The following is a 143,275-nucleotide window of genomic DNA, read 5'->3' as shown; positions in this document are numbered from 1 at the left end:
GATCAACTTAGGTCCGTGGGTGGGCCGGCAACCTGCCAAACATCGAAAGTCAATGAAGCGTACAGCGTTCATATCCTGAAGAGGAAGGGCCGTTGGATTTGCCCATCTGGTGACTCTTGAGAATTCTGATCTCGTCCTGCGCCCGTTTAGGTGCAGAAGGTCACATTTTTGGTTCCCAGTGCCGGTTGGTCTGTCACTTGCCCCAAGTGTGAATCCAGTGATGGCATGACCTCATATTGAGACTCTCTCTGTCTCCCTGCCCCAAAATCTCTCTCTCCCTCTCTACCCCACCCTCTTTCTCCCTCTTTCTCTCTATCCCACACTCTCCCTCCTCCTTTCTCTCTTTGTCTCTCTTTATCTTTATCTCTCCATCCCACCCTCTCCCTCCCCCTTTCTTTCTTTGTCTCTCTTTATCTCTCTCTATCCCCCCCTCCCTCCCCCTCTCTCTCTTTTTTCCTGCCCCCACCCTCTCTCTCTCTCCCTCTCTCTCTCTCTCTCTCTCTCTCTCTCTCTCTCCCTCTCTCTCTCTCTCTCCCTCCCTCCCCCTCTCTCTCTCCCTTTCTCTCCCTCCCTCTCTCTCCATCCCACCCTGCTCCTCTCTCTCTGCCCCACATCTCTCTCTCTCTCTCCCTCTCTCATCCTCCCTCTCTCTCCATCCCACCCAGCTCCTCTCTCTCTGCCTCGCATCTCTCTCTCTCTCTCTCCCTATCTCATCCTCCCTCTCTCTCCATCCTACCCTGCTCCTCTCTCGCTGCCCCTCATCGCTCTCTCTCTCCATCCCACCCTGCTCCTCTCTCTCTTCCCCACATCTCTCTCTCGTCATCTCACCTTATCTCTCTGTCCCACAACACTCTCTCTCTTCATCTCACCCTACTCTCTCTCCCTGTCCCACACCCCTCTCTCTCTCTCTTCATGTCACCCTACTCTCTCTCACTGTCCCACACCTCTCTCTCTCTTTTCATCCCATCCTGCTCCTCTCTCTTTGTCTCCCCTCTCCCTTCTCTCTCTCCTTCCCTCCCTCCCTGTGTGTGTGAATGTGTTTTATTGAGTGGGAGAGGAAGAGAGATGTCTGGCAGATGGCAAAAGATCATGCTCCGTGTTTCTTGTTGGGGATGGTCATCTTGAAGAGAAGCGACTTCTTACACGCTTTGCACAGCAAAGATGAGAGGAAAGGAAGGATGAGGTGGCGCTTTCAATAGCGGACTCGCCTGACATGACCTCTGACACGTGTTCGCCTACTTCTCTCGTCATCTCACCTTATCTCTCTGTCCCACAACACTCTCTCTCTTCATCTCACCCTACTCTCTCTCCCTGTCCCACACCCCTCTCTCTCTCTCTTCATGTCACCCTACTCTCTCTCACTGTCCCACACCTCTCTCTCTCTTTTCATCCCATCCTGCTCCTCTCTCTTTGTCTCCCCTCTCCCTTCTCTCTCTCCTTCCCTCCCTCCCTGTGTGTGTGAATGTGTTTTATTGAGTGGGAGAGGAAGAGAGATGTCTGGCAGATGGCAAAAGATCATGCTCCGTGTTTCTTGTTGGGGATGGTCATCTTGAAGAGAAGCGACTTCTTACACGCTTTGCACAGCAAAGATGAGAGGAAAGGAAGGATGAGGTGGCGCTTTCAATAGCGGACTCGCCTGACATGACCTCTGACACGTGTTCGCCTACTTCTCTCGTCTATAAAGACGGTGACGCGCTCCCAAACTGCCCTTCTCTCCATAGTCTTGAGTCTGTGCTCTGCCTGGAGAGGTGCAGGCCGAGAAGGGCTTAGGTGAGTAGAAGCAGAGAGAGAAAGAGAGAGCGAGAGAGAAAATGGGAAGGCAGCCCTGCTGCGATAAGAGTGGGTTAAAGAAGGGGCCCTGGACTGCCGAGGAAGACAAGAAACTCATCAACTTCATCCTTACCAATGGGCATTGCTGCTGGAGAGCTATCCCTAAGCTCGCGGGTCTGTCATCTTCATCTTTCACTATTTACAGCAATCTATCATTCATATTTTCTTCGTTTGCATCATAAATAAGTAATGAACGTTGTCCACAGCTAAGTCGCAGAAGTACAGCTAACGAACTAATTTAACAGGGACATGAAATTCCATCATATACGACCAAACTGATCGATTATAATCATCACCGTCTTGATCATGATTCCACGCAGGGCTACTGAGGTGTGGAAAGAGTTGCAGGCTCCGGTGGACCAACTATCTCCGGCCCGACCTCAAGAGAGGACTCCTCTCAGAAGACGAGGAGAAGATGGTGATCGATCTCCACGCGAAGCTCGGCAACAGGTTCCGAATTCATTTTGAGTATTAAACTATATTTAGTAGTCTAAAAAATCAATTTCTGACATTCCGCTCTTTGCCGAATAAAGATGGTCAAAGATCGCATCCTGTCTTCCCGGAAGAACAGACAACGAGATCAAGAACCACTGGAATACGCACATCAAGAAGAAGCTGAGGAAGATGGGGATCGACCCACAAACCCACAAACCTCTCGACATAGTCGACGAGGGTCAGAGAGAAGAAGAACGGCAAGCAGATGGACTGCGTATCGGCGGAGGCGACAGCTCCACAAAGTCAAGGGAGGAAGGTATAGGGATGAAAATTCAGAGCTTCTGGATAGACGACTATCCCATGATCTTACCTGAGGAGATGGCGGTCAATACACCGTGCACCACCGCATCTGTATCATCATCTTCAGCTTCTTCGTCCTCTTCGATGAACTCGGCGAAACTCGACGCGAACCTGTATTCGTTCTTAGAATGGCCAGAGTCAACGCCGAGCTGGGAGTTGGATGATCTTCTATCGTTGGACTTGCTGTGGGAGGATCCCCTCGTCGACTATGGAGGCTCTCTCCTTGGCCAAGACGCGTGGAGTTTCTCTCTCTAGAATTCTCTCGGGGTTGCACCTTTCTCTCTCTTCTCTCTTTGTATCTCTTTCTCTCTCTTGTAGAGACTTTTCATGACGGCGAAGGGTAAATATTAACTCCCAAACAGAATAAGATTGAAGCATCTTCCAATATACGACTCTAGGAACACGCCTGTACATACATATTCCTCTCTCTCTCTCTCTCTCTCTCTCTCTCTCTCTCTCTCTCTCTCTCTCTTTATATCTTTCTCTCTCTTCTCTCTCTCTTTCCCGAAGAGACTTTCTCATGTTTCGACCACTTCTGGCTTCTCTCTCTCTCTCGCCCCCGAAGAGACTTTCTCATGTTTCGAACACTTCTGGCCCCTCTCTCTCTCTCTCTCTTTCTCTTTCTCTCTCTTCTCTCTCCCTCCCGAAAGAGACTTTCTCATGTTTCGATCACTTCTGGCTTTTTTAGCCAGCCAATGTTACGACGGATTGGTGATGAACAGGTATCAGAAAAACAGAGAGAGGATCTTATAACTTGACTACCAGATTGCGTCGCCATCGTGATCAAAATCTAGAAGATAAATGAACCACTTGGGCCATAAAGCGGAATCACCAACAGGTAAAAGTGGAAGCAGAGAGAGGTTGATAATCCACTTAAACTATATCTGCACAAACGTCTTTCTCAGCCAACCGACGGACGCTTTCACACGGGTAAAAAGAAAGACTACCGAAAGAGGGAATAATTGTCTAATGCAAGGAACGAAACAATAAGAAACAAGGCGTCGAGGACAGTAAGTGGGGATAAGGACTGGAGACTGCGCCGGAAAGCCTGACGAGGATGAGAATGAGGCTTGGTCAGGAGATTGAGGACAATCTTTGACCTGATCGCCGTTCTTCAAATCAACTGCTTTCACAATGACGGTCGTAGATTTCTTCCTGGTTCCAAGTTTATCGCAATAAAGACAAACGGGTACCCATGCCCAGAAGTCAAGGGACCAGAGAGAGAGATGTGGAGATGGAGAAATGGAAAGAGGGAGAGAGAGAGAGAGAGAGAGAGAGATGGAAAGAGGGAGAAGGGGAGAGAGAAAGAGAGGCGGTGGATATCGTCTGCCGAGGAGACAAGGATCCTTCTTTCTTCTTGAGTCTCAGGAATTCTGTTTTATTCCCTCTTTTGGCATTTTCGGCGGTCAAACCTGATAATCTTGATGCTGAAATCAGCACTTTCACGATCTGGATAGGGATAATCAACATCCGAGTTTCTTCGACGCTTGTGGACAAACCCGCCGTTGCTCATCAACCAAAGTCAACACCGCCACCTCCTAGACCCCTTCTCCCTCTTGTTCTTTTTATTTATCTGTCTCTCTTAGGACACGACCGTCACCCTTTCAACTCCTAATCTGCGTGTAGACATATCTGATTATCCCCGCCACCACGCTTGACGTTTTTCTCGAAGGTGCTTCCTCACCGACGTACCGACCGCACTCTCACTTCTTCCAATGCTCGGGATTTCTCAGTCTCTATCTTCAAATCTGTGTATATCTCTCACCTCGTTCTTACTCTCTCTGCATGTGGACAATAAGAAGGGTTTGACTTTTGACGCTTCGCTGACGCGATCCCCGCGTGGAATGTTCTTGGACATCCACGCGGCTTCCGAAGTGGATAGTCGGAAAGATCTTTCTCGCTTAAGACATAGGATGCCATCGTCAGTTGCAACAGCCAGCGAACTGCGGTGATCATGCGCGATTTATTGCAAGCAGCCCGATTGAAACGCCCACTCCTCGGCGCGAGATGAAGAGGCCTTAATATTTGAAGTTTTTTTTTCGTTCATTAGCCAACATGGGAAGTCTTATTTTTGTACTTCGTTCATTCGCAAACATTCTAACACGAACAAGAACATGAACACCGTTCGCGAACAACGCGTCACTTTGTACAAATAATAGAAAGCGTGGGTAGCTCAATAACGCAGAGAACGAATCTCCCTCCCGATCGATTTCTGCAATTTCAGAATGTATCAATGACGGGATGGACGTTGCCTGGAAGATGAGGTTCGAGAGCGCGCCCGGGATCTCAAGATAACTCGTGTCTTCGCCACGTTATCTGAGGGAGATGAGGGCCATCCGTTTGGACAGCCGCTGCACCCAAGAACGAGCTATAGAGAGATAGACAGAGGACGTGTAGTACAAGGATGTTAGTAACTTTCTGTCTTTTAATCTTTTTTTAATAATAGGGCAAATATTCCCATATATCCCGGGTTTTAAAAAGTTCGGCGATCTATCCCAGAGTTTTTAAAAAGTTCCGCCGTATATCCCAGGTTTTCCCGACGATGACGTGGCGTCCGACGCGGACGCCCAAGTGGGCAAGTGGGCTGACCGTAATTGACGTGGCATCCAAGTCGGACGCCATGTCATCGTCGGGAAAAAACCCCACTCTCTCTCTCCCTCCGCGATCTCTCTCTCTCTCTCTTCCGCGATCACCTTCTCACTCTCTCTCCCGCGATCTCTCTCTAATTCTCTCCGGATCTCTCTCTCTCTCTCCCCCTCTCTCTCTCTCTCCGCGATCTCTTTCTCTCTCTCTCCCCTTCTCTCTCTCTCTCTCCGCGGTCTCTCTCTCTCCCTCCCTCTCTCTCTCTCCGCGATCAGTCTCTCTCTCTCTCTCCCTCCCTCTCTCTCTTCCGCGATCTCTCTTCCCCTCTTTCTCTCTCTTCCGTTATCTCTCTCTCTCCCCCCTTCTCTCTCTCTCTGCGGTCTCTCTCTCTCCCTCCCTCTCTCTCTCCCCGATCAGTCTCTCTCTCTCTCTCTCTTTCCGCGAGACTTGGAGAGAGAATGAGAGAAAAACGAGGAGAGAGAAACTACGTGTCTGAAAACTTCCTCCAGGAACCTAGAGAAAGAGAGGCACCAAAAAACCCATATCCGGAAGAAGAGGAAAATCGCAGAAGACAAATACCAGTTTTGCAGAGACGCTTCTTTGGGATCCTTTCGCCCTTGAATGGATCACTCGTCGAAATCGACGGAGAGATGAAAAGGGTTTTTTCCCCGACGACTTCCGATTGAAGATGATGACTTATTGGGTTTTTTCCGACGCTGACGTGGCGTCCGACTTGGATGCCACGTCTATTACGGTCAGCCCAGCTGCCCACTTCGCCGTTGCGTTGGACGGCACGTCAGCATCAGAAAAAACCTGGGATCAATCACGGAACTTTTAAAAAATTGGGGATAGATTGTGGAACTTTTAAAAAACTGGGGATAGATCGCGTGAAAAAAAAAACCTGGGATAGATTGCGGACAATTTAAAAAACCTGGGATATATGAGACTATTTGCCCAGATTAAGTACGGAATGCCAAGCTCGGTGAGAAGTCGGCATCCAGGTCAGCATCAAGGGGACTAATAGGATTTATAATAAAAGGTAAGCTAGTAAGAATGAGCCACAAACCCTATTCTAGAATTCAGCCGCTGAAGTTCAAAGATAGATGGTCAGGATTAAACATAGACAGGAAATAATCTAGCAGCTAGGATCAAAGATAGATATTAGATAATCCACGGTCAGGATTTATTAACGGTTATTTGCTATTAGGATAAATATGAACCAATGTTAATGAATCTTTTATTGATTAACAACGATCTTTAGGCTAACGGTCTTGACTGTTCCTTCTCTCTTGTTCTTGTGCAAGATCTCGAGTTCTTTCAGGATTAATCTAAGATAATGGGCTATCAGGAACTATCATTGATTGCCCCCCTTGATCAGATAGCCAAATGATCTGCGTCTGATCTAGGGGACCAAATCCTTTATCAGACGCGGCTGTTTGATCGTTAGAGAGTGAAGAGTCTCGAACAAATCTAGACGTCGATAGTTAGCTATCACACAATCGATAGTTAGCTATCGATGGCTCAATTATAGGTGTGACAAAGAATTCGAGAGAAACACATATCCCCAGAGGCACGCGTGAATTCCAGCCTGAGAGGCACTCGAAACTAGAACCCCGATAAAAAGGGTGCGGAATAGTTTGCATTAGTGCAAATCTATCATGTTCTTTCTTTTCATCTCGGGTTTTCTCGTGCCTTCTTTACTTTGTAGACCTTTCCGGTTTTCTCTATCTTCATCTTTCACCTTGTTCTAAAATGTAGAATGACTCGATTTGACGCTGGACTGACAGGAGCACCAAGTAAGACCTCCTCTTACTTCACGCGTTCCCAGAAGATAGGGAGCTAATGTCAGAATTCTCAACTAAGATATCATATCGGCTGCCCACAAACCAAGAACGAAGCCAGCTGCCTACTTAAGTACTGAGAGATAAAAAGAGAGAATCATAGGCATTTAGCTCCGGCCAAGTGGCTAGACAAAGGCGCGTTCTTTGCTGCTATTGTTGGGGGCCCTTCCTAGGATTAGGCGTAAGCAGCAGCTTAATCCACGATGTAGGCAGCCAGAAAGCTGCTTTCCTTGTCCCCCCACTCCCGCGCAATCGTTCGATGACACTGATGAAAATGATTGAGCAGAGAGCCATTTTATATAAGCGTTTTTTCGGCGAGATTTTCTGCCTGCGAGTTGCGGCAAAGGGTCCGAAATTTCCTTTTCAGCAATATGAAAGAAATGACCATGGCATTCATTAGCACGTCTCTCTCTCTCTCTCTCTCTCTCTCTCTCTCTCTCTCTCTCTCTCTCTCTCTCTCTCTCGTTCTCTCGTTCTCTCTCTCTCGTTCTCTCGTTCTCTCTCTCTCGTTCTGACCTTTCTCACTTTCGTTCTCTTCCCCATCTCTCTCGTCCTCTCCCCTCTCTCTCTCGTTCCTCGCTCTCCCTCTCTCTTTCGTTCTCTCCTCTCTCTCACTCTCTTTCCTCTCTCTCTCTCTCTCTCTCTCTCTCTCTCTCTCTCTCTCTCTCTCTCTCTCTCTCTCTCTCTCTCTCTCGTTCTCTCGTTCTCTCGTTCTCTCTCTCTCGTTCTCTCGTTCTCTCTCTCTCGTTCTGACCTTTCTCACTTTCGTTCTCTTCCCCATCTCTCTCGTCCTCTCCCCTCTCTCTCTCTCTCTCGTTCTCTCCTCTCTCTCTCCTCTCTCTCTCTCTCTCTCGTTCTCTCCTCTCTCTCTCTCTCTCGTTCTCTCCTCTCTCTCTCTCTCGTTCTCTCCTCTCTCTCTCTCTCTCTCGTTCTCTCCTCTCTCTCTCTCTCTCGTTCTCTCCTCTCTCTCTCTCTCGTTCTCTCCTCTCTCTCTCTTTCGTTCTCTCCTCTCTCTCACTCGTTTTGTCCCCTCTCTCTCTCTCTCCCTCGTTTTCTCCCCTCTCTCTCTCTCGCCCTCGCTCTCTCTCTCACTCGTTTTTTCCCCTCTCTCCTCGCTCTCTCTCTCACTCGTTTTCTCCCCTCTCTCCTCGCTCTCTCTCTCACTCGTTTTTTCCCCTCTCTCTCTCTCACTCTATTTCCTCGCTCTCTCTCGTTCTTTCCTCTCTCTCTCTCTCTCCTCGCTCTCTTTCTCTCTCTCTCTTTCCTCGCTCTCTCTTTCTCTCTCCTCTCTCTCACTCTCTTTCGTCGCTCTCTCTCTCTCTCTCGTTCTTTCCTCTCTTTATCTCTCTCTATCTCTCCCTCTCTCGTTCTCTCCTCCCTCTCTATCTCTCTCTCATTCTCTCCTCTCTCTATCTCTCCCTCTCTCGTTCCCTCTGCTCTCTATCTCTCTCTCGTCCTCTATCTCTCTATCTCGTTCTCTTTGCTCTCTCTCTCATTCTCTATCTTTCTATCTAGTTCTCTCCGCTCTCTCTATCTCCTCTCTTTCTCTCTTCTCTCTCGTTCTCTCCTCTCTCTATCTCTATCTTTCCATCTAGTTCTCTCCGCTCTCTCTATCTCCTCTCTTTTTTCTCTTCTCTCTCGTTCTCTCCTCTCTCTATCTCTCTCTTTCTCTCATGTTCTCTCGTCTCTTTCGTTCTCTCCTCTCTCTCTATCTCTCTATCTCGTTCTCTTCGCTCTCTCTCTCATTCTCTATCTTTCTATCTAGTTCTCTCCGCTCTCTCTATCTCCTCTCTTTCTCTCCTCTCTCGTTCTCTCCTCTCTCTATCTCTCTCTTTCTCTCATCTTCTCTCCGCTTTTTCGTTCTCTCCACTCTCTCTATCTCTCTCTCGTTCTCTCCTCTCTTTCGTTCTCTCCACTCTCTCGTTCTCTCTCTCTCTCTCTCTCTCTCTCTCTCTCTCTCTCTCTCTCTCTCGTTCGTTGAGAGAGAGAAGAAATATAGACACCTTACTGTGAAAGAGAACTTTATTTTTGGATTTGTTTTTTCCTTAGTACAGTTAGATCGGATGGTTGTCTTTGTTTGAAAGTTAAGGAAAGAAATATTCTTCCAGCTGCTCTATACGTTTCCCCAAGCGGCGACGCTTTCAGGGGACACAATATGTCGGAAAGCCACGTTACTGGCGCTTAACAAATCGCATGTTACATGAGAACAGTTACTACCACATCGAAATCTTATTTAGATGCATTATAATGCTAATCCAAAGAAATTATGAAGATGGGAAGCCATTCTAAAGATGTCTGCAAACTGATGGTTTGAATTGATCAAAGGAAGTGTAATGTTGATTACAAGGTGAGCATATGTTACTCAATCAATCATTGAACGAAGCCATACAATTTAGTAATCTGCAATTAATAGAGTTATTGAATTCATTTTACTACCCCCTTACTGGCGTTAGTGAAGTTAAGTGGTTAGTATTTAGATATATTAGGAGTTTAAATGATGTGCAGAATTTGGGTAGAATATTAATGAGAAGTAGGTGATGAGGGGGGCACAAAGGGGGCTATAATGGATCTGGATAAAGCGCAAGAGCCAAATCTGGCTGCGAGAGATCTGGAGCTGGGGTACAAGAAGGCCCAAAAGGTGGGGCATCAGTTGCCCCACATCAGATCGAATCAGCCTCGATGTGGTCTTGGTTCATCCTGGTCCTTCATCTGAGATAAAATAATGACTCAAGATGCTAAAAAGCAAAGTTCCCTGGAACAAACGAAAAAAACAAAAAGGCAAATCTCACAGAAGAGAAGACAAGCCCAAATTTGAATCTAGGGTGCAGGAAATTTAATCTAAGGTATGGAATAAAGTAAAGCGACTGGAGCATGGGTCCAATGGCTTTAGCCATAATTTGGGATGGTGAGAGATATTTTACGCCTATGCAGCTGAATTTGTTCTCCATTATAAACAGCTGTTAGTAAGGTGGCTGCTAAGTTGAGTGAACTGGTTTAAAATGAAACAGAGTTGAAAAGCAGCAGTGACAGAGCAAAACCCGGTAACAAGAGGTTGTATCCTCTTTCTTCCTGCTCACGTTTGGAGCTCATCCCCAGCAACGGCAGGCTTGAGGAAAAAAGCCATCCAAAGGTCACTCTTTTTGTTCAAGACTTGAAACTCGTGAGTTTCTTCTTGTTGGATTTAAATCTTTCTTTTTCTTTGCAAATTTTCTTTCCTGAGAGGAACATAAAAAATATGTTAAAGCCAATATCTCTCTCCTCCTCATTTGCCCTAAACCTCATAGCTCTCTTTCTTAAAACCTAACTTCTCTTTAAATCTGGACTGTTCTGACCTTATAGAGAAGATAAGGATCTTCCAGACCCTATTATTCCTCTCTTTTCTCCATTCCTGAGCTCAGGAAATCAGGTTCCTAGCTTGCTTGGAACCTGCATGAGCAGTGGTTCTCGGCTTGCACTGAGCGCATGCGTGCATGTGCATCTAATGCCAGCGTCCACCCTACAACAAAGCCCCCCCCCCCCCCGAGTCTGTAGCCAAGCTCGCGCCCAATTCCACACCCCAATAGCGTGAGAGCCTGCACGCACACCCCCCAACAGGAATTGATCCCCCGTTCGAGCCTGCAGCTGCTGCCGCACCTACCCCTACATCCAAGCCTGCATTCGTTCATGTGCTCACAACTTTGTCTAAGCCTGCACGTAAGCCTGTGCAAGAACCATGAGACAGGGCCCATACCTGTAGGCTGTAGCTGCAGCTGCACTAGAGCCTACTAGCAGCCCCCAGCCAAAAGCTGTATAAAGTTTTTGAGGTGAAATTTAGATCATTATTGCAAGAGTAAATTTTTTAAAATGGTATATTTTAACCCCAGAAATTGGACTTATCAATTGCCTAAAAAATTTCAATGAATGTTCTGAATCATAAAGAAGTAGAATTATATATCTGATGAATACAATGTAATATAGATTCGAAGATAAATGGAATATAACATAATAGCATTTGGGTAAAGATAGCAACACACCATCAGATATGGACAAATTTACAGAAAATCCAAGGCAATTGGTTAATAAAGTAATCATTGTGAAATTCTATTTAGTTATCAAGTAGTATCTTCAAGTCTATGAATATAATTGAATTTTCACAGCAAGGTGAATATGGTCGAACTTATGAGTTTGAATGTCAGATATTCAAGGTATGATATTCAACGATTCATGAATTCATTTAAAAACCAAACAAATATTACTTTACTTGACCAGTTAAATCCCTATCTTAGCTATTTTATAGAGGAAAATTTTATCAAAAAATTATTATTCATATTAAAATCATTACTCAGTTTGAGTCACCAAATCTGAAGCGTTATTTTGAATATTTTCTCAATTGATATTCTTTGAAAAGTAAATAAAAAATAAATATGAAACTATATATCGTTAATGGTATTTTCTCCATTTTCGCATGTTCACAAAATAAAAAATTATATTTGAAACATAAACTATTTTAAAATGCTATAGGAGCTAATGGTGGAATCACTTTTAACATATTTTAGAAAAGGAAATAAGAAATATATGATACTGATTAAGCCCAAAGCTGCTTCATATTCTATTTAAAGTTTGATTTTTTTTATTTTGTGATGTTGCAAAAAGAAGTTGGATGAAAATTAATTTTGCATGGCATATGAGGTGTCACCATTCTACTCTCTGATGTTACTCATTTTTTTAAGTCTTATTGATTTGAAAAGTTATGCCAACAACTTATAGGCAGCTTGTCAGCATTGTAGAAAGAATAAGAAGATTATTTTTAGTACAGAATTTTGAATGCATATGAGTTAATACTGTTATTTCGGTGAATGATATGTGTGTGTGTGTGTGCATGCGTGCGTGTCAACCCCCCCGCCATTGAATTATTTTTGAGTAAATTTACCTAGCATATATTATATTTAATAAATTATGTAATTAATGTTTTTTTCTGATAAAAAGAACATGAATCCAAATAGACCTGCAAGAAAAGATTGGAATAATGACCACCCTTAACATTGGTGATTAATGTTGTGCAAGATAAAGTGTTACTATTATTAATGTATGTATTTATATTTATTTTATTAAAAGACATGTAAATACCTGATAGATAATAAAATAAATCAACATAATAAATGATTAAAAGTGTAAATTTAAAATTTCCTGAAATTCCTTCGTCAATTTTAATGAGTGTGCAGTATTCATGTATTTGTGTCATATTGAAATAAGGAAAATAAACAAACTAGATAGTTTTATAAAAGTTGATAATTCAACTCATAAAATCATAAAACTCTATTTATAGTTTTACCTCCATTTTTCCAAAAAACTTATGTAAATATGCTTAATATGTTATTTTCTTAATTTCAAATTTTTATAATTCAGATCTGATTTGAGATGATTTGAATATCATCAAGTTTGTATTTAATTTTTTGTATGATGGTAAAAAATAAGTTGAAAGCATATTTTTTATTGGCTCAATTCAGGTAGAAAACTATCTTGTTAATGATACAAATAAAGGCAGTTCCTGAGGATAAAAATATTTCATCTAATAAAAATATTTAATGTCATCAAATTATTGTGAAGGGGCATTTTTAAGTCTTACAAAGAAATGAGAGAGGAGACTCCTAAAGAAGTCCCATATTGCGACGTTTGAAGCTACCCTTGACTTTCGAAATCATATCCAATTTGAGTGGGTTTGAATATGATCAGATAGGTATTTAGTTTTTTGAATGAAGGTAAAAAAAGTTGAAAATATATGTTTTCATTAGCTCAATCAAGGTACAAAACTACCTAGTTAATGGTGCAAGTCAACTAGGATCATGATGATAATCGTATACGATTTAAATAAAATGTTTAATGTCATGAAATTATCATGAAGGAGCATAGAAGTAGTCCAAGAAATGAGAGAGGTCACTCTTAAAGGATGTCTCAAATTGAGTTGTTTGAAGTTACTTATCGTTTTCACGTTGCACATTGTCTTGTGTAGTAATGGTGAATTGTTAGAAATAATATAATTTTTATTTTTATTTTTATTAAATGACAATATATGCATTTTATTCAAAATTAAATTGCGTTATTATTTTTTATGATGAAACTTTGATTTCTGAATTTATGATACTTTAATGAAAAATTATGAATTTAAATTCATAAAAGGTAACTTTATGAGTCATAATATGAAATTCTTAATGTATTTAAATATTTTTTGTGTAGATTATTTTCTGAACGATCTTCTAATTTTTCTGACTTTTTGTATTTTTATAGAGTTTTCTGATCTTAAATCTAAATAAATCATAATATAATTAAAAAATATGTCTACATTTTAAATGATGTTCTTAATGCATTCAAATTAATTTATTCTACTTTGATAGAATTCAAAAACTTATTTACTCAAATTGAGACCAATGAACAGCTCCAACCAATCATTAGCATCAGCAATTGAATTTTTCTCATAGTTCAATATAGTTTTTACATAAAACATTTCCTAACAGATATAAAGACTGAACCAATATTCTGTAATAAATGATAACTAACAAAGGTGACACATGGAATTTGGAGAAATCTTTAAAAAAAATTGCAATAAATGAATCAACTTTTATTTAATGCAAACAACGGTTGGCATTATGTGATTTGGAGATGCAAAAAACTTGGTCATTTCGTGTGTCTAGATTCGTTTTCTTTTATTCTCTTTTAAATTACATTGGAAAAATCTTATTGAGCATGACATTTAGACCACAAGATCGATGCAACAATCCATACTTTTTCAGAGAATTGGAGAAGATGTGTCAGCACACAAATGAAGCTTACATTTAAACACAGATTTTGACATATAATCTTTGGTAAATATGAGGATTCAACATTGTGCTGGTGATCCATGATGAGGATCAAATAGGAGAGAGGAAAATCAATGGCCTAGACTGCTCCAAGTTCATGATGCAATAAGTAAGCATTTGGGACGAAAATTTAATCGTATTTCCCTATTTATGTCCTATATCAATTCATGGTTTCAAATCAATAAATGGACCCGTCCCCATCATTGTGAAAAGGGATCCTTGTATTTTTTTCCTAATTACTATGAGAGGAGTGATTTACTCATTCAAAATATTGACAAGGCACGTTCTTGCATTTTGAGACAAGGATTTGAGGAGTGATGATCTGACCAAGAATTGTGGATAGAAGGCACTACTCAGCTTGCTGTGCCCATGACAATTATGTTGATAAATATTTTTAAATTTTAGGCACATCTTCATCCTTATCCTTGGTTCTATTTTTCAAAGAAACTATCTTTTAACGATCCTACATGCCACCATCAATTCCACCACTCACTTGCATATACTTGCCTCCCTATCTCTTGTTACCCGTACTGTTAAGATTGCACTACTCCCATATTCTGCTTGAAGTTAGTACCTATTGGCCACCACCTCCATTGATACCAGAGTAGTATTTCATTCATCCACTCCCCTTGACTCACATCACTGCCATCAACCTTACACTGAAGGTAATGAAGTGTTATTATAAGGTATTTATTTGTAATGAATTAATATTTCTTATTATAAAGTTCCATTAAAATTCCCTAAATTATTTAGCAATTTTTTAAGTAAATTAGGTTCAATAGGACCTTTTATCATTATCTTAGAATTATTTTGAATTAATTTTGATTATATTTATTTTATTAGATGAGACTAAATTATTTAATTTCATAAAAAATCCTCAAAAAATAAAAATCAAAGTTAAATTTGAATTATTACGTACTTAATCCTTGTGAATTTAACCCCTACTTTATCCATGTTGGTGTAAGGAAAATTTTAGATATTTGTGTATAAGTCAGAAGCCTTCAAAAACATAACTAACCTGAGTTAGTGAGTTTTAATATTTATATTCATCATTCTCATAAGTCTGAATTCATACAAACTTAAATGTAAGACTCTAGAGGTACACTTACTCAATCCTTTGATAAATACAGTGAAATGAATTCATATCAATCAAATAAAATTTCAATATCATAATATTAGAGTCTATGTAAATCATAATCCTCAGCATGCATATCAAGAGCCATATGGGAAAATCATTGTAGTTTTTGTGATGTTGACATAAATTCTATGAACTTTTATAAAAAAATTTATGAATGTTCAAAAAATTAATATTATCATCATTCTTAAAATCATCTTCCTCACAATCATGTTTTTGTAAATACAGTGCACCATGACTTAATTCAAAGCATATTTTTCATCTTGATGGTTCTCTTTAAAATGATGAATTTAAAAATAAAAATATTTCAAGGAAAAATTTCTCAAGTATAATTGTCCTTATAAAATGCACTCATTTCATATTTTCATTAAAATTATATTGAAAGTGATAATTTTAACATAAGTGTATTTTCTTTAATCACATATCCAGTAAAGATATTCATCTTTTACAATCTATCTTATTTAATGAATGATCAAAATCTATTCTGCAAGAAATTTCATGAATTTACCTGGGTGATTTTAAAAAATTATGAAGAAGAAATAGCATAAGTTATAGTAATATTTGATGTACTTATGATCATGAAGATGGGAATGTCAGAAAATGGACAATTCCATGATCAAAAGAGCAGAAAGGAAAGTTATGAAATTCCAACTTGAGGATTCAACAGTGTACCTAGACCTTGATTTCAATGGAGAGCTCAAAATCTCAACTTCAAAAATCAACCATATCCTCAATATCAAGCTTCATCTTCTAGTCATTTCCAACAAGAGAAATCTCCTAATACAAATGTTTTGATTTTTTGGATGATCTAGGATCAGAAAAAGATCATGCATGATCTGATGAAGAGTCTTGACTGAGTGGAAAATGATATCATGAAATATGACAAAAATCGTGATCAAAAGAGCAGAAAGGAAAGTTATGAAAATTCCAACTTTTTTCCTTCATATTTTTCTATGTGATGTGCTTATGATCATGCAGAAGAACAATGTTCATTTTGCATTTTTCAAAGGGAAAATTTTAGTGATTCTCAACCTGAAAGTCAACAAAGATCATGTGATCAACGTCCCCTGCATGTACAAAGGACGTGAATGACTTGAGTGAAGGAAAAGAGGAGAAATTGAATTACCTCTTGAACAAAAATACTTCAACAGAATAAAAACGTGTGGAATACGATGCAAGACAACCTTCCATTTAATTTTATATTAATCATCTACATATTAATCCATTAAATCATCATGCATCATTACTGTCACTATTATGATCATTAACTTCTCTACTCAGGTGGGATTGTTGTAGGGTTCTGTGCCTTGGTTTGTTCATGGAAAACACGTTTCCATGGATGCGGAAGCGTGTCAATCGATTCACAATCGATCTTTATAATGAAACATTGAATGTACCTTTTGGGGAACTAGTTCCACCCTTGACTTTGCCACTCCGAGATCGTTCTGAAGCCGTTCACGCGTCCGGCCTCTAGAGGTATCCACGCGATCACTCGGCGCTTGGATCTCCACATCTTCTTCGATTCTTCTTGAAAATCTAGAAGATCTCCTCACCATGAATACACTCTCCCTTGGATGAGTGGAGAAGAGAATGGAGAAAGGAAGGCGCTCTCAAATCAGGCTTGGATGGGTGCTTAAAATGCCCCTTTCCTATTTATATTTTAGTTAAGTTTTTCTCAAAAACCCTACAAAGTAAAATATATCCACCAATGCCCTTATGACCTTGAGCATGTGACCCTCTAGGCCCGTGTATCATTCTTGTTAATAACTTTAGTGGCCCAATAATATTTATTGACCAAACTTATTAATTAACTATATCAACAAATAGATTAATTAAATAAGGATCGATTTAACCCAATTTATAGGTTAAGTTTTCAGTGCATGAGGTGGCAAGCTACACCTTATTCTCTAGAAGATACCGGGTAGTCTCTAACTCTCTCATGGAACCTTTTACCATCATCAGTTAATGTATATGTATAATCCATCATTCGCGTAGGATTCTCAAACGACTTAGGGTATGGTTTATCGTCAAATCCTAATCTGTCATTCGATCAGTACTGATGTGTAATGGGGATCATTAGAGAACGCCTTCTCCAATATCCTCACTACCCTGGCCACGGATTTTTCTGCATCGTCTTCCTTGAGTCAATCTCCTCTTATACCGAGGTCGGATGATCCCCTCTTGACCACTCAATCATCTCCGTAAACTTCTTACTACACCCGATCTAGAACTTATTTGAATCCCATGATTAGAGGCTCATAAGTCATAGTCAAAACATAGTCGTCCACTCACAAAATTTCCTTGGTGTCTCAGGTCAATGGATCACTTATACAACCGTGACTTGAATCACCCTTATTGACGTTTAGGTATAATACCATTCAGGGATTCATACGGATCAATTCAGTGAACTCTTTCTCCAAAGAGCACCCATTATTTGTTCATAGTGTCGCCACACTAATAGCTACAGGATCAGTTATACTTATCGTATAAGTAGGATCAGCTAATGCTATTCTATCCGGATAATTCAATGTTCATCTCGACTATCCATCTAATAGGAATATTTAGAATACATGTTTAAAGATGAGTGATCATTGTATTATGATCTCATCATAATTCACTAAGTCCGTGCACGTATTCATGGACTTCATTATGAACATCACATGGAATAATAATGAACTCAAATATTTTATTCAATGAACTTAAATAAACATGGTGTGGGATTGGCTTGACGGCCACATAATATCCATCAGTTATAATATTACTCAAATTCATGAATGTGTTCAACCCCTAACTTAGATTGATTCTTGGAGTTTATAAAAAATATGACATTTATGGAACAAGTCCCCCCCTACTATTGCATGCATGGACCTCAAAGCACAAGAATCATGCCTTTGTTTTAACATGCATCATGCCCTTGTTTTGATTCTCATTTAGCCTCACAATGATTTTTTTTAATGGTAAAATTATGCACAGAAAACCAAAAATAAAATCAATAGAAATGGAGAAAACAAACAAGATATTTATATTTAACAATGACTGGAAAGAAAATTTTAAAAACAAAGGATGACTCATATATTTTTGAATATATTTAAGAGATGGTCAATAGCCACATGAACAAACTTGGCATTAAATTTTGGATTCAAAACTTGCTTGCTCCAGGATTTTGGTGAACAGAATATTATTATTAGAGCATAAAGCATTACTTATTTTAAAGTCAGAACTAACTTTTTAAAAAAATTCCAAAAGATAGGGAATGATCATGTCATATTATATGAATAATTTTTTGTTTCTCTTTAACCTGATCAATATATTATAATGTCATGCCATTAATATCATTTGTAATATCCTATTTTTATTTAGATTCATGATATTATTTCACATATGTATCATCATTACCTTCCCAATGACCTCCTTCATTCAAAAATCAAAAATAGATATGACAAAGTTAGGCTTTAGAAAAATTAGGCTCCTAGAAATAATTATGAACATATTTTATATGGTACTAAATATGATTTATGACAATGCATGGATGTGTCTCAAATAGTGAGGGAATCTGGTAGGGTGATGGAATAAAAATGAAAATCAAAGGGTTGACAAGCGTGCCATGTCAATGCATTATCTTGTAATGCGACATGTGAATAATACTACGCCGCAGGATTTTTGAGTGAAATACATATTCAGAGTCCACTCTTATTTAATAATATATTGGACATGACATACCTGAGGGCTTCTCAAATATATTGAATAATACTTTCCATTGTCTAAACCTATTTTCACAGATACAACCATAATATCCACTACCTTCCCTGTGATCTTTAAACACAAGCATGTCACCCTTCACATACCCATGCACCATTGCCTTCACAGTTTCTGTGCACATGCCCATGCACCTGCATACCACACCTTGTTTCCCAATACATAGGTTGCACATGTCTCTGGGAGCGTCTACCCTCGTTTGTATCATGTGCCTTTACATAAATGTTTCTATAATTATTAAAGCCATTGTCACATAAAGATTGTCGCACTACATATACATAAACATCCATTGAACCCATTTTCACACTAACCTCTTTGCTGCTCTCGTGTGCAACACTAACCCATTGTCACACAAACATCATGTTGTGGTTTAACAATGTCTTTGATTTAAATATTTCTAACAATATATAGTTGATATATGTATAGTAAATATTTATGCATAAATTATCATGATATATATCAACCTCTATAACCTTTACATGATTTCCCATTATAACAACAGACTTCTTAGTAATTAAAATATCATCCCAAATCTGTTAAAAATACTATCTTTGACCAGTGTTATGTGTACTTAAAATTGTGAAAATGCATATTTTGTGTGTAAAATTAATTAATCGAAATGAGTATGTTAAACCCTAAAATGGGAATCATCCCCTAAGGGAAATATTGAAAACACCATTTAAATTTAAAGATTAAGGCTTAGTGCATTTTAGAAAAATACATATGTGTTTTGATTATTTTTTATCTGAATTATTCAAATTCGACCCTCAATCACTAGAGCTATATTAGTTAAGATATGTTTATTGATATCAGGAATTTTATAACTTCATATGTTTCAAACTATGCAACTCACACATGCATTGGGTGACGACCTTCATGTACATTAAGACATGGTGTTTGACCATCATGTTGATGGAACAAATCGTTGAATTAGTTCTAGAGATTTTTATGACTCGTCGATAACCAGGTTCTATCTTTCTGTTAAAATGTGTATGTGAATCAGAAACCATTTGGCCAGTGGAACATAATGGTCAACCTGGACTTATCCACCTAACTTAGATATTTATATATGAATTTCTGAATCATTTCATGAAATCTTAAATATGATAAAAAAACTTAAATATTTATGACTTTTTGAAGAAGATGATTGTAGATATCTATAAGAATTTTTAGGAATTTCTTTATGTAAAATTCATGAAGGAAATGAAACTATTGGTTTTAGTTTTAATGGATTATGAAGTGAACAGAAAAGCTGTAATTATGAAAATTTTGAAATTGAACCAGTTGTTCTGCCTTATCTATTCTCTCATATTAAATTTATTTTACTGTCGGCTTTGTGAAATTGCATAGTTGATCCTTTCACTTTCAAAAACTACACAGGCATATCCAGTCCTAATTTCAAATGATCTCTTGTTCCATCTCCTGTTTGCGAAACATTGTACTGAGAAGAACAATAGCCACATTTGAATTGTGTTTTTTGGTGTACATTTGAAGAACTTATGAGGAGATCAAGACTGTTCCTTAAAAGTTGTGCCATCAGGAACCTTGATCTTGATGCTTATATGTTTTGATTTTTTATTGAACATAAAGGTTATTGATAATAAGCTCTAGAATCATTATATCTGATGAAGGATTGAATAAATTAGGAGGAAATTACCAAGATTTGCATCGTGGATGAACTTTATCCAAAGATCATCATTTGGTAATTTCAACTACATGTTTTTTAGTTTTATGAAAATGATATATATTTATAATATTTATACAAATACATAGCATTTTGAATAATTTTATTTGAGGTAGAATTTAAAAAATTAAGTGGGAAAAAATAGGTCCTTGTAAAATTATTAAGAAAAGGACATAGACGAATTGCAACACTATTTTGGGGAGATTCATTTAAGAGAAACATCATGAAACAGACTTAATCTTCTTTGTTAAGCTCTTGTACTTCTTTGGATACTTGATTCATTATTATTTGTGCATATTTTGAGATTTAATATCAAGAGAAGGCATCCAGAACTGCTCCTTTGAGATTTCAAACGAATAGTCATGATTTACACACATCTTCAATTTGTGGTGAATTTAATTCCTAGAAGAATTAAATCTAAATCAACTTAAAAAGTAAATATAGACTACTAGCCTAGAACAAGAGAATCAGGAGATTGATAAAAGCAATGTACATTAAACTGTGTTGTAATACTGATCGAATATTCAAATTATTTTCCATTAAATACATTTAAGGATTATTTTTTATTGAATATCCTTTAAAAAATGTATGGATTAAATTATCTACGTATCTATATATAAAAGTTTAAGTGGATGCTAATAGACTTCATGGGTCAACTAGATGAATGCTTAAGAAGCTGAGGAAGAGAAGGGTTTGGGTAATGAGTTGAAGGAGGTCAATATCACTGCTCTATGGAAAACTTTAGGGGATGAGGATGACAGAGTTTCGCCAACAGTTTATTTTCATGTATCCTTGTTACCCGTATTTGTCACCTTTTTTTGGGGGGGAATTCACAAAAACTTGGCTACAGCTCATAATCACATCAAACTGGACACCCCCAAACAGCATTAAGGAGTAGCCTAACCTTATTAAAAAAATCAGTCTACCATATCCTCTATCTCATTAACTAGATAGATAGAGTATATTTCACATAATTAACTATATTAGTGATAAACTCAAATATTGGATTAAAATTATGTCCTTGTTTATCTAATTTTAATCAATAAATTTTATAACCAGCACTCACATAAATGTACTAGATAGTGGATGGGCATGGGCCAACTCCATAGGGGACAGATCTTAGGGAAATATATCTTTTGAAATGGTATTTTAAGAGGAAAACAAGATGTGACATATAGGATAAGAGGTAATTATTGGATGAAGATGGTAAGATGAGATGGGGGTAATAACTATTTAATCAGAATAAGAAAAATATTACCATGAGTGGTAGATAGTGGAATGTGAACCAAGCGGGTGAAAATGAGAGAGAGAGAGATAGCGGAAAATGTGAAGAGCGATGATAATAAAAAATGATGACTAAGTGGAAATGATAAACATAAATATTTAAATTAGGGTTGATGATTTAAATGGATTTGAAGACTATGTGTGATGGAGATCATGAATTAGGGTTGATCGTTCCCAAAAGGCCTAGATGTGGGCAACATGCACATGCCATTGGAAGATCACGACTAAGAAAACATTGAATCCCTTCTATAAAAAGATTCAAACACATAAAAAGTATCTTACAGCATTCTTGCCCTTGGGTTGAGTATAAGCTTAGATCACTTTAAATAACACAAAATCTTTGTCAAAATTCAGTTTAGCCTCATTATTGCATTAATTTTTTGCTCCTAGTGAAATATTTAGTTAATTCCTCTGAATCTAAAATTTTCTTGTTGAATTCCATCTATAAAAGGATTCAAACACATAAAAAATGTGTTAAAGCATTCTTGCCCTTGAGATAACTCTAAACTTAGATCACTTAAAATAATTCAAATTCTTTCTTAAAATTCAATTTTCCTTCATTCTTGCTTTAATTTCTTGCTCCTAGTGAAATATTTGGTTAAAATTTTGTCGTTGAAAAATCTAGTTTCCTTCCTTCCTTGTTTTCCCTTCCAATTTCATATTCAAAATTTATCCTTTTTCTTTGTTCTATCTATTCTGTCTCTGTTCTGAAATCCCTCACTGAAGGGCAATTAGACATCGTACTCCACATAGCTAGTACTATTCTGCAACCCTCGACATGTGCTGCCACACATACTGCCCCAATCATCAGTGACAAAATCAATTTTCCCAAATATCTGGATAAAATACTGCATAAAAACCTGTAAATTTCTCGTCTGATATTTCTGCATAAAAGAATCTAGAACAAGGTCCTACAATGTTTTAAGAATCCTAAAAAGCCCTGAGAAATATATTTATATTTTTTATTATTTATTGCTATTTATAAAAATAAATAAATTAAGCTTTTTTAATGGCTAGCCACCTTCATGTGCACTGCTTCCTTCCTCTCATTCCAATAGATGGAAATTATCGAAGGGAAATTTGAAATTTTATTCTATAAGTCTTAAACATCAAAGACAAATTTAACTCTCATTATGCACGAGTGGCCATCTCCATTTGCATTCAAAAAGATCACAAATCTCAAATAATATGAACCTCAGCAGCAATATGAATTGCAAGCAAACCATATAATTACTAGGTGAAGATGGGAATGATGTTATACGAATCAATTGAAGTTTCATTTAGTGAAGAGAACAGCCGTTTTGAGACTTGCAATAAATGATCTCCCTATGACACAAAAAAAGTTTGATTAACACGGTCAATAATTGTGAAAAAAAAAGTATTACACCTATAAAACATGAACGTAAACTGTTATAAGAATAAATTTGGTTTTCAATAAGTGAACAGAGCTATTTTTATGCACAGTCGTTTCGAGACTTTAAATATACGATGGCCCTATGACATTAAAAAAGGGATTTGATTAACACTACCAATAATTACGGAAAAAAAGTATGATGCCTATTAAACTTGACCATGAATTGCTGACACCGCCTCCAATTAGCAAAATGATACCCAACTCAAACTTAAAAAATGGTTTATCAGGCTACTTTTACACAAACAGAGATAGAGAAACTTTCATGAAATCTTCTTCTTTGAAAGCTTTCTAAGCTTGCAAACATCATACATTTATACAATTAGACTGCCTCCATCAGATTCGATTTGGATGGCCTGATCTCTTCTTCAAGTATAAACATGAAAGCATTTCAACCCACAACCTAGGTTAGCCTAAACATCATACCCTAAAATCCAAGAACAAGTGCTTCATCCAAACCCATCATACCTGACCTAATATCCCTCGTCTTGTCAGATGGAAACCTGGTTGGCGAGTTTTGGGTGGGTAGCCGCGTAGATCGAAGAACTTTGATTGGTGGTAAGATGGGAGAGTAAGTGTTGGATGTCCGGCCTCAACATATCGAGCACTTTCCCACAGAGAGTCAAAGTCTCGAGCCGTGGTTTGCTGCTGCTCTGTACAGGCCCCCCTTGCCCTTCATACATTACAGCATGATGTCTGAAGACGAGTAAGCAGAAAGGGAAGTCAAGATCAAAATTCTTTGTGAACCAAACCCAGCAAATCTAGACATTTTCTTGACTCAATGTTGTTTGGTTGATGAGAGATGATGATGATGACGACGACGACGATGATGATAATGATAATGATTGCAAGAATGGTGATGATGATGCTGATGATGGCGACGACGATGATGATGATAATGATAATGATGGTGACGACGATGATAATGATAATGATGATTGTGACAATGGTAACGATGATGACGATGAAGACAATGATAATGATATTGATGATTGCAACAATCGTAATGATGATGATGATGATGACGATGATAATGACAATTGTGACAATGATAATGATGATGATGATGATGATAATGATGATAATGATGATTGTGACAATGATAATGATGATGATGATAATGATAATGATGATTGTGACAATGGTAACGATGATGATGATTAAATCAATGATAATGATATTGATGACTGCAACAATCGTAATGATGATGATGATGACGATGATAATGACAATTGTGACAATGATAATGATGATGATAATGACAATTGTGACAATGATAATGATGATGATGATGATAATGATAATGATGATTGTGACAATGGTAACGATGATGATGATGATGACGACAATGATAATGATATTGATGACTGCAACAATCGTAATGATGATGATGATGACGATGATAATGCAATTGCGACAATGATAATGATGATGATGACAACGATAATAATGAAGGGGGATGAACTCACAGGAAGTCCACAATGTCCTTTATTTCTGATACATCAGTGGGGTTTGGTGGTTGTGTGTTCTTCCCAAACACGTCCGCCAAACAGTTGAAAAGAAGAGCAAGAGACTAGCACAAAGAAGACAACATCGGTCAAAGTCTTATTTTTTAATCTTTCCAACATGTTTTGAAAGTTTGTGCCCTCCACCCCCAAAAAAAAGCAGTTTACAATCAGAACAATAGTTCTGACTGATTTTTTTACGATGAAAATAAATAAAAGGGCAGCAATTTGATAGATGAGAATGAGCAAGCTTCATTTAGTAAGGTTAGATAAGGAGCTTGCTAGGATAATAGAGCAAATAATAACAATATATAGGTACATAACATTATGAAAACTATTTTGATAAAAGAGAAATTTACCTTCAAGAACACAGGTCGAGTAAAGCTAATGCGAGGGAGCAGCGGGCCCAATATGCGGAAAGCTACTCTCAGCATTGCTACTGAAGAAATCGGACGAAGGTGCTTGATCACAGAATGGGATGACTCTAGCCATTCCTGGGGGAGATGGGAGAACAAGGAATGCAGCAGGGCGACGATATTTCCTACACAGTAAGGAAAAAATAACAATTTTATTTTAAACAGGTTTCAATATTATCAATAAGCACAAAAGGCCTAAATAGAAATGAAAATAGAAAATGTGATAGTAATGTATGATAATGTACTGAAAGACCTTCCGTCAAGTTAATTATTATCAGAAACTGATGAAGAAATCAGGATACTAAAAGAAAACTGAACAGAACAAGGTTTTAAAACATTCCAATTTGCGGACCATAAAGTTAATCAGAACAAAAGAACCGACTTGTCAGGTGATCGTCTCTTTTAAAGTTTCAAAAAAAAAAAGGAATAAAAGAATTTAAGGCCAGAAATATCTGGCACTGTTTATCTTGAAATGCCAGATCAACAAAAAATCCCCATTGGAAACGTAAAAACCGATATTTGCATAGTTTTCTCTATATGAGAAAACCCCTAACAAACACATCAGCCTCAGATGCAACAATTTCAGTGATTACAGATTTCATCGAATGATCCAAAAAAGTCTCTGACCTAGAAACTCAATCAGTCTAAAAAATTTTTCCTCAATGAGTTTTGCATGCTCTACAAGGAAGATAATCAACAACATATATTAGACTCCCACATGAACCAATTAAGGAAAAATGAATACAGCTAAGTACTGAAAATAATGGCACAAAGTTGGATAACAAGAAGTGATCATACATATCAAGCTTACCGATTGCAGTTGATGTTCCATCTTGTGCTGCCCACGATGGATCTAGCAAGGCATAGCCCATAGCAGAATCCATCTCCCTTTGTGATATTTGAGCATCAGTCAGCCACCAACATTCTTTTATTACACGTGACGCTTCAGAGTAGAGATGAGAATGAAACTCTGGGGGAAGCTGGGCTAACAGCAATCCACATGCTTGAATAAACAAACTTGACAACTGCTGACAAGTGTACCCACTTTTAGAGATAAAGTTGGAAGAAGATCCGCCAGATGCCCAGGACCGACCGCTACTGAAAGAATCGGCGCTTGCGGCGGAAGGGGACGTGGGTAGCACAGAACTTTGACTAGTCCCCACAGAAGAGCCTTGAGACCCACTGGAGGATTGAATAAGCATTGGTTGAATATGTGAAATGATTTGAACTAAAGCGGATACGACCTGAGAGGTGGTGGCTGGAAGGGAGAGAATCTCAATTACTGCAGTTTCAAGATAAAGTTGGGTGTATGTCCCTGGGTCTTGATTCTGGTAGAAAGCTTTGTGCCCATCAGAAAGTATCATAGATCCAGTCTGAGATGGTTGACTTCTGTTATGAGATGGCACTTGACGGGTGTTTTCCCCGGCAACCCCAGCAGCAGACTTGTTATTTAAGGCAGGGATGACATTATTGACAACACTTATGAGAAGATTGAAGAAGTAGTCGAGAGGTGGGCACATTGGAGATCCTCCTGATGAACCAATGAACTGGGGAAAAGGCTCTGAAAAAGGAATCTGAGAAAACCAGAGAAGAATGATCAAAGGCTAGAATATTTTAAGTTTTTTTAACATTTACAATTTACTTCCTATTAAAGTTGATTTATTTTATTAGAGTTAGTTCATTTTAACCTTTTTTTGGAAGGAAATTTCAAACCTGTCTTTTTGGGAAGGGAAAAAGGCCTTCACTTGAATGAAAATAGTTTACCTTGTTGACATCAAGAACCTTCAATATACGGACGATGAGCTTCCCAGAAAGATGACCGTAGAAATACGCAAGAATATCCCGAACAAATGTGAACCTGAATGGATGATATGCAAGAAAGGCAGTGTATACGAAAAGAACTCTGTCTGCAGCATCAAAGGCATCATTTTCGATAAGTCTGTAAATTATCAGCGGAATGACTGGGAGAAGACGGCCCCCGATATCATCAAAGAATGTAGGATACCTACAAAGTTCAAACATAAAGTTGGGGCATTCAATGGTCGAAATTAAAATGGCAGAGGACACATCCACAAGGAGGCTTAGGACCAGAAAGAGGATCTGAGCCCTAGGCCTACGCCAATCTTAAGGATCAAGACCTGTCAATGTTAATGTTTGTCAAAGACTTTGACCTTGGTAAACTTTAATGATTCAGATGATATTGATGATGTTACCACTGAGATTTGTCTTTGACTATGACAGGTTGTCACAGCTGGTCGATGCTGTCAGTAAATGTCCGTCATCTCAGTAAAATTCTAGTGAAAAAAATGTCAACCCACACAACGTCAACATCATCGGCTGCAACCTCATCAACATTGTCCTCAACCCCTCATCAACATGATGACCATGAAGTTGACGAGAATATTATTGAAGTATGGACAGTTGACAGTAATCACGTCAAGGATGCTGATTGGCATCATTGATCCCATCGGAAAAATGATCAACCAATATTATTTAAACATGCCAAAACCTACCAGTCTATTAACTGTTAAGGTTTAAAAAAAGGGATCATCCACATACCTATCCTTCCAAGAAAGATGGCTACCAAGAGCTTTCTGCAGGTCAACTAGCTTGCAAATTCCATTGTTCAGCCAATGATCGGGAGAAATACGAGTTGTGCAGAATATCTTGACCCGCTGTTGTAGCTCTTGTCTCTCAAGAAGCAAGTTTAACTGTTCATTGGAAAATTACAAGACAGAAGCCAAAAACGAGTACTACGAAAAACTTCGAGAAGACAAAACTACAACTGAACAGCATCTTCCCATAGTGATTACATGCTTTGGTATATGTTAAGACCCCGCTAAGGGTTTACCAGAGACAGAAGTCAAAAAGGCCCCCTGACGTTTCAACTTCCCAGGGGGACGCTTTGACTTCCCCGAGGGACGTTTCGGCTCCCGACCAACCCTCTATTTAAGAGAGGAGACTAGGGAGCTGGGAGGCATGAAGAAAATCCTATCCGACCTTCAACCCTGCAACCGAGCCTCCTGGCGACAAGGGGAGCAAGCGTGCTCCACTCCGTTCCTTTCCGTTTCCCTCTATCTTTTTCCACCTTTTCCCATTTGTTCTGTGTTCGAACTTGGTTGAGGACAGCATTTCGGAGTTTTCATTACGAGTATCAGTGGGTCTCAACATTTTGGTATCAGAGCTAGCCTTCCAGCGACCTGTGCATGCCGAAGGGGCTGACATTAGGGCGAATGGAGGAGTTAGAAGGGCAAGTGGACCAGCTGTCAGTTGTCTCCCAATACACAGCGGACGCCCTGGCCGCACTTACGGCGAGGTTGGACGAAAGTCAGAAGACGACTACTGCTGCTCTGGAACGGATTCTTCAAACCCTCGCTACCAAAGGAACGAACTCTGACACCGGGCAGGACACATCTCCAAGACCTCCAGTGCGACCCAACAGCTCGGGAGAAGTCAATGCTTCCCTTCGCGACACACTGCCACCACGAGCCTGTTGGTTCCCGGCATGCCGCATCTCGCCCCCCTGCCCCCACATCCTCGGTCGCGTGGGTCTCCATCCTTATCCATGCCAATGCAAGACATGCGTGGGTCGGTGCCGCTTTTCTCGGGGCATATCGGTGCAAGCAACCCCGAGTCGTGATTTCCAGAATGGGATTTGGGATTACCAACAGCACGCGCCTTTCACAGAGAAGATCACGGGGGCACCATACTGGAATTCCTCTCACGGCAGATCGTCAGGCTACCCAGCGTACTCGTGTGACGGGTCGACCGCCACCGATCCTGTCACACCGAGACATGATTTGGGCATTCCCGCCTGCATGCGACGTGCCTGATGAAGACCCTCGTGCTGGAATGGGACGTCACTCTGATCATCCCCGCGTTTACCGCAAGGGCGACCTGCCAGTGTTCTCGGGCTACAACCCAGAAGGGTGGCTAAGATATGTTGATCAATACTTTTGTTTGCATCCTACGGCAACCCATGAACGTCTTCAATTGGTGGCGATGCATGTAGAAGGGAAAGCCTTGGATTGCTTCTGCTATCGTGATGACCACTTTGGGTTTTCAGACTGGGACGACTTACGCTGGCGGATCTCTAAGCGCTTTGGGTATTCGACAGATGAGGCGCATCATCGCTTGTTTAAGCTCGAGCAGCGGGGGACACTGGAAGAACTTAATGGGATGTTGATCTTCTCCAAGCTGGATTTTAAATCTGGGTATCACCAGATTCGGATGCATGCCGAGGATGTGCCCAAAACTGCGTTCCGCACGCATCAAGGTCATTACGAGTTTCTGGTTATGCCGTTCGGCCTTACAAATGTTCCTGCCACTTTTCAGGCCCTCATGAACCAGATATTTCAACCTTTTTTGAGGAAGTTTGTGCTCGTCTTCTTTGATGATATACTGGTCTATAGCCATGACAGCGCCTCTCACGAGCAACATCTTCAGGAAGTATTCCACACCTTGGCGGCTCACCAGTTGTGCATGAATTCTAAGAAGTGTGTTTTCTTACAAAGGCAATTGGAGTACTTGGGGCAGTTGATTTCACAAGAAGGGGTGGCTACCGACCCGGGCAAGATATCAGACATCGTGGGATGGCCCATTCCCCACACTGTGAGTCAGCTGCGTGGGTTCCTCGCGTTGACCGGTTACTACCGCCAGCTTGTGGCTAACTATTCGACCATCGCCTGGGCTCTCACCCAGCTTCTCAAGAAGGACGCATTCAAGTGGTCGGAGGCCGCTCAGCAGGCTTTTGAGAAACTGAAGGTTGCTATGACCACTACCCCTGTATTACTTTTACCTGACTTTTCACAGGAATTATGTGTGGAGACCGATGCATCCAGTCTGGGGATCGGTGCTGTCTTGATGCAACAAGGCCGCCCCGTGGTTTACTTCAGCAAGGTGTTTCCACCAACCGCACGAGCGCATTCCACGTATGAAAGTGAACTCATTGCCATAGTGTGGGCAGTCCACCGCTGGCTGCACTACCTTATGTTCCGACGATTCACTATTCCGACCAACCAGTACAGTATGGTAAGGCCCTTGTACCTCACTATTCTTACCTTATGGTAAGGCCCTTCGAGCAACGGGAGGTACAAGGGCCTTACCATAAGTGGGTTTCTAAACTAATGGGTTTTTTATTTGAGATTCAATACAAGGAAGGCAGGGCTAACAAGGTGGTGGATGCGCTATCACGCTCACCCAAGCTGGAAGGGGCGGCCCTCTGCTCGCTGTCCATTCCGGTGTGGCACGATAAAGAGACTTTACGTTGTGAGCTCGCAGCGGATCGGCCTGTCGTGGGCCGGGCCTTTGGCCTCGTGTTTGGGCCGATGCCGTCTTTTGTAGATGTGCTTTAGGATCGCATCAGGACTCCCTACGATGCTGACCAGCTTGTCCTCAAGCTGGAAGTCCGGAAACTGAGCCTTCAGCTTCCACGCCAATTCCCAGGTAGCTTCGAAATCAGGCAACCCTTTCCAATACGTGAGCACTTGGAGGCCTTGTGCAGAAGGCCGGTGGGCTGTTATGCGTTCCTGCCGGAAGCGGTTGTCTGTTTGTATGGTCCATTCATTGTCATAAGACAATCCTGCCGGAAGCGGTTGACTGTGGCGGTCCGCTTGACCCTTCATCAGCATCTGGGCGCGCTCCTGAAGTAGGTGGTCCAAGTCGTCCAGGGGTGTTGCGGGGCTACCATACTTGATGATGGTGGGCGGGTCCCGTCCGTATACGGCTTTGAACAGAGACATTTTGATGGCGGTGTGATAGGAAGTATCGTAGCTTAATTCTGCCCAGTGGAGCCAAGAACTCCATTTCTGAGGTTGGTCCCCTGCGAAACACCAGAGATATGATTCCAGGCTTCTATTCACGACTTCAGTTTGGCCATCGGATTCCGGGTGGTACGCTGTGCTGTGCTTCAACAGCGTGCCTTGCAGCTTGTGGAGGGCTTGCCAAAAGGCGCTCAAGAAAATACTGCCTCGGTCCGAAACAATAGTGCGTGGAATGCCATGGAGGTTAACAATTTCCCGTGCAAAAATATCTGCCACATCGTGAGCTGAGAAGGGGTGACTGAGGCCAATGAAATGGCAGTATTTGCTGAGGCGGTCGACCACCACCAGGATGCTATCAATTTTGCCCGACTTTGGTAGGCCCTCGACGAAATCCATAGATATATCCTCCCATATCTGCTGAGGAATCAGCAGGGGCTGTAGGAGCCAAGCTGGAGATAGAGAAGACGTCTTGAACTGTTGGCATATGGGACATGCGTTGACGTATGTTTTTATAGCGGTCTTCATGCCCTTCCAATAAAACTGTTGCGCTATCCGCTTGTAGGTCTTCAGAAAGCCCCAATGATCCCCCATGGCTCCGTCATGGAGTTCATGGAGAATGCATGGAATGATGTTGGATGTCGCTGGAAGAACCAGGCGACCTGCATGGAGAAGAGTGTTATTAGATAATGAATATTTGCTGAGGGTACCTGGATTGGCCCGTAGGTTCTGGATCAATAGTTGCAGTTCCGGATCAAGGGCCACTTCACAATGAACATCGTCTACGTTGCCCCATGCGGATTGCGAGGTGAGAGCCGCTGACAAGGCTAGAGTGGCCGGTTGACGAGAGAGGACATCTGCCACTTGATTCGAGCTGCCAGCCTTGTACTGGATCGAGAACTGATACCCCATGAGCTTGGATAATAAGTGATGATATTCTCCATGGACTTCACGTTGCTCCATGATGTGTTTCAAGCTGCGCTGATCGGTCCGGACGATAAACTCCTGAAACATGAGATAGTGTCTCCACTTTTGGACCGCTAGCACGACGGCCACAAGTTCCTGCTCGTAGGCAGAGCGGGTCCGCAACGTGGGGGGCAGCGCTTGACTGAAGAAGGCAATGGGGCGTTCGTTCTTAAGGAGGACTGCCCCCACCCCCACGCCGGATGCGTCGGTATCGACTACAAACGGTCATGAGAAGTCGGGAAGAGCCAGAACTGGAGCTGAGGACAGGGAACATTTCAAGTTGTCGAACATTTGTTGAGCTTCTGGTGACCACGAGAAAGCTCTCTTCTTCAGCAGTTGGGTGAGAGGCCAAGCGTGCGCCGCGTACCCCGCCACAAAACGACGATAGTAGCCTGCCAGGCCCAGGAATCCTCGGAGTTGGAGGATGTTCTGCGGGGGTGGCCATGATTTGACCGCTTCCACCTTCCCGGCATCCGTGGCGACACCCTTGGCCAAAATCCAATGGCCCAAATATTCCAGCTTCAGTTGAGCAAATGAGCACTTCTTGGGATTGATACTTAATTGGTGGTCTGCTAGCGATTTGGAGAACTTGCAGGAGATGTGCATGATGGTTTTCGTCGGTGCGACTGTAGATGAGGATATCATCGAAGAACACCAACACAAACTTGCGTAAGAATGGTTGGAAGATGGAGTTCATACATGCTTGGAACATGGCTGGGGCATTGCACAGCCCGAAAGGCATCACCACATACTCATAGTGGCCTACGTGGATGCGGAAAGCCGTCTTCTCGATGTCGGAATCCTGCATCCGAATCTGGTGATAGCCCGATCGAAGGTCCAATTTGGAGAAAACCGTCATACCTTGGAGCTCCTCGAGGAGTTCATGCACCACCGGAATTGGGAAGCGGTTGGGAACAGTTATGCTATTTAGGGCCCGGTAGTCCACGCAAAACCTCCAACCCCCTGCTTTTTTCTTCACCAACAGTGCGGGGCTAGAATATGGGCTGCGTGACAGTCGTATAATTCCGGCTGCTAGCTGCTCTTCGACGAGTTCTTCTAGTACATTTTTTTGAAGGTGGGAATAACGATAGGGACGACAGTGCACTGGTCTGGAGCCTGGCAGTAGTGGGATCTGATGGTCGCATGATCGCTGGGGAGGAAGCGACACGGCTGGCTCGAAGATTTTTGGAAAGCGAGCCTGACAGATGGACCGCGTTTCATCCTCACAGTCGGTTGGTGACGATGCAGACTGGCTGACTGATAACTTGTATAGACTGGGTCCAATGGTTTGGGTTGCCTGTCGACGAGCTCCTGCTAGTGGGGCCTCCAAACGTGTGACACCGGGGTCGCCTCGTAATGTGTGCCGTACGCCATCAGCTTGGAATTTCAACAGCAAAAGATCCCACTGCATCACTGTCCATCCCAAGGTCCTCAGCTAAGCGAACCCCAGGATGATGTCTAAGCAGAGGTCCTGAATTGGGTAGAAGGATGCTCTGGTCGAATACCCTTGGAGGTGTAGATGAACTCCCGAACAGATGATGGACCCTTGTTGCCACCTGCCGTCGCCATAACGGACTCGGTATGGTGACGTGGGTGCCCGCTCCAATTTCAGGGCGTGGGCCAAGGCGTCGTCAATGAAGTTATCCGATGCTCCCGAATCTATCAGTACGATGACCTCGTGGCCGCATATACTTCCTCGTAACTGCAGGGAATGTGGTGAGGACATGCTAACCGCTGCGCGTAGCGATAAGTGCCGACATTCCATATGCTGATCTTCGTGAGGAATCTCAAAGAGTAGTTCATCCTCGTCAGGGTCTTCTCTGATGCCCGTGGAGTCCTTGGTGTTCATCACCATGGAGACGTTCAAGGTCTTGCGACAAGCGTGGCCCGGGTTGAATTTCTCATTGCACTGGAAACACAATCCCTGGGCTCGTCGGGCCGTCAACTCTTCCGCAGTGAGGCGGACTTGGCGAGCTGGTCGAGAGGGTGGGTTGCCAGGAGCCCCTGCTGGAAGTGTCCCTGAGCCTTGGCCTTTAAGGGAGTCGGACCAGTTTCGGGTGCCCGGAGTGCTCTTTCGTGTTGATGCCGCATCCACTTGCGACATGGAGCGTTGCGCCTTAAAGGCGCAATCAATGAGGTCTACAGTGCTCCGTGGCTCTCGTCGACTGACCTCTGCTTGCAACGATGGTTTCAATGCCGAATACAGTGTGTACATGGCCGTTTCGTCCGACACCTCTGGCAGGTATCCTACGAGATCTACAAAGGATGATACAAGCTCGTCAACTGACCCCAACTGCTGCAATTTGAACAATTGGTGATATGCTCCTCTTGGTTGTAGGCCGAATCGATGGTACAGTTGTCTCTTAAAATCGACCCAGCTGAGGAATCCCACTCCATCGTCTTTGAAGCAAAACTAGGCAGATGCCCTGCCTTCCATGTACGACGCCACCACCCAGAGGCGTTCGGCATCTCTAGCGGGGTAAGCTCGGAAGTAGTGCTCCACATGACGGAGCCAACGTTCCGGATCGCCGCCCGAGAAGGTGGAGATTTCTGCCATTCGATGGTGGTGGTGCCGACAACCATGTCGGGCTCGAAATCGCTCCAGTGGAAGCTGGTACTCCCCATCCTCGTCCTCTTCCGCGCCTGACTCAGGCTCCTCAAGGACTCCTATACCGATCCGATCGTGCCTGGGCATGACGGCCGGTAGCCGGAGTGGCCGAACGGGGTAATGCCTCGGGGAGTATCCATCTCTATTGACGGCTTCCCGCTCTCCGTTCCGGTGTTGAGGCGCGAGTGGAAATAGTCCCACTTCATCCTCCGGTTCGGAGCATTCCCAATCCTGGATCGCCAGTCTTGTGCGCAGAGACACTCGTTGGCGGCCGGCCGTGGCTTGCGGTCGAGCTGTAACAGACGCTTGCCGCAACTCCCGATGTCCTGGGCGGACGACGGAGGTGGAGGTGGCGGCACAGGCAGCGGTTTGCGCGGCAAGGGGGGCGCTTGCTCGGGCGACGGAGTCAGGGGCTGGGGACCTGAAGAGGACGACCCTGGCTCCTGTCTTGGTGTAGACTGGTTCTGTCGCGGTTCTAACAAAAGGAGTAATCTGTCAAACTTCTCTTCCAAACGTTGAATGCGGCCTTCCATGTTTGCCAGGAGAACGGCTCTGATACCAGATTGTTAAAACCCGAATTCACTGATTGAAGATTGTCAATAACAACACTGATGTTCACGAGTAATCTTCCGAGAGAGAGAGAGAGGAGGGAAACGGTGTGGAGTGAGGAAGAGAATGAGAGAGCGAGGTAGCCGGCGGAGTGGACGACGCCGGGATGGAACGATCCTTGCTCCTCGCGTGCAGGGACGATCAACTGCGAGAGGAACAATGAGATGGAGTTGAGGAAGAGGGGATGTGCGGTAGCACTCACCTGGGAACCAAAACTGCTCCATCCCGTGTAGTGGGCACCCTAAGAGCTGCTGTGGCCTGGCCTGTCGTGGGCCAGGCCTTTGGCCTTGTGTTTGGGCCGATGCCGTCTTTCGTAGATGCACTTTAGGATCGCATCATCCACCCCGTTCCTTTCCGTTTCCCTCTATCTTTTTCCACCTTTTCCCTTTTGTTCTGTGTTCGAACTTGGTTGAGGACAGCATTTCGGAGCTTTCATTACGAGTATCAGTGGGTCTCAACAGTATAAAATGCCACCGAGAAACTAAGATGTAATGAAAATGAAGAAAGGTTCTAGTGTTACATACAAAAAACAAAAGGCAGGTGTCATATGTTTCCTTTTATTTGACCGAGGATAGGTGTTGGCATTGTTAGGAACACAGTCCAGCTCCCTCACGGTCGAGCTTCCACAGCTGGAATTCGTCGGCTAGGGTTTTGGAAGGAAAAAGAACCTACTTTCTTAATTCGTACCCATAGTTTTATGGGTTACACAGTGGGCCCCACTTACTGGGCCTGAGACACTTATACTGAGAAAGTACGTAACAGGAAATACAGATAAAAAATAAAAGAAACATAATGAAAAAATATATCGACTTGATGAGGTCCCTTGCTGACAGGCATGATACTACGCCAGATTAACGATGAAAAGCTGGCCCAGTAAGGACAAGTTCCCCTATTGAAAGCATTGGCAATGCACTGATAAAGACAGCCTTGACTGACTCTGAGTCATCTGGCTCAGTCTCCATCTCTTCCTCTCCTCATGTCATCACCTATCTGGCTCAGTTTTTCCTGATGATCTTACCTGCCCATCCCAGCATTTCTCTGTAACTTTGTCAAGATCTTACTGACGGCCCTTCCATCATCTCTTTCCCTCTCATTCCTGTCTCCTTAGTTTATCCCTTTGAGATTGTCGTTTGGACCTTTTGGAATTGAAGTTGAATTGAGCTTTTTTCATCTTAAATTATCAGATTTCCGTTTGGATTACAACGATATGCCCTGGGGTAGTACCAGTATGAATAATCAGAAAATAAGGTAAAAGGGTAAGCTAAGAAAAGTAAACTATAGGCAACACTAAGAAAGGATTCATTATGGAAGCATGGTTGATGGAATCAGGGAGAGGGGAGAAGCCATGGAAGAAATGATTAAATGTATAAAAAAATTCATTTCGAAATAATAAATAAATATATAAAAAACATTGATACAATGAAAACTGTAGAAGATGATAAGTCGGCTGATGCCAGATAGAAATGGCAATCTCATTTTACAAACAGGGGTTTCCTTCCTTACATGGTAGGAAACCAAAAATTACTTTTTTCTCCATATGAGAGCATGAGAGGCTCCGAGCTAAGAGTCACACATTTATCATGGAATCTTAGCCCTGCTCGTTGACTTGGGTGTACACATGGGGAGTGTGTAGATCATTAAGGAAAGGAATGACAGTGTGAGATAGTTATTCAGACCCTATATAACAAGAGGAAACATTTTATGCTGAATTTTTCAAGAACCTGATTGTTTCTTAATCCATTTACATTGTCACAACATTAAGCGACTCTTCAAAGTAATTACACATTTCATGCAATTTTCATTGAGGTTGACATTAGATAATAACGATGGATCAAATAAAATTTACCACGATGCGCAAGGCAGAGGGATCATCATCACGATCAATAAGCGCGAGAAGAAATATGTCCAGCGGCAAAAGTTCGTGTGTCCAAATGAAGAATGCTATATTCGCACAAGCTTTTGAGAGAAGATCCTGAAAACACACGAATAACAGAAACATCGTGATGGAAACTGTTTCTTCAAATTATATGCACATGGAATAAGCCGAATCATAGAGACCTACAAAACAAGGTTAACCCATAATCAAATGATTTTAACCAAAAACTTCCAGGTTAATTTCACACGCTAATTACTTCCCCTTCCCGCTTTGGTTCCACACATTTCCCATGCCAGCCTTTTTGTTTACAGCACCCAGCCTCCAAAAACTTCCCCATTTAGACAGGCCCAAATATTAATGGAAGGAATAATTTTTATAATGGTCCCAAGTCTTCATCAGAGATGAAGTAACTGAACCAGATCTCATTTCCTAACAAAATATTTTCTAGCACTTAACTTCCACCAGCATCGAGTACAATATATTATCTGAAAACAGACTTTACACAGCAAGGTACTAGAGGGCTTTGTTCGTTAACCCCAGAATTTATGGAACAACATTTCCCAACTGTAAGCAAATTTAACCTAAACGGGACAGACCTACAATCCGCCCAAAGAGTGAGAAATCAATACCTGTGCAGGAAGCCCATGTTGAAGTTCAACAAGTATATTGTGCAGAAGAACATCAACCAAAGTATAGATGTTAGCCGTAACCTCTTCCGGAGAAAATTCTCGTAGAACGCGACCCTATGTAATACAGCATTTAGAATCAAATCATTGGCGAAATGATGAGTGAAATTGAAGGAAGAACGTAATTATCCTGTCATACAAGATTAGCGCTGTTAATACTCTCATAGTGGCCATTCATCAGCATCCAGGCTCCGGCACAGAGATATTGACGGTGCTGAGGAAAACTATGATTGATATACGTTGTGACATAAGTAGGATCGGATGTTGGAGAAAGCAACTGCTTGCATTGGTTAATAACTGTTGTTTCTGCCTGCAGAAAAATGTTATACACATGACTCTTGACAGAATAAAATACAAAAGACAAAGAATATTTTAAGTTTATACATATGATGGTGACATGTTTAATTGGCCTCTTATCCAGCAATGTATATAATTATGAGTATTCTGAGGGAAAATAACACTTTTGGAGATTACACAATGGCTATTCATCACATGGGGACTTACCGCCATTTGATCAACAAGAAATTGGACTCCAAATCATAGAGATTAGCTATGTCAACACTCAACTACATCTTGCTCACCTCTTGGCTGAAGGACTGTCCAGGGATCTTCATGAGTCTCTTGTGTCCAAGCTGCGAGTGAGAAACATTCATTCGTCTGCTAGCAGGGAGGTGTTAATGGAGTTAGCGCATGTATGTCACGTGCATACAATTTGAGGATATGGCCGCTGCTATATTTCCTGTTGCCCTGTATTTTTTTGTTAAGGGCAGCTTGGTCATCAGACCTACCAATTTACTTGCATATGACCAAACCCAAAAAAATTGAAGAACTAAGGCTTTTGTTCTGTTCGAATCGAGTTTTCCCCTTTGAGAGTTAAGAATGGCATGTGTTTTCTCTGTAACACTATAATTGTCATTATTGCAGTGCAGTGATGACCATTGCTACACATTTCTGCAATGTAAAAGCAAGCTGCTTAACTTTCCAGTACCAAAAGTTGTATAGCTTGATGACCTTCACTTTCTTCAAGAAGAGAGGTTTATTCTTTTTTCCACTTTCTCTCTCTTCCTTGTTTGAGACCTCTTTTCCCTGATCGTTAATAAGAAAAATCGTCCATTGGACAACTCAAACATTAAATGAATCGTTGGCTTGGAAATTAATAGTCCTACTTTAAGGCATAGGACCAGAGCTAGTTACTACTAGAGTCATTTCCCTGTGCCTCTGACCCATGATTTCAGATGCCTACAAAATAAATTTGGTGGTGCAGAGCACTGTTTAAGAAATTCATCCTTCACTAGAATAATAAATATTGGCATTCACAAACTACTTGATAAACTTCTAAACTGGAGACAGAAAATAGGGCATAAATGAGAAACTGACTAAGAGAAGCTGACAATAATGAGAGAAAAAGTTTAAGAAACCTACTTGTTGCCATGCTTGTATAGCTTGATGCCTTTTGTTCATCCTGCTCACAAGAAAGTCATGCACAAGGGGTGGGAAATGTCTCATTGTTTTCTCTGACCAAGTATGTTGACATGTGGTCATTATTTGCTCTAGCAGTGGTTGAACATAGAGCATATGCTCTACTTCTGTGATCCCACGGGTTTTGATGGTTATTGCCAGGTTAATAATCGTTATCCTATTTAGAGTTTCTGTAAACTCAGTAGGACCCTGAGGAAATAAGAAATTAGACAAAAATAAATAAAATATCAAGTATTTGAAGCCTGAGCATGACATAAAAGGCAATCTTCACCTTCAATTCTTTCTTCACTAAAAAGACATCTCGAATTGAAAGAATCAGGTTCATACACAAATTCTCTGCTAATCTGAAAAGACGATGATCACCACGTTTTCCCTTGATCATAGAAGTTATCTTGGTCACATCATACATTAAGGCTCTGTGCTTCCCATGATACCTAAAAGACAAGGATAGAAAACCTTCTGGTTATATTTAAACCAAATGAAATCTCCAATAAAATTAGATCGTTCATAAACACACAACTGCACTATCGACATTCGTTGAACCACAGAAAGGAACATTTACTTGCATACTAGCATCAAAAATCTAGTAACGGTTGTCAAAATTATTGAACATTGCAGAAAATTGATGAAGATTTTAAGCTAGACACCAAGTAACCCAATAAAACTGTTGGCTGCAGAAGTCATCGAAAGCAGGATTCATTCCTTGAGAAGACTCAAAGAAGTTTTAAAAGTTATATTCCTAGAACAGTCTGCTGCAGGGTTGATCCCAATATGGACATAAGATCAGACGCATCTAGAAGTACCAACAAAGTGGGAAAATCTATTCAAAATGATGAAGCAGAACCACCAACAACGTCGGAACTTACGACTAAGTTTCAACAACCAATGACATAAATTTTGCTATGAAAGCAATCATAATCTGAAGGCCCTTGCACACAATTGACATTGGATTTCGAAAAAACTATGACCAATAACTCAATATCGGAGAAACAGAGCAGCAGAGATTTTATTCTCAAGTAGCAAATAAAGAAAATGATAAATTTTTTTCGACTATTTACAGATCGGTAAAGTGGGTCAGCGATAACCCAATTTATTGGTAAAAGAAAGAAAGACTAGGAAATGTCCAGTATTACGCAGGCAAGTCACAATCTGAGATATATATACAGAACATAACCTGGAGATGTCATATTCCCTAGGAATGCCTCTTTCTTCAGATCTGGAGGAATTCATCTACTGTTACCTTGAGTTGGCTGCATCTCAATTTCATACCCAGGATAGTATTGTATCAATATCCAGGATTACCCAACAGGCCAAAGCCCTAATGGCCATATCAGATGATTGATAAGATCCTTCCCTGAACTTATATACATTAAAAGGAGGTAGTGCATCAAGCCACATTCTGCAGGATTTGGTGGGATCAGGGTCAAATACTTCTCAAGAGTGTTGCTGTGGCAAGGGTGGGTGAGCAAGAGATCCTCTTGATTTCAGAGGAGGAAGAGCCGATCTGGAGAAATCCTTCATTATTATTCTTCTACTTATCTAATCTCTTCATTCTCCCTCTACCTCTTGAGTTGAATTCTCCAGTTGACTGTGTTCGTGGTACGGATTGTATTTTTAATTCTTGAAAGGTGAATCCAAATCCTTATCCATAGATATTTGGGTACAGTTTCCAGGAGTGTACCAATGAGCATGTTCTTGGCTGCTCCAAGTATTCTACCTGTAAGCCCTTGAGGAAGTCGGATGCAGGGTCCTCCAAGAGAGTGAAATAAGAGAGAACAAAAAAAATTTAATAGAATCCGTCCACTCTGGAAGTCAGGGCTAAACCTCTTTAATTGTCGAATGAAATCTATAAAATATCTAGGACACCCTTTTCTAAAATAACCCTCATGCTGTGTCACTAATTAAGACACCACCATCAGTCTAGAAGCCACAGACATTGTTAACTCACCATGTAATGATATTTTTAAGAATGGAGCAGCTACCTGGAATGAGTCTACTATACTAAATGGAGCCTGCATATAGTCAGCATCAGCACAGATTTCGAGGTCTAGATATAATTCTAACAGAACATAAGCGACCTACATGTGTCATTTACGGGTTGAATCAACTGACGCACAACTATCGGGTTAAGAACAGATAAAATCTATCTCCATAGAAACACACATAAAGACCATTGTGGCTGCCTTATAAAGTGAGTCTAATAAACACTTTCATTAAAAGACTAAGACCCTTATTTTCTCAGCATCATGATTTCTGCAGCCAATCTTTGACCTAAAAAACCTATACCAGCCACATCAGTGCCTGTAATATTACCAAGATCATTTGATGTCGAAAATATATATAACATTATGCCAAAGCAAGTGGAATGATTAAACCGAGTAAGTCATGTTATATTTGCCCCCAGCAAGATCCATAGTACCTTTTCAGATGTGGTATTTGCATAAAAGATTCAAGGATTGTACCGAGTAAGTTGTGGAAGTGAACGGAATGTAAAATAAACTTGAATCAGTAGGAAAAATTGAGTTTATCTTAATCTTGATTTTTTTATTGATCAAAAAGATATACCACCTGCGATCCAGCAGTCTACATGCATATTTTGTGATACGAACCTGGATCTAGGCTTGTATTGGAAGGACGGTAGAGGACAAGGAGAGGTAGAATTTCCCAGGGTAGAGAGGTGAAATGGGAAGGATTGGAAAGGAGGCAGAGCAGAGGGGGTAGGGATCTGCCGAGGACGAGCCGCCTGAAGACGCGGTGATGCAGAGACGATCACGAGGACAGGGATCGTGGAGGGAAACAGAGCGTGGATATAAGAAGGGACGAGATGGAAGGGAAAACCAACAATTACTTAAGAACCAACTTCCACTCTCCCCTCCCAGAAGGAGGGCTGTGCTATTTATAGGAAACATGGAGGGAAATGGGGCTGGCTGCCCTTAATAGCAAAATGATAAGGATGCCCCCAACACATGCCCAGGGAATCCTATCATTTTTCAACTTATGTTAGACAGTTAACAATTTCTTTGCAAGACAGGCAAGATGCTAGTTGATTTTGTTAAATGTAAAGGCGGATTTATAAGCCTGGAACATTTATTTTATTTTTCTCTTATCGGATCCAGGCAGATCCAGTATTGGGTCGAATCCTTATCGGATTCGGGTAAGTTATAACGGCTAATTTTATAGCCGTTAAGCACTAGCCGTCATTAACGGCTAGTCAATTCTCCTATAAAAGGAGAGGTACCTAGACATGTTAATATGAATCTTTTTGAGGAGAAATAAACAGTTGTTTTCTTTCTTGTCTCTTCTCCTCTCTCTGGCTATTGTTTCTACTCCTCCACTGCGCCAGGAGTCAAGTCGACATGGTATCAGAGCCTTCAAGCGATCTCTGAAGATTGTTTTCTGCTCCAAAGTCATCCCACGGGAGGACCAGTTTTCTGATCTAAAAGCTCCAAGCTCCAAGCTCCTACTCCAAGGTTGCTATTAGGGAGAAACTCATCCTATGGGAAGATCTTCTCCTATATTGCTGGAGCTGAAGAATCTCTACAAGAAGTTTTTTTTTCAGGATATATGGCAGGCGAAGCTGGAAAAAATTGCCCCTCAGATGATGTCATCAGAACATCAGATTCCACTTGCTGAAAGGTGGATCACACAATTTCCAGTAATCGCCAAATGCAATATATTCAATGGCAATAATCTATTATTATGGGAGAGGAACATCCAGGCAGTCCTAAAGCCTAGGAAGCTCACTCATCATCTCTTTGAAAATCGTCCAGATGAAGATCACCCAAGTTTTCCAAGATGGGTGACTGAAGAAGAGTTAGTCTTTGCCTGGATGCTAGATTCTATAGCATCTGAACAACTTACCAGTCTCTCTTCTTATGATACAGCTAAGGAATTATGGGAGGCAATTCACCGAAATCACTCCAAGAAGGGAGACAAGGCGAAGATACTGGATCTCATTGTACAAGCATACACTCTCAAGCAAGAAGATATGGATGTCCTAACTTACTCAAACAAGTTAAGGGAAATCCATAATGAGTTGGATCACTGCCGACCACCTTCTATTGATCCAATCGCCAGAGCTCATCAAGCTACTGATCGATTGTGTCAACTTTTACAAGGACTCAGACCTGAATTCGAGCTCATAAGGAGTCAACTATACAACAGGGAGGAAGAGCCTACGTTCGACCAGGCAGTATCCAAAGCCATGCAAGAAGAGAGTCGCTTAAAGGCAAACCGTGGTGTCATCGAGAACACTGCATATGCTACTAAAGGCCAACATTCTTCTGGCCAAACTGGAACCGAAAAAGTCAACCGAGAAGATTTGGTCTGCACCTACTGCAAGAAAAGGGGCCACACTAAAGATAAATGTTGGAAGCTTCATGGAAAACCTCCACACATTGCCAGAGCCCACTTAGCACAGCAAGGAGCAGCAGACTCAAACAACCTCCCTTCAGCCCAAGACCTCCAAAAGATGATCCAAGAGTTTCAAGCTATGAAGTCAATCATCTGAGGAGGTGCAGTCATTGGATCCACATCCATGGCTAATACTGGTAAAGGGGAAATACTTACTCATATTACATTGTTTACTAGGAATCCAGAAAAAGCCTGGATACTAGATTCAGGAGCAACAGACCATATGTCATCAAGAAGAGAAATCTACACGACATACGAAAAAATTTCCCCTGGAAAACATGTTCAAACTGCTGATGGTACCCTACTCCAAGTAGAAGGCATTGGTAGTGTGAACATTCAACCCATTGGTGAGATAACCAATGTGTTGCATGTCCCAAAATTGTTTGTAAGCCTAGTCTCAGTACAACAGCTTGCAAAGATAAGGGAATATAATATACTGTTTGATAATTTGGATGCCTATTTATGTCATAAGGATCAAGGGTGGAAGATTGGACTAGCTAAAGTCCAACACAGCCTCTACTATCTACCCTGGACATTACCTAGCACCCTGATGAGAGACAACCCCAAGGTGGCAGCAGTAGCACCCCGAGACTCTATCATGGAGATTCATCAAAGGATGGGTCATCCCTCCTTCCATCTTCTAAAACGCATGTACCCACACCTATTTGAAAATATTTCAGAGAACATATCATTTGTGAATCTTGTCAATTAGGGAAATTCAAGAGGGTTCCTTACCCACCGAGTGAAACCAGAATGACCAAACCGTTTCAGAACATCCACTGTGATGTATGGGGACCATCCCCCCACATAGATATACTGGGACATCGTTACTTCCTTGTATGCACTGATGACTTCAGTCGATATAGTTGGGTATTCTTACTCAAAAATAAGACTGAAGTTAGTCAGAACCTAAAAGGACTGTGTAACCTTATCCGTGGACAGTTTGGTGACCCAGTTCAAGGAGTTAGGACTGACAATGCCAAGGATTTTCTTAACAACGAGCTTAGAGAACTTTTCAGATCCGAAGGGATAAGACATGAAACTTCATGTGCATATACCCCACAGCAAAATGGTCTTGCCGAAAGGAAAATAGGGGATATCGTAGATAAGGGGAGAACTCTCCTTATTCATGGAAATATCCCTGCAAACCTGTGGGGGTTTGCAGTAATGACATCCACTCACCTCATAAATAGACTACCCTCAAAAAACCTTAGCATTCAAAAGCCCTCTAGAGTTATTAGAAAACCACTATCCAACAGTAAAATTGAAAACTGGTTTACCCGTAAAAATTTTTGGATGTGTTGGCTATGTATATAACCATACATATAAACACAACAAATGGTCTACAAAAGGACTTAAATGTGTTTTTGTTGGATATTCTGTTACCCAGAAAGGATACAAGATGTATCATCCTATTACTAGGAAATATATGGTCACTAAAGATGTAGTATTTGATGAAAAACTGCTTTACTACAACAAGCCCAGGGGTACTGAGAGTCATAAAGACACACATCACCTACTTATGAGTGAAAATGATAGTCTCTTCATGGAAAATAATGGAACCCAACCTGATCAGGCGACTTCCTCTACTCCTGCAATGGAGTTACCTACTTTCATAACTGAGAATGAGGAAGAACCGCCCTGCGATGATCTAGGCATTTCCAGGAGAATACATGACTTACCCCATTTAGTATCTCCATACCCAAAATATTATCAGAGGAAGAGAAAGGAAAGTAACAAAGGGATCCCGGATTTGGGTGAAGGGGGAGAAATTTCGACTCAAGGGGGAGACGTGACATGTGTAGAAAATCTTGGAGAGAATGATTGGCCAATCGCAGTAAGAAAAGGAACTAGGAATTGTGTGAAACCAATTCCTTATTCAATACTCAATTACCTAAACTATCAAAAGGTATCACCTAGTTACAAGGTTTTTCTCACCAAAATCCAGGATATACCTATTCCAAAATCTCCACAGGAAGCTATGAAGAATATCAGATGGAAAGAAGCAATGGACGAGGAAATGAAGGCACTAATACAGAACAATACCTGGGAACTTGTGGACCGACCCAGGGATAAAAGAACGGTAGGGTGTAAATGGGTCTTTACACTCAAATGCAGGTCAGACGGCAGTCTTGAAAGATATAAGGCTAGACTTGTAGCTAGAGGGTATACTCAAACCTATGGAATTGACTATCAGGAGACATTTGCTCCTGTAGCAAAAATGAACACCATCAGAATCTTAATATCACTAGCAGTCAATCTGGACTGGCCTCTAAATCAGTACGATATAAAAAATGCTTTCCTTCATGGCGACTTAAAGGGAGAAATCTACATGGATGTTCCACCAGGCTATGAAGGGAAAACAAGTCAAGGAAAGGTATGTAGACTAAAAAAGGCCCTGTATGGATTAAAGCAATCGCCTAGAGCATGGTTTGGAAGATTTACCCAAACCATGAAGAATCTTGGATATAAGCAATGTAATGGGGAACACACCATGTTTCTTAAGGAAACATCTCACAGAATGATAACAATCTTGATAGTATATGTGGATGATATCATAATTACAGGAAACAACCTAGAAGAAATGAAAATTCTCGAACAGCATCTGGATGAGAACTTCCAAGTTAAACAATTGGGGCCTCTAAAGTATTTCTTAGGAATAGAGTTTGCACGCTCAAGCAAAGGAATTCTGATGACACAGCAAAAATACATTCTAGAACTCCTAGAAGAAACAAAGCATGTCAATTGCCATACAAATGAAACACCAATTGAAGTTAATCATAAATTAACTATCAATGAGGATGAACCTAGAGTAGATGCTAACTCATATCAAAGTATTGTTGGAAAACTCTTATATTTGTCACATACCAGACCAGATATTTGTTATGCAGTAAATGTCTTAAGTCAATTTATGCACTCACCCAGAAACTCTCATTTTCAAGCTGTTAATAGAATTCTCAGGTACCTAAAGGGAACTCCGGGGCTGGGCATCGCCTACCGGAAAACAGATAAAATTGACCTTACATTATACACTGATTCTGACTATGCGGGGTCTCGTCTTGATTATAGGTCAACTACTGGGTATTGTACAATACTTGGAGGAAACCTGGTGACTTGGAGAAGCAAGAAGCAAAGTGTTGTATCCAAGTCAAGTACAGAAGCTGAATTTCGTGCTATGTCCAAAGGGATTGACGAAGTCATGTGGATTAAACATATGCTGGACGATCTGAAGATCAACTATATAAGCCCAATTGTCATCCGCTGCGACAACAAATCTGCTATCAGTATAGCACATGACCCAGTCGATCACGAAAAGATGAAGCATGTCAACATCGACCGTTTCTATATTCAAGATCACTTGGAACGAGGGATACTAAAGACAGAGCATGTCAAGTCTGAAGCAATGCGCAGACATCTTCACAAAGGGCCTGCCTACCAAGAGCCTTCAACATTTGATATCCAAGCTTGGAATGGCAAATATCCATTCCTACACTTGAGGGGGAGTGTTAAATGTAAAGGCGGATTTATAAGCCTGGAACATTTATTTTATTTTTCTCTTATCGGATCAAGGCAGATCCAGTATTGGGTCCGGGTAGACCCATTACCCGAATCCTTATTGGATTCGGGTAAGTTATAACGGCTTATTTTATAGCCGTTATTAACGGCTAGTCAATTCTCCTATAAAAGGAGAGGTACCTAGACATGTTAATATGCATCTTTTTGAGGAGAAATAAACAGTTGTTTTCTTTCTTGTCTCTTCTCCTCTCTCTGGCTATTGTTTCTACTCCTCCACTGCGCCAGGAGTCAAGTCGACAGATTTCATTCATTATTGCCCTTCACAAACAAAAAAATAGTCAGGAGAAGGAACAGGGAGGACAGTTGAAGAAAGAGGATGTTTGAGGGTTAGGAGACCAGATGCGGTGATCTCTAGGGCACCCGCCAGGTATCAGACTCTTCTAATCTTTAGATCCCTTGTAAACGGTTCGGTCAATTAAAGAATTTCCCTCATTGCTGACTGGTTTCCTGGCTGGTATCATATTGTCATCTACATTCTATAGACTTTTGATATGGTTAGCAGTAACATTATCATGTGACTGATGAGATGAGAGGAATCCCCTTCTGACAAATAAAGCAAGAAGGAACCAACTAACCTTATACAGCTGAATGATTCTTAGGATCCCACAAAAATTTCCACTAGTTTCCCGCCCTCCCCACTGCTGTTTTCAAAAAGACTTTTTGACAAAGCAAGCTTACACAAGGTTTCCCCCTCTAATCATTTCAAAATAAGCAAAAACAATGTGTTCAGGAATATTTTCAGGTTTGTTCTGGTTTAGGAGGAAACTCTTGTGTATTGGCAGTGCTGTTCTTGGCAGGATGTTTGAGGAGTCAAAGCAACCCGTAGGCAGTCTCCTGAGAAATCCAGTAGTGGTCCAGGCAATTCTTCTATATGCTCCTTTGTAACTTTTCATTCAATGATGTCAAGGCAAGATTCAAATGCACAAATATGAGAATCTTACCATAAGCTACTTCATGTCTTTTTACTGTCCTCTATTTATGTATTTTTGATAAATGACATGAGACGAAGAGACAAAAGAAGGATTATGTACTCTTATGGAGTTTCAAAAGGCTTCATTCCGTTCATGATAGAAGGGGATACATATAGCGAGGGAAATCAAGAGAAAGGCAGAAAAGGCTCATCTGGCCAATATGTATTATGCCCCCTCAAACCAGAGCATACAGGTCTTATGACCAGAGAATCAATCAAATGGCTTGGAAGTGTCTATGTGAAAACATCCACGAGGTGTGCATGAAGTGAAACAAAAATGTGGAAAATAAGGCAATCATGGATCTTATCACAAACAGGTATAAACAAAAATGAGTTTTAAATAACACATTCAAGTCCATAAAAACCAAATCGATATGAATGGCAGCTCTGTTGTCACAATATGACTTCATGGATTTCTGAAGCACCAACCTGCTTTTCTGGAGGAAATTCTGAAGACAAGTTGGTTTGCAGCAAACATGCATTATGGCGCAATAATTGGATTTTACTCTCAACCAATAAACAGTCTACTGCCTCAGGCTATTCCAGGAAATGAAATTTCTGCCAAGAAACATAATAGCTGGTCGTGGGGCAACAATCAATTGCCAAATCGAAGAGTAACTCAACCATCTACATAAATTTAATGCCTTTTTATCCAAGGTCCGATAGGAACCTGTCTGTAGGTTCATATCGGGAGGGGAATTGAGGAGATGCAACGTAGATGTTCCAGGGTCAGAGAGCAGAACACCAATGATCAGAGGGGCTTAACAGAGGAGACAACGAGCAATTAGGGGTGACCCACCTGAAGATGCCGAGAGGGTTGATTATCATAGGGATGGTGATTGTCGGAGACTAGAAGAGAACTGATCAACAGGGGTAGGGATCAGATTTGAAGGGAGCTGGCTGAAGATCTGGTGAGACGGTCACAGGGATAGGGGATCAATGGATGGTCAAGAGGATGAGACCGAGACGGGGAGGATTGAGAGAGTGAGCCTAGAGGCCAATCTTACCTCAATTTCTTGCCTTCCCCGCTAAAGGGAGGGGTGCACGCATGTATAAAGAAAAGAAACAATCTACCCTAAACATCAAATGACCAAAGTGCCCCTCATGGGCTAAAATGCTGAAGATACCCTTGGAAGTATAGGATTGTAGCAAGGTCCTCAGTTCTCATTTTATTACTTCACTAGTCATACAAAATTTTGCATGTCAGGCATCACATTAGTTATAGTTTATACCAAAAATAGTAAATAGGTTGTAAAGTAATACGAGTCGAGGAGTATAAAGTGTATAATCCATCAAAACTAGCACGGACTGACAAAGTGTGACAGCGATGAACCTCAGAGTTCGGAACTATGGGATGGGTTTCCAACAGGAGGAGATGGATTAATGGTCGAGATGGGCATAGGGATCAATCGAAGGAACTTCACTGAAGATCCAAATAGTGGGAATAAAGGGATCACAGAGGAATGCTGGAAAGATAGGCTGGTTGGGAGAAGCCTAGAAACTGAAAGAGAGGGACTCAATTTCAATATCACTCTTGGCTGTCCTAAAGCGAAGACTACCACAATTTAAGGGCAACATTCAATGAAGTATAAGACAAAAAATGCCCCTAGTTCGTAAATTAACAGAAATGTTCCAGGAGAGTACAGTGATGATTCATTCACCAGATGATATAGGACAACTAAAAAAAGTAAATGCAGATGATCTACAAGCCTGAGAAGTCATAATTAACCTGTATAATGGAAGTAAACGGTAGTTCAATATTTCCAATAGCAGTAGAGTTACACCAGTCTTGCTCAGCATAGTAGGAAACCGCTGAGTTAAACTCTGCAAAACATGCAAAACGTGATTTTGAAGAAATCCATGTGTTGATTTTGAAGAAAGTGAAAGGCAAATTGAAATAATATGAAAACAAAATTATAGGGTGTATCAATGATTTCATTTTTAGGTCATTTAGATCAATGGGTAAAATAGTCAATGTCCTAAGGAAAAAAATCATCAAAATGTGGATACCAATACAGATTAAAAATAATTTGGGCATTTACAATTTAGAGCTCCAGAGACTTTACTTAAAATCTCAAATATTTATAGCCAAAAAACAAAACGTTCATGTTCCCTATAGTTCACTTGAATTCATTGCACCTCAAAAAGGGACAATCTCTATTGGTCAACTGTGTTCCACAACCAACAAAACAACCAGAATCCTGAGAGCTCTAAAAGATCAAAACTAAGGGCATGGAATAAAAGGTCAAAATTACTAATCATCACATAAGAACTGTAAGCTCGGCATAATTTTTAGAAATTCGATTAAAAGATAACATAAAATATCGAAACAAGGGCATAACACTCTTCATTACTGTGAAATGCGGCCGAAATAATGAATGAGGAGCAAACAAAAGCAGCCTGACATATGTTTCCACCAAGCCAATACTTGGAATGACCTGAAAAAAAGAGAGAACTTTCACTAATATAATTAATAACAACAAAGAGGATGTGGAAAGAGAAAGTTCTGATAACCAATCTGTAAATCATTAAATAGAGCGTAAGAAAAGATAATAACTTTCCGTATTACAATTCATTACAATTAAAATAAAATCAGAAAGTTGGACTGAGTCTAAAGAGAGTCGGCAATAAAAGGAGGCTAAATAATTGGTATAAACCATTAGAACTGGACTCAATTTAACCATCGTATGAGAAAGAAATTGATACGATCATCTACCCCAAAGGGTATCTTAGGAATTTTAGCCCACTAGGGGTATTTTAGTCATCTCATGTCTAGGATAGATTGCTTCCTTCTCTTATAAATATGTATAGCCCTCCCTTGAGGAGGGTAGTCAAGACTTAAGGTAAGATTGGCCTCTTGGCTCACTATCTCAATCCTCTCTGTCTCGGTCCCATCCCCTTGACAGTCCATGCTCCCCGCCCCTAGTGATCATCTCACTGGATCTTCAGCCGGCTTGCCCCTGGTCCATCCCCACCTCCTCTGTTCCACCCCTCTTATCATTCCCGTTCCTACTCTGCTACCCCAGAAACTTCTACGTTGGATCGCCCTATATTCTCCTCCCGATAAGAACCTAGATCAATGTTCTTATCAATGGTATAAACCTTAAATACACGACATGCATCTCAAAGAAAATTTCCCGTCTAACAAACTAGAATACAAAAAGAGAAATCAACTTGAATAGTCAGCACAGCAAAAGCTCAAAAAATGAAGCATCATGAACCTACGCCATTAAGAAACAACCACTAAAAGACACCATCAAAGAAGATCAAGTCAATAACTCCCAGATTCATTGAAGGAACACATCAGGAGCTTGAGTTGCAGTAACCAACCATACGAAGAGCCATTTCAGGTTTGCCATTAAGTGAGACCTTTAAATGAAAAGCAATAAAAATGGTGTTTTGTACAAGGGAAGAAAAATTAGAGAGATCTGTCTAGAAGTAGAATTTGGAAAAAAGAGTAGGATCCCAGATCGGATAAATCCTTGCATCTCAAAGAAAATCCTTTTCGTATAAATATAGTCTTAAACAGCACGGTAACATTGCCAGTGAGAATCCTGGGTCTCAACCACGCAATAATGGACACAGCCAGTGAGAGTCCAGCTCCTCAAGCAGATCACACCAATTTTGAATTGTTCTGTGGTATGATCTCTGTCTGTGGTGCATGGCAGATCTTAATTCGATTCCTTTATAAAGCCTATGGCTGACCAGACCAATCGCCAAAAGTCATCAAGAAAATCCAGATAATTGTGAAGAAACCACAAGGTGATCATTCATCAGAGCCAAAGTCCCTCTAATGACCTTACATGGGGGTACTCATAACCGTTCGATTTTCAAGAATCAGTTATCTAATAATTAGGATTCTAACAGACATGAAAGAAAGAACAAAAACAGATACGACGAGAGCAGACACAGGGTAACATTTTGAGGCCCAAGAAGCAGCTTAGCCATCTCACTAACAAAGGCCATGAACCGAGTCACCCAAGAAAAGTTTGGTGGCTTCTTGTCCATTGATACTGTTAAATGGGTTCTCATTAATGGGCTTGGCCCATTGGCACACAGTTTCGTGCACTAGCCGTTATGCTGACCATTATCTTGATATTGGGCCTTTTGTGTTTCTTTGGCCCAATAATACTTCTATATAACTTTAAGCCCCATATGGGTTGTGTAAGGTCGTTCTTGAAATTTGAGTCTTCTTTCTTCTACCCTAAAGTTCTCTACCTCTCTCTTTTGCTCTTCTTGGAGAATCCCTACTCGTGACAGATACTTCTCTAAGTTACCAGACTCAACACTATCAGACAGTGGGGAAAATTAGGGATCCTGTCCATAAAACCCTCTAAATGTGATGATGAGTCATCCATTTAAGAATTAACTTCAGATCTGACCCCTCAAGGAAATCATTGTATCTTTAGAAATGAACTCGTGGGTCTGTGGTGGGAAATTGAACACTAGGCGGCCTAGTCTCGACTCGGCTGATTTACGCTGTGTGTTCTGAGGCAGTCAGGGGTCAAATTTTAAATCAGGAACTATAGCCACAATTTCTTCAAGAAAGCGGTCTGGAATTCTGCAATTACTGAAAACCCAAAGGAACCAAACAGCCTTCTCAAATTCCACAAAGACAACAGACCAGAACCCAACGGTCCAGGTCCAAGGGTACTAAACTGGACTTAATTTATAATATTCCATGTTTCTGAAGAACTAGTTGCTTATAGGAGCCATCCAGAATTTTAAATGTTTACATACAAAAGTAAAGGAAAAATCTAAAACACAGTTAAATCTAAAACATTGTTCAACAATATCATTGCAAACGGTGAGTGTCAGGTACCTGACCGAGGAATATAGACTCCTCCAGCTGATATGCTAGTTTTGAACACAAATTAATTGAAAAACCAGAGAGCAGAGACATTGAGAGGGGGCATGTTTCTCGCATCATCATTATCTTCTCACCAGACTGTAAAGAAGGCCCTTGGGGGGGCAACTCAGAAACGCCAAGAGAAGTCAGCCAATTAACAATGGCATCACATCCATTCTGCGCCATAGTAAATGAGAGAACCCAAAACATTCCAATTGTCCTATCGTCCAAATTCATGAAGTCCAAACGCTCACCTAATATGAAAACTACATCTGATGAGCAACATGAAGAAAGAAAAACTAGAAACGATACAAGACACAGAATAAGTGACAGACTTGAATTACACAGCAAGACAGCTGCTAAAAATACGACAATACAAGACAGAATAATCCAGCATAAAAATAAAATTCACACAATTCTAGTACCTTTTGTCACCTGCCTCCACCAATCATCAATCTGTTTTCCTTTTTGAAGCTGCTCTTGATTCAAATGTTCTCTAATGGACATGTTCACTGACCATATGCGCAATGTTTGGCTGCTGCCAATGAATTCCAACAGAAGACTCCGGGGATTGATGCCACCAGAATCGTTGTTTCTATCATCTCTATGAAACGAAATGATTTTTCTGAAAGTCTCCACCTAAAATTTATCAAGGATGACTCAACAAAGTCATGTTGGGTGATAATACTAGAAGTTTGAATTCAATAACCCAAATTTAGTTAGAGAAACTGCCAACCAAGCAATTTTTTATGGTGCCAACCTTGTCTGGGTCTGAACTAAGGGTGTTCATTACAATCTCAATTCGTATAACCTGAGCAAGAAGCCATGTTACATGGTTGGTCCTCACAGATTGGTGTTCATCTTCAGCGACTCGTGCAGCAAGTTTATTCACAAAATCAAGAAAATCAATACATCCGCTTTTCATTAGGAAAAAGAAAATGTCGGCAAATGAAACCCAATCCTGCCAGCAACTTAACTCTGCAAATTTAGGAAGAAGAGATCAGCAAAACATAATTGAGAAGTAAAAAGCACTAGACATTCAAGTTTCCAATCCAAACAACATTGAAAATCGCATTGCAACTATATCACTGTAGAGACCCAGAACTCTGAGCAGAAATAAATGGCGAAAGATGGGTGCTATGTAACAAAGAGGAGAAATAAGATAGTAAGAGATAAAAACGCACAACATAAGATACAATAAGACTTAAAAGCAAGACTCTGCTGGGAATGTCCTTCTCATAGGACTCTGTGTGTTAAAAAACTCCATGCAATTTGTTGTACTTATATCAACAGGTTGGCAATAAAAAGTAGCAAAAATGACACACATCACTAGTCAAGTCAGTGGCACTAATCTGTAAAACGGTATTTATTCTCTCTTATGCCCACTAAGGGCATTTTTGTATTTTATCCATTAATGTATTTTTAATATAGATCCGAGGTAGATCCTCAACAAGAATTGAAGAGAATTGGTAGAATATGCTCTGATCCGATAACATCCACAATTTGAGACACAGAAGACCAGATGAACAACAAGGAAGATGAAAGAGAGAGAAAAGAGAATACAGAAAATGTAGGATAGTAACAAGGGGCTCGGCCACATCAGCCGTTCTCTCCCCTTCTGGACGGAGGATCTCTCACCCAGCCCACTTCTTGAAAAAACCCATGTCCTTGCTTGATATAGGTTTTTTTCCGCCCAATCTCCCACTCCAGGAGTGAATAGCAGCCTGCCCTTCCTATCTGGGCCGTTACCTGTAACGCTATGGAAGGCCTGTAACAATTTCCCTTTAAAGGATGTAGCCCTCCGTGTGAGAGAGCAAGAAAAGAACTATTTTGACGAAGTCCATGAACCATGTAAATGCGTATCATTTCATATCAGCTACCTCAATCAACCGCCCGACAACATATTGCCACCACCTTCCACCACTGTTGCCCATTAATGCCCAATGGAGCCCCAAACCCGACCTTGGAGTGACGGACCTGGCAGTCAAGATTCCCATCCTAAATAGGCCGCCCATGCCGGCACCATGACAACACAAAAAGAGGGCCTGGATCGACGGGTAACACTGTAGTCAGCTCAGCTTGGCACCATCCGAGACCAAATAAAATCCCTTCTGAGTGCCATCATGGCCCAGCATGCATCCACTGCTTCTATGTGTCTGTTGCCCCTGCTATCAGAATACTCTCTGATGCCCATAAAGGACATTTTTGTCTATTGTTCCTTTGTTGTATTCCCCTTTAGAGGATGTAGCCCTACTTGTTGGAAGCCAGAAAAAGAAACATTTCCATTTAAGGTACTTAGCACAACGTAAATCCACCTCGTCATATACCATCGACAGCATTCATCCAGTCAGATCCCTCCTTTGGAAATGCCTACTCCACCAGTCCTCTCTGTCTCCTCAGGGATGTCCATCCCACCAGCGTTTCTCATTTAATCTCCTTTTATAATACAATACATGTTGGTTCGTTCCACTCCACAAAATATTGAAGGATATTAATAGGTTAATATCTCAACCAATTATCATGAAGCGATAGCTCAAGAAAAAAGAAGGCCAATATAAGGCAGGAACAATTAGACTTGAAAAGAAACACTTCATTGAACAGAGAGTGTTGAAGGGGTTTTTTTCTTTTCTCTCTTCTATCTCTATGTAATAGCCCATGAACATGGGCCCATTTTGGACTCTCTCCTCCCCACTATAAGTACCATGAGATAAACCCTAAATCACTGCTATGAAGTTAAGCCTCTTTCGATTTGAGGTTTCTTCAGAGAGAATTTTATAATCGAAAAGAAAATTCATCGTTTGAGAGAGAATTTTGTGTACAGGTTAGCTAGTAAGTTACAATAAATAAGAGAGCTGAATATGGACAACAAAAAGATATGTCAAACAGCATACATAAGAGATTAAAAAAACAAAAGAGAGAGACTCCAACTAGTTAAACCATGTAAATATTTCACTCAAAAAAAATTTAGGATACTACTAAACTGCCGATGTTGACACCAAAACAAAAAAGAACATTCAATAGGTTGCTAAGATTAAACAGAAACCAGAAACTCTGACTAGTACGCACTAAATCCATACGCCTAAATGACCCAATCAAGGCTCACAATAAAGCACAGAAATACAAAAAGGAGAGCTTCACATGGGATGACAATGATGCAGTAAGGCAGAGTTTAAACCACAGAATAAAGCGTTCAAACCCATGAGAACTGCAACCCAAACATGGAAGCTACCAACTAAGAAAGAAGAAAGTATCAAAGTTACTTTGAGGAATCATCATCTTCCAAGCGGAGCAATTTCAGCCCAAAAATATATTTAGTTCACTTCAGAAAATAGCAGCCACAAGTAGAACCAACATCAGTGTGTTCTGTTTTGTTACCAGAGTTAGTTAAGCTAACCAGCTCCATGGTTCTTTCGATCACAGCCTCACAGACCATTTCAGATGAGAATACTGCTCCAGGAGTTGATGGCTGCGGCGCACTCCTATAACAAGGAGCGACAAGGAGAACACGTCTCCACCACTCTGGGGAAGGTATGAACCGAAATGCATGCTTTAGACAACGCAGAGCCCTTTCCCAATCCATGCTTCCTCGTCGTATGGAATTTGATATATCCTATGTCATTAAAGATAAGAGTAAAAAGGACAAAAAATGAAATTAATTCAAGTGAAAACGTACAAGAGGTGAAACAGACAGGAGTTGTAGGACAAGACAAAAAGTAGGAGAAAATGAATAGTTTACCACACTTAACTAAAAGAAAAACCAATCTCTTTCATTGAGGGAACTCGGTGATGTGTCATTCCTATTAGGGTTTCCCAAAATATATAAAACATATCCAAGCATGTGAAAATCCTGACTCAAGAAAGCAAAACCAATAAAATTTGAGCTAATAAAAAAATCATAAATGCCAAACAAAAAGGATCACAAAAGTTCGTGCTCTGAATTTGAAAACCCATTGCCTAGAAGTTTATGCTAAGGCAGATAATAAATCTCAAATAAGTGCAGGATGACCATCCTTTTTTATAACAACACGGACTAAATTCAATTGACAAGTTGATAGGACCACAAGAATAAACATTGACAGATCAACTTTAATCCACCAGTATCTACAGTCGAAGCAGTAAAGTTGGTGCTCACCTCACCATGCAGTGGTTCTCCAAGGGCGCTCGGATAAGTAATTGGAGAGTAACGAAAGTTACCAAGTGATTCTGCCACAATGCTTGGATGGGCATGGGCCACTATACGGTGATTTCCAAATGTCACACAGTGCAGGTGTTGATCCAACATACGCATATGTTTCGCCACCATATCCCTCCTCCTTTGTATCTCCAACATGAATGAAAATAATGCTCTATCATCAGGCATGGTGTCCTGGAACTGCAGACCACTTCGAAGCAACTCGTAAAAGGGGACTCTGCATCTATCCTCTTCTACAAGCTTCCAGATCACCTCAAGAGAAGCATGCAGCCACTCATCTGGCATGTTTGTCGGCTTGGAAAAACTTTCAATATCAGATTCTGCAGAGTTCTGATACTTTTGATCCCAGTTGACCAGCCAGTTCATCAAGACGGAGAAAATCTCGAAATGTGTGGCTGGCTTTAGTTTTGATTCCAGCGCTGCTAAGATAATATTACACATTAACAGCCGCAAGTGGCCAATTGAGCGGACTATAACAGATTGACCAGCTTTGTACGCAAAATTCTGGTCAGGAAGTTCAGTGTTCTTCAATGTAGCAGCGTTTCCCGCCGTTGAATTCTCCGGTGTTGATGGCAAGGGAGAAGGCGGACTGGAAACATGGAACGAGGAAACGTTCGAAACAGCAGATGCTGATGACGTCATCATACTTGCTTGGGGTGAAGGCCCTGTGGTTGCTTCAGCGGAAGAAACACTTGAGAGAAGAGAAATTAGGAAGGAATCCCACCTCACATAACCAGTAGCAGACAACCTGCGAAGAGCAAAGAGGATAAAGTCTGCTTGTTGAGGATGGCCACTGCATTGCACGACGAGGGCCAAAATTACCGATTCTGTGACCCAATGTAACTGATCCTGATCCTGATATCAATGATTTTAAATAAAAAAACGAGATGAATAAAAGTGGAAAGAAATCGATGAAAGAAGCGGTACAGACGGCATACCATGAATTGCCCACGCAGTTCCTCAAAGTCCGAAATGAACTGTTCATTGGGAGGGGGAAGATCCTGGTTTAAGGCTATCACTCTTTTCTGCATCTTGTTCCTGGGAATTGAAGCGTAATGAGAGATCCACGGAGGCGGTACACGAATATGCGAAGTCTTGAGAAAAACTACGCCCAGAGTTAACACAAGGACACAAAAGGAGATAAAGGAGAACGCAGCTCTCTAGATCGATCCGTTCCGCCGCGTTTCGCAGCACAAAAGAAGAAGACAAGCATAAAATCGTTCAGATCAGAGTCACACTTACGACATCTCCCGGACACGATCATCGTGCTTCAATCTAGAACTCCTCTGCCAAACCAGGGGCAAAAAAACAAAAATCAAAGCTACAGTCAGCAAGGCAGACAAATCCGATCGAGTATAAACCAGGAATCACCACAGGGAAGCACTTCACAACAATTAGAGAATCAAAAATCGAGAAAAATATACCCCAAGATATAAGTTGAACAGATCAGCAATGGCATCTCTCGCAGGATGAAACTGGTGCGGCGACCGTGGAATTCTCTGCTCCATCGCGTCAATCCTCACACGCCACGACTACAGAGAGTGCGCATTCACCGTTCTACTGATTCTCCGACCTCCATGAACATCCTCAACTACCTTCCTCCCGAACAAACCCTCCATAACTGCACCTTTCTAAAGCATTATATACGGCCGTCGAGGGGCTTTCCCGTAAATATTATGATCAAACGGGCGGTTAACCGAGATAAGTTTGTTAACAGATTGGCCCAGTGGGCCTCCGACACGTGGCAGATTCAGGTTGGAAGCGTAGGGGCCTGGTGCGACGCAGTTCGTACGGGTGGGGAAATTAGACCGTTGAGTCCAGCTGGAGGACACATCAGCGTGGGCCCACGTGGCCCCCTGCTTTTTTCAGGCGTCTTCGCGGTTCCCAAAAACCCCAAACCCGGGCGCTCCTGACCGTCCGATTTCGGATGCGAATCCTGGAAAGAGATCTCGACTGTTCATCCAACTCCAGGGCGAGCTCCATTATAAAACCCGAGGTTTCTTTCAATTCCTTGTTCGTCGCCATGGCTTACCTCCGGTTAATCCTGCTCCTGCTGATGGCGCTCTCCGCATCCTCCCCGACCTCCGCCGATCAAGGTTGAGAATCTTTCTATTCTACACGCGATCGAATCTACTCTCCGCTGAATCAAAGCAGACTTCTTGTCTTAATTTCTTCTGTTTATACGATCCGTCGCCTCGATCTTCGCTTATCCGATCCGACATTTATTTAGCTACTGTACATCATTCCTGCGCCTCCGGATTCGGATTTGATCATTAGTAGAAGAAAGCGAGAAAGTCTCGCATCTTTTTCCACCCTTAGGGTTAGGATTTGTTGATGGATTCTCGTTCTGTTTTTCAATCGTCCCCCTCAGCCTTTCCGTCATCCGTCGTCAGGCTTTTTATGTGGTGTTACTGGCCGTCATCCAGCGTTGAGCTTTTAAGTGAAAATCTCTGGGCAACATCCTTTCCGCTATCCGTCATCAAGTTGCAAAGTAGATTTTCTATCTGCGGCGTACTTCTTTCGCCATCCGTCACTTTTTGGAGTTTAATGGATACGTCATCCGTCATCCATCTTTATGTAGCCTTCCTGGACTTCAACCTTTACGTCATCCTTCAACCTTTACGTTGGTGAGGTTTTCCTGTCGATACCCTTTTGCGTCACCCGTCATCCTCCTCTGATTTTTTTTCAAATTTTACGTCATCAGTCATCCACTTTTGGCCTTCAAACTTTACGTCATCCTTCATACAGATGAGGAGGGGTTTCCTGCGCTAGCATTTACGGTATCCTTCATCCAGGTCCGCCATAGATTTTCTCCGTGCCACATCCCATCCGTCATCCAGCATTAATATCCTCTCTGGACTTGGGACCTTCACGTCATCCTTCATCCAGTGGATGAGGTTTTCCTGCCGCTACCATTTTCATCATCGTTATCCACGTTCTAAGTAATCTGTCCATTTGCGTCATCTTATGTGCGTCATCCATCATTTAGCTTTCCTTGAAGTCTTTTCGAGGCTTGACATGATCCATCATCCAGCTAACATATACGTGTATCATCCTTCATCTGGCTTCCAAATATGTTGGCAATGTGCGTCATCCAATGTACGTCATCCGTCATGTAAATTGTAGGTAGCCATATATGCATCGTCCTTCATCTGGCTTCTAAATATTTTGCCCTATGTGCGTCATCCAGTGTCCGTCACCCGTCATCCACCTTACAAGTACACGTTTATGTGTATGTGTTTAATTAGACTTATACGTGTATCATCCTTCATACGGCTTCTAAATGTGTTTCCTATGTGCATCATCCAATGTGCATCATCCGTCATCTATAATATAAGTAGTATGTGTATCATCCTTCGTATGGCTTCTAATTATGTGTCCTATCTGCTTCATCGAATGTACGTCATCCGGCATCCATGTTATAGGTAGACATACATGCGAATCATTCTCTTCATATGTTGTTCCTATGTGCGTCATCCAATTTACGTCATCTTTCATCCATATTATATGTAGACACGTATGTGTCATCCTTCATCTGGCTTCTAAATATGTCCTATGTGCGTCATCTAATGTACGTCATCCGTTATCCATGATATAAGTAGACATATATGCGTATCTTTCTCTTCATCTGGATTCTAATTATGCCCTATTTGCGTCGTCCAATGTGCGTCATCCGCCATCCAGAATATGGGCAGACTGATACGCGTATCATTCTCCTCATCTGGCTTTTAAGTATGTTGCCTATGTGTGTCATCCAATGTACGTCATCCGTCATCAGCTTTCAACGTGTGAAATGTGTGTGTGGCAGGCGGGGGGGCGTTCGTGGGAGTGAACATCGGGACGGCGGCGACGGGCATGCCGGCAGCATCGCAGGTGGTGGCGCTGCTGGAGGCACAGCAGATCCGGCACGTGCGGCTGTACGACGCGGACGCGAGCATGCTAGCGGCGCTGGCCAACACGGGCATCTCCGTGGTGGTCTCCGTGCCCAACGACCAGCTCCTCGCTGTGGGCCAGTCCAACGCCACCGCCGCCGCCTGGGTCGCCCGCAACGTCGCCGCCCACCTCCCCGCCACCAACATCACCGCCGTGGCCGTCGGCGCCGACGTCCTGGCCGCCCTCCCCAACGCGGCGCCCGTCCTCCTCCCGGCCATGAGGTTCCTCCACGCCGCCCTCGTCGCCGCCGCACTCGACGCCCGCGTGAAGGTCATCTCCCCGCAGGCCTCGTCCCTGATCCTCGACTCCTTCCCGCCGTCCCAGGCCTTCTTCAACCGCTCCTGGGCACCCGTCCTCGCCCCCATGCTCGCCTTCCTCCGCGCCACCGCCGCCCCGCTCGCGCTCAACCTCTACCCCTACTATGACTATGTCGCCGCCGGCGGCGTCATCCCCCTGGACTACGCGCTCTTCCGGCCGCTGCCACCCAACAAGGAGGCCGTCGACCCCAACACCCTCCTCCACTACACCAACGTCTTCGACGCCGTCGTCGACGCCGCCTACTTCGCGATGGCCGCCATGAACGTGACCAACGTGCCGGTGCTCGTGGCGGAGACAGGGTGGCCGGCCAAGGGGGACCCGGGGAGGGAGCCGGACGCGACCGCGGACAACGCGGCCACGTACAACAGCAACCTGATCAAGCGCGTGCTGGGGGGGGGGGGCACGCCGAAGCACCCGGGGGAGGCGGTCAGCGCGTACATCTACGAGCTGTACAATGAGGACTTGAAGCCCGGGCCGGCGTCGGAGAGGAGCTGGGGGCTGTTCGAGCCCAGCGGGCGGCCCGCCTACGCGCTGCACCTGACCGGCGCGGGGGAGATTCTGGCCAACGACACGGCCAGCCAGACGTTCTGCGTGGCGCGGGCCGGCGCCGACGAGAGGATGCTGCAGGCGGCGCTGGACTGGGCGTGCGGGCCGGGGAAGGTGGACTGCAGCGCTCTGCTGCAGGGGCAGGCCTGTTACGAGCCGGACACGGTCCAGTCCCACGCCACTTACGCCTTCACCGCTTACTACCAGCGCATGGGGATGGCTCCCGGCACTTGCTACTTCAACGGCGTCGCCGCCATCACCACCACCGACCCCAGTAAGAAAGAATCCCCCGGGGGGGGATTCATTCCTTGTCTTTTCTTTTGCTTCTTGACAAGTTGTTGACTTTTTTGTTGTTGACTTGTTTCTTCTTGCTTTGTTGTTGACTTTTTTCTTCTTGCAGGTCATGATTCCTGCGTCTTCCCCGGGAGGTGAGAGAAAGGCTGGTTTTTCCTAATTTTTTTGTTTTTTTTTTCCTTCGGATTTGTGATGGGTGGGTGGTTTGCAGTGGGGGCAAGAACGGGACGAGGATCAACGGAACGGTGGTGGCGCCGGCGGGGAACTTGACGGACGGGGGGGCGGCGCCGCCGCTGTTGGGCGGAAGCTTGACGGGTCTCTTCTGGGTTTCTGGGATTATTCTCTGGTCTCTTCTATTATTGCAGAGACAGTGAATATAACAAGGATGAGGGATATATATATAATATATATATCTCTATGTTTTTCTTGATTGGCAGGGGAGGGGGGAAGAAGTTGGGCTTCTTCTTCCCTATTTTGTTGGGGGACCTTGCTGCATAGGGGGAGGTCGTAACTCGTATTTATGAACATTCTACTTTCTACTTTTTTCATTTATTGCGTACGGAGAGAAAGAACAGGTGGCGGGGAGTAGGATGCACAAATGAATGAATGGAGGAGACAGTTACCGACCTTTGGGTGACGTGGCAAGCTCCACGTGGAGGCCTTTGATGAGGGCGACGAAGCTGCGCAGCGCCTTTTTAGAAGTCCACCTCAGCCTCCACGTAAGCTCCGGCTTCTGCCACGTCACTTTAGGAAGCCCACGACGCGTGCGGCTGTTCTTTACCACCCTGGATTCATCCAGGGTCATCGTGAGACAGTTGCACTGGTCGGTTTCAATCTCCTGAAAATAAATATTGACGTCATCAAATCTAATTATTATCCAGTCTGAGCTTTGATTATGCATGCAAAAGTAAATATGATTTCAAATTAGAATTTAAAATCCACGTTAAAAAAACAACAATGATCACGTTTTTAATTTACATTTATATATCCAAGTTATAGATTAAAAATGAAAAATTATAGCACAAATAGACAGAATGTTACCATCTTGGAGATGCCTTCAATGGGCCAACAAGAATGAAGAGTGAAGTATGGATTTGATAAAGAGAACTCATCAGGAGATTTTCCAAAGTCTGCAAGATTTTCCATGCAAAGACACAAATGCCCTTCGACCAGAAAAAGCGATCTGGAAAGCCACGTCTCCCCTTCAATGAAATAAAATGTACGCTTGGATGAGAGATGTTCCAAGGAGAAACTCCGACAAAACATTAAATCGCACAAAAATAATAATTAGAAAACATAATGTCTGTTCAAAGAGTAGTAAAATGTAGAATCAGAGTTTAAAACATAATGTACCTTGGTCATCATTGTGATACAATTTGGGCACTGCATAGAAATAGATGCTCAATTTCACACCCCCACAAATATCCTGGTCGAATAAGTGGACCTGGACCTGCTCCCAACTGTCGTTTGAAGTTTATATCTTTTCAAAAAAATATTCATAAAATAGCAGAGATAGACATTAATCAAGTTCATGGGCGTTACCATTTTATTCGAAATTTACGATTAGGGCCGCTTGACTCATGAGCATGAAAGAGAGAGAGCAACCTATCTAATTTACTTGCGCTCCTCGTCAAGAAAACATATGCCACGCCATCTTCAAGATTAACCCTAATGAATCGCAATAGAAAAAAAGATTATGTGATTGAGGTCATTAGACTCGTCCCAAGAAATTTTGTCGTTCAACCAAACCTTAGAGCTTGTGATTCCAGCCCAATCACGATTTCTACGATCTCGTCCAACAGGTGGCACCCAACAATTCTAGGAATCATGCCTGCAAAAAGCGCGTGGATAAAATGTCATCGAAATTATAAATTCATGGGATATGGAATCTAAAAAAATAATCAGGGAAACGCACCTCGTCCTTCGTGTGTCTCATTGACGAGTAGTACGTACACTTTTAGTTCATCGCTCAAAAGTACTGCTACTCTCCTGTAAAGGACAAAATATAAAAAATTAAACCAAAAAAATCAGTGTTGCCAGCCAACCAATGCATTGAATAAAAAATAATGGTGGCTGGTGAATTATCTAAGAAACGATGAGAGCATCAGCATAGGTATAACCAAATATTAACATTCGTGTGAAAAAATTAAAGGTGGTAAGTCAACAAAACACAAATTTCAGGATTTTGCTGGCGGGCAAAAGCACTCATCAAAAAATAATGGTCATTTGTTAATATTCAAATAAGGATGCGAGTATCAGCATAGGTCCAGCCAAATTTTTTCCCTTCCTCAAAAGCAACCGAAAAAAGATAATTAACAGAATTAGCCTAGACGCAATACCTTTCCCTGAAGCTTGTTTCTTCCTCTAATACCCAATCGCAGAAGACGATTCCTCGCCAGGAACCAAAAACCTCATTATCTTTAAGATTCAATAAACTTTGTTTCCCAGTCTGTGAACCAAAATCATTAAGACAGCTCACCCTTCCCTCCAGGAATACATTCTGAACACGATCTTTTAGTGGCTTCTCAATTTCATCATGCATCTGATTTAGTGTCATCTGTTCTATACTCTGCATTGTGTATAAAAGGGACTCGTGTTGAGAGAGAACATCTAACCTCTCATCGAGCTTCATTCTACCTCTTATTTGGCCCTCAAAACCTTGATTCGTATTATGGTCATTAATGTAATCTTCTTCAATAAGAACTCCAGCTAGTCGCTCGATCCTACCGTTAGAGGCATCAACAGGGAGATCTTCTTCCTCACTATCTGACAAGTCATGAATGTGTTCGAAACAAGAGTCAATGGAGTCACATGAATCGTCATCACTGGAGCCAGAACGACTCTCGGATGATGTCGAGAAAGATGGGTCGGCTGATATCTGTAAAAACTTTTCCTCCAAGTTCTGCCGGCGATGAAGAATATCCTTTCGGTATTGTGGAGGAGATGCAGAACTTAGAGAAGATTGGCGGGAGGATATGATGTCCTGAATAGCATCCAAAGAATTCAAGTGCTGCATTTTCACAGTATCTTCATTCACTTCTGCTAGTGAGCTTGGCTCGTCGCAATTCTCAACAGGCTGCTTCAAGATACTCTTATCTCTAAAATCATCTGCTTTTGACAAATTCAAAAAGTTCTTCAGGGGCAGCGGACGTTTCCTTACTTTTACCTTCTTATCTCGAACAAAAGACGTCTTTGAATTCCTAACCCTCTCAGAATTTTCTGCATCACCCTGATCTTTTTTCATGCATTCTGGACGGCCTATCAGGCCTGTAATTTGTGATTCCTCGTCAGCGCTGTCATCTTTGACCTCCAGGTCAACGTCTTCTGAAGAAGAAGATATCGCTTGCTTCTTATCTTGAATGGACGCTAAGCGAGAGAGTCTTTTCTGTATTAATTAAAAAAAGAGAATAATTGAAATAAGCAACTGGTATTAATTGACGAAAAATGAATACAAAAAGAGCATACTCTAGCCGCCATGATGCCATCTCCATCATCAGCAGTCATGTTAACAGGGATATAAAATCCATGTCCGGCGGGACGCTTACGCCTTCCTACAATAATTGCACGTCTCTCCCAGTATTCCCCTCTGCTAATCCCTTTATCATCTAGCTTGACCTGGCATAAGTTTTCTTTTTTAATTCAAAATAAATATCATCCGAATTAGAATTTTAAGACAAATGATAAAATTTCGGAGACTCACTCTTTCAGGATCTGGAAATAAGCTGAAAAAGTGTCCACGATACCACCGTGCACAACAAATTGGATTTCCTTCGAGCCACACATTACGGAGGGACGGAAGGCTGGCGAGGATCTCGAGCTCAGAAAAGGTTGAAAGTAAATTATATGATAGATCTAGCCCTTGGACGGCTCGTAAATTCTCAATCCCACGCAATGTTGTAAGGGCATTGTTCCGAAGCACAAGTTTGACAATGGGACAAATGACCTGAAACATGAAAAGTTCAAGAAAAAAATCTTTTGCACTTGACATATCATTACAATAAGATGAAATATTCTACCCAAATAAGCGAACATCTCAAGAAATTAAATAAACTAAAATAAAAGGAGTGTCGAACACGTATTTAAAGAAAACACTTATATACAGCGTAAGACCGATATTAATAATAACATAGACTTTCACGAGATTCGAGAGAGTTGTATTTCTTCTACAATACATCGTCAATATTTGATGGTTTCATAATCACCGATCAGCAGTGACTAGATAATAGTCAACTAATGGGTTTATGGATTAATACGCATGAGCAAGCGTTTAATCTATTTCTGGAATGCATCATTCCATTGATTTCCGTATACCATAAAACTTTTAAGACAGTTGGATTCCACAAAAGTCCTACAAATATCATAATCAAATTACGCCGCTTAGTGCGCACATTTTATGTTCTCAATGTTTGCTTATTTCATGGAAAGGCTCATGTAATCAAAAAGGAAAAGGATTTTTTTCAGGAGGAAATTCTATTAGTAAAGGACAGTTTTGGCGACAAGGTAGAAGGACAGGCCCGAATTAATTTCATTCGGCGCCAACAAATAGAAGAAGAGAAAATCGATTATAATTTCAGAAACCCAAGGAACTGTAGAAGTTTAAATGGGGGTACTGATATATGTTCTCCAATGATCGTGATATATTTTTTTATGTTGTTAATTAGGGAATTAAGTTGATATCAAGCCCATTGAATGCCATTGATGGTGAAAATCAAGAGCAAAAACAAGGAGTGAATTGTGGACATATAAAAGAATATCTGAGCTTTTTTGCGCCGAGAAAATGGAGTTGAAATATGTGTTCTTTGGCGTCGTAACTACAGAACAAGAAAACAATCGACATCTTTCTTAAAAGTTAATTAAAAAAGCCAGAACAATAAATTTTCACCTCATTCAAAGACGCGACCGTCCGCAGTTGGTTGAACCCGAGATCGAGAAACGACAGCCTATGGCATTTCCGCAAGTTATCCAGCTTTGCAAATCTATTCCTGCTCAAATCCAGCGTCTCCACCGCAGGAAGAAGCTGCAACGACTCATCCATGAGAATCAACCCATTACAAGCGCAAGAAACAAACGTCAATCGCTTCCAAGCGGCACTGTAATTGATCTCCACGAGTCTGCTTGCAAACACATGCCGCAGCGCGTCCTAAAAATCAACCACGAAATCAATAAACAAAATTGGGGGAAAAAGAAAAGCCAATCAAAATTGGGGGAAAAAGTATTGAATAAAACCGTGGAATTGTGACAAATTAGCTTCTCCAGTGTTCGTCGGAGCTCGAGCAATCCCTTGGCAGACGACGAAGAGAGGTCGCAGCCTCGAAGCTCCAAGACCTTCAACCGCGCAAACGGCCGAAGAGAGAGCGGCGTCGGATCCCTGGACGGCGGATCGAGAACCGAGATGACCTTGAGCGACGTCAGCAGCTCCAAGATCCTCCGTAGCTGCTCCAATGCGCGGTGATCGCCGAGGTCGGAGACGTAAGCGCGCAGATAATCGACCGGCGCGCCATTGATCAACCTCTCGAGCTCTTCTAGGGCTTCGAGACGAGATTGAACGTAGCGGAGCCCCGTCGGATTGAGCTTCAAGGTCAAGCTCCCGTCGACGAGCGGCTCCGCGTTCCTCTCCACGAACCTGACGAGAGAATCGAGGTAGCGATCGCCGGTCACGATCGCCATTACAGCGAGGAAGCCGCGCCACCTGGTGACGTCAGCATCTCCGCAGAGGCCAGACGGGAACGGCCATGATTGTACGGATGGTCTGTTCTCCCGCCATACGACCATTCTCTATTGTTTTCTTTCCCCCCCTTCCCGACGGGGAGCTTCGCGAAGAAGACGACCACGTGGCAGCCTTTGCTTCTCCCCTGGAGAGTCGTTGGCTGTTCCGGCGGACTATGTTATCGAATTGCCGTTTTATCTTCCGTTCGTTGTCCGTCCCGTCTGGTGCTTCGAGACGGGGGGCTGTCCGTTGTCCAGAAAGGAAACCTCACCGCTCCGTCCCGTCCCGTCCCGAGAGTCTCCGAGCAGTTGCTATCAACCGTCTCTTTTGAACGGTTACCGTCAAGGTATAAGTGTAGGGACGGGGACGGGACGATAATTTCGTCCGTGGAGTCAGTAACCATCGCGTCTGGGGCCTTGGACTACTGAAGGGACGAAGATTCGTCAGCCTGTCCCCTTACAGGACGATTGCTCTGTCCATGGACGCAATAACCGTCCCGTCTGGGGCCTTGGACGAGGAACGGGACGGTTATTTCGTCCTGCGGGAGTACACTATGCGAGTAACGTGTCCACCTGGTCGACACTCGTGCTGCGCCAAGCGTCAATTTCTGAGTGGTCTAATGCTGACGCACGCTCTGTTTCGTCCCTTGACGTTGGGCGGAACGAGAATTTCTTGGACGCAACGGGACTTGGACAAAAAAAATGGGACGGAACGAAACCTGGACGGGACGATTTAGACGGAACTCTAAAAATTGGGACGTAGGACGGGACGAACTTTGTACCGTCCACATCCCAGATGATCCGAAACTTTACCATCAGATTGTAATTCATGGGCGTACAAAAAAATATATATATAAATTTATTAAAATTTTGACAGCACCGATTTTGGGGTAAGTCTCCTAGCAGGATTCGTCAACCTTCTGTTTGTGATCCACTGCCTTTATCAAAAAATATATAAGAAAAATGAGAGGTAATAAATTGCATATACTGGGGAAATTTTGTCACTTGACCTTATAAAAAGGTGTGTCCAAATGGCTCTCCTAGTTATGCTGCGTCAAGCACCTAAGTTATGCAAAATTTCAGTGACACAAATCACCCTATTGTGAAGTCCACAGTGTGTAACTTTGCATCGAACATCGCACAATTCGCATAGAAATAAAAACACAAGAGAGAGGAGAGCAAGAGGGAATAGGAGCGGAGCAAGATATAAAGATAGAGCAATGAGGGGGGTGTAGAGGACACCTGACCAGCTTTATTTAGTATAGTAACAGAATTGCAGTGACCCGAACCGCAGTGCTCAAGTGTATACCTGCGCTAAATGATAAAGTCTATTCCCATTTCTTTGGTTCAACTCCATTTGTGACCTTTTTTCGTACGTGGGACTCTCTATCTTCTTGGGTAGATAATCGATCGTCTTTCATTTTGATAGTAAGTAGTGAGCCAGATAGGGTGAAAGAGGAGCGAGATGTAGAAATAGTAGGGCAAGGGAGATGGAGAGAGAGAGAGAAGAGGAGAGAGCTAGATGGGGAGAAATAAGAGCAAGATATAAATATAGACGAATGGCATATTATGAGAGGAAGATGAATGAACGAATGACTTAGAAATGGAGAGAAGAGCCACATATGAAGAAGAGAAAGAGAGAGACGCGAGCCAGATGGAGGGCAAGGAGGTCACCGTCACCGTCATCGGTCGCCCACCCCGGAGCTCGGAGCTCGGGAAAACCCCACGAATTGGGCCTGCACGTACACCCACCAAGGACCACTTCATTACGTAGTTTCATTACCGTAGGTAATTACCCGTCAGACGACGTCACCAACGACGTCTGGCATCAGTGTGTCTAGGTCTGGTTTTACCAAAAACCTAGACATGAAATTCGGTATGGTTTCAGTTTTGGTCCGGTCTCTATCTTGGCCTGGTCATGTTGACTAATTAATGTTAAAGTCTATGTCAATCATTTTAGATATTTAAGCGACTTTATGGAAAATTCTGCCAAGTCAACATCAGAGCTAGAAAAAGGAGAGAGGAAGAGAGACAGTGAGTGTGAAAACAGGAGAGGGAGAGGGTGAGACAGAAGTGTGAGAGAGGGAGAGTGTGAGAGAGCGGCACAGAGGACGAGACCGGAAGAGTATTAAAGGGCGAGGTTGAGAGAGGGGAGAGTGAGAGGGCGAGCACGACAGAGTGCGAGAGGGAGAAAATGAGAGAGGGAGAGTGGGAGGGATGAATAATATTATAATGTTATTATCTGATAATAATACCTTCTCCCATGATCAAACATTCTGTTGGCACTAAAAAAACTGACTGACGGTCCAGTCTGGCTGTGTCATTCTCCCGGCAATAATTGTTTTAAAACAAATTATCTTATACATTCACACATAATTGCACATGCCTATGTGCAGTTTGAGGCGCCATCTTTATTCACCATGAAATGGAAACTTCAATTATTTAAGGTCTCTAGAACCTACTTTAGGAACCAAATTTTATTCAATTTTGTAATGAATCCATGAAAACATGCTACATTTACCACCTTTTAAATGAAAACTAAATATATTTCAGGTTTTAAGAACCAAATTTGGTAATTTCATTTTGTAGTGAATCCACGAAGAAAACGGAATCGTTACCCATCTTTAGACCTAAATGATAACTACTATCACTCTCGACTTTGAATTAAAGTGTCTGGGCATAGCTTGCGTTCTTTCCCATAAAGGCATAAACCGAAACCGTCATTCAAACCGTGTCTACGAGACTACGAAGCTTCTGCAGCGTGGTTTTCAAAGAGAAGGAGAAGCGGCAGTTGGGTCAGCAACTCGACGTTAAGAATATCAGGATACCGAGACGAGGAGTAAAGCGCAAAACAGTACGGCGGCGGCACTGTAGACCCGTCGACTTCATCGGTTGCGCCGCCGCAACACTTCCCTTGTCTCTACATTAATTTATCTCTCTCTCTATCTCCGTCTCTTTCTGTCTCTATCTCTTCCTCTCTTTATCTCTCTCTTTCTCTCTCTATCTCTTATTATCTGTCTATATCTCTCTCTCTATCTCTTTATCTCTTTATCTCTCTCTGTCTCTTTATCTATCTCTTTCTCTCTCTATCTCTCGTTATCTGTCTATATCTTTCTCTCTATCTCTTTATCTCTATAACTCTCATTATCTCTCGATCTCTTTATCTCTCTCTATCTCATTATCTCTCTATCTCTTTATCTCTCTGTATCTCTTTATCTCTCTAACTCTCATTATCTCTCTATCTCTATCTCTCTTTATCTCTCCTCTCTCTCTTTATCTATCTCTTTCTCTCTCTATCTCTTTCTCTTTCTCCGCCTATCTCTATCTCATTCTCTCACTCTTTCTCATTCTCTTTCTCTCTCTATCTCCATCTCTTTTTATCTCTCCTCTCTCCCTTTATCTATCTCTTTCTCTCTCTATCTCATTCTCTTTCTCTCTCTCACTCTATCTCATTCTCCTTCTCTCTCTCTCACTCTTATCTTATTCTCGTTCTCTCTATCTCACTCTATCTCATTCTCCATCTCTCTCTCTGACTCTTATCTCATTCTCGTTCTCTCTATCTCACTCTATCTCATTCTCCATCTCTCTCTCTGACTCTTATCTCATTCTCGTTCTCTCTCTCTCACTCTATCTCATTCTCCATCTCTCTCTCTCTGACTCTTATCTCATTCTCGTTCTCTCTCTCTCACTCTATCTCATTCTCCATCTCTCTCTCTGACTCTTATCTCATTCTCGTTCTCTCTCTCTCACTCTATCTCATTCTCCATCTCTCTCTCTCTGACTCTTATCTCATTCTCGTTCTCTCTCTCTCTCTCTCTCTCTCTCTCTCCCTCTCTCTCTCTCTCTGACTCTTATCTCATTCTCGTTCTCTCTCTCTCACTCTATCTCATTCTCCTTCTCTCTCTCTCTGACTCTTATCTCATTCTCGTTCTCTCTCTCACTCTATCTCATTCTCCATCTCTCTCTCTCTCTGACTCTTATCTCATTCTCGTTCTCTCTCTCTCACTCTATCTCATTCTCCTTCTCTCTCTCTCTGACTCTTATCTCATTCTCGTTCTCTCTCTCACTCTATCTCATTCTCCATCTCTCTCTCTCTCTGACTCTTATCTCATTCTCGTTCTCTCTCTCTCACTCTATCTCATTCTCGTTCTCTCCCTCTCACTCCATCTCATTCTTCTTCTCTCTCTCTCTGTATCTATTTCTCTATCTGTTTATCTATCTCTATTTCTACATCTTCTCTCTGTCTGTATCTATCTATCTATTTATCTATCTGTTTCTATCTCTCTATCTCTATTTCTCTCTCTCTATCTCCGTCGCTTTCTCTCTCTATTTCCATCTCTTTCTATCTCCATCTCCGCCCCATTCCTTCCCACGCGCCACCGCCAAATATGCCTTCAACGGTCACTGTAATAATTTGCCCCAAACAAACCGCCGCACGCACCCGACGCGTAAATAGGAGGCGAGGGAAAAAGCAACGGTCGCCACGTGAATCGACCGTCCAGATCCTCCCCCAGACTGGTCACTCACCGTGTCAGTCTGACCACGTGGCCTCCTCCCATTGGCCAATCCCCCAACCCCTTCATATATACGACATTTACACCCCAAGTAACTAACAGCCTTCCTCTTCCTCTTCCTCTTCTTCCCCCTCCGCCATGGCCAAGCTTCTTCCTCTTCTTCTTCTTCTTGCTCTAATTCTAACTGTTAGCGAAGCCCACGACTACCGCGAAGCGCTGAAGAAGAGCTTGCTGTTCTTCGAAGGGCAGCGCTCCGGCAAGCTCCCCGCCGACCAGCGCCTGACGTGGCGGGGGGACTCCGCCCTCCGCGACGGAGCCGCCGAAGGGGTACGTGGACGCGCTCCCCTCCCTCCGCGTGGCTCATTCTCCGCCGTCTGATGCTGTGATAATCGCGCAGGTGGACTTGACGGGAGGGTACTACGACGCCGGCGACAACGTCAAGTTCGGCTTCCCGATGGCCTTCACCGCGACGCTGCTGTCGTGGAGCGTGATCGACTTCGGGAGGAACATGGGGGACGAGCTGGGGGAGGCCCTGCGAGCCGTCCGATGGGCCACGGACTACATCCTGAAGGCCACGTCGGTGCCGGAGACGGTCTTCGTGCAGGTCGGCGACGCCTTCCGCGACCACGCCTGCTGGGAGCGGCCCGAGGACATGGACACCCCTCGGTCCGTTTACAAGGTCACCCGGGCCCACCCCGGCTCCGACGTGGCCGGCGAGTCCGCCGCCGCCCTCGCCGCCGCCTCCCTCGTCTTCCGCCTCCGCGACCCCCCCTACTCTCGCCGCCTCCTCGACCGCGCCGCTCAGGTCCCCCCGTTTCCCCCTTCCCCGTCCCGTCCCGTTATCTCACTCAACGTAACCCCCCCCCCCCTGACAGGTCTTCGAGTTCGCCGACAAGTACCGCGGCGCCTACAGCAGCAGCCTCGGCTCCGCCGTCTGCCCCTTCTACTGCGACTTCGACGGGTACAAGGTGAGCCCACTTCACCGTTACCCCGTTGTTGTTACGATGACGGATGACGGATGACGGAATTACAGGACGAGCTGCTCTGGGCGGCGGCGTGGCTGCACAAGGCGAGCCGGCGGCGGGAGTACCGCGAGTACATTCTCCGAAATGAAGCGATTCTCGGCGCGGGCGAGAACATCTACGAGTTCGGGTGGGATAACAAGCACGCGGGAATCAACGTGTTGATCTCCAAGGAGGTGCTCATGGGGAAGGCCGATTACTTGGCGTCCTTCAAGAACAACGCCAACAGCTTCGTGTGTTCGCTTCTGCCGGGGCTGTCCACTTCCCAAGTGCAGTACTCGCCGGGGGGGCTGCTCGTCAAGGCCGGCGGCAGCAACATGCAGCACGTCACCTCGCTCTCCTTCCTCCTCCTCGCGTATTCCAACTACCTCAGCCACGCCGGCGCGGCGGTGCAGTGCGGCGGCGCGCCGGTCACCCCGGCGGCGCTCCGCCGGCTGGTGAAGCGCCAGGCGGACTACATCCTCGGGGATAACCCCTTGGGCCTGTCTTTCATGGTCGGCTACGGGGCTAAGTTCCCCAGGCGGATACACCACCGGGGGAGCTCTATCCCTTCCGTGAGGACCCATCCTTCGCCTATCGGCTGCAAGGCCGGGACTGCCTTCTACCTCAGCCAGGATCCGAACCCGAATCTGCTTATCGGAGCCGTGGTGGGCGGTCCGAACACCACCGACGGGTTCCCGGATTCCAGACCGTATTTCCAGCAGTCGGAGCCCACCACATACATCAACGCCCCTCTCGTCGGCATCCTCGCCTATCTCTCCTCCCACGCCTTGTAGTACTTTATCCGTTGACCCATCGATTTCTCTCTCTTTATTATATATCCTTCTTTTGAGAGAGAGCTCGGCTCGTCGAGAAGATGAGGATGCAGGGGTTGGTAATGGCGGTGTTTCTCTGGGGAGTTGCAGCGGGGGGAGGAGGCTGCGAGGACTTTGTGAGAAGGAGTTGCTCGGGTGCGCTGTACCGTTCTCTCTGCTACTCGTCTCTCGAAGAGTACGTCTGCGCGGCGGGGGGGGCGGATCCGACCGGGATCGCGCACTTCGCGGCCAATCTCAGCCTGGTGCGTGTCAGCGCGGTGTCGAGCCACGTCGGGCGGCTACGCCGCGGCGGCGGCGGCGACGGCGCGGCCGCCGCGGCGCTGGCGGACTGCGCGGAGTCGCTGGGCGACGCGGCGGAGCTGAGTAGGGAGGCGGCGGCGGAGATCGGGCTGCTGGGCTCGGCCAGGGGGACCGACGTGGCGTGGCACGTCAGCAACGCGCAGACGTGGATGAGCGCGGCGCTGACCGACGAGGAGACGTGCGCGGACGGGTTGCGGGGGGGGGGGGCGGGGGGGGTGGTTTGGGGGGACGTTGTCCGGCGCGTGAGGCGGGCGAGGCAGTATACGAGCAATGCGCTGGCGCTGGTGAACCGGCTCGTGGGCGTGAGGCGCTGATGATAGTGCATGAGTGTATTTGGGGAGAGGGTGTGGGGGGGCATGGAATGATGGATGGGATTCTTCCCCGTGAATGCCCCGTCGCCTACGTTCTGGTTTTCTGCTCGTGAATCTTGTTTGGTCTCTTCTGCTTGCCCGTTTCTCTGCGCATCCCTTCACGGGCTCTCTCTCTCTCTCTCTCTCTCTCTCTCTCTCTCTCTCTCTCTCTCTCTCTCTCTCTCTCTCTCTCTCTCTCTCTCTCCCTCTCTCTCTCTCCCACTCTCTCTCTCTATATATCACTCTTTCTCTATCTCTCTCTCTATATATATATCACTCTTTCTCTACTCTCTCCCTCTATATATATATCACTCTTTCTCTACTCTCTCCCTCTATATATATATCACTCTTTCTCTATCTCTCTCTCTATATATCACTCTTTCTCTAGCTCTCTCTCTCTCTATATATATATATCACTCTTTCTCTATCTGTCTCTTTCTTTCTCTCCATCACTTGCGCACTCTCTCTCCATCACTCGCTCCCTCTCTATCACTCTTTCTCTATCTATCTGTCTATCTATCCATCTATCTATCTACCTATCTATCTTCCTATCTATCCATCTATCTGAAGACGAAGGCAGCTCGCCGACAGACCGATAGGGCACCTAAACAAGATTAGAAAGTAATGATGAATCTATCTTGTACTCGCTAGAGATTAGAGGAATAGGAAACATATAAGTTTAAACATGGAATAGGATTCAATAAAGCTTATGATTAAACATAGATAGGATAAACATTGATAGGATCCGTGGCCGTTATACAAGTTATAACGGCCATGGTTTGAAGAGATCTAACGGCCTATTCTGTTCGACCTGGTGCCAACAGCTAAGAGAAACTTACTGTATTTAGTTAGAACCTATCCTATATAAATCCACCAATCGTTGTTCATTATGGCATGGGAATAAAGAGATCTTAAGCTTGCTACTTGTTCCCTCTTCTCCCTCTTCTTCTCACTTCTCACTCTTCTCTCTTCCTTCTTAATCTCTCTACTCTAAAGCGAGGATTGGTCGTCTTTTCACTATCTATCTACCTATCTATCCATCTATCACTCTATCACTCTATCTATCTATCTATCTACCTATATACCTATCTACCTATCTACCTATATACCTATCTATCTATCTATCACTCTTTCTCTATCTATCTCTCTCTCTCCATCACTCACTCTCTATCACTCTTTCTCTATCTCTCTCTCTCTCATTTTTCTCTTTCTCTATATATATCTCTCTCTCTTGAACTCTTTATCTCTCTCTTCCCATATCTTTCCATCTTACACTCAATATATTTATACACATATATATCTTACACTCTGTAAATCTCTCTCTTTCGATACCTCTCGAGTCTCAATCTTACACTCTATATCTCTTTCTCTTTTCGTATATCTCTTTTTACACTCATCTATCTCTCTCTCTCTCTATCACTCACTCTCTATCACTCTTTCTCTATCTCTCTCTCTCACTTTTTCTCTTCCTCTATCTCTATCTCTCTCTCTTACACTCTCTATCTCTCTCTTCCCATATCTTTCCACCTTACACTCAATATATATACACATATATATATCTTACACTCTGTAAATCTCTCTCTTTCGATACCTCTCAATCTTACACTCTATAACTCTTTCTCTTTTCGTATATCTCTTTTTTACACTCTATATATATCTCTCTTTTTTCATATATCTCTCTTACACTCTATATATAAATATGCATCTCTCTTTCTTACGCTATATATCTCTGTTTCCATATCTTTCTATCTTATACCCTCTCTCTCTGTCTCTTATTCTATATATCTTTATGTCCATATCTGTCTCTCTTACACTCTATATCTCTCTCTCTTGTTCTTCTATTTCTTTCTTTCCCTATCTCTCCTTTACACTCTCTACCTCCCTCGTTCCCTATCTCTAACTCTCTTTCCATGTGTCCCTCTTACTCTCTCTATTTCTATTTTCATATCTCTCCTACTCTCTCTATCTCTATTTCCGTATCTCTCTCTTACTCTCTCTATCTCTACTTCTATATCTCTCTCTGCGCATATATCTCTCTCTTCTCTTCCCGGTGACAGTGGGGCTTCTTCTAGCGGTCACATGAATCCCGTCAGTTGGAAGTGGGTTGACCTTCCCCTGTGACTTCCATCCCCATCATGGTAGATCGAAGCGAATTAATAAGATGAAAAAAATTCAACGGAGAATGATAGAATGACACGTGTCCCCTGATCCCAGACCACCAACGTCATACAAAAGTTGACCAAAAGTCAACATTGTTGCCCTAGGCGATTAAGTTTGATGTGACGAGGCAGCCAGTAACTTGTCCTTGTCCTCCTCGAGCGTGCCAGAGCAGTAACGAAGAGACAGAGAGAGAGAGAGAGAGAGAGAGAGGAGACGGGGGAGGCGGCGCCGCCATGGACCGCGGCGGAGACGTCGTTCCGTCATCGCCGACCATCTCGTCGCCGTCATCCTCCGATCTCGACACCGAGGTGATCTCCCCCCCAATCTTCGTCGCATTCTCCCGAAACCTTATTTAGTTTCGTTTGATTTTTACTGTCAATAAAGTCGACGGGCTCTTTCTTCCACGACCGGAGCACGACGCTGGGGACGTTGATGGGCGTCAACCTGTACCAGGCCGCCGCCGCGCCGGCGGCGGCTCCCACGCCGGGCGGCGGCGCCGCCGTGGGCGGCGGCGCGCGGCGGCGGCGGCGGAAGAGGTCGCGGAGAGGGTGGTGGAGGCTGTGCCGGGGGAAGGACATGGGGCCGACCTCGCTGGCTGATTTTCTGCAGGTAGAACGGCGGCTGAGCGGCGGCGCCGCCCAGTTTCTGTACGGCGGCGGCGGCGGCGGCGCGACGGAGATCGAGGCGGTGGGCGGCGATCCGCTGTTCCACAACGGGAGAGTTCTTCCGCCGAGCGGGAGCCATCACCGCCATGAGAGCGCGGGGTCGCTCGGGAGGTTGCCGGTGCTGCTCATCGGGATCTGCAGCGGCGGCGATGGCTGAACGGACGGCGGAGATCTGCTTAGTCTGTATTATTGCAGTTTACCCCTTGGAATTTCCACTGTCGCGCTTCGCCCCCTCTGCTTTTTTAAATTTTGGAAGTACACCTTTGGGGAACGCTTTCTTGGAATGCGTTCTGGCGACGGTCAAAGTTAGTCGACGTCCCCGGATTTTGCGCTGTTCGGTCAAAGGAAGGCTTGAAGAATGAAGAGAAAGAAATCCGTCTTATCTCCTTGTTCTTTGTCATCCGTCCGTTCAAAAAACGTCATCCGTCGTTGTCTGGAGCCTCGGACGGATCACTGAACGGATGACTGACGGACGGAGGACGGATGATGGATTATGGATGACGACAATTTATTAAATACATTAATTGAAAACTGTAAAATCTTGTGTAAATTTGTACCAATTGAAATTTGCATTTAAATAAAAATCCGCAGTTGGTTTTCTAATGTTCTATTCGGTTCGTATAATTTGTATGTGCATTAAATATGTCTCATTTTACTTTGTTGATTCTGTAGAATTTTTACAATATAAATTGTGATATTTTCTTAATATTAAATTTTTTCATACAATTATATACTCAGTAGACGATTTAAATATGTATCTTTTTATTTTATATATAATGCATAATTTTTTAAATATTAATTGTGAATTTTTTGTTCAGCTTGTTGTTCGAAAACGTTTGTCCTTGAATTGGTTTATTCACTACACTTTGTATAGAATAGCTGGTCAATGGCTAAAAAGGCATCAGTCCAGTGGAATATTAATTGTTCCCATGAGAGAGATGGGAGACAGTAAAGAAATAGAAAAGAGAGAAAAATAGTAAAAGAGTGAGAAGTTCTTCATCACCTAGTCTATCGTCATCATTGTCATCTTCTTCTTATTTGTAGTCACCCGATGAAAACTGTCCCAGACCAAGATTTTCTTCATCACCTATCATCGTCATTATCATCTTCTAATTCTTGTAGCCACATCAATGAAAGCTGCCAAACAGCCAACATCTTCGTTGTCATCTGGTCGATCATCTATGGTCACCATTATCATCATCATCATCATTGTTATATGCACCATAAAAAAATTTCAATTTAAAGTGTGGGACATAAAATGGATTTAATTTATATTGTGGATGAATTATCAGGTCACCGAACAGCTCAAGGGTGAGGAGCAAGATGTGGTATGCGAACTCTAAGGACATCTTCAAAAGAGAGCTGGATGGCATCCAAGATCGACAAGTAGAAAGATAACGAAAAGATACAATTAAAGAGTAGAGATAGGTAAGTCATCCATTTGGGCGCAGGAAATAGAAAGAAAGAAAGGAAAAAACGAGCATGCCAAAGGAGAGAGATAAGCATGCAGGAAAGGGGAAAAAATGGAAGAGACGAGTTAAGAGAGCATGTGAAAGTAAACTCAATTTGGTTTCTTGGACGGGGTCATTTACGATGAAAGTAGTCAACATAAGACAGTAAAAATGACGCAAAGAGAGAGAAGACAGCTGATAAGGAAGGACAACATTCAATAAGGAAAGTAGGTCAGAAATGCATGCAAGTAGATGAATAGATGTGGATTCTCTTTTTGTCAATAAATTAGAGATAGAGAGGTAGGGAGAGAATCTCTTTCAAACCATAACAGAGTGAAATCTTCGTAGAGCAGGACATGTATCACTTCTCGAAGACGCTCAATACTCAGGCCTCGCTCGCGAAAGTACGCTATGATAACGGACATAAGTAGAGTTACATTTAAATTAAATTTTTGAAAATTAATTAAAGTACTAATGACCTCACTCATGTTTTCAGATGCAGATACATCGTCCTCGTCACCGGGTTGGGTTGTCGGGTGCATCCAATAGTGTAATGCACACATCAGCTCAATACTCTCTACATCTAGGCTCGCTCTCTGGGGTGTCACAACCTGACCACCCACTAAAAATTGTCGTTTTGATGGTGTCCTTGTTGCTCGCACAGAGATGTACTCCATGGCCTACTTTGCGAGATGTGTAAAAGCGCACACACCGGTGCCCATCCACCATTTTCAGAGGGCTTTCACCTTCTGTAATAAGAGGCTCATTGAGGTAGGCATCATGCTCCTGTTCGGGTCCTGCTTTTGGCTTGGATTTGATGCTAGATTTGGCCTCCATTATCCCCTTCGCAATTTCAGGAGTATGTTGGTGACCACCTCTAGCCTCGTGCACATATTCGATTGGGATGTTCATCAATACTTGGCAAAGTATGAAGACAAGATCGCAGGTATGCAATGGAGTCTTCAAGGGTTCAAGGATCGATCAGAGCCAATCTTTGTTGATGGATCAAGAAACACTACTTCTGCGACGCATTCATTGCGATGTATGATACTCACATATTTGTCAAACATAAACTTCATGGCCTCGCATTAAACTTCATGTCATCCCGAATGGATTCCCTTTGTGAGCTTGGTAACATGTCCATCATGATAAAAATATGATCCTTATCGAATCGGTTTATGACATCGTTAAGGTGCTCCAATATAGTCTTGATCACGACAAGCATCATAGTTGCGGTGACACCTTGTAAACTACTTATGAAGTTTCTTTCCTCGATAAATTTTGATAATATGTTGTAAAAATCTTCCAACATTAGCTACTCGTCCATCTCTAAGTTGTAATTCGTCGAGCTCGTCGAGATGAGCACACACGCCATGTGATCGAGAATATATAGCTTATCAATAGCACCTCGCAACATAGTGTACCTTGAGTTCCACCATGGTGGGCAGTCTAGCAACACCTTATTCTCGCTCGACTTTGCGAGATGCTTGCATATCTACTCGTAATCTTCCCTCTTTTGAGTAGAGTGAGAGATAGCCTTTACTATTTCACAAACTCGGGTCACTATCTCCCCAAAGGGAGGTCCTGGTATGTCCATACAATGTATCAATTGGATCTCTGAATTTGTCAAACACATACAACTCTACTTCCTTTGTTGTCGCGCAAAGGCTTTTTAAACCCACCTGTACAATCAGGTTCAAGACATGTGCAACACATGGCAAATGTCAATCACTACTAAATGTTGGATTTCTAGCATGCAATCTTATCGCTAGAAAGCGCATCATTGTCGTGTTGTTCACACCGTTGTCGGTGGGGATCGACCGCTCGTATCACAACACAATATAAGGAGAGTTCATAAATCTGCCAGATGTCATGAATGAATGTATTTTAGAGATACTCGTTGTTGAGCAATAAGAAACACGGCTGATTGGGTGAACAATCCAATAAAGTCTCGAAAGAACAGTGGGTCACAGTAGACTCCCAATGACCCTCAAAATCACTAGAATACCTAGGACGCAAGGAGCATTTTACGCCTTAAAAATGTTCACACTTTCGTTATCCGTAAACTAATCCTTTACCTCAAAGAATATCCTAGCTCTCAACAAAAGGTGGCTAACCTGTTTATTTCGAATTTGTAAATCATGACAGAGGAACTGATAGAGGAAGATGGCACTGAAGAAGGCAATAATACTGAATAAGATAAGGGGAAAGACGATAGGAACCTGGATGACGCTGGTCTATTAACGTCTTTCTTCAGTGGTGAATCGGCGTTGACGAATTCATGGAAGACAGAGTGACTAGCATTGTGGGGCGGGGGTGTGCCAGGGGGACACATGGACCGGAGCGCCGGGGGGCGTGCGGGCAGTACTCGCGAGTAAGGTTTGCCATTTTTTACCAAATTTTGGTAAAACCGGACCGAACCAATATCGTCGGTTCGGGTTTCATGGTTTTATCGACACTTCAGTAAAGGTTTCGGTTCGAACCACCAACCGGACCGAAAACGAAACAAAAGAGAGAAGTAAAAATATTAAAAATTTTAAGTTGCAACCATGGGGACTCGAACCCAGGTCTACACACCTCCAGCGTGCATAGCCTTCAGCCAACTTAGCCATGACGCTTTTATGAAACAATAAATAAATGTAATATATATACTCATGCAAATGTATTTATTAAAATATATAATCATGTAAAATTTAATTTAGAAAATAACTTTGTCCCTTTTGAATTTTTGAAATAGAAATCCCTTAACACTCTTACATGAATCTTCTTTGATTATGTGGTGAATCAATAGTGAAAATGTTTTAATTACATTCTAAAATTGATTGATTCACTTGTGAAGATTTTAATTTTTTAACTTTGATCATGATTTTCAGTTGGTATTCATGACCGAACTATAGGTTTTACCGTACCGAACTGATCTTTGACCGAACCGAGACCGTACCGAAGTTTAGGTATAGGTTTAGGCTTTTGCAAAAAACCAGTACCGAGACTGACACCGTCATTCCCTATGCGCGGGCGCCTAATGCTCGGCGGGTGCGCGGCTGGGCGCACAGGTGACTGGTGATTGGTGGGTTCACAGGCTAGCGGCACTAGCGGACGTGAGACAGGGAAACGAGCGGGATGGCCGACCGGCGTTTGTAAGGACGCGTGGGCAGGCGCGCAGATGGGTGCGCGGTAGGCAGGCAGGATGCGCGAGCGGCACGCAATCGAGTGACACTAGCGATGGCTCGGGGGCGGCAGGGGTGACGTGAGTGGCTGCAGTATGCCAACGGCGGCAGCGACTGTGGCGGAGCAACAACAGCGGTGACGGTGGGGTTGACGGAGCGAATCTTCAAGACAACGCCTGGGATAAGCGATTCTTTGAATATCTTGAACAAGACCTATTCAAGAGAGCACGGGTTCTTGAATGATCTCAATAAATTGTGGCAGTAGAGAAGAAGGAATCGTAGACGATGTGATCCACGGAGTGTTCTCGACGTGGGCGGCAGGGACGGTGACGTAGAACCACGAACTCCACTCTCAATCTACTGATCTAATTCTATCTAATATCTCTAAGAGGGAAAGACACAACGAAACTTTCAATTTTCAATTTTCAAAATCCTACATCACTTGGGCATGCCATCGCCTTATATAGGGAGGATGGGTGCCAAGTGGTCGACCATAGATAAGGTAACCGTCGCGAGACGTTGTCTCCCCTAGACGAGCATTACAATGACAAATGAAAATTTAACGGACGAGGACCAAAATATATTGGCCCAGTCCGAGTGTTTGACGAAAATTAAAATACAACGAAATAGCGATTGAAATTTACGAACAAGCTTAAGCTGAATACTTGAAGTCGGGGTTGCGAACATCAGCACGAGCAGCTTGGTGCGGTTGGACTCGTCACGTGTCGGTGTTGACGCGATGGTCCCCGATCAGATACAAATGGTAAATAAATTATCAGTAATGACAAGTTTATATTGTAATGTTTATGTTGAGGTTTTTGTGTTTTAATGTACATTAAATTAAAATAGTAATAATGACTTTGTAAATTAATAAATTCCTTGAAGTTAAAGGTTTTTGAATGCTTTTAAAAAAAAGTGTTTTAAAATATTAAGAGCTATTAATATAATTGTTAAAGAAATTGTTAAAATCTTCTGTATAATTAAAAATGCTTTTTAAATATTCTGAAAATGTTTTTAAATGTTTTTAAAATGTCTTAAATAATATAAAGGGCGTTTTAGGTTTTAAAGTGTCTTTAAAACATTGATTTATATTTTAAAATGTCAAAAAAATAATAAAGAAATTAAAAGAATTTTTATTGAATGAGAAATGGTTTTTTAATCACTTTTGTTTTTTGATTTATTTTGGGTTATAAAGGGCCCAATAAGGCCTAAATGGGCGGTGCCCATTAGCCTTAGTGGCGGACCCGACGGGCGGACTTAACCAGTTAAGTCCGCGGTCGGGTCCGCAGTAGAAAGTTTAAATAAAGAAAAAGAAAACGGGGAGGGTGGGACTCGAACCCGCGACCTCCGCCCTGGCAACGTGATTAGAAATGGTTTTTTAATCACTTTTGTTTTTTGATTTATTTTGGGTTATAAAGGGCCCAATAAGGCCTAAATGGGCGGTGCCCATTAGCCTTAGTGGCGGACCCGACGGGCGGACTTAACCAGTTAAGTCCGCGGTCGGGTCCGCAGTAGAAAGTTTAAATAAAGAAAAAAGAAAACGGGGAGGGCGGGATTCGTACCCGCGACCTCCGCCCTGGCAACGTGGCGCTTGACCAGTGCGCCATGTGTGCACTTTAATATAGAAATAAAATTTCTATATTTAACTCACTTCAGACCCGATAAATCGAATTAGAAAATTCGATTTATTCCAAAGGTCGGGTCCGACGGTTGACTTTCCAAAATTCATTTGTCATTTCTAAAAATCATATTTTTTCCTATATTAAACCTAACTACTTTAATTAGCACTAATTACTATAATTAATTTTTTAATTAAAGAAACTTTCTATAAAACTTTGAAAGATCATAAAAAATTAATTACAGCTCCTTTTGAGCTTGATTTTTTTTTAAAATTCTCAGAAAATTACAATCTACCCCTCTAGCCCTATAAATACCCCTTCAGAGCAAGGGTTGAGGGATCCACTTTGAAAACCATCTCTCTTGAGCTCCTCTTTGAAGAAGAAAGTGCTCCCTCTTGTGAAGTTCTTCCCCTGCAATCTGTGTGCTTGTGCTTCTCGACTCCCAAGGGAAGTTTTTCATTTTCATCATTCATTCATTTACTGAATAGGGTGATAGTTTCTCCACAATCATTTAGTGGTGATTTTTATGAGATTTTGTGAAGGATAGTGAAGGGATTGATATTATTTTTGAAAGTGATTAAGAGGAATTGATATTATTTTTGAAAGTGATTAAGAGGAATTGATTTGTTGATCTTGAAAGTAATTATGAGACAGGTTTTCAGAATTGATCTTGATATCACATTTGAATCTTAGTGTGTTTGATCATTCATACATCATTGAGAGCAGTGATTGACCTTTGATCAATCACGGGGAGCGGTATATCGTTTCTTCCACTAATCTGAACAGGTGTTGAAGATCCAGAAGTCAGGGAGGTGACGTTGGTGGCACCAAGGACGTGACAGTGACGAGGGAAGTGGACGTACGAGGAAGAGCTTGTGACGGTCTACCTGAAGGCGATTGGGGGGTGAAGCTCGTACACCAAAGGACGTGACGTACCATCGGAAGACTCCTCTGCAGAGGCAACTCGGTGAGTTGGGTTAGGGTGCCTTACAAGGGAGGATCCTTAGTAAGGTTATCCTGAGTCCTAATTTGGACTCGAAGGGGGGGGGCTTGGATTGACTCGATCACTAGCGGATCGAGGAACCAAGTAAATCTTGTGTCCGAGAGAAAGAAGGTGAGCGACAGTCCAATGAATCTTAAAAGTAATTTAGGCAAATTAAAAGTAGATAAGCTAATTCACCACCCCCCCCCTTAGCTTCCAATTGTTTATCACACCTTTGATTGAAGGTTGAAATCTTCTATGACCTCAACGACGAGTTCGCGCATTGTCTCCCCATCATGCTTGTCTCGAATATGACATAGGCCAAGCATGTGCTCTTGAAGTTTCCATTCTGCAGCGACCCAATGGCCGGTTACGCCTAACAAGGAATAACCATTTGAAGTAGTCCAGGCGTCCACCATGATCGACACGCGGTGTACGTCATTGAACCTATTTGCAATCACTACTTTTAGTTGGGTTTATATTGTCCTACCAGTCTCCTTAATTTCCCATCGTCCATACATGTTTATTATGTATTGTGTTCAGAGTTGCCATGTTCGTTGGAATTCCTGTGTATCGGCAAATGACCATGGGAATGCACTACGGACGATAAGCCGTAGAATTTCTTGCTTCTCCACCTCCGGAGTGGCCACGGTGAAGTGTTGTTTCGTCGATAACAAATTGAAAATACTTCTACAACAGAATGTTGCGAAGTTGCTATACCTTTCGGTTCATCATGTACCTTTTGATGAATCGTTTGTCAATGTCGCCAAAAAAATATGTGCTCTCATCTTTAGGCCATTGTAAGTAGTTTTTATTTCCGGGTTGATACCACGTCACATTTCATATATGTACTTCGAGTCGTCCACTGCAGTGAAGTACTCGAAGATTTTTCCTCTAGGTGGCTTCTATGAATTTTAACTCCGACTTTGATGGTAGTTTCTAATCTCACTCTCTATCCCCACCGCCCGCGCATTGTCATTGGAATGGGGCGACACATTGTCTCCACTAGACTCCATTATAGTCTTAAATTCACTCTAGAAATATTTTTCCATGGAAAAATAGCCAACTTACTCTAAAAAATAACAAAAAATACCAACACATTTTTATAAAAAATAAATCAAGAATAACCCATTATTGGAATTGGTCATGTGGGAACTTGAATTAAAAACTTGATGAACAGGAAATATGATGGCGCGAATTTAAGATTTCAAAATTGAGCTTCGACCTATATGCAGAACATTGCCAGGTGTGCAGAATGGCTCAAAATGAATTTTTCATATCAATATGATGGCGCATAGAAAGTACCCATCACTTCAAAAATGTCTGATTAAAGTGAAATCCTCTTCGAGTTGAATTGTTATAGCTCCAAATTCTCAGATCGTTTTTATTTAAACGAGATATGAGCTGAAGGAGAGAATGGTAAGTATTTTGTTAGAAAGAGAACTTATCCATAGTAGCCATAATAGTTGTGTAGAGGGGATATCTGCAGTAGAAAGACAGACAGCTTGAATAAAACAAATTTGTAAACACAAATTACAAAACTAGATTAACAACAGAGTATGCTTACATGAGCATTATCAATTTGCCATTCTCACGATAATGCCAGACTTATCAATTGGTCCGGTAAACTACTTGGAGCTCACGTAGCCCATGCTGGATTAATTGTATTTTGGGCGGGAGCAATGAACCTATTAGAAAGGGCTCATTTCGTACCGGAAAAGCCGATGTATGAACAAGGATTGATTTTACTTCCCCATAAGAAATTGTAATCACATCAACAACGGAGTAAACAAAAAGATAATAGAGATCGAGAAAGAAACATAATCAGCCTCTGATTTTCAGTTTATAAATAAATTGATTGATTGAAAAATAATGCATAAATAAAAAAAATTAAAACAGGTGGACAGATAGAAAAAATAGATACTTATGAAAGATGAATGGATAGATAAATACATACACGGATGGACAGATGGACACTGATTCATACATTTCTGAAGAAATCGAGAGATACGAGGATAAACAGTTAAATAGATCAGCAGATAGATCCTTATATGAACGTATGAAAGAATATAGAAATAGTTGATCGATAGATATGAAACTAGATTAAAAATTTGACAAATACACAGATGGATAACTTTACTTCTTTGCATGTGAATCACCGAGTAAATGGATCGTTGACAACAAAACAGAGACAGAGAGAGATTACCACGAAGTCTATGTCACCTTCCTTGGACCTGTGAAGAGGACGGGTGCTTGGGCAAGAACTGGAAGAGGGTTGGGCAAGAATTGAACTGTAGATAAATAGTTGATCGATAGAGCTGTTGGAAGAGGGTTAAAAAAAAGGCCCCCGTTCCGTCATCTAAACGTCCGTTATCCGTTCCGTTTTTTTCCAACGGACGAATGATCGAGCGGGACTGATGACGAACTTGTGACGATGACGAAACCGTGACGAATGACCGAATTCCGTCCGTTCAGAAACATCATCTGTTTTCGTCCAGCAGCTCTATTTCTCGACTGTTCCATCATTTCAACTCTCGAGCTAATTCTGCGGGATTATTCGGGGATGATTTCTTCGGATCGTCTGCGGAATTTTTTAGGAATGGCGAGCTCTTCCTCGATCGATCTTCTTTGAGGAATTTTTAGGAATTTTTAGAGAGTTTTAAGAGTATCTTCTTCGATCGATCTTCTTATAGGAATTTTTAGGAACTTAGAGAGAGTTTTAAGAGTATCTTCTTCGATCGATCTTCTTATGGGAATTTTTAGGAACTTATAGAGAGTTTTAAGAGCATCTTCTTCGATCGATCTTCTTCTTCGAACTTCTTCTAGGAATTTTTAGGAATTTTTAGAGAGTTTTAGGAGTATCTTCTTCGATCGATCTTCTTCTTCGATATTCTTTCAGGAATGTTTAGGAATTTTTAGAGAGTTTTAAGAGTATCTTCTTCGATCGATCTTTTTCTTCGATCTTCTGTTAGGAATTTTAAGGAATTTTTAGAGAGTTTTAAGAGTGTCTTCTTCGATCGATCTTCTTTTAGGATTTTTTAGGAATTTTTAGAGAGTTTTAAGAGTATCTTCTTCGGTCGATCTTTTTCTTCGATCTTCTGTTAGGAATTTTAAGGAATTTTTAGAGAGTTTTAAGAGTGTCTTCTTCGATCGATCTTCTTTTAGGATTTTTTAGGAATTTTTAGAGAGTTTTAAGATTATCTTCTTCGATCGATCTTCTTCTTCGATCTTCTTTTAGGAATTTTCAGGAATTTTTAGAGAGTTTTAAGAGTATCTTCCTCGATCGATCGCGGCAGAAGCGATGTCTCTGGCCTGCGGAGCGGAGTGCGTGGTCTGCGTGGGCTGCTCGCGGTGGATCTGGAAGAGATGCACCTACGTGGGTTCCTACGACAGCGAGTCGTGGCCGGCGGCCGATCCGACGGAGTTCGAGCCGGTTCCTCGCATCTGCCGGACGATCCTAGCCGTCGACGAGCAAGACCCATCTCGCCCCCAGTTCCCCCCCTCCGGCGGCTTCGAGCTCGACCCCTCCAGCATCGTCAAGCGCGTCGCCGGCGAGGAAACCGGCGGACGATCCCCACCGTACATCATCTACGCCGATCACGCCGCGATGGAGATCATCCTGGCCGTCCGAGGCCTGAACCTCGCCCGCGAGAGCGACTACGCCGTCCTCCTCGACAACAGCCTGGGAATGCAGATGTTCGACGGGGGGTACGTCCACCGCGGCCTTCTCAAGTCCGCCGTGTGGCTGCTCAAGCGCGAGTCGGAGACGCTGGCGGCGCTCTGGCGGCGCTACGGCGGAGATTACAAGATGGTCTTCGCCGGGCACTCTCTTGGGTCCGGCGTGGCCGCTCTCATGGCTGTAATTGTCGCAAACCATGGCCAATGGCTCGGCGGGATCCCTCGGAACAAGGTCCGGTGCTACGCCTTGGCTCCTGCCCGCTGTATGTCGCTCAATCTCGCCGTCAAGTACGCCGATGTCATCTTCTCCGTCGTTCTCCAGGCAATTTCTCTTCTTCCTAGTGTTCTTTGTTGGGTCTCGCTTGGCTGAGCTGACATTCTGAATGATCTCTTCTTTCTAACGTTCTTTCTAGTGTTCTTTATCGGGTCGTGCTTGGCTGAGCTGACATTCTGAATGATCTCTTCTTTTTAACGTTCTTTCTAGTGTTCTTTGTTGGGTCTCGCTTGGCTGAGCTGACATTCTGAATGATCTCTTCTTTTTAACGTTCTTTCTAGTGTTCTCTTGGCAATTTCTCTTCTTTTTAACGTTCTTTCTAGTGTTCTTTGTTGGGTCCCGCTTGGCTGAGCTGACATTCTGAATGATCTCATCTTTTTAAGGTTCTTTCTAGTGTTCTTTATCGGGTCGTGCTTGGCTGAGCTGACCTTCTGAATGATCTCTTCTTTTTAAGGTTCTTTCTAGTGTTCTTTCTAATTGTTGGGTCGTGCTTGGCTGAGCTTTCTCTGCGGTTTGCAGGACGATTTCTTGCCCAGGACCGCCACGCCGCTGGAGGACATCTTCAAGTCGATATTCTGGTGAGCTCCATGGATGACTGTCCTCCAGGGAGCTTCTTCAGCTTCTGATTGTCCTCTTTGTTTGATCTCATATGTAGGGTAACGGCTATCTTGCTTTACATTATGGTTATTAGTAGACATAGTTGTTCTGTTCTGTTCGTTTGAAACGAACAAAAAATTCGCACAAAATAACCGCGCAGGGCCTTGTTCTTTGTTCTGGTTTTTTTTTTTTAAAAAAAACTAGAACAAAATTTGCACAAAAAGCACAAAAGAACGACACATGGGTCTGTGCGATGTTCTGTTCGAATTCGTTTTTGTTCTGTTCAGAAAACCAAACAGAACGAACAATTCGCACAAATTCTCACAAAAAGAACAGAATGACCACGTCTAGTTATTAGTGGTGCTCTTTATACTATTTAATGTGATTTTAAAATGATTGGGATCGAAGCATTATTCATGATGCTATGGTGTACGTATATGTGTGTAGAAACCCGGTCAATTACAGGACTTCGATGGGTAGTTTTGTTTGTAACATGACATAGCCATCTGGGTGTGTAAATAATGGTTGTGGTCCCTGAATCAAGCAGTTCGTGAGACCCTTCACTCCCCATCTGCATGGGAGGAACAAGTCTCCACTGCTTTGATTCAGAAGATTCGCTTCCTTCCATCAATCAGAGATGGATTTCGGTATGCTTCCGTTTCGTGATCATTCTGTCACTCTTGGCTGGGCAGCCTGCCATGCTTGCTCTTCTGGGTCTGCCTGAGAGACACCTTCATTCCAGAAGGGAGGAAGCTCAGAGACCCGAGACGGCTTTATGCCCCCGGCAAGGTGTTTCACGTTGTGGAGAGGAAGCTTTGCAGATGTGGAAGATTTCCCCCCATGGTGAGAGCTGCCATCCCGGTCGAGGGCCGGTTCGAGCACATTGTCCTCTCCTGCAACGCCACCTCCGACCACGCCCTCCTCTGGATCGAGAAGGAGTCGACCAAAGCTCTACATGTAAGCCTCTCCTTGACTGCATTGTCTATCATCATCGTTAACATGGACATCTGTTGAACTTGACCAACCAACGTCCTCACTTCAACTTACCAACGTCCTCGCTTCAAACATCATCTGTTGAAATAGGATGTAGATGGGTACATTGACGCCTGGTTGATGGTGAAGTCAACCCCTCCCAGTCAACGTTGACATCCTCGACCTTGCTGTTTGTTGTTGACTTTGTCTCCAGTTTGGGTCAATCTGTTGACATTGACGCTGACGTTGATGCTCTTCTTTTCCACAGTTGATGAAGGAGGGAGTGACGACGGCTCCCCCACCACAGCAAAGAATGGAGAGGAAGAAGAGTCTGGCAGAGGAGCACAAGGCCGCACTCGAAAGAGCCGTGACGTTGAGTGTTCCCCATGCCGTGGCAGCGCCGGAAGATGTGGGAGGGGAGGAGAGAGAGACACCGAAAGGGAAGCCCAACTGGGACTTGATAGTTGAGAAGCTCTTCGATAAGAGCCCCACCAGAGGGCTCGTTCTCAAGAAGGACATAGGCGATGCTTCATGATGGTATGTTGGCCTTCCTGTTGTAGAGGGTGACAGGGAGAGAGGAGTCCTTTGGCATTGTAGAAATCCTGTTTTGAATGTTGATAAAATAATTCATTTGTAAACTGTGGGTGTTGGCAACTAAGGCTCAGGGACTGATGATGGACAACAGAATTTGATGCATGGGACGGCACAAGACAGCATTTAGGTCAGTCATTTGTCATTGAGTCTGCAGTTCCACTCTGTTTTTGTCTAGGGGCTGACGGAACAGATGATTAAACTAAACGTAAGGTAACAGATGGTGCTATGGCCTTAGTTCCTTTGCCTTTTCAAAGTCAAGATGTATCACTGATGACAGTAGCATACAAAGCAGTTGATGGGTCGTTATTTGTCTGTGCGTCTTATGTGCAACCCTTTTTCCATTTTGCTTCCCAAAATAGAAGATCTTTACCTGCTCTTGTGTAAGTGTTGAATGAATGGGAAAATAATAATATGTTGGTGTTGACCTCGTTGAGTGGGCATAAGTAAGTACATTATCATCATTTATGCATTAGACAAGTCCAAGTTACCATTTATTGCCGTTAAGGGGGTTTTATGGTCTGCCTCGTATAAAGGGAAAACATGATGAGGGCTTCCATCATTCTTTCTTTTATATCTTTACTAATCTAATCACCTTTATCATATTTATCTAACTTAGATCAGATTACTAAATGACAACCAGCCTGAATATTTTATAATCATTTTAATCATGTCTTGCTATCCTTGTTCTTTACTATTCATATTTAGATCCATTTCTAAATACTGGTCCTTGTGGAGAAGACCTCATTCACTGCTACGCATTGAAAGTGCGTAAACATAAATTTCATTTGAATAAAGCAAATTTATTTACAGATACATTAAAAGTGTAAACTATCCCCTAAGTCATTTGGGGACCTAAGTCACTGCGAATACTGATAGGGTTCCATCAATCAGTATTCACTGAATGACAAATTTGGGTTATCTGTTAACCATACCCTAAGTCATTGGGGGGCCCAAGCAGATAAGCAATAACACTAAATGTTACATGAAAGAGTTAATATACTATGTTCTAGAGCACAAGGTCTACCTTGGCACCACGTGGCATAAAAGCTGAAACTATTAATTAGGTTAAGTCAATCCTTGCTTAATTAATCTAAATACTGACATACTTAATTAATAAGGTTAATGTATAAATGTTGTCGAGTCATTAAATTTATTAAATAGAACGAAACATGGGTTTAAAGTGTCATACGCACAAGATTTATGGACGTTGGTGGATATGCCATGGGTAAAATGTATTGGTTAAGGTGGATATTATTTTTTCTCTATTTCATATATGATTTCAGTATCTTTTCCCCTATGATTGATATCCATGTTCGGATGGGCAACTAAATCTCATTCAATATTCATTCATAAAATAGATTCATGCAATGCACATGTGATGTGATGGCGCGACGCAGCCCAAGCCCCAAGGATCATCTTCGGAGATGCCGCCATCGTCTACGACATCACCGCCGGCTCGTGTTCAGCCTTCCCGACAAGCCAAGGGGACCGCGCGCATGCCCGGATTCAGATATTCTGGGTAAAGGGCATATTCTGGGTAAAGGGCATATTCAGATATTCGTTTTTTGTCGTTTTTGTCCGCATTTTTTAGTTGTGTTTTGATCCGCATTTTCTTACGTTTAGCTTTCTCTTTCTCATCCCCTCTTGTTTCCTCCACCCGTTCTCGGTTTGTCCCTAGTCTGTCTTACTTTTCTCTTTTCTTTTCTTGCGTTGTAGTGAGGGGAAGTCCATTCTATAAGGACCTCCCCCTCCCTTAATGGGCTTTAGTCCCCTTTTCCCCTCTTATGGTGCAGCTAGGGGGGCCATTCACGTCCTTCCCTCTAAAAGGAAAGGATGGGCGCCTTAGCAACGTGGACTTGTTATTTTTCATAAGAGAATTGTGTGAGCAGGTGAACAGGTCCCGCCCTAGCAGAAGGAAGGGAGAAGTTGGAGGAAAAAGACCTTGAAGGGAGAAGGTCCAGAAGGGAGACGTGGGCGCCGCCGTCGCGTTCGCCATCGCGCGCCCTCCCTCTCCCACCGGGTTCCCCTTGCAGCCGCCGGTGCAACTCCGAACACAGTTTATGTCGGCGCCGCGCTTGTCGCTCAGGGCGATCGCCGCCGTTCGGTTGTTGAAGACCCGGTCGCCCCGCCTGTAACCTCCTGGAGGTGCTCGAAGCCGAGTGGAGATCCCTCTCCACTCACGGCCGCCCTGCCGAGAGCTCAACACCGCCCGACCGCTGTGGTCAACACCGGCCCGGCCCTGTTTTTTTTAACCGGAGCCACGTTGACTTTATCTCGGCCAACCCAAGCCGACGGAGGAGTCCACCTAGACCAATACTGCATGGTGACGATTCGCCACCCAGCCGCTGCAACCTCCTCCGTCTCTCTCAACTACCAGCTCCAACCCTTTGGCTATCACACCTAGCCGGATCCCCTTCTTCAGCTTCCCTCCACATCGATATCGCTCGTGCATGCTCTGGACGCACGAAGCAGAAGAATATCGGCTTGCAGACACCAACGAGGTACGTCATCACTCTGCCCGCCTGTCTCTTATTTCTGCAGTGCATTTTTGAATTGCCTCACCGCGCTCTGGTTAGATATAGGTGAGAGAGAAAGGTTGAGCGTAAACTACCTTAAGCTAGAGCGTCACTACTTGGTACGAGTTGGGTCCGGCCGTCACGTGTGGGCAAGCTCCTGCGGAGATACTCCATTCGGCACCGTAGCCATCCTCGTCCCTTCTGATGAGGCACGAGAGGTCTACCCTTCCACCATCGGGTGACTCCGTCAAGCCTGGAAGTAGGCACCCTTGTTAGTCGGCACTTGCACGTACCAAACTGGTCGCATCTTGCATGGCATCGTAGTGTATTTCTGTAGGGATTCCCGTCAGACGACGTCACCATCGACGTTCCATACCATTATCATTTATCGGCCCGATCCATCACATTCGGTGTCGACCGAATGACGTCCAGACAACGTCCGGAATCATGATACTTATACTTAAAGTCTATAAAGTACATGGCATGAAAAATGCAAGTTATGATCAGATTATAATATAGAGATCACCCGTCTTTAAAAGTGTGTTATCCATTCAAAGTGTACACAAGAACAAATCAAAATATCCAATCTTCTAGCCATCAGTGTTGACGTACTTGTTTGATCCTTATGAATACCTCAATGGTATTGCACCAAAATATTACTCAAAAAAATTAACATCATGGTTGTGTGAGTGGTCATTAGGCCTAAGATATCAAATTCACCATGTGGATGGACATGCATGTTTTGGTTATTGCCTATAAGTTCTTATTTATGGAATTCCTTTCTGTCTTAGCTCAAATGCAACAAGAAGTTCACAAAGATGATTAAGTGGTAAAGATGAGATTATTCTCCCACTATAAGATGATATATCTCAACTAAGACAAGGTGATGAAATCCTCTTCACTAAAATAGTATTGTATCAAATGATAATTCTCCGATGATTTCCCACCGCATTAAAAGTATTACATAGGATGACTAAGGTTTGGTAGTTGACATACCCTAATACATTTGGGTGTATCGCGGATATGAAGAAATATGCACACACAATTAATGATGATGATAATGATGGTTCAATCAGAGAGTTAGTATCTTCTGGAGCATGAGGTGTGATTTGGAACCCCACAAGTTGGCAAGTGAACCTATGGATTGGGTTAAATTTATCTTTAATTAATTAATTAATATAAATGTTGATATAATTAATTAACAAATATGGCTAATAAATAATATTTATCCATTAAAGTTATTAACTAGAATAATATCTTGGCCAATCACAAACATAATATATATGTCAGTGACTGCATTAAAAGTGTTGGGTTTTGGGGTCTTCCTCTGGATGAAAACTTAGAAAGATTTATAGTTTAAGACTATTAACTAAATCAAATGAATATCGATAAAACCATGAATCGAATCTCTAGGGCAGAAATCACATTCATGATTCCTTCGATCCTTGAATTAGTCATGTTGAGTTGCGCATGTTGTTATCTTTATGCGTATCCAAACGGGCCATGGCACATCTGATCTCCACCTTTGCCTCGAAGAGCTTTGTTCACACTTTATTGTAGGTATTATTCTACTCTGATCACATCCAGAACGGAGAGGAGCTAAGGGGAGAAGAGCGAAGAAGGGGAAAATCTCTGAAAAATTCTGGCCCAGGTGAACTTTGTTTAGGGCCTTCCCATATTTATGCTACATGTATTTTTCACAAAACCGCAAAACTTCAATTCTGTCTTCTGAAGTCCAAAATACCCTTTGCGTGTGGCCCTTTAGGCCCATATATATAGTCTAATTAACAACTTTAATGGTCCAATATTCTTTATTGGACTTCCAAATTAATTAACTATATCATCATACAGATTAATTAAAGTTAGACCAATTCAACCCAATTGATAGGTCAAGTCTTGAGTCCGTGGGGCACCAAGCTACCCCTTGTGCTCTAAAAGATATAATGGAATGTGTATTTACTTCCACGTGCCATTTATCTGTCATTGGTTACCATGTCCGTGTAGTCTCTCATCCACTTGACTCTCTAAAGATGACTCGGGATATGGTCAACTATCAAACCCTAATTGCTTTTTTAATTAGTATTGATGCATTCAAAAGTTGTTGGAGAATTTCTCTCCATTATTTAATTTGCTTAGCTAGAAACTTCATCTCATCATCTTGAGTGTGTTGTCTCCTCTTACCTTATGTGTTGATGATCCCATCTTTCCCACTTAATTGTCTTTGTGAACGTCTTAATTCACCTGAACTAAGATTTTTTAGAATTGATGGGTTATTGGTCATAGTCAAATTACAACTGTATGTCCACATGACATCTTTGGTGTGTCGGGTCAAAGGACCACTTACACAACCATGACATGAATCAACTTAAATAAGAAATTTTTTACTGCAATTCAATATTCTCAAGGATCAATTCAAAGAGCACCCACTATTTATCCTTGGTGTCGACAGACTAATGGCTACGGGATCACTATCGTTACTAATTTATTGATTGAGAGTAGGTAATGCTATTTTATCCAACTATTTTGATGTCCTTCTCAATTATTCTTCAAATAAGAATATTTATAATACATGCGCAAGGACTGGTGGCCTTTGTATTATGATCTCATCATAAATACTCATTAAATTCATTGTATGCATCACAAATGCGCTCTAATGAATATATTGTATGAATGAACATGGAACGAGTTATAATTTATTTATAAAAAAAATGTCTAGAAGAGTATGAATGGTGGACATCCATACTTTTGGGGGTGCCTATGAGATTAATACTCCGCTTGGGTGCCCACTTTTCTTCTAGGACATTAAAAAATATTTTCATTTAGTGGGGTTGGATGATGAGAAGATCAACCACATGTTCAAGAATATTTGAATATATTCAAGAGGAGTTTTATCATTTAAATGATTGAGTGGATACATTTAGAGGCTCGACATGTGAGTGGCACGAAGGTACTTTTCTTAGAAACCAAGTTACAGTTTAATATGTTCCGCACAACATCGTTAATCAATCCCATAAAACTGAACAATGAGTGCTATTACATCTTGTATGGCATTCAAGTAGAAGTAATGTAGGCTTAAATGTGTGCATTCAACATAAACACATGTTATATGATTTTTCATTTTTTTGATTACATAATGTCTTTAAAAATTGTTCGAAATTTGGTTGTTACCTCTCCTAGATTTCTCTTGTGTCCTAGTGATGGGTTATCCTTGCCTCGTGTGTTTCATAATTGCCTCACGTTGCTTCCATCACACATCACCTCAGGCCAATAAGAAGAAGCTTGCCATTGTTAGCTTCTTGCTCCACTTTCCTCATGCCAATTTTGGTATCCCTTGTAACATAACTGCGCTCATTGCTCACCACATGCTCGCTATATACTCACTACATATTCATTACACGGTCTTCTAGTGCATCGCTCGCTCCTCATTGAAATCCACTCACAACACTATTGCTATTGTCATTGCCTCATGCTGCTCATGTTTTGTCACATGCTCACCATTTTCCACATGCTCAATGATAGTTTATTAGGTTCTAGAGGCCTTGATCATAACGGAATCGATAAAATATGAAACAAAGAACCTGTCCACAGAGTGCATCTGTGATTTCTTAGATCTCGGAGTGAGACAAGTCAAGTTGCTCAAGTGTGCAGCATTTAGATGTATCCACGTGATACTCAACATGCCAAATCTCCTCTTTCACCCTTGCAAACTTTGCTCACCCTTCATGTCATCGTTATGCCGTCCTGATTGCATTAGGAATGGAGAGGAGTCTTGGGAAGAAGTGAGAAGAAGGGGAAAACCCCTGAGCAATTTTGGCCTGGGTGAATTTTTTTCAGGGCCTTCTCCTATTTATACTATACATGTGTTTTTCATAAAAATCCCACAAGTTAAGTATATCTTCCGACGTCCAAAAAACTATTTGTGTGTGATACTATTGGCCCATGTATTAGTCTAGTTAATGACTCAAGGGGCCCAATAACCATTATTGGTCTTCCAAACTAATTCACTATCGTCTTATAGATTAATTAATATTGGATTGATTTAACCCAATCAATAGATTTAGTCTCCAACGCGTTGGGCACCAAGCTACACCTCGTGCTCTAGACAATACAAAGGAATGTGTATCTACTCATGAAGCCTGTTCATCATTGGTTACTGTGTATGTATAGTCCCTCATCCATTTGATGCTCCTATGACAACTTAGGGTATGGTCAACTATCAAACCCTAATCGTTCATCTTAGTTAGTACTATACCTTCGAATTGTTCAAGATGTGGACAGTTGACCGGACGGTACAAGGATCGTCTTGTTCGACGTCCCATATTTTTGAGTTTCGTCTGACTCATCGCGTCCATGGGTTCATCCATGGATAAAATGTTTTGTCTGTGTCCGGTCTCCACCTGACTCATCTTGTACGGAACGTCTACGTCCTGTCCCCCCTCCCGGACAAAAAAAGGTTCATGAGTCATGAGTAGTATTGACTACTTCGTCTCCCAATGACTTCCAGATCGTATGCGAGTCACTGATCCCTCCCTGCACTACGAATCGTCTCACTGTCCCTCCCCCTCCTCCACACCCTTGAGTGCAGTGCCATCAGCCACCTTCCTCCCCTTCTCATCGTCGAAGTCCGCTCTCCGGATGGCTGCTACTGGTAGCTGGCCAAGTCTTGCTCCTCCTCCAGTTCATGATAACGATCTGTGTGAGTTTACACGGTTTTTTCTGAAGTGATAGACATCATCAATGCCAAAGTGAGTTCATGCTATTGTTAGATCCATTTTCAAGCATACTTCTGCCTAGAAAATGTATTATGGATCCTAATTTGGTCCAGATTCACGAAAGGTTTTTTCACAAATTGATCGGGGTAAGTTTATACGGTTTTTTTGAATGGCATTGATCAAGTGGTCTTACCAGTTGATTGTCATGTTCAGGGAACATAATAGAAATGTAGACATATACTGCTTTGTATCTGTAGAAAAAAATTTTACAAAAAAAAAAGAAATGGAATTCTTGAGCTATGGTCTTATTGGAATATCTGAAGTCTTAGAGTGATGTGATATCTGTTTTTGTTAGTACGTCCTTTTCTGAACTTTCTCTGATCTTCCTTGGATAAATTTATGAGCATGTTTTTAATCGAGAGTGGCCGCTTAAAGTCTTAGAGGAATGTTAAGAAAAAAATAGCTATTGTTCTCTCTCTCCAAGACTTATTTACCGTTTTACCTGGCCCAATCAGAAACTAATTCCCTATGTCTTGAGTTGCAGGTATATCTGATGCTTCCCTCTCTTTATGTAGATACGTATATGTTTCTAATTATTTATCTGTATATAGCACCACCGGTATCATGTTATATTCTGTAACCTCACTTCTTTTCTTGGATTTTAGATATTTCTGAGCGTCAGTTACGCCATTAGTGAGCATGAAAAAGTATCACTCGAGTGTAGGCACCTGATCTCGCACATTTTCGTTGCTGACCCAGAAAGGTACACTGAGTTCCTTGCATATTACTCAATTAGCCGTGTTGGTAGAGCTGATTAAGGTGTGGGAGTCAGTCTGACATTTTATTGGATCGGTCCATCTATATATATTTCAATCGGTCAAAAAGTTTTGATCAATTATCAATGATGATCACTAAATAGAATCAGGAATACAGAAGGAAAAAATGGATTCTTTCTAGCCCTCTATCTAACAATCACAATTGACCTTGATGCATGAATAATGTTTATACATTGAATAGCTATGAATATGAGATTGATCAGGCTTTCCACATGGTAGTACCCTATTGGACTCATTAGCTTATTCTACTCAATGGACTGAGGTCTGATCAGTCCATCGAGTAGATTCGATTGATGGATGGTTTGATCTGTTTCAAACCATCCATCTGTCGGAGTAGGCATCAAATGGCTCTCAAATCAGGTAAATAAGTAAGAAAATTTCAGGAAAATTAAGACAAGTTCATGTTGTTTTGAAGTACCCGTTTCATATGGTTTAAATCCAAACGTTTTGAATTGAATTTTTTGTGATCATTATTTTTGATCTTAGAGGATCATTATCTGAATCTTCAGAATATTTTTTCCTATTTTTAGATGTGCTTCTATCATTCCTCATTTTTTTCTTTAAATGCATTGTGTGAGTGAAGGAATGTTTTGAATTAATCTACGTATTTCTTACCCATGCTCATGAGTGTCCATGATCTTGCTTGCATATCTCCTTTATTTTCTTATATTTTCCAACGTAGTGTACTAATTATTTGGTAGATATGTTTCAAATGCTTGTTCCTTTCATGGTGACAAAATATAGAATAATGAAGTCTACATCATGTACTGCCCCGGATTTGACTACTAGGGGTATGCCTGAAGTATCTATTGAATAACTTGGGTTAGACGTTGATGACAACGTCTCATCTCGAAGCAAAAGATGCAATTGGTCCAAAAATTTAGATCAATTTCTTGAAATTGGCCCACATGAGTACCAATGTTTGATTTTTCAAGAACAAAACCCCACCCATAAGGTCATCATCAAGAGAAATAAAGATAAGAGTAAGAACATCTTTTGGATACATTTGGAGAAAGCACAACATAAACTACACTCTGACATCAAGGGATGTCCAAAGAAGCAATGAACTCTTCTTTAATAGGACTTACAATCCAGCAAGATGTATCTACGCGGCCTCACCGTGGAGAAAATTAAGGAGGAATTCCTTTAGGTTCATATGTGATAATGATCTGCCTTGGAGACTTTCAAGAATAAATTAATCCAAAGACTACGGTTCTATATAACACAAGTGGTGGATGAGGTCCCTGGTCCAGATGCTGTCAAAGCGACAACAGAAAGGATGTATAGAGAAGTGCAGGGGAAATTAGTAGACATGTTTGCTGACGTCCATAGTGTCTCTCTTACGGTAGATGCTTGGTCATCTCGGAATAATATTGTCCTATTAGGTGTCACTGCCCATTGGGTTGACACGGACTGGAAGCTCTGTGACCTACTACTTGTTCTCCCACGCATCAGAGGATCACATTGCGGTGGAAACTTGATGAGGATTATCATGGAAGTTGTGTACGAACACGACATTGAGTCAAAGCTTTGTGCCATTACTACGGAAAATGCATCTAAAACAAAACGATGTTAGCTGCCATTGTAGATTCATTGAAGATCGTGAATCCTCAATTCACTATGGAACACCAAATACCATGCGTTGCCCACGTCCTCAACCTCATAGTCCCGACTGGACTTAAGATTAATTGTAACCTAGAGGCTCCAAGGAGTAGTACTCTACGCGTATGAGATTTTCACGCGAACACAATGGTAAACACCGATGAACCATTCGAGTCACCCATGGATGATTGTTCATCGGCCAAACTTGCACCTTTGGGAGCAATTATTTCTTGCGTGAGAGACATCATGAATACCATTCAGGGTTCTACACAACAAATGAAGAAATATGATGACATCTGAAAAATGTTTGAACTCTCAAATTTGAACAAAATAAAGGTTGATTGCCCAACGCATTGGAACTCCGCTCTTCCAATGTTAGAGTGTGCTCTTTCCAAGAGAGAAGTGCTAGACAATATGGCTCTAAGGTTCCAATCAACATCAACTAAGGACCACACCATTTCTCAAATTAACTGGGAGATGCTTGATGAATATGTGAGCATCCTTAGACTACTGTGTGACGGCTCTGACTTTGTTTGTCGTCGACGAAATTTTAGATCACAGAAGTAATGTCACTAGTCGTTGACCTTACAACTCACCTTGAGGAGGCTATGCAGAATCCAGGGACAGCTTTGAAATTAGAGCAAAGGGATGCGTTACAGACCATATCCAGTGCTATGCATACGAAGCTGATGTAATCCACCATCTTACTTTGGCAAAATCATACCTTCGCTAATGCGATGACATTGGATTGATGCAGGACCACGTCCGAGATGAAGTCCTGCCGTCACCGAGGGTTCGTACTCGGTGTCAGTGGTGCGTCGGTGCGCGACGAATGCTCGAAGGGTTCGTCGGGCACGGGGTTCCTACGAGGGCGTGCTAGGATGAAGATGACCCGGGAGGGAGTGTAGTACGTGCAGCTGCCGACGAGCAGGGAGGAACCGACGTCCGGGAAATTGACGGGGTCGCGTGGCAAAGGGTAGGTGGATTTCCCGACCCTCGTCTGGATGGATGAGGTCGCTACGGCACCGAACGTGGTATACCCCGCTGGGTAGTGCTCGCACGTGACGGGCAAACCCGACTCGCACCAAACCATGAGAGACGCTCAAGTAGTCGGCGTTTTCACTCGCCCTCACACACTCACCTACGTCTAACCCTAGCGCGGTGGAGGCAACCGAAAATATACTGCAAGGAATAAGGGACGTGAACGAACGACGTACCTCGTCGTCGTCCAGGGTTCGTCTTCGCACTCAGAGAGGAGGGCCCAGATGCATCCGGCCAGAAGGGGTCGGCGAGGGGTTCGGTAGTGGTGTTGTTGCTAGGCTCAGACAGGGGGTTCGGAAGCGCGCGCATGCGCGGGGTGGAGGGCCATCGAGCGGCGGGGCGCAGCGGCCGAACGCGGTGCAATTCCTCGAGCAGATGCAGCGCATGCACTCTATGCAGTTGGTCTGGCGCACTAGCGGTAGTCGGCCACGGGCGGGTAGCATCGATTCTAGAGCTGATTGAGCCGCGCCGCGCACCGACAGTGCGGCACGGCCCGCGCAGTCATGGCGCGCGGCTGTGATGACGGATGAGAGCTGGGTAACGGCGGGAGCATGCAACTAGGAGAGGCCGGGAGGGGACGGACCAGTCCGCTGAAGGAGGCGCGCGTTCAGCGAGTGCAACAGGCTTGGACGAAGGGAGCCCGGACGTATCGGGGACGCCCACGGGTGCCGGGGTGGTCCCTCGGCAGAAGCGCAGGCTGATTCCTCAGTTCCGCTGGCCGGCGTACTCGGGGCGGTGGCAGATGGCCGCGCGGTAGCGGCGGCAGGAGCCGACGAGGGGGACGACGTGGTGGCGTCGCACCCACAGGTCGTCGTCACCGGTTGTGAGGCTGAGGCTGCCGCCAATAGGGGCGCGGGGTGCAACTCCGTGACAGGAGATGAGGGACAAGTTAGCGAGAGAGTTGGGAGTCTTGGGGGGGGGGAGAAGCCCCCAGGGCGACGGAACACGCCGGGGCCGCTGCAGACGATCACCGGGCTGAGCCGCGCGGGGAGGAAAATGGTGGTCGGTGCAACTGCGATTGCTGCGGGTTCTGGCGGGTGTTCAGTCCGCGATGGGCAGGCTGGCGGACTCGGGCAGAGCCAGACGATGGCGAGGAGGAAGTTGGTGGATAGACGGGCTGAGGTGGGGAGGCTGAGCTCCGTCATGTCCTGGGAGGAGTCACCTTGCCGTTGCTTTCTTCTTCTGCGAACGGAACCCTAAATCTTCATGTGCGAGCGCTCATTCTTCAACTCAAAGAGTGGAATATTCTTTCATCAAAAAAACAATGTACCTTGGTTTAGGGCAACCCTCTTCCCTTATATAGGGGGGAAGTGGGGTGACCTGCTTACACCAAAAGAAGACAAGAAAAACCCAAGGCCAAATCATAAAGGGAAACCCTATGACTTAGGACCAAGGAGATAGAACAAAAAAGCAGAAGGGACTGAACGAGAGGTAGGGGAGAGGGGATCCAGACAGGATTGTCCTCTCGCCTTACATGTGAACCTGACGAGTTTAAAACGATGACTGACGAAGACTAAAGCAAACGACGAGTAAAGGAAAGACGTAAAGATAGCGATATGGTGTCCATTACCCGGAATACTTGAATCCGGGCGTGCGTACCGTTGCCTTGGCTTGCTGAGCGGGCTGAACGCGAACGGCCGGTGCTGTCGAGGGTGGCGGTGACGTCTCCGAAGATGTATCCGGGGCTGGAGCTGGTGCCGTCGGGGACGACGGTGAAGACTCCGAAGGCGTGTTCGGGGCTGTCGCCGGGGCTGCGCCATCAAGGATCCATTTTCAAAACTGGAGGTAGTGGATCCATCATGCCGTGGAAATGTGCTCTCTTATCTTGGTTGTCTTCTTGACTATACATCAGATTCAAACACAATTGGAGGTGAATCAAAGCAGGGAAAAGTGTGAGAAGGTCAACGCCCAACACACTATGTAACCTCTAGGCAGAGATATATGTGTTCGAGCCATCGTCAGTGACCATGTTCAATGCACAGACAAGATCTAGATAAGTATCTCTGCATCCCATGCAGATAGGAGGAGAATACTCCATTCAGTTGATGGAAGGAGGTCGGCACACGATACTTTACAATGTTTTCCAAAATTGCTCTCCAGTTTCTTGCCATAAGCCCGACAATTGCTCAGGTGTAATGACTTTTCTCCGTCGGTTGAGGCATCATCACATATCGAAGATCACATCTAGATGCGGAGTCCGTCGAGACGCTAATGACGTTTTGAACATGATTTCATCGGCTAGACCAATACTCCTCAGACTCCGATGATGATTACGATGATGATGACTGTTCATGTGCGAGTAAGGTATTTAAGTCACTTTCATACTTTTATGTAATTATGCTTCCCACTAATAGTTTTGTCCACTCTATGTAACAGACTAACAGAGGGGAACACGTGGAAGGCACTTTACGGGAAGTAACACACAACTTCAGATGCATTGAAAGTGATGTCATGATGCTCTTCAAACTACTGGTTCCAGTTCGACAATAAGAAATTACTATTTATCATGCTTTCTTATTCTTGATGAATTTTTGAAGAAATACAATTAAAATTTGAGAATTACATGTAGCAGCATTGTTTCTGTCTTATCATGTATCTTAGAGGATTTCCATCTTCTCTCACTCTCTATATATTCTTCCTACCATCTCTCACTTCTCTTATCTCGTCATTTTCCGATGATGGAAAATTCTGAATTCAAATTAGGCAGAAGATTTTAGATTCTAGAAGTGCTTGAACTAATGTTTAAATAATGATGTCAAATTAACTTGACTATCGGGTTTTTACAAACACATAAGCAGTTTTTTCAATCCCTTTTACCCCATCCATGTTTATGAGTAGATTCCTTCCATTGAATCAATCACATTTCATAATTTCATCAGAAAAATACATTTCCCTACTCTGTTCATTTTGTGTTTTGAAATAGGGTTGAAGAAAATTATGTTTATACAATTAATGCAGTTATAAATATAAACTTATTATAACTCATTATAGTTATATATAATATAACTAAATTCACTGACTTCACTTCGTCAAGTAAGAAAATGTATATTTTTTTTGAAAACTCCTGCTCTATCTAATTCTAATTGACCCTAAATAAATAAAACTTAAAAATCCCAAAGGCTAAGTAGGACTAAGAAAAATAAAGTTCGGAGTATTGTCTAATTTTTTATTTCCAACTTAAATACTCTTTCAAGTCGTAAGCTTCACTTCTGACTTTGCCTAAACTGAAAAGTGGAAACTCTTTTTACAGTGAAAGAATATTTTATAGACTTTATATGCTTTCATATATTTTCTTTTGAGGTGAAGTTTAATCAAGTGACTCAAAAAGGCAATACATTTAAACCATTTTTCATCATTCTGATACAATCAGATTATTTTTCAATCGTTTAGTTGACAAATAAGTAATTCATAGACAATAAATTTGTCCTATTAACAACTTAAATAGTTAAAAGGGTCTTTTGGTTAATATTCCAATAGGAATCTTTATTTCTTAAAAAAGGTGAATCCTTTATCTATTAATACTATATTTTAGAATAAATCTAAATTATCGTGATTTATATCCAAATCGTCAATCTTTATAAAAAAAATTGGAATTTATGAATAGTATGTTAATTTATGAAATTTATGGAGCTTATTTAAGCTTGGAATAACTCTATTTAAATGTAAATGGCAAGTTTAAAATTAATTTTAATGTTAATTTATGTTTGGATGAATTACTGAATTTTTTGGAAATTTATTTGAGGAAGAAATGATTTTTCAAAATAGAAAGAGGATACAATTATAAGAAAAAAGGAGTTAAAAGTAATTTTGAAAGTTGAAGGGACTCTTTTTAAATTTTGGTTGCAAATATGCCCTTAAAGCAGCTCTCAGTTGTGTGTTGCAAGCGTAAATATCCAATAAAAAATAATTCCAAGGTCTGATTGAATTAATATTCATTTTTTATTTTTAGGGAAATATGGAGGAGATAGAACGCAGAGGGGAATATGTAGAATTACTTTTGGGGGGGAGGGTCAGTTTGTGCGCGCAAATAAATTCAAGGACTTTGATGCAAAATGTCAAGAAATTGATTTCACGATGCGACGTGGGAATATTTTGATTTTCGTAAGGGAATCCAATGATTTTAATCATCCTTCCCTGACCATCCATCATCCAAGGTCTAATAACGAGACGGTTTTTTCATCGAAGGACAAAAGTCGTCCTGTTTTTTTGCCCTAGGATGAATTTTTGTCCCATTTTTCTTTCGACCTCGTGCACGGGATGATTTTTTTATCCTAGGATGAAACGATTGTCCCATCCACATTCCTGAACTTTAGTTATTACTGATGCATTTAGAAATAATAAGAGAATAATTCTCCAAAATTTCATTGCCTAGCCAAGGACTTCATTGCATCGTCTTCCTTGAGCTGTCACCTCTTATATCGAGGATGTACTATCCCATATTGACCACTCAATCATCTTCTAGAACTTCTTGATGCATCCAAGCTAAGATCATTTAGAATTCCATGATTAGAGACTTGTAGGTTCTAGCCAAAGTACAACTATCGATCCACAAGACGTCTTTGGTGCTCAGGTCTAAGGAGCACTTACACAACCATGACGTGAATCAACCTGATTGACAGTTTGGTATAATACCATTGAGGGATTCATGCGTATCAATTTAGTGAACTCTTTCCACTAAAGAGCACCCATTATTTATCCTTAGTGTCTCCACACTAATGGCGACGTGAACGCCCATACTCATCATATGAGTGAGGTTAGACTGTGTTATTCTATTTGGATTTTTTGATGACCTTCTCGAGTATACTTTGAATCGGAATATTTAGAACACATGCTTAAACACTAGTGACCCCCGTATTGCGGTCTCCTCCTAATTCACTAAGCATCACACAAACACTACAATGAATATGTTATATTGATGAACATGGAATGTGATATGATATGTGTGATTTCCGGCCACATATATTTCCATCAGAATGAAAATATTCCTCTTTAACATTAATTTTTTTTATTTCCCTAAAAGCTTCCCCAAAATTCATAAAAATACATTTAATTATTATAATTTATCTACAAAAAATAAGTATATATTTCATTTATTTAAAATAGTTTTGACAAGTTTGCATTTCTTTCATTGATTTTTATATTTAGAAAATACTTAAAACCCCAAAAAGCATAAAATTACCTAAAAAAATTATTTTAAATATATATTGAATTACAAATTACTCTATGATTACTTGCTCCTTGAGGACTCAACCCTTACTAACCGTATTCTAAGACTGAAATTTTTTATAAATATTGTTACATAGATCTGAGCGTTAAAATTACTTATTTAACCCAAATTCTGGTTTATTAAGATTTTCGTGGCTGTTTGCTTGTTTACGAAGACTTAGGTTTTACTATTCAACTCTGCCACTAACATATATTTCTAAGCTTATCATTCAAATCAAATATCACTTTTTCCTTCCATTTTCTTTCATATTGGAAACTGTCTCCTTAAAAAATAAACTAATATCTGGATAGAGTCTCATACCCCTATATCGTTATTTGATAGGGAAATCAGTGTTTGATACTTGGTAATTGGATTCTAATATCCTATATTGTCGTCAGCCACATGCTGTCCCATACAATGTCAGTCCCCATACCCAAGCAAAAGTTCAATATCCATCCAATATCCAATATCCAGTATCTGAAATCATCTGCATTTCTTCTAAATATATAGACATGCAAACATTATATTCATCGATGATCATCGTCTCGGCTTGCAAACCCCTAATTATTTAATAATATGGATATGGATGATATTCCTTGACAATAGTACTGCCCGGATATTATATGAAAACCTTCTACATCAATTAAATATATCCATTGCAGTAATTCAAGTATTGGCTACCCCCGTATAAATATTCTGCTCGGAATTAGAGCTGGAGGACGGAAACGAACGATAATTTTGAATGGACGAAATGTATCGGAACAGAATTCCATCGCGATATCTGTCCGGAGCAAAATTTTTTGTCATTTTTGTCATTCATCACCGTTCCGTCATCTGTAGGATTCCATCATTCATCCATTTCGTCATTCATCTATTGAGGTAAAACAGAACGGAATGCACGTCCCGGTGACAGAACGGACGTCCTTGACACCCCCCCCTCCCAACCCCCTCCCTCGTTTGTCTGTATACTCTCTCCCCCTCTTTGGCTGTCCGATGTTGCCTTGGCCCCTCTTCATCTGTCGACTCTCTCCCCCTCTCTGTATCTCGCCCCTCTTCATCTCTCCATCTGTCCCTTCTCTCCCCCTCGAAGCATCTCTCCCCCTCTCCACGGTCGTCATATCTCTCCCCCTCTCTGTCTCTCGACTCTCTAACTCTTACTGGGCATGCAGATCTCTTCCTCTTCCCGCAAGTCAGTCTTCGTGGGCTAGCAAGAGAGGTGCATCTTCTTCCCAGGTATCATCCGTTGACACTGAGTTCAAACTCTTGATCATATTGGATCATATTGTTCTTGAGATATTTTCACATTGCCCATTTCTTTGGATTCATGATCCGACGGTCTTTTTCTGTTTCTCCCAGGTTTCTCCTCCATCTTCTGGGGAATCTTTGTAGGAGTAATCTGGGATGTGTTTGAGATTTACTGTTTGGAGTAGAGCTTATGTCATCTTATCTTTATTTTTATTCTATTTTGTTCCCTTCATTTTGTTCCTATAAGATCAAGATCTTGACCCCGGATAGGTGCTTGGAGCTCTGTCTTTATACATCAAATTTAGTTTCTAGTCATCTCCAATATTTAAGATCAACTCATCACACAAAATAAACCCATTTCACACAATCCCAACTATACTCTATCTTTTTCTGCCAAATAGACTTTATTATTCAACCAACAAGTATGGGCACATATACAACAAATCACAGTAGTAATGCAAAATTGATGCAAGCTGGTAAGAACACCGTCCTTCAATCCAAGCAGAAGGACATTGTTTTGCTTGGATATTTGATACATTAAAATATCACACACAGAAAAAAACAAGAAGAAAAAATTAGACACATTTTATGTTTTCTAATAAATACATTAAAATTTTTGTCATCAGACATAGTCATCCATCATTTTGTTCGTAATTTTTTTCATCCGTCATTCATCACGAATGACTAATGACGAATGAAAGAAATACGACCATTCAGTCATCCATCTATCGCTACGGACGCTGACGGATGATGAAAAGTAAAAAGATGGATGACGTTTCATCATCCGACCTCTAGCTCTACCCGGAATTGTCTAGACTTTTAGAAATTTACCGCTATAGATCCGGGACGTGGACGGGATGGTTTTCTCATCCTCGGATGAAAAAATCCTCTCGTCCGGGGGCACAGACAAAAATTCTCTCGTAGAACGTCTGGATGACACGTTTTTCATCCCATAGGACGAAAAAACCGTCTGTCCGAAATACTCGGACGGTGGACGGACAAAAGTTGGATGAATTATTAATTAATTATTTTGATAAAATTCACATAAAATTATTTGATTACATTTGAAAAAGTGGAAAAGTCAAAATTTAATCCCTCATTAATTAGGACTAAAATTATCTTTCATACATGCAGTTATAATCGTGTTGTAGTAGTTAATTGTGATAAATGAGTACTTTAACAGATAATTAGGGTAAATTTTGATTTTCACATACTCTTTATCCTTTGATTAATTTCCCGAAGAATGTAATAAATCTTTGAGAGATGTAAACTTTTTTATTATTTAAACACCACCATTTCAAAATCTTATTTATTACTGTGGTGTCTTTTTACAAGTTAGTTATTGAAAATTTTGTAATACTTATTTCGCAAAAATTCAATTGATTTTTACATAGTATAAATTTTTGAATTTAAAAATCATCAGTTAAATTCCAGATGAATGTAGATAGTTCATTATTTGATCCCCAACTTTGTCAATCTAATGAAATAGTGTTTGAAGAAGCCCTTTAAAATTTAGAAAGATGGGCATTCCATCATGAAATTTCCATGCTTAAATATGTCACATGGTGTGCAAAATTGATCAGATTTTTTAAGTACTCTTATATCCATCTTAAAATGAGATGGATATGTTGCAATAGAAAAGTTTATATATTTATTACGATCACCCTTTGAAATGTCCATTGGACTTAAAAGGATAGCACACGAACTAAAATGGAAAAAAATTCAGAGTAGGACTAGACGTGGGCATGTGGCGTTCATCCATCACATCAAAAGTGTACCAGCAAAGAAGGCAGCATTTTTCCAGAATGTGAGACAGAATACTGATGCAGATTTCATGCAGCCGTCCATTTGACTCGCTCAAAATCACCTTCACTTCGGTGTAGAATGACGGTGTTGAGATGGCCGTCTCACCTCTTGCATTTTTAGGCAGTCCACACTGAAATAAGATCAACGTCAAAAGGAGACGAACTAAAACTTTTAATGGAAAAAGGAATTCGAATGTGATCAATGGGTAAGTTACCCATTGATTGATGCAAATTGCAACCATTGGAAATGGTAGACTAGCATTTTTTTTAATGTCTCGAATAAACTGCTTCTCTTCCGAAATACGTTCACATTTTCCGACATGAATCGGTTATCGACCAAAAGGAGAAAAACAATTATCAAATCTGCAGCAATAACACAACATAGGAATGGCATCAGAGGAAGAGAGTGGAGACTTGAGAAAGAAAGTTGGGGATACAAAAAACAGTGTTGAGAACAGAAATTTCAAACAAATGAGATGGTCTGAATAGCTTCAATAAAGAGTAGAAATGCTCAATTGTTTCGGTTAAAAAAATGAGATGTTTGCTTCTGCTTTTAGGGCGAGGTGGCTGTATGAGGTTCATTTACATCCTTTCCTTCTGAGGCATCAATCCAGCCTTGACATGCATCTAAATCTTGTTTCTCGCGAGCTGGTGAGTACCCACTAACTATATGATCTCGTTGCTTGCCAGAAAACATCAAAGATGAGCGGAATTAAAAAAGTATTCTTCATTAACGGGATGAAAATTATTAGTCAATATTTCCTTTTTTCATGGGACTTTCAGGAAAAGCTTGTTTCGCTCCACCAGAAGGAGACTTCCTTCTTGGAAGGCATGATCATGAAGTGTGAGTTACATTCAGATTTCTTTCATAATGGTGATCCACAATTCGTTCCCAGCTCTCTCATCTTCTCCCTATTTCATTCCTCCTCGACCAGCCGCCAGTGCACTAAAGGCGATCACCCATCCAGTGTGTCAGACAGAGGCCCGACCAGAGCAAACAGATGAAGCTCCACCTGAGAGCTAACTTCCTCTTGCTGATAATAAATTTCATGCGAGAGTTTATAATAAAATCACATTAGGGAGGTGTTTGACTATCAGATCAGACCCACTTGAGCGGAAGCTCGCACTCGGTGTCCTCTACTGTGAGGAGGGAGAGCAGGGTCCCCTAAAGGGACCCGATTAAAAATATTTAATTATTTCGGTTGAAAAATGAATGAATGGGTATGTTAACACAACCACATCCAATGGGGAGATATATATAGAAATTGAAAAATAAATCTTTACCTCTGAAACTGGGTACCTAGAGCATTTGAAATCTTGGACTCAAGTTTGAGAATTCGTGAAAGTGAGATTTAAGAAGGAATTTGGCTTTACATCGGAAAAAAATATTTACAAAATACAGAGCCCAATGTAATTTTGAAACTCCAGGTAAAAAGAAGGCGAGCCAACCATTTTCCATCAGAGAGGTCTATAATAGTTTTCAGATAAGAAACATGAGTTCTAGAATTTCATTTGGGAGATGAGTTCTAGATAATCATTTGACAAACGATTTCCTCAGAAAGAATCAAAATCTCAGAGCAAAAACAAATTCTAAATTAGGGAAGTGAAGATGAGAGACAAATTCGAAATTGCGAATTTTAAATAGAAATTTATAAATTCACATTAGAAATATAATTTTGAGACATTAAGATCAGCGCTAAGAAAAATAAACTCAAAGTAACACATCAGAAAGAGATTCTTCGCATTGCAGGTGGAAAATAAAATATGCGTTCACATATGGGGAAAGGTAAAAAAAACAGCAAGGATGGGGTACTAGCACAACTTACACCAAGCATTACAATGTAGCAGCAATGTAAACCCATCCGCCGTCTTCCTGATTTTACCCTCGTACGCTGTTACGTGGAAAGGAGAGAGTTAAGAAAAAGAAGCATGCTCAAGCAAAGGTTAGAAAGTGATATAACATAACTCACCATCACAGGAGCTGTCGTCGTCGACAGAGTCATCATCAGAGTCAAACAAGTATTGGTCTACGCAATGCAATCATGCACGAAGCATCATCAACATCTCAATGATCTCTGCATCTAGGCGTGATCTTCAATATGTGGTGATGCCTTGGCCAACTGAAAAAAGTCGCTCCACCAGTGCACTGGTCGGGCTTACGAGAAGAAATTGGGACACAATTTTTGTCAACTTCGGAAAGTATCGAGTTCGGACGTCCTTCCACCAGCTAGCGGATTATCTTCCTCCTCACTTCACGGGATGTTTAGATACTTATGGAGCTCCTGTATAGGCGTTGAGCGTAGTCGCTGACTCTTGCACGGACGTGTATATTGTCGCTTGGAGGATACGTATTGTTGCAGACGGCGTCTTTCATATGTTTTGCCCTGCTCTGAATCACATCCAGTTGCATTTGTATTACACACACAGTCTAAAAGACCGCCAAGATAGGAAAGCACGTCTTGGCGATGTGATGGATGCACAACGTCTATTTTGGAGAATGGATCCAATGTCACTACCGTCGCCACAATATGATTGCCCCAAAGTACCGTTGCATACTGCATCAACTTGTTATGCATAGTACTATATGCCGAGTGCAACACATCCCTCCACTCAACATCTAAGGCTGCCCCAACACTGTACATAGCCTGCTCAAATTGAGTCTTAAGCTCTACGATCAATGATGTTACCCCAGTGATTGGAAATTTATTCGCGGAACACACATAGTCGGAACCCTGGCACAGTGGGCCAAGGATACACAGATATTCATCAATCAACTCCTAGTCCTCCTGACTTGGGACATAATCTTTAGTCGACGTCAAAAGGAACCTCACGGCCATATGGTCTAGTACCTCTCTCTTGGGAAGAGCGTGCTCTTACATAATGAACGTGGAGTTCCAACGTGTTGGGCAGTCAACCTTTATCTTGATCGAGTTCGGGAGCTCAAACATTTTGCACATATGAACATATTTCTCCATTCGTTACGTGGATCCCTCAATAGCGTTGACGATGGCTCTCACACGTGAAACGACTATTCCCAAAGGTGCAGCTGTCGTTGTACTATATTCGTCGACTTGTGATTCAGTTGGTTCATTCGTGGCCATCGTTGCATATGTGTGAAAATCTCGGACTCGTAGGGTATTGCTTCATGGTGCGTCAAGATTACGAATGATCTTCAGCCCGTCCTGGACTACAAGGTTGAGTACATGGGCAACGCATGGTACATGTCGATCCATCATGAATTGTGGGTTTACGGTCTTCAGTTGATCTACAATAGAGGCCAGCATCGTTCTGTTGTTAGACGCATTGTCCGTGGTGATGGCACAAAGCTTCGACTCGATGCCATATTCATATGCAACTTCCACGACGATCCTCACCAAGTTGGTGCCGCAATGGGATCCCTTGATCCGTCGGATAGCAAGTAAGTAGCTCACAGAGCTTCCAGTCGGCGTCAATCTAGTGGGCAATGACACCTAAAAGGGTGAGGTTATTTTGTGATGTCCAAGCATCCACGGTAAGAGAGACACTGTGAATGTCAGCAAACATCTCTATTAATTTCCCTTGGACTTTTCTATACATGTTAGAAGTCGTTGCTTTGACCGCATTCGGACCAGGGATGTCCCCAACCACTTGTGTCCCGTAGAACCATAGTCTTCGGAATGACTTCATCTTCACAAGTTTCCAAGGAAGATCGTTGTCACATATGAACCTGACAAACTCCTCCGTACGCTCCACGTTGATTATGTGTGAGTACAACTTATGGGATAGTAAATTGTAATGGGTTATACTTCTCTGCTTCGTCCGGACTCCCTTGAGTTCATCGTGAAATTTACGATGTACTTTCTCTAGATGTCTCCAAAATACATTTGTGCTCTTATATTTATTCTGCTTGATGATGACCTTATGGGTGGGGTTCTGCACTTGACAGAGCGTACACTGGTACTCATCCGGGCCACCTTCAACAAATTGATCTAAAACTTTAGACCGATTGCGTCTTACGCTTCAAGATGACACACTGCCATCAACCTCTACGAGATAACACTCTGCGGACACTGACGACGTAGCCCTAGATGTTAATTTTGGAGTGGTAGCAGATGTATCTCTATCAAAATTATTCACAATATGCAGTCATTCGTACGAAGTGTGTGACGTATTAGAGTGATATTCAAATATAAAAAATTAATGGAGACTTAAATAGTTGTTTCTAACACTCTAGGTTCATAAAAGACAAAAATGCAGAACATAATGCTGCTCTATTACAGTAAGTCAATGAAGGACACTAATACCAATCAGAACAAATAATCCATCAATCATATTTACTCCGTCGACTTATCGAATCATAGTCTACTTAGTATAATGGACTGAATGATCCATTATAGTAGTGCATATGCGAAGGAGGATGGGTGGAAATAACCCATTTCTTCTTCTTCATATTGTCAAATCCTTTTGGAGATGACCATCAATTTTAATCACAAATCTTTAACCAATGGAACTAATAATAGATCGACAAACATTCTGGCGGACTCAAACCCGATAATCACATAACACATGCGACAAAATGATATATATGCAACTAAAAATTTGTTATATACAAAAAATGATATATATGTGACAAGTTGATATATACGTACCTCTTTTGGGTCGACGACAAATATGCCTGCAATCAAGAAGCTTCAGAACAGGTGTAGGAATTATCTGAAAAATACATAAAAAGTAGTGAAATAAAATTATATTGGGGCCTACTAAGTATAAAATTAACGTTCTGTGAAAATAGTCCAGACATGATTAAATATGAAATAACCCATACACTCTAGGACCTTGGGCTACATGAGCAGATGGGCTAGATTCAGCAGTGTTGGATTCAACAATGTTGATATTTCCAACATTCAGAATCAGCATAGGCATGGCTAATTTTACTATGATACTACATACCGATACCTTCAGAATACATATCTGCTGAATATCATGTGCGATATGATATTTCCAGCACAGGAGATCATGGTAAGTGTGTAGAATAGCTTTGATAAACTGTGAGTGATAGGGGGACAAAATACGAGCCCACTCACCGGGTGACAAGGAAATGGCAGAGGAGAGGAAGCAACAAATCATGGAGCATGCGGAGATCGGCAAGCAGCAGGCAAAGGAAGGGAACCCATACAAGAGGGATAGATACAGAGAGATAAACAGATATTTGGAGAGAGAGAGAGAAACAGAGTGGGATAGACAGATAGATAGTTATACAGAGAGATAGAGAGGTAGATAGCTAGACAGTGAGATAGATAGGTAGACAGCGAGATAGATAAATCGACAGTGAGATAGATAGATATAGATAGTGAGATTGATAGATAGACATTGAGATAGATAGATAGATACAAAGATATAGATATATTGGCAGATTAGAGAGATAGAGATATAGAGCATTTTCCAGCATTTAAAATTAGCATAGGCTTAGAAAATTTGAATATGATATTGACATAGTAAAGTTTTTAACAGTGAGATAGATAGGTAGACGGTGAGATAGATAGATGGATAGACAGTGAGATAGATAGAAAGTGAGATAGATAGGTAGAGATACAGAGCATTTTCCAGCATTTAAAATTAGCATAGGTTTAGCAAATTTGAATATGATATTGACATAGTAAAATTTTTAACAGTGAGATAGATAGGTAGACGGTGAGATAGATAGATGGATAGACAGTGAGATAGATAGAAAGTGAGATAGATAGGTAGACAGTGATAAAAGAGGGACAAAAACATCGACGGATGGATAGATGCTAAACCCGATGGATATATGGATGGCACATACCTCGACGTCGGGGAAACGGTCTTCAACGACGTGAATTGGCGCGGAGGGCCACCGACCTGGTTGATCGGGGAAGGGGGGGAGGATAGTCCTGCGCCGGGAGGGGGATGTCTTCTTCTTCCGAAGGAAGCAACTAGGGCGCGCCTGGTTCTTTCAAAAAGGACATATTGAGATAAAAAATTATTTAAATTATAAATTTTCGTCTGGGACGAGGGATGGGACGAAAAACGGTCCCAGAATTATTGGACGGGACGGTTTTTTAATCATCGGACGAAAAATCGTCCCGTCCGTCCCTGGGAAAATTCTGGACGTCGGACGGAACGAATTTCGTCCCGTCCCTTCCGTCGTCCCCGTCCTGGACGATCCGGATCTATATTTACCGCCTCCCGGTCAAAGGCACGCTACGTCATCATTTCTCACATTTCTCGGTTTGATCCAAGTTAAATTCATAAACTCCCGGCTCGATCGACCCATCACTCGTGCTTCACCGGCTGAAACTATATAAATTTTCTCTTTTCCATGCGTTTTTGCTTAGCTAGATTGCGAAATCGCGTCAATACCATCAACGATTAGTGTGCATGTATGGGCTCTTCGCGCCAAAGAATTGGAAGCGATACTTGCGGCGAGGAATGGGAAGATGGAAAGATTTCTGGGTCCTTTGATAATGATGATCATCAGAACGTACATGAAACTGACTTGCGGATTGTGATCGACGAGTCGCCATCCTCGGGTCGCCGGAAAAGGGTCCGTAGGGTTTCTGCTGAAGACAAGGTTTGTTGTCTTAATTTTCCGTTTGATCTCTTCTGTAGAAAAACTTCAGGACCTTCTCGCATTGAATTCTTAAGAATGTGCAAATCTCAAAGGTAAGAACTCACACCTGATTCAGTGATTCCGTCTGAAGTCTTCTACCTGGAGAGGTTTTCTTTTGAGTCAGGAAGTCCAAGAACACTTCAGTCTTGGAAGCGATGGAAACTCCAAAAGAAACCTTGACTCGTGAATCAATGACCGGCCCTTTCTGTAGGCAACTTGAGATAATCTTGTCCTCCGTAATCTGTTCTTAATTATTCCATCATTATTTTTACAAAGGACTTTAGTCTCTACACGCGAAACCCCACTCTTCATCAAAAATTGTCATATGAGATTCTATTTATCAGCGATTAAATGATAGCTTAATATCGCCAATAAGACATATTATTGTCCATTAAAGGAAAGACGAACTCAACGTCGTCATCATATTCAAATAAAGGTCTGACTTGTTTCAGTTTCTCAGGAATTGGTAGAACTCGTTCACAAGGTACACTTATTATGTTTACTTGGGCGGGGAAGGCTTGTAGACTCTACTTGTGATGACTCTCTGATACAGGTGATGGAGTGCTTCATGAATAACAATTTAACACTTTGTTATTATTGTTATAAAAAGAAAAGCACTTTGTTATTATTCATCTGCTTTATAATAAACGTAATATGTATTTGCAGGCTTCCTTGCTCTCTTTACTTCCCAGGGGAATACTGAACACAGAGGACGTCCCAACGTTGACTGTTGATAAGCTCGTGCCCGTGGTTACTTGGGTATTAACCTTAATTTATATCATCTTAATGTTCAATGCTTGAGTTATCCAGACTTCATTGAATCCTCATATCTTTTGCTCGTGAATTTCTAGTTCCGCAACAGTTTCTGCATCAAATGCACAAATTTCAGGGAAGGAAACTTGAAAGAAAACATTTTGCATTCCGTTGCCAGTCGGGAAGGCACTGCTGAAGAGGTGTTCCAATACTAAAATTTTACCAAATTTCTTGCTGCGAAGTGTGATGAAAGTCATTTTATTAAGTTATTATTGATGGAGGCCCCACAGATTACTCAATCTTAGACATTGATATGCTGGATTGGCTTGTATTTTGCAGGTCACTGCTTTGTCAGTGTCACTATTCCGGGCTCTTAACTTGCCAACGAGGTGCGTTATTGTTGTAGCTATAGTGCAGGGACGTGGACGGTTCGGGACCAAATTCGTCCCGTCCTACGTCCCATGTTAGAGTATGGACGAAGGACGGGACGGTTTTTCGTCTGTAGTCAAAAAAACCGTCCCGTCCAATAATCCCGGGACGAAATTTCGTCCCGTCTAGTCCTCCCGGGACGAATTTTCGTCCCAAAATTTGTCCCGGACGAAAAAATACATTATATATTATAATATATTATAAATTGTCCTCACCAGGCCACGTGTCAACATCTCAACCGTCGGATGTGAATCTGACGGTTTCCCGTCCAGATTCGTCCGTCCGTCGTCCGGGGAGCTCCTGACGGACGATTTTTTTGTCCCAGAGGACGAAAACCGTCCCGTCTGGCGGTCCCCCGGACGAATTTTCGTCCCAGAATTCGTCCTTGCCCCCGGATGGGACGATTTTTTCGTCCGGGGACGAAAAAACCGTCCCGTCCGCATCCCAGCACTATAGTTGTAGCATGTTACGATCCTGTGTAGATAGAAATAGTTAGCAATTCGAACTGTAGGATTTCAAGAATTTCTAAAAATAGAAGTATAAATTCAAGAATGAAATCCAAAGATACATTATAAAAATGCCTCGATGGCATTGGTGTGGTCGCGGATGGAAGCGGTCAAATGCTGGACCTGTTCCTCCACTTCTTCCATCCTCGCTACGGTAAGCCCTTTCGTCATGGCCAAGTAAATTGCAGGGTCGTCGCTGGGCTCTGATACCAAATTGGTAAGGTCCTTGCTCCCGCAAATGTAAAAAGATACTTAAGGATGAGATCCCAAACAAGTATGGCCTTCCTTCTAGCCGCAATATCCAGGGAGGAAACACAGGGAGGGATTGGGGGAAGGGGGAAGAGGAACAAGAGGGTGCCGGCGCCTCAGGGGAAGTCACTCCGCGCAGCTAACCTTCGCGCATTCCATCGCCTGGAGGAGAAGGGCAGGAGAGGAGAGAGAGAACGAAGTTGGTTAGGGATTCAGGGATGGTTCAAGAGGTAAAAGCGAAGGAGAAGAGTGCACCACTGTGTTGACTGCCTTCTTCCCCGTCGGCCCCCCCTTTTTCCACCGAACTCGCTTCCGTATCCTCTGCCCTAATGGGCTCAGTTGTAGGTCGTGGGCCCTCTTGTGGCCCACGTCGTTTTCTCTGGTAGACCCGTAGTGGGGTCCTAACAATACTCCCCCCTTGCAGAGCCAACTTGCCCGCAAGCTGGAAATCCGGGAAGTGGTCCTCGATCGTGATTGCGTCCTCCCATGTCGACTCGAAGTCTGGAAGGTGATGCCACTTGATAAGTACCTGGGTCCCTGTAACTGAATGTTTGAAACAAATCACCCTTTCCGGGGTGAGCTGCCATTCCAAGTCTTCGGAAAGTGTGGGGGGGACTTGTTGTGGTGTGACTGCTGGCCCCGACCGCCTTGTGGAGTTGAGAGACATGAAACACCGGATGAATGGTGGTATGGGCTGGCAAGTCCAGTTTGTAAGCCACTTGGCCCATCCTCTGCAAGATGCGGTAAGGCCCAAAATACTTCGGCCCGAGCTTCTCATTCGGTCTGCGAGCCAAGGAACGCATGCGGTAGGGCCACAATTTGAGGTATACCCAGTCCTCCACCTTGTAGGTCACATCCCGCCGATGTCTATCCGCAGAGAGCTTCATTTGGTGCTGAGCGTGGAGGAGGTTTGCCTTCAGTAGATCCAGCATTTGATCACGACTTTCCAATAATTTATCCACATCCGCTACTGGTGATGTTCGGGAACCATAACGGACAAGGGGGGGGTTCTCGGCCATAAACCAGTCGGAACGGAGACGTCTTGAGAGACAAATGATAAGCTGTATTGTAACTATACTCAGCCCAGGGTAACCACTTGTGCCATTCCCACGGTTTCTCGCTGGCGAAGCAACGAAGGTATGTCTTGAGGCCGCAGTTGACCACTTCAGTCTGGTCATCTGTCTCTGGATGATACGCGGAGCTCATGCGGAGTTGAGTCCCTTGGTGGCGGTGTAGTTCTTTCCAGAATGTGCTGATAAACACGTGCCCTCAGTCAGACACCAAGGAACGGGGTATGCCATGCAGGTGGACCACCTCACGAATAAATAACACGGCAATGTCTTTTGCTGTAAATGGATGATGAACCAGGGTGTAGTGACTATACTTACTCAAGCGATCCACTACTACCATGATGGAATTGAATCCCCCCGAGCGAGGTAGGCCCTCTATGAAATCCATGGAGAGATCTTCCCAAACTTGATTGGGAATGGGTAGAGGTTGCAGCAAGCCCGCAGGCGCCAGGTGAGATGATTTGTTCCGGAGACACGTGTGGCACTGGTTAACGAGTTCTTTGATATGTCGCTTCATGCCCTGCCAGTAGAACTGTTGCTTTATTCGTTGATACGTGCGCAGGAATCCTCTATGTCCATCGTCCGCCTGAGAATGGAATGCCTCCAAAAGTGCAGGGATGAGTGTCGATGAAGATGATAAAACAATACGTCCCTTGAATAATAATAATCCTTCTCTGATAGTGTAGTCTTGAGTGATAGTACTCCCGTCCTTGATATCTGCCATGAGTTTCTGGAGGGCTGTGTCGCTCGCTAGTTCACTGCGAATAACGTTCACATCTTGCCAAATCGGTGCTGAAATGGAGCACAAGGTCGCTTCTTCCATGGCGGGAGATCGGAACAACGCATCCGCCACTTTGTTCAATCGGCCTTCCTTGTAACATATATCAAACGAAAATCCCATCAACTTCAGAACCCACTTATGAAATGGACCCAGTACTTCTCGTTGTTCAAATAAATACTTCAAGCTGTACTGATATGTGCGGATCGTAAAACACCGAAATAGCAGATAATGCCGCCACTTCTGGACTTCCCACACAATGGCAATGAGTTCTCTCTCATAGGTGGAGCGTGCTCGAACGGTGATGGGAAAGGCCTTGCTGAAGTAGGTGATTGGGCGTCCTTGCTGCATGAGGACTGCATCCACACCAAGTCCAGAAGCATCAGTTTCAATGCAGAAGTGCGGGAGAAGTCCGGCAAGGTCAAGACCGGAGCTGCCGAAAGTGCTCCTTGAAGGGTGACGAAGGCATGCTGACTCTCCTCATCCCACTTGAAGGACTCGTTCTTTAGCAATTGCGAGAGTGGTCACGCCAACGAGGCATAATTGGCCAAAAATCGCCGGTAATAGCCCGTTAAGCCCAAAAGCCCCGTAACTGGCGCACATTGCGGGGAATTGGCCACTCCAAAATGGCCGCCACCTTGTTGGGGTCTGTAGCGACCCCTTGAGCAGATACCATGTGACCCAAATACTCCAGCTGGCCTTGGGCAAAATGACATTTCTTGGCGTTCACATGGAGTTGGTGGTCCGATAGGACCCTGAAGACGGTGTGGAGGTGGTGCTGATGCGATGCGATATCCTTGCTGTACACCAAAATGTCATAAAACAAAACCAGTACAAACCTGCGGAGGAAGGGCTGGAGTATCTGGTTCATGAGGGCTTGGAAAGTGGCTGGTGCATTAGTGAGGCCAAAGGGCATCACGAGGAACTCAAAATGCCCATGGTGCATGTGGAAAGCCGTCTTGGGAATGTCCTCCTCATGCATGCGTATCTGATGATAGCCTGATTTTAAGACCAGTTTGGAGAAAACAGACATACTGTGTAGCTCCTCTAACAGCTCTTCTACCACCGGAATCGGAAACTTGTCAGGAATAGTGAATTTGTTCGGGGCCCGATAATTCACGCAACAATGCCACTGACCCTCCTTCGGAACCAGCAGCGCGGGGCTCGAGTAGGGGCTGGAAGAATAGCGGATTATCCCCTGAGCGAGCTGCTCTTGGATGACCCGCTCCAACTCATTTTTCTGAGCGTGAGAATATCGGTAAGGCCGAACATTGACTAGAGCCACCCCTGGCTGTAATGCGATGCGATGATCCACTTCACGTGCCGGTGGCAGCCCCAACATCTGTCGAAACACGCCAGGAAAGGTGCTTCTCATTGTCCCCTCAATAGAATCTGTGTTGTCCTGCAAAAGAGCAAAAGAAACACGGGCTGTTAGATGAAATCCTGCCGGCTGTACCCCCGCCAACGACTTCTCTTGCTAGCTGCCAATTCAGATGATTCCCCATGATCCCCATGCAAAGGGTGGAGGACGCCATCAACACTAAAACGCAGCATCAGTAAATCAAAATTTGCTTCCATCCATCCATGTGTCCGCAGCCATTGAATTCTTAAAATGACCTCGACCCCGATTCTGTCCAACGGTAAGAAGTCTTGAACAACGGTGAAGTCTCGCACCAAGATCTGCAGACCCTTACACATCTGATGCCCTTGGAGTCGACGTGCATCCCCCAAGATAATATCGTATGGAGGAACATCCGTCAATGGAGCGCTCAGGTCCCGCAACAATTGCCTGCGAATGAAGTTGTGGGTCGCCCCATTGTCAATCAAAATAGCCACCTGCCGCTTCTGGATTGTCCCCTTCACTCTCAAGGTGCCCTGAGAGGCTACTCCCAATAAAGCATTTAGCCCCGCCTTTGCCATTACTTCCCCCTCCTCGGATGCCTGGCCCTGGGCCGTCTCATCCTCATCCGACGACTGGTAGAAATCCTCCTCTCCTTGGACTAAGTAAAGCCTCAGCTCTCGCTTACAGCGGTGGCCCGGCGTGAATTTGTCATCACAATGGAAACAGAGACCCTTCTCCTTGCGACTCTTCCATTCCTCTTCAGTAAGTCCCACATATGACTTGCGAGTTCTTTCCGTGTGTGAGAGTTCTTGAGTGAGAAGTTTGAACAATAACAAAGAACGTATCTTTTTCAGTTACGCGAACTACTAATCATACACAATGTTTCCCTCTTTTAGAGAGGGTGACGATCGACCGTTGGAGGGATATGACCGTTGGAATCAACGGTCATATTTCACTATGAGCGGGCCCATTTATAGAACATGGGCCCGTTAATACAAGAGTACATGACTATTGGGCCGTATGATCTAACACCCCCCCTCAAGTTGGGTATAGATGTTGATCATGCCCAACTTGGACACCAATGCTTGGAACTGTGGACCGAGAAGCCCTTTGGTGAGAATATCCGCAATCTGCTCCAGAGAAGGAATGTAGTGAGGTATAATGAACCCCTCGTCGATGCTTTGTTTGATGTAGTGCCGAGCCACTCTTGCATGCTTCGTTCTTTCGTGTTGAACTGGGTTTTTTGCCATAGCAATTGCTGATTTGCTATCGGAGTACAGAGTCATTCCTCTATCTGGAAAAACTTTAAAATCCTGCAAGATACCCTTAAGCCACATGCCTTCACATACTCCCTTCTTCAGTGCTCGGAGTTCGGCTTCTACGCTGGATAAAGAGACCTCCTTTTGTTTCTTACTACGCCACGTGACAAGATTCCCTCCTAGGAAACTGCAATAACCAGATGTAGACCGGCTGTCCTCAAATGATCCTGCATAGTCAGAATCCGTGTAGAGAACTACACTTGGCTCGCTTCCTCTGTTAAATAGTAGGCCAAGTCCAATTGACCCCTTCAGGTAGGCTAGGATGCGATCTGCTGCACGTTGATGTGATTCCCGGGGATCATTCATGAATTGACTGAGAGAGTTGACTGCAAAAGCAATATCCGGCCGAGTATGGTTGAGATAAAGTAGCTTACCAATAAGACGTTGAAATGAAGTCTTGTTTACTGGTGTGTCTTTCTCGCTTTGTTCGGCTTTTAACGTAACATTACCATCCACTGGTGTAGCTGCTGGTCGACAATCCAGCTTCCCTGTTTCCGTTAACAAATCAAGGATATACTTATGCTGAGAAAGTACGATCCCTGCCCGAGAGTAGGCCACTTCAATTCCTAGGAAATATGTCATTAGACCGAGTGCCTTTATGTCAAAGGATAGTGAAAGATGTTTCTCCAAATTCTGAATTTCAGTGTAGTCATCTCCAGTAATGATGATATCGTCAACATACACAATTAAAATTGCAATTTTCCCATCCTTGCCATGTTTTATAAACAATGTATGGTCGCCCTCACTTTGGAAGAATCCCACTGCCAACATTACTGCTGAAAATCTTCCAAACCATGCTCTCGGCGATTGTTTTAGTCCATATAAGGACTTTTTAAGATGACACACATCCCCTGAATTTTGGCTCAAACAATATCCGGGAGGAGGTGCCATATACACTTCTTCTTTCAATTCTCCATGTAAGAAGGCATTCTTCACATCATATTGATGGAGCTTCCAATTGAATATTGCTGCGAGTGCTATTAAGACCGAACCGTGTTTAGTTTTGCAACTGGAGCAAAGGTTTCATGTAGTCAATGCCATAAGATTGAGTATATCCTTGTGCCACCAAACGAGCTTTGTGTCTGGCCACTGATCCGTCTGAGTGATATTTTAAAGTGAATACCCATCGACTTCCTACTAGTTTCTTCCCGGGTGGGAGTGGGCCCATCTCCCAAGTACCATTTCGCTTCAGTGCTGCCATTTCTTCTTCCATAGCTATCTTCCATTCTGCAGATGACATTGCTTCGGTCACATTCTTCGGAATAGATACGGTCATCAGGGCTTGAATTACTTGAGTATACTCTGGAGAGAGCCGGGAGTACGATAAATAATTTCTGACTGGATAGAGTTTCGTCTTCGTGCAGTTTCGAACTCCCTTACTTATGGCAATGGACCAACCAACATTTCCGGAGTCTTCTTCTTCTGCCGGCAGTATTGTTGTAATTGAGTCGTCACGTGGTCTATAAGGCTCCTCCTCCTCCTCAGGGGGACTTGGAAAAGTACTTATAGCCACGTCCTGATCATAAGTTTCTGATGCTGAGGAGAGGCGTCGCTGCATACTATCATTTACTTGCTCCGAAGATTCTAGATATGCTTCTGACCGTTCCAAATGAACATGAAACATTTGGGCTTCGTCAAACTTTACGTCTGCGGTAATGAAGATCTTCCTGGAACTTGGATGATAACATTTATAACCTTTCTGGGTTGACGAATATCCCAGAAACACACATCTCAGGGCTCGATGGTCCAACTTTCCTGCATGATGAGCTTGAACATATACAACACAGCCAAACACCTTGGCTGGGAGGTTAGTTCTTAAAGATAAATGTGGAAATTCAGCAGATAAAAGATCAATAGGAGCATGATAATTTAATGTCTTTGAGGCCGTCCTATTTATAAGATGAGTAGCTGTTGCGACTGCTACAGCCCAATAGTTCTTGGGGCAATTCCCATGAAATAACAGAGCCCTGGCTGAAGACATTATATGACCAATTTTTCATTCAGCAAGTCCATTTTGCTGAGGGGTATTCACACATGAGGATTGGTGAATTATCCCCTCTTCTTCCATGTAATTAGTTACTTTTCCACAAAAGAATTCTGTTGCATTGTCTGATCTAAATATCCGTACTTTCTTTCCAAATTGTGTATGAATCATCGCACAGAATTTAATGATGATAGATGGAATTTCAGTTTTAGATTTCAGTAGATATACCCAGGTATATCTAGAGAAATCATCTACAAATAAGATGAACCACTTGTGATGAGATAATCCAAGAATGGAGCAAGGTCCCCATACATCACTATGGATACAATCAAATGCCGATTGAGTTCTGTGATCTGAAACTGGAAAAGATGAAGGGAGGTCTCTTCATCAATTGGCAACTTTCACAGTTCAAGTTATCAACAATAATCCCTTTAAACAAGTTGGGATGAGAATGTTTCAAAATGTGAAATGAGGGGTGTCCTAATCTCCTATGCAGGAGGTTGATCCGTTCTTCACTCTGGACAATATAGGTGGCTTTCTGCTCTTCGTTCTCCTCTAGTCCATCTAGCAGGAGGAGACCTCCCTTCCTCTTAACAGATGAAATCTTCCGTCCGGTTTCCTTAAGACACAGGAAACAAGAATCTGAGTCCAAAATAAATCGCCATCCAGTATCATTTACTAATTGAATTAAGGACAATAAATTAGCTTTTAGTTCAGGTACATGCAAAACGTTTTCCAGTAATTTCCCTTTGATCTCAATTGACCCTCTTCCTGCCACTTCTAATATTCCACCATTGGCAGTAAACACCTTGAGATTATTAGTTTCTAGTTCATAATTTTTAAATAGCATTTTGTGGGGTGACATATGGTCTGTCGCCCCAGAATCTAAAATCCAAGACGCAGTAGTGGATGTATTATTAGTAACTGTAGTAAAAATAAACTTCTTACCGGACTGTACGAGTGAAGTAGAGCCAAATTTTTGAAGAATCTTGTTCACTTCTGACTGAATAAGCTTCTGAATTTCGCCTCCTTCTTCCCCCTTCCTGGCGGTAGATGGTTCCTCTCCTTCACTGGCCACATAGGCTTTCTTGTGCTGCCCTGGATTCCACGTTCCTTTCCTAATCTGCTCTTCCTTCCAGGCTAATTTTCTGCAGTCCCTTTTTAGGTGGCCTGGTTTCCTGCAATAGCCACAAGTAAGTTCTGAGGAGTTACCTTCCTGTGGAGTGGTCTTCTGATGCTGAGTTGACGATGTGGCTGCATTATGCATGTTGGGCCTTGGTTCCCCTTTCTTGGCCAAGTGTGCTACTGAGACGGGGGTAGACGCCTCACCATCCTTAGAGTGAAGTTTCTTCCTCCGCTCTGCCCCTTGCAATTCAGAGATAGCTTCTGCTAAAGTAGGGAACCTCTCTCTGTGCAGCAATTGACTTCTAAGATTCTCATATTCTGAGTTCAACCCCATCAAAAAGGTGAGGGTTCTGAATTTGGTTTCTCTGAGATAGGATGGAGAATTCTTGTCGCCTGTGGGCCAGAGAAGGTCAAGTTCCCTCCATATAGCTTTTAATTTTGCAGAATAAGAAGAAATTGATAGATTTCCCTGCTTCAATGCTTTTTCTTGTTCACGAAGATCATAGACACGATAATCACTGTGTGTTTCTGCGCATGACCTCTGAATTTCTTGCCATAAGTCTCGTACACAGTCGATGAGTAGATAGTCGTCTGCCTGATCCAGTTCCATATTTTTGATCATCCAGTTTGTGATAAAGGCTTCTTCAGATTCCCAAATTACCCTTTCGAGTTTGAGAGCGTCTTCCGAAGGAGCATCTTCCGTTAGGTGATTCCCCAGGTAGATAGCTTTAAGAGATCTCTGGACTAGCGTTATCCATTTCTGTCCATTAATGCCATTATATTTGATATCCAAATCTGGTAAGAACAACCTTGGCTGAGCAGGTGTCTCAGCTGTTTTAACGACAGTTGAGGAGGTGACCTCGGATTCCTTCTCAGCTATCCTGGACTTTCCCATCTAGAGATAAATAGTCGGAGCACAAAAATAGACAAAGCTTGAGTTTCGCCGTATGAAGCTTCAAGAGCAGAAACAGGAGCAAGTCTTCACTGGAGAAGGACTTCCCCTAAAATAAGCACAAAGGCTGAAAGGGTAATTCCGTCGTATGAGACTTCAAGAGGAAATCGAGCTTCCCCCAGGGCGTAGCTTCAAGAGTAAGGGTAATTCCTCTCTTCGTCTTCACAGGGCGTGGCTTCCCCAAGTCAGACTGAATAGATACTGCCGGAGGCGGGAGCTCGTGAAATCGTGAAATCACGAGGCCGCACCGTCTTCTGAGATCGCCGGGTTCGCCGGTAGAGAAAAAATAGAGGTAGTTGATGCCGAAATCGCCGAGTAAGGAGTCACGGCCGAACTCGCAAGGATGAAATCGAGCTTGTCGCCGCCGCCGTACTCGCAAGGACGAAATAGAGCGTCGAGGAAGAAATCGCCGCCGTACTCGCAAGAGCTTCTCGCCGAGGTCGCCGAAGCCGAGAAAAATAAAATTTATACGAAGAAGAAAGTTGTCACCTTTTGGTGTGCCCACGATCGTCGCTCTGATACCATGAGAGTTCTTGAGCGAGAAGTTTGAACAATAACAAAGAACGTATCTTTTTCAGTTACGCGAACTACTAATCATACACAATGTTTCCCTCTTTTAGAGAGGGTGACGATCGACCGTTGGAGGGATATGACCGTTGGAATCAATGGTCATATTTCACTATGAGCGGGCCCATTTATAGAACATGGGCCCGTTAATACAAGAGTACATGACTATTGGGCCGTATGATCTAACAGTGTGCCCACCCGTTGCCGCGGTGGAAAAGGGCCGGTTCCCTTGGTTGGACACTGGGGGCCGTTTCCGGCATCCGCTCTTCGGAACCATGGGCAGCTTCTTGTGGATGCTCCTCATTACTGCAGCCAATTGCTGTTCCGCTTCTAGGGCCAAATCCTGCAATTCATCCAAGTTCTGTGATTTGGCACGTTGCGCCTCGGAGAGGATCTCGGGGAGTAGGGCCGACACAAAAGCTTTCGCAAGGATACGTTGGGGTACATCATGTGCATAGCCGAGTTGCTCAAACTCAGCAATGAGCTCGTCCACTGACCCTGTTTGCTGAAGTTTGAACAGGCGATGGTACGCCTCATCTGATGAGTAACCGAAACACTTGGCAAGGCGGTGACGAAAATTGGCCCAATTGCGAAATCCAAACTGGTCATCCTGATAACAAAACCAATCGAGTGCCTTACCTTCCAGGTGCATCGACACTAACTGTAGCCTTTCGTGCGGACGAGTGTAGTGATGGCGAAAGTACTGCTCCACCCTCCTTAGCCACCCTTCCGGGTTCTCCCCATCAGAACAGGGGATATCACCTTTGCGGTAAAGGCGCTGTCGGTCTGTGTGGTCGTCGCGGGACGGGTGACCCCGCCCATCAGCCTCCCACTCAATTGGGGGTTCGTCGCCATGTGCCTCCTCCTCAGCTCCCCCATGGGCCTCCCACGTCCCTCCATAGTGTGGTAAGACGCAAGGTGGCCGTCCCCGCAGGTCACCCCAGTCATCTCCCCCGGGTTGACCCGGCCTCGAGGTCCCCTACCCCGGTCATTCTCCGGGAAGAAAGGGTGCCGATTTGCCATTCGGAGCCCCTCGAAGTTTGAGTCCCCCTGTTGACGATCCTCCACCAGCATTTCGGGGTCCAGCTCTCTCCGTGCCGGTCCCATTGGGCGTTCTTCTCGACCTCCGTGACCCAGCGCCGGTGAGCGCAGACGAGGATGGGGGGGTAAGGGCGCCAGCAGGGGAATGCAGTCGTTTTGCCCCACCGGGTAGGAAGAGACACCCATGGTGGCTCCGGTCCTCCCCCCAGGTGGGGTTCCGCTTCGAGGGGTGGCCGGAGACGGTAGGAGGCGCCCACTGGTCGCCCCGATCACAGCGGGATCACTGGCCGTTGGTTGGACCAACAGGGCTGCATCAACTGGAGCAGATCCTTTCGCCTGGGACCTGGGACCTGTGCAAGTATCCCCGTTGTCCGCTGCCCGCTTCCCGGTGAGCATGGCACAGATGCGTGCCAGAGCGTCGTCGGTCGACCTTTGAGATTCGGCCATCTGCGTAGATAACGCCTCGATGGCATTGGTGTGGTCGCGGATGGAAGCGGTCAAATGCTGGACCTGTTCCTCCACTTCTTCCATCCTCGCTACGGTAAGCCCTTTCGTCATGGCCAAATAAATTGCAGGGTCGTCGCTGGGCTCTGATACCAAATTGGTAAGGTCCTTGCTCCCGCAAATGTAAAAAGATACTTAAGGATGAGATCCCAAACAAGTATGGCCTTCCTTCTAGCCGCAATATCCAGGGAGGAAACACAGGGAGGGATTGGGGGAAGGGGGAAGAGGAACAAGAGGGTGCCGGCGCCTCAGGGGAAGTCACTCCGCGCAGCTAACCTTCGCGCATTCCATCGCCTGGAGGAGAAGGGCAGGAGAGGAGAGAGAGAACAAAGTTGGTTAGGGATTCAGGGATGGTTCAAGAGGTAAAAGCGAAGGAGAAGAGTGCACCACTGTGTTGACTGCCTTCTTCCCCGTCGGCTCCCCCTTTTTCCACCGAACTCGCTTCCGTATCCTCTGCCCTAATGGGCTCAGTTGTAGGTCGTGGGCCCTCTTGTGGCCCACGTCGTTTTCTCTGGTAGACCCGTAGTGGTGTCCTTACAGAATGTCCGACGAGTCAGATTGACTCCTCCCTCTGATAAAGTTGAGAGGATCTCCCTCTTCTAGCTTGAGCCTCAGCCCCTTTTGTTGTAACTGAATTTGCTCCCCGAAGCAGCTCCTGCTCCTTTATTTATAGGCTTACTTCTCCTGCCTCTAAGTGTTCAAATCAGCACATGCCTGTAATGGCACACGTGCTGGCTGACAACAGAGAGAGATTCTCCTCTGTTAATCAAAAGGGAAACTGCTCTTGCTGACTGGCACATGTACTGACTGATACTTCTGTTCTTTTCATGATAGTTTCTGGGAAGAACCTTATCATAGCTCAATCATTTTTGTGCTGTGCTGTAGTTTTAGTCTAAAATTGTGCTTTATTAGTTTTAAAGAAAGGTCTAAATCTATCTAATGAGAAGATTTGATGCACTACAATTTGTAATTCAATGAAATTTCAAAATATGACAGAGTTGAAGCAGAAATAATTGTTTATTACTGAATTTAATCATTTACTTTGTTTTTTAATTAATGCGAACCAAATTTTTGGGCGCACGTCCTTGATAAGCCCAAAAAAAATAATACTTTTGTTCATCTTTTAGCCCATCGTCATTGCATTTTTATTGCATTGAAACATCCGCTGATGGAACTAGGTTTAACCACATCTTAGATGCTCTCTCTTTGAGGACTCTATTAGGCATGACTTGTTTATTTTTCCGTATCATTCATGTTGACTTGTAGGATTTATTATTTTCAGGTTTGTCTCTATCTTAGATGTAACCTCACTCAATCCAGATACTGATGATCCGTGGGCATATAACCAAGATTTACCGAAGTTGGACCCTAAAATATCATCTCCCACTTTATCAAAGGCTATTGTGAGCAATAACGGTGACCCCACTTTGCCTCCAGTGTTGCTTTCATCTACAAAATCAAAAGAAACTGCCCCAGAACAAATAAAAAGGGGCAGGAATAAGAAACAAGATAGACAGTTGATGATCGACAGTTGTGATACTAATGAACAGGTTACCTGTGCAAATAACAATCAAAATAAGGGCAAAAAGAAAGGAGATGTAGAGTTTGAGATGCAATTAGAAATGGCGCTTTCAGCAACAGCTGCTGGGAGCTTTGACTGTAATCCTAGCCAAAATAATGCGGATATCTGCAGTTCATCATCTGCAACTACTTCCTTCAAAAGTGCGAAGAAATCTTTAAATCAAGCTGTCACTGGGGCTGTTTGGTCTAGGAAAAAGGGTCCCCCTTTGTTCTGGGCGGAGGTGTTTTGTAAAGGGGAGTCGTCAACAGGCAAGTGGGTTCATGTTGACGCGGCCAACGGGATGATCGCTCAAGAACTGCAGGTTGAGTCTGCATCTGCAGCTTCTAAAAGGCCCTTGAAGTACGTTGTTGCTTTTTCTGGGTTGGGTGCAAAAGATGTCACTCGCAGGTTCTTATGCTGTCTTTCTCTTTTGGATTTTGACGGTCAACTGTTTTGTTTCAATTAGTTGATTAAGAAGACTAATTCTTAGATTCGTTAAATGGCTTTTGGATCGTGAATTCTGTGTACCTTTTCTAATGTTGACTTTCTCTTTTGGATTTTGAATGAGTCGATAAGGAAGACACATTGTATGCTTCATTAACTGCATTTTTTATCTTTACGTGAAATCCAATGATTAAGTTGTGTTTGGAGATATTTTTGTTTGACAAAGTCTGGATTCTCTTGGCTTTTTCTTATGTTGACATTCTCTTTCGGTTTTGAAGGCCTACAGGTTTTTTTGAATGGGTTGATTAGGAAGACAAGCTGTGTGTTTCATTAGATGTCTTCTGGATCTTTGTGAACAAGAACGATTGATAGTTTTTTCTTTATGGTTATTTTTGTTGGATAGAGTCTGAATTCTCTGTAAATTTCACTGAACGTTGATATTTGGAAACGAAAATCTGTAGGTATTGCATGCACTGGTATAAAATTCTATCCAAGCGTATTGATGGAACCTGGTGGGCCAGGGTTTTGGCTCACTTGAAGCAGTTGAGGTCTGCTGCAACTGAGGGTATTGAGCCCATTACGTAATATTGGAAAATTAAATTCCATCTGCGTTACCTAATTCTACCAACGTCTCTAATCTCGGTCGTTTTCTTATATCAGCTGACTCGACACTCGCACAAGTTGAAAGCACTGAAGATATGGAGCTGGAGATCAGGGCATTAACAGAGCCTCTTCCTGGAAATCAGCAGGTCAATATTTGGCTATAAATATTTCAATAAACTGTTAAATGTAAATAACCATTGTTTTAAATAAATATATTTTTTCTTTATTTTTTTTAGGCCTATAGAAGGCATCATCTGTATGCGCTTGAAAAGTTTCTCTCAAAGTATGAAGCTCTCTACCCAAAGGGCCCAGTATTGGGCTATTGTTCGGGACATCCTGTGTATCCTCGGGCCTGTGTTCAGAGACTTCAGACAAGACAAAGATGGCTGCGGGAAGGACTGCAAGTAAAATCAAATGAAGCTCCTGCAAAGGTACTCCGCCAGTTGAGTAATAAATTCGTAAAATAAACATTCACTTGTAATCTTGAGATTAGAAGTTCTTGTGATTAGGTTTTGAAGAGTTCACAGAAATTTGGCAGAAGGCAACGTCAGGAAGAAGGTGCGGAGGAGGGGTCGATGACTCTTGAACTCTATGGAAAGTGGCAAGTGGAACCCCTCATTCTTCCTCCTGCTGTAGACGGAATGGTTCCAAAGGTAGGAGAACCCAAAGTTTTTGATTACCTAGGGATATACTTTATTCCATTTCTCATCAATAACATACAACATTTTTTCATCTAATTCATATTTAAAGTGGACTTTATTTCACTATTTTGTGCTAAGATACTAGGTGTATCTCCGCCTTTTAGGGGGATCATGTGAGCCTATAAATAGGTGTATCTTCACCTTTCAGGGGATCTTGTGAGCATATAAATAGGGTTTCTAAAGATCAAAAAGTAGAATTTGTGCTACCGAAGAATCATCTCAAATATTAGCCTTTTCCTTGGCTCTCCCTCTGTTCTCCACCCTTTCTTGACTCCTCTCTGCCAGAAGCTCCTGTTCTTGCTCTTCCCCCCTGGTTATGACGTATACCATTACGTTCTGTTTTTAATGGATTTGTGATGGAGAAGTATTGGGTTTCAAGTTGACCTGAATTAATTAATTATTCTGGCTCTTAGTCTTGGTTTTGTTGTAATTTTTGATCTTATTTATTATAATTTTCCCTCAATCACGTAGTTTCCTTGACATCGTTAAGATAACTTGAGTTAGATTCTATTAGGAGTAGGATTAAAGTGTGATGGTGCATAATTTAGGTTTGGGGTTGGTGTGGAACAGCCATGCCAGAGTTCTTTTCGTTTTTTAGAATTAAAAGTGCCATTTTGTTCTTGAATTAGATGTTTCCTAACATATTTTTCATTCTAGAACGAGCGCGGTCAGGTTGAAGTGTGGTCTGAGAAGTGTCTTCCACCTGGTACTGTGCACTTGAGGCTTCCAAGATTGGCGGCTGTTGCCAGGAGGCTGGGTGTTGACTTTGCTCCCGCAATGATCGGTTTCGAGTTCAGGAATGGACGTTCTTACCCTGTTTTTGAGGGGATTGTCATATGCTCAGAGTTCAAAGATGCCATCATGGAGGTACAATTCTTTTTAGATGAAATCTGTTATTTTTTTTCTTCTGATTCGCTAAGCATTACATAAGAGAAATCTGAATAATCTCAATGTTAATTTCCCACAAGTTTACCGTTGTATTTTGAGGTCTAGAGAAATTTTTTGATAAATCTCCTTTTAATCTTATTTTATTTTCCTGTTTTCTTCTGCAGGCATACGCTGAAGAAGAAAGGAGAAGGGAGGCCGATGAGAAGAGAAGAAGAGAGGCTCAAGCGCTGTCAAGATGGTATCAGCTACTTAGCTCTCTTATCACAAGGGAGCGTCTTAGCAGAACCTACTTGGAACCTTCAAAGGCCAAAGAACCAGAACAAGAGAAAAAGCCAGAAAATACTCCTGGTAAATTCCCACAACCTGTTTCCCACAAATCGGATGAACAAGATCACCGGCATCAGAAAGATCATGAACAACATGAACATGTCTTCCCTATTGAGGACCAGAGCTTTGATAGCGAGAGCTTTATCCGCACTAAGCGCTGCCCCTGTGGGTTCTCCATTGAGATGGAGGAGTTGTGAATCACCGTTGTATAGGAGAAGTGAGAAATCTTTTTGAGAAATCTTTTTGATGATCTAACTTAATGATGCTACCAGGCAATGTTTTTTTGTCTTTCGTTGGATTCAATGTAGAGTTTGCTGTTAGCGATGCGGATGAACAAGAGGATGACAATGATGAATTGATATATGTCATAGTGACTAGTAGAAACCAGCATGCCATCCTGTTTCCATTACTTGCCATAGTCTGTCCTTGTCATCCAACCATTGATGATGTTCTCATTGCCATTGTCATCATCATTGCACCACTCTGCCTACGGATGATGATGACAATTTTGTTCACAATTTGTTATTCCAATGTAATTATGATAATAGAAGGTTTGACCTGTCGAGAAAGAAGAGACTTGGAGGCAAGTATAATATGCGCTGGTCTTGATTGAACTTTCAATGTGTACTGGATTTTGTTTGCACTATGATACGATCCCCAACCCCTCTTAAGGACAGTTGTGTTTTTCCTTCCAGCATGTTCCATTTAAATATGGTGCCCTCCCTTTAGGAGAGCAGCCATAAAAAAGTATGTTGATGTAGGAAGCACTCGATTCGTCTCCTCTCTATGTCTAAGCCCTGTCACTTCCTCTGCAATCCCCATCCCTTTAGATCGTCTCCCCTTCACCACGTCTTCAGGTGGCTTGTCCTCAATCGATCCCTAACTCCTCCCTTCTATGTCTCCCATGACCATTCCCATTTCCATTCTCCTCTCCATCCTGGGAACTTTCTCTCTCTCTCATCTCCCCCTTGGCTCTATTTTATCTCCATGGAATTGGTGCAATGCATCATCAAACTTACATTGAAGATGATACGTCCTGAGACGGATATATCACACTAAAACAGTTTCTTTTATGATATCTGACCCATGAATTTTTAGTAATTAATACTAAACTAAGGGCTGTAAGTAAAAAGTTGATGATTTTTTAAAAAACGGATAATCATTTTGTTGCAAATAAAAATGCTGCTAACACATATCATTTTTGTTGGGATACCCAAGATTTTTACTTGACTCCTCAATATGGATCTGTACCGTTTTAACTCCTGATGGCACCTTCATCTTTGGTCGGTTAAGCTCCTAGATTGAAGCTACATCTATTTCTCTTGAATATGCATAATATGAAGTTTGAGGAACATGGACGGGATGTATAATGAAATTAAATCCATGATAACATGTGTTAAGACTATTAATAATTGAAACAAAATAATATTAAAGGTTGAGGCATTTGAGTAAAAATGCCTAATGCCTAAAGAACGAAAATACAATACGGCTGATGTTCTAATTAGTCACATTTGTAATCACAATTCAGCCATTTTAACGGGGGTAAGATTTGACCTAATTTTCAACAGGCTAATTATTTGACTGTGGTCATAAAAGTCATATGACATAAATATCCATAAGTCCTCTATGAAGTTTTTAGAGTATAGGTCAAACATACTTCATTTGTCAGTCAAATAACACGGTTAATGCACAAACGTATGATTTGGTTGGTATTATGTGACTTATTTAAATACTTTTTCAGAACAGATGTGGAATAATATAATTTTTCGGTTTGAGTTTTAAGACCAAACATCTATACTTTCCCACAATTTTTGAGAATTTGAATGTTAAATTCAAGGATGAATCAAAGTTCTTCCTCAAATTTATAAATCTTGATGTAGAAATTTATATATTTAATAAAAATATAATACATTGTCATAAAAAAGTGCACCAACATCAATATGTTTCTTTGTCTTTTAGTTAATTACTGACGAAAATTTCAATTTCCATCACAGGAAATTATTCATGAGATAAATGAAAAATGGTGACATAGACACTGAAGATACTTTTTTGAAATGACAAACATATGGGATTACAGAATGACAGTATCAGTCTTAGACTTCTTTTCTTGGAGAACTTAAACACATTCATAAATTTTAGTTTGGCCTCGTTTCAGAAAAGGCTGGTTGAATAGGGCCAAAGCTACATTCAAAGTCACAATAAAATTCAATAAAGTCAATGGCAAAGTTCAAAAATCAATTTTGTAAGGAAAACTTATCTGTTTGGTCGTGGAGTCATCGTCTTCACTTGAACAACATTTCATGAGGTTTGATATGGTTTCTAGAGATAATCTTCCTTTTTTAAAAATCACAATAACTTGTCCTTAAAATATTGATTTTCAAGAATGTTTGTTTGTTATTTGATCAAGCATGTTGTACACATAATTTTTTAGAAATTGATACCAAAAAATTAAATAATGATAAAAATACGAAATACATCTTATCTGCTGTCAAGTCTCTTGATACCAACTTATTATAATTCTCAATTGGTGTACTTCATCCTCTGAAAATAATCCGTAATTAATAACATTGTAAATTTCCATACGAGAAAGTCTCCTTTAGGAGGAAGAAAAGGTATGAGAAATAAAAGGAAGTGAATGTAATAATTTTATTAATCAAATAATATAAGAATATCTAGAAATATTGTTATAAATTAAAGGACCAAAAATATAAAATAGAAGTATCAATTTAATAATAAATAATAAATAAACCATATGACTTAAAAACATATGATTTGAACTTTACATTACACATGCTAATGGAAATCACTATATCATAAACAGAAGTAGAGAAAGATTAAGAGATACATATATAAAGATAGAAAGGTACAAACAACAATAATAAAAAGAGAGATATGTCACGAAATGGAAAGATATCTGGAGGAAAAAAGTGAGCAATATACAAGCATCAAAATAAATAAAGCTAGAGAAGAATCTAAAAAGATCAAGAGATCATGAAACAAAAACAGAACAATAAAAATAAAAGATATTTTTCTCTTTTAGTTTGTCTTTTATAGCATAATCTAAATGAATAAATATCACAAGACAAAGAGAGGAAGATAAAAAAAGAAACATAGATAAACGGAGAAAATAATCAAAGAGAGAGAGAGAGAGGTAGAGATCATGAGACCAAGAAAGATAGAACAGGATACAAAGAGAGGGTGAAAAAAAAAGATAGAGATCGGGAGGGAAAGATAAATAATCACAAGAAAAATATATATTTATATAGACAGAGATAGAGGGAGAGATCATGAGACCAGGAAAGATCCGCCATAAAATATATTTTGAGATTTCATTAGTTCCCTTGATATTTCATTCAGGAAAGTTCTAAACTGCAGGGAAAATGGGCTCAGAGAAGATTAAAGTAAAAAGAAGAAAGGGGAAGATATAAACGGTAGTGTTAGAATGATGATAATTGCTGTTTCATAATTTTCTTTTCACGAAATGATCTCCTGACTAACACAAAAATAAAATAAATGGACAGCTTAAGTAATAGAAAAAAAAAGTAAATGAGATAGGAACACATATCCCAATTTTTAAAATACATGTCTATATTGTGAAGCCTCTATAAAGATATCATCTAAAATCCATTTAGAACTGACTTAAAATATGAAATTTCTATTACTTAAGCTGTCTAAGGAAAAAAACGTAGCAAAATAAGAAAATAGAAGGAATAAGAAGAGAATAATCAGTCTAAGGAAAAAAACGTAAAATATGAAATTTCTCAACAATTCATTTAAAATTTATCTTCTCATTGATTCACCAGGTTCCTTAAATTAGAAATAATATCTCATAAGGAATTAGTGACCATCTTGTTTGAGAAATTCAAGGCAAGAAAATATATTTTGAGACATTTAAGCGACTCCTTAAAGAGATTTGATAAATTGAGGTGAACATATTAGATATATTTTTTAAGGTAACTATGATTTTAATTTGAAAAGGAATATGAAAATTGAAGAAACCTGGTGATTTTACTGAGGTTACAGCTGTAGTAGAATTCACCTCCATGATCTGATTCAGTGGTCTTAATCCGTTTGTTGAGCTGATATTAAAATTTAGATTTATATTTCCTCAACATACCTAGTGTTTCTGATTTCTCATGAATTAGACATAGGTGACCATAGTGAGTATAAGGTTCAGTGAAAGTGAAAAAAATTGCAGTGATTGATCCTGTTTGACATAGGAATAGTCCACAGAAATCTGTATGTATCTATTTCAATATATTTTAAGCTTGAGTAACCTCTTCTTAATTTATGCATTTGACACAAGTATCAAAATAGTTTTCATCAAAGGGGTCTAAAATACTATTTGAGAGAATTCTATCAATTCTCTGATGAGATATATGACCATGTCTCTTGAGAAATTCATGGAGGGAAAATATATTTTGAGAAATTTAAATAGCTAGTGTAATATATCTTGATAAATATTGAGGTCAATAGGGAAATATACTAGACTGCTATATTCTTAAAGGTGAATATGTGAACATATTAGATTTATATATTTTTGAAGGAGAAAATAAATATGATATTTAAAGAAACCTGATGATTATACTGAGAGTATCTTAGACTGAAGTAGAAATTGATTCTTACAGAATTATTGGTGAAGGAAATCAGTTTAGAAATTATAAGGAGCAGAGTTAATTAAATGGAAAATAAATCAAGGGAGATTAAAATATAAAGCTTAAGATTATTTTCAATCTAATATATGGGTTTTCAGGTTAGTTGTGAACTATAAAACGTTGATCAAGTTTTCAGATGTATCATTATTGATCCATTTGAAATCAATATAATACATGGGTTGAAATGATACTATTAAGTGATTAAAAATAGTATGTGTATGTAATTTAACTCAGATGTGGTATTTGATGAGGATTTGATTAAGCTGAATCAAGACAAAAATTGAAACTATTGTGCCATGAACTAGGGGGAGACTTCTTTGAAACTCATAGAAGCATTGCTAAATGAGGATGAAGCATACATATTCAATGTTAAATTTTGTATTTCATTTTTGGTTGGTGTAATATAATCCAGTGTCTTGTAATGGGGTACCTAGAAACTTGATAAGGAGGTAGTTTAAAAAAATGGAGTAGGAGAATACCAATGACATGATTAAGGAACTGGTTCCCAACATTCATAAAATAATCACATCTTGAGTTTATCTACCTCAACTCTCTAGATAGAATTACTGGAAAAATAATGAAAATAATTCAGGAAATTTAAAATTCTTTATTCAATATTTATTATGATATTATATAAATATACAAAATCAAAATATAATGATTTGAATGATAATATATTCCATTGTGGATGCATCATGTTCCTCCCTAAGGTCATTTATAATCATTCTCTTATGTAATTTACATTATATTAACAAAGTATGCACTACTTATGCCCATCTTCCCTTTGAGAAGAACAAATTTCATATAGGCTCCATAAGACAAGGTTTAAGGGTCCATATCAAGTTGCACATTATAATACTCGTAATTAGGTCATTGGATCAAGATAATTGATGAGTTAATATATAATATTTACAATCTTAAATCTTATGATTCATACTTTTACCAAGGTTAACTTTTACTAATATCCCTCCACTCCAATAAGAGAAAAAAATTCCTAGGATTATTTGTCAAATGTTTTATCTCTACAGTCCATCACTAGTAATGTAGATGTAGGAAGAGAAAACTAAATGACACTTTTACAAGATTGTGCAACTAGAGTGTGAAATATTGATAATATGAATTCGTATCATACATGTTACAAAATATTACTCATAATTTTATGCATGTGAATTAGTGAATAAATCCATGCTATCATTTATTCTACAAACATTATCATTATTAATGCATTTTCATGTTTTTTATTATTTTATAATTAAAGTTTATGTTTTTTTATGAAAAAATCTCTCTTAGTATAAATAGGGGAAGGCCCTGAAAAACATGAGATTTATTCAGGCCAAAATTAACCCAGGCCAAAATTTTTCATTGCCCTTTCCCTTCTTCTGACTTCTCCCCTTCGTTCCTCTCCATTCATGATACAATTGGGAAGGCGTAATGATGATGAAGGAGCCTGAACAAGGCCTGTCAAGGTGAAGGAGGAGATTCAACATACTAGAGATCCTGTAGATACATGTAGAGGCTGCAAAATTCAGAAGCTCAACATGTCTCAGACCAAGAACTAAGAATTCATAGATTATATCCATGCCTAGGTGATTTGATCATTAGGCTTTGAATGCCGTTAGGATTCTGCCAAGTCTTTCGCTGCAGGAATCATCTAAATCAGGGCCATAGAGCCCATCCATTCTTTGGTATGCCATGAACATAAATGAACAACCTACTTGTATATGCTTCCTCTTCTCTATTAAATGTTGGTAAGCTTGATTTCAACTTAAAGATCTTAGTTACAAGGTGAAGTGGTGATCACTCTTTGATAGTAATAAGTGTAAGCAAATGTCGAGATTGTAGACGCCACAGCCATTCTTCCCTCAGGCAATACGAAGCACCAACAATCTTAGAGATGCAGCAGAAGTGCTTCTTAGGTAGCGAACGATCCAATATGCAGGTCGAAAGAGTTGTCGAGAGGAGAAGAAAGGAAGAAAGACACATTTATGTTTCTGAAAAGGAAAAACTCACGATATCCCCTTTAGGGCCTCACATCTCCATTTAACTTACCTTATCGGGTCCTTTAGGGCCTGATAAGATATTACAACGGTTAGTGTGTAAGTGTAGTAAGCAACTGGGAGAGCCAAATGGGAGTGAATAACTGGACGAAACAGAATGGAGTTCCTGACCCATAACACAAATTATATGCCTTTATCTTTAGAAAGGGCCACCCGCTGCATATAAAGGTCAAAATATTTTGGATATTAAACATGTTGGCTTATGAGGCCTTGGTTTGGTGCATCAACAATATTTATCTCCAATATCAATGCGTCGGGATCTAAAGATCAATTCAAAATTTATCTCCAAAACAAAGCAACTCATGCAGAAATCCTTTGCTGTCATGGTTCCCTCAGGTTAACCAGTGATCCATAAATATGTGAAGTATATCTATTATGGACAATGATACATATTATGTCAGATTTAAACTATCATTTCATCCCTAAAAAATGTGATCCATTATGACAACTTTGGGATTAAGTTTCTTTGATTAAATGCGTGGATTTGTTTTATTTTTTTAGAGGCTTCTTCAATCATGAATTTAACGATGGGTTAATCCTCTTTCCTATTACTGGAGGTCAGTCGAGTCATAGGAGTGGTTTTCTTTGACATATCTTGAAGACTAAGGTGGTTACTTGTTGACTGAAAAATTTATCTCTGAAGATCAAGATTTCAATGTAGTCAGGTGCGCTGCCTTTACTTCATATATCTGTCCTTAATTATATTTTCTGTCACATTTGTTCAATCTCATTATTGATTCATATCTGAGAAAAAGATTTCTTTTACGTATCTGAGAAACAATTTTTTATTGCAAGGCTTCCGCGTTCGAATGGCATAAAATAATGTGTAATTACAGCAATAGAATGAGGTCAGAAAATTACAAATGAAGTATATCCCGAAAGTCAGTTCAGTTAGTTCATCAAAGCCCGGCGGTAAATGGGACGCCAGCAGACAGCAGCCACGAGCCACCCCCAAGGAAGCTACCGACGGTGAATTTTGCAGCCTCCGCCGCGCTGGTAATCACCCTGTAACCTCCCCACTTTACTCGCCCGCTTGTGCCAGCCCCAGCGCCAGTGTTCTGATACTCTCCATAATACAACGTCTTCAGCGCAAAGCTCCCACTCCACTCCAACCACCCAGCGGGGTCAATCAAACTGTCCAACGTGCACTTCATGAAAACAGTTCTCGAGTACTCCTTCCATGGGCGACCCAGGAAGGTCTTAATGGCGCCCAAGTTCTCCGCAGCCGATACTCTGGAATTGTGAATCGAAATTCCCGTATTCTCGTTCGGATCGGATCGACCCTGGGCCGTTATTGTGTTCTTCTGGTTGCTCATTGGCTTGCGAACTCTGATATTGCAGTTCTGTAGGACGGTCACCGAATCGCCGAAGATGAAGTCAACGGTGCCGTAGATATCGCAGTCACGATAGAACTGGCGCTGTGAGTGCACGTAGAGCGTGTCTTGGTAGCCTTTGAAGCTGCACCGGTAGAAGACGGAGAGATCCGCGCCGGAGCGGAGCGCCACGGCCTGGTGCTTCGCCGGTCCTGCCGTGTTCTCGAAGGTCATGTCCCTCGCGATGAACCCGTCTGCCACCACCGCTGCAGATCACAGAAATGACGATCAGAATATAGTTTTTTTGCGAGAATTAAGAAGTCACAACCAGGGTTTGGAACGGACGGAGCGGGACTGAATATGGCCATCCCTTCAGTCATCCGTTTCAGGGCTTTTCGTTTCGTCTCGTTCCCCTCCGAGGTGAAACGATCGACGAAACAGACGACTGTAAAAAGTTAGACTTAACGAAGTTGTCATATTCATTTCGTAAGCGGAGGGATGATGAGGAACGAAACCGTCATCGTCCTTCAATCCTCCGAGAACGACAATGGCGACGTCGACAGATTTTTGGATAACGACGACGATTTCGTCCTCGCCATCCGTAAAAACCAGTGTCGAGCATTAGTTCTCACCGAATGTGGCAGACCGGAATGTGGTGGAGCCATCCTTTACGTTGCGGCTGCCGGTGACGACGGTGGCGTCGATGCCGTCGCCGATCATCATCAGGTTCTTCATTGACTTTGGAACGTCAACGTTCTCTTTGTATACCCCGGCCTTGACGCGAATCACAAATCTCTTGCTGGTGTCTTTCCTCAGCTTCGACGCCGCCGCGATAGCTTCAGAGATGGTCTTATAGTTTCCGGATCCGTCCTGGGCCACCGTAAAATCAGCCATCACAGCCGAGCTCTGCAGGAGCTTACGGTCGCCGGCGGAGACCCACACCGGGAAAACCGCGCGACAGCAATCTCCTGCCGCGACCGCCGGCGCTGGACTGAGTGACGGCGAGAGAGTTGCTGAGAAAGCGAGAGACGTTGGTGGAGATGAAGGGCATATCTGAAGCTCCGGTCAAGAGGTTCAGCTCTTTGAACCCGTTGAGACACGTTTCCTGATTAGCCAGCGTGGCGCTGAGCCAGGTCAGCTCGTCATCGGCCGTAGAGGAAGCCAAGGACTTGTTCAGCTTGCGGACCGTGTCCTCGGATAGTTCAATGCAGTCGGCCCAGGCCGCCCTTGTGCGCGCGTCCATCGAAGCGAGATTGACGCCCGAGGCTAACTTCAGCGCTCTCTGAGCTCTCAGTACCGCGCCTCGAAGATTCATCTGACGAAACCCCGATCTTGATTTCTCCTCGCCCAACAGGGGAGCGGCTCGTACAATAGAATAGCAAGCATCTGGGTACGGAAGTTGCCTGCACGATGTAATGGGCAAGGCATTTGTCGCCCAGGATACTTCAAGAATGTACAAGAGGCCCAGCAGACAGCCGAGCAGTAAGATCTTGGCCATTGGAGACGATTTCTGAGAACAAA

General features: G+C 42.3%; 9 protein-coding genes and 1 pseudogene across 11 annotated transcripts in view; 7 read left to right on the top strand and 3 right to left on the bottom strand.

Annotated features, from left to right (window-relative positions):
• Positions 1-1,231: 1,231 nt before the first annotated feature.
• LOC144713888 (transcription factor MYB20-like) lies at positions 1,232-3,012 on the top strand. The gene is made up of 3 exons (XM_078588620.1): positions 1,232-1,944; positions 2,151-2,280; positions 2,364-3,012. The coding sequence occupies exons 1-3, from the start codon at positions 1,812-1,814 to the stop codon at positions 2,878-2,880; spliced, it is 780 nt and encodes a 259-aa protein (XP_078444746.1). The 5' UTR covers positions 1,232-1,811; the 3' UTR covers positions 2,881-3,012.
• Positions 3,013-23,337: 20,325 nt separating this feature from the next.
• Positions 23,338-58,686, bottom strand: LOC144713438 (mediator of RNA polymerase II transcription subunit). The gene is made up of 21 exons (XM_078587990.1): positions 58,481-58,686; positions 58,299-58,342; positions 57,995-58,094; positions 56,997-57,911; positions 56,240-56,474; positions 53,625-53,842; positions 53,290-53,503; positions 52,838-53,118; positions 50,370-50,453; positions 49,745-49,839; positions 39,328-39,490; positions 39,000-39,245; positions 37,717-37,887; positions 37,521-37,634; positions 36,862-36,987; positions 27,633-27,784; positions 26,838-27,078; positions 25,885-26,647; positions 25,017-25,198; positions 24,622-24,725; positions 23,338-23,848 (listed from the first exon to the last, which is right to left on the bottom strand). The coding sequence occupies exons 1-21, from the start codon at positions 58,562-58,564 to the stop codon at positions 23,644-23,646; spliced, it is 4,737 nt and encodes a 1,578-aa protein (XP_078444116.1). The 5' UTR covers positions 58,565-58,686; the 3' UTR covers positions 23,338-23,643.
• Positions 58,687-58,968: 282 nt separating this feature from the next.
• On the top strand, positions 58,969-62,695 carry LOC144713442 (O-Glycosyl hydrolases family 17 protein). The gene is made up of 4 exons (XM_078587992.1): positions 58,969-59,152; positions 60,865-62,127; positions 62,254-62,281; positions 62,359-62,695. Exons 1-4 carry the CDS (start codon positions 58,984-58,986, stop codon positions 62,519-62,521), a joined length of 1,623 nt encoding a protein of 540 aa, XP_078444118.1. The 5' UTR covers positions 58,969-58,983; the 3' UTR covers positions 62,522-62,695.
• On the bottom strand, positions 62,665-68,037 carry LOC144713439 (Outer arm dynein light chain 1 protein). Its single transcript, XM_078587991.1, has 11 exons — positions 67,374-68,037; positions 67,030-67,287; positions 65,848-66,090; positions 65,613-65,762; positions 64,487-65,532; positions 64,063-64,136; positions 63,897-63,978; positions 63,690-63,815; positions 63,501-63,607; positions 63,189-63,349; positions 62,665-62,985 (listed from the first exon to the last, which is right to left on the bottom strand). The coding sequence occupies exons 1-11, from the start codon at positions 67,917-67,919 to the stop codon at positions 62,767-62,769; spliced, it is 3,012 nt and encodes a 1,003-aa protein (XP_078444117.1). The 5' UTR covers positions 67,920-68,037; the 3' UTR covers positions 62,665-62,766.
• Positions 68,038-72,480: 4,443 nt separating this feature from the next.
• LOC144713444 (endoglucanase 8-like) lies at positions 72,481-74,225 on the top strand. Its single transcript, XM_078587994.1, has 4 exons — positions 72,481-72,694; positions 72,765-73,172; positions 73,243-73,335; positions 73,401-74,225. The coding sequence occupies exons 1-4, from the start codon at positions 72,506-72,508 to the stop codon at positions 74,163-74,165; spliced, it is 1,455 nt and encodes a 484-aa protein (XP_078444120.1). The 5' UTR covers positions 72,481-72,505; the 3' UTR covers positions 74,166-74,225.
• Positions 74,226-74,245: 20 nt separating this feature from the next.
• On the top strand, positions 74,246-74,829 carry LOC144713445 (21 kDa protein-like). The gene has a single exon (XM_078587996.1). The coding sequence runs from the start codon at positions 74,246-74,248 to the stop codon at positions 74,816-74,818; it is 573 nt and encodes a 190-aa protein (XP_078444122.1). The 3' UTR covers positions 74,819-74,829.
• Positions 74,830-77,145: 2,316 nt separating this feature from the next.
• LOC144713446 (uncharacterized protein At3g17950) lies at positions 77,146-77,963 on the top strand. Its single transcript, XM_078587997.1, has 2 exons — positions 77,146-77,322; positions 77,399-77,963. The coding sequence occupies exons 1-2, from the start codon at positions 77,248-77,250 to the stop codon at positions 77,834-77,836; spliced, it is 513 nt and encodes a 170-aa protein (XP_078444123.1). The 5' UTR covers positions 77,146-77,247; the 3' UTR covers positions 77,837-77,963.
• Positions 77,964-87,427: 9,464 nt separating this feature from the next.
• Positions 87,428-91,325, top strand: LOC144713711 (uncharacterized). The gene is made up of 4 exons (XM_078588378.1): positions 87,428-88,898; positions 89,370-89,428; positions 90,140-90,404; positions 90,688-91,325. The coding sequence occupies exons 1-4, from the start codon at positions 88,200-88,202 to the stop codon at positions 90,952-90,954; spliced, it is 1,290 nt and encodes a 429-aa protein (XP_078444504.1). The 5' UTR covers positions 87,428-88,199; the 3' UTR covers positions 90,955-91,325.
• Positions 91,326-116,186: 24,861 nt separating this feature from the next.
• RAD4 (DNA repair protein Rad4 family) lies at positions 116,187-134,092 on the top strand. 2 transcript variants are annotated; one of them, XM_078588136.1, is made up of 12 exons: positions 116,187-116,547; positions 117,047-117,139; positions 117,253-117,345; positions 117,438-117,539; positions 117,679-117,728; positions 130,488-131,174; positions 131,672-131,775; positions 131,871-131,959; positions 132,050-132,244; positions 132,341-132,466; positions 133,172-133,381; positions 133,567-134,092. In XM_078588136.1, the coding sequence occupies exons 1-12, from the start codon at positions 116,359-116,361 to the stop codon at positions 133,924-133,926; spliced, it is 2,298 nt and encodes a 765-aa protein (XP_078444262.1). In that variant the 5' UTR covers positions 116,187-116,358; the 3' UTR covers positions 133,927-134,092. The 2 variants fall into 2 exon arrangements, with proteins under 2 accessions (XP_078444262.1, XP_078444261.1); XM_078588135.1 differs by having other exon boundaries at positions 116,188-116,547; positions 132,323-132,466.
• Positions 134,093-141,212: 7,120 nt separating this feature from the next.
• Positions 141,213-143,275, bottom strand: part of LOC144713440 (pectinesterase-like) — a 2,126-nt pseudogene continuing 63 nt past the window's right edge. Inside the window, exons 1-2 of the transcript XR_013584054.1 lie at positions 142,387-143,275; positions 141,213-142,020 (exon numbers count right to left, since the gene is read on the bottom strand). The exon at positions 142,387-143,275 is cut by the window's right edge and continues 63 nt beyond it. The product of XR_013584054.1 is annotated as a pectinesterase-like (transcript). The remainder of the gene's footprint in view (positions 142,021-142,386) is intronic.

Source organism: Wolffia australiana, chromosome 16 (genome assembly GCF_029677425.1).
Source record: "Wolffia australiana isolate 7733 chromosome 16, ASM2967742v1".
Classification (NCBI taxonomy): domain Eukaryota; kingdom Viridiplantae; phylum Streptophyta; class Magnoliopsida; order Alismatales; family Araceae; genus Wolffia; species Wolffia australiana.
Note: the sequence above shows the minus strand (reverse complement) of the source record. Positions and strands in the feature narration are given on the sequence as shown.

Bases quoted from the DNA above. Each gene is read 5' to 3' on its own strand.
- LOC144713888 (XM_078588620.1), top strand. From the start codon at position 1,812: ATGGGAAGGCAGCCCTGCTGCGATAAGAGTGGGTTAAAGAAGGGGCCC. The intron at 1,945-2,150 runs GTCTGTCATCTT...GATTCCACGCAG, and splicing joins AGCTATCCCTAAGCTCGCGG to GGCTACTGAGGTGTGGAAAG. The intron at 2,281-2,363 runs GTTCCGAATTCA...TGCCGAATAAAG, and splicing joins CACGCGAAGCTCGGCAACAG to ATGGTCAAAGATCGCATCCT.
- LOC144713438 (XM_078587990.1), bottom strand. From the start codon at position 58,564: ATGGAGCAGAGAATTCCACGGTCGCCGCACCAGTTTCATCCTGCGAGA. The intron at 53,504-53,624 runs GTTGGCACCATA...GATAAATTTTAG, and splicing joins TTAGTTCAGACCCAGACAAG to GTGGAGACTTTCAGAAAAAT. The intron at 24,726-25,016 runs GTAAATTTCTCT...TCTTTGTGCTAG, and splicing joins CTCGACCTGTGTTCTTGAAG to TCTCTTGCTCTTCTTTTCAA.
- LOC144713442 (XM_078587992.1), top strand. From the start codon at position 58,984: ATGCGAATCCTGGAAAGAGATCTCGACTGTTCATCCAACTCCAGGGCG. The intron at 59,153-60,864 runs GTTGAGAATCTT...TGTGTGTGGCAG, and splicing joins CCCGACCTCCGCCGATCAAG to GCGGGGGGGCGTTCGTGGGA. The intron at 62,282-62,358 runs GTGAGAGAAAGG...GGTGGTTTGCAG, and splicing joins TCCTGCGTCTTCCCCGGGAG to TGGGGGCAAGAACGGGACGA.
- LOC144713439 (XM_078587991.1), bottom strand. From the start codon at position 67,919: ATGGTCGTATGGCGGGAGAACAGACCATCCGTACAATCATGGCCGTTC. The intron at 67,288-67,373 runs GTTTTATTCAAT...GTTGATTTTTAG, and splicing joins TAATTTGTCACAATTCCACG to GACGCGCTGCGGCATGTGTT. The intron at 65,763-65,847 runs GTGAGTCTCCGA...AACTTATGCCAG, and splicing joins TATTTCCAGATCCTGAAAGA to GTCAAGCTAGATGATAAAGG.
- LOC144713444 (XM_078587994.1), top strand. From the start codon at position 72,506: ATGGCCAAGCTTCTTCCTCTTCTTCTTCTTCTTGCTCTAATTCTAACT. The intron at 72,695-72,764 runs GTACGTGGACGC...ATAATCGCGCAG, and splicing joins GCGACGGAGCCGCCGAAGGG to GTGGACTTGACGGGAGGGTA. The intron at 73,336-73,400 runs GTGAGCCCACTT...ACGGAATTACAG, and splicing joins GCGACTTCGACGGGTACAAG to GACGAGCTGCTCTGGGCGGC.
- LOC144713445 (XM_078587996.1), top strand. From the start codon at position 74,246: ATGAGGATGCAGGGGTTGGTAATGGCGGTGTTTCTCTGGGGAGTTGCA.
- LOC144713446 (XM_078587997.1), top strand. From the start codon at position 77,248: ATGGACCGCGGCGGAGACGTCGTTCCGTCATCGCCGACCATCTCGTCG. The intron at 77,323-77,398 runs GTGATCTCCCCC...CTGTCAATAAAG, and splicing joins CCTCCGATCTCGACACCGAG to TCGACGGGCTCTTTCTTCCA.
- LOC144713711 (XM_078588378.1), top strand. From the start codon at position 88,200: ATGTCTCTGGCCTGCGGAGCGGAGTGCGTGGTCTGCGTGGGCTGCTCG. The intron at 88,899-89,369 runs GCAATTTCTCTT...TGCGGTTTGCAG, and splicing joins TCTTCTCCGTCGTTCTCCAG to GACGATTTCTTGCCCAGGAC. The intron at 89,429-90,139 runs GTGAGCTCCATG...TTGGCTGGGCAG, and splicing joins ATCTTCAAGTCGATATTCTG to CCTGCCATGCTTGCTCTTCT.
- RAD4 (XM_078588135.1), top strand. From the start codon at position 116,359: ATGGGCTCTTCGCGCCAAAGAATTGGAAGCGATACTTGCGGCGAGGAA. The intron at 116,548-117,046 runs GTTTGTTGTCTT...TCAGTTTCTCAG, and splicing joins GGGTTTCTGCTGAAGACAAG to GAATTGGTAGAACTCGTTCA. The intron at 132,245-132,322 runs GTACTCCGCCAG...TCTTGTGATTAG, and splicing joins CAAATGAAGCTCCTGCAAAG to GTTTTGAAGAGTTCACAGAA.